We start from the raw sequence: 144,179 nt of genomic DNA on the forward strand, positions 1-144,179 counted from the left end.
CACGCACACACACACTCCCTTTCTCCTCACCCCCTGCCCACACACACACACTCCCCTTTCTCCTCACCACCTCCCCCACACATGCACACCCACTCCCCTTTCTCTTCCCCCTCACTCACCCCTCCACACACTCCCCTTTCTCCTCACCCTCTGCCCTCACACTCACCCCTGCACACACTCCTTTCTCCTCCCCCTCACACACTCCCTTTCTTCTCCCCCTCCACACACTCCCCTTTCTCCTCACCGCCCCCCCCACATGCACACCCACTCCCCTTTCTCCTCCCCCTCACACTCACCCTTCCACACTCCCCTTTCTTCTCACGCCCTGCACCCCCCGCACACATGCACACACACACACACTCCCTTTCTCCTCACCCCCCACCCCCTCCCACACTCCTTTCTCCTCGCCCCCCCGCCCCTCACACTCCCCTTTCTCCTCACCCCCCGCACTCCCCACACATGCACACGCGCCCACACACACACACTCCCCTTTCTCCTCACTGCCCCCCCCACACATGCACACCCACTCCCCTTTCTCCTCCCCCTCACACTCACCCCTCCACACACTCCCCTTTCTCCTCACCCCCCGCACTCCCCACACATGCACACTCCCCATTCTCCTCACCCCCCGCGCCCCCCCATTCCCCTTTCTCCTCACCCCCCGCCCACACACACTCCCCTTTCTCCTCACCCCCCCGCACTCCCCACACATGCACACCCGCCCACACACCCGCCCACACACACACACTCCCCTTTCTCCGCACCCCCCGGCCCCCCCATTCCCCTTTCTCCTCCCCCTCCACGCTCTCTGCGGATTGAGGAAGTGCTGGCTGCCCTGGCTGGCTGCGCACCGCCCTGGCTCCTCGCTCTCTTCTCTCCAGCCCGCCCCTGTCCCGCGCAGCAACAGCCCGCAAGTTGCTCCGGCCGGAGGAGCAGGAGGCGGCGTCCCGGCCCCGCACCCCCGAGCGGTGCCCGCCTCGCAGGGACGCTCTGCCCCGGCTGTGGGCGGCACTGGCAGGAGGTACAATGGCTTCGCGGGGACCCTGCTGGGCTGCGTAGGGTTTCGGTGCTTCTGCTTCTTCCCCTTGGCAGCCTTCTGGCCGCGAGGACGGACCTGCAGGGTCCCCCCCTCCCCGCCCCGCAGCAGGGCTCGCAGCCTCCTCCCCTCTGCAGCCGGACTTGGAAGCCGGGCTCTCCCTAGTGATCCCCAGGCAGGGATTTATAGGGCCTCATCCCCCTGGTATCTGAGCCCCCGTCCCTGGCTGCCCCTCCCCGGGCCGGGCACTGGTGTGGCAGACACACACCTGCCTTCTTACAGGAGCTCTCCAGCTGGGCGCTTTTCAAGGGTACAGACTGAACTGAAAACTGGCTGGAGAAAGGTCCTGAAGGAGGTTGTGCTGCCATAGAGACGAGGGGTGTTTCCCCCGCCTGGGCACAGGGCAGGCTCTTTAAAGGGGCACACTCCGCAGCGCTCCACAACTTTGCCAGGCCCATGGCGAACCGGGTGTCGCAGCTGAATGTTCATCTCTGAGATTTGAAGCAACCCGGGGCTTGGTGCTATGGTGTGTGTGTTTGGTGACTTTAGGTTGCATCTGCTCTTTTGTAAGCCAAAGGGACCCTGTTGGGATAACCACTTTTCTTACCTTGGTTCTGCAGAAATAGAGCTAGTTGAATTTCTTTTACTGCTATCGGTTTTTTCAGTGAAAAGTGGTTTTTGGACAAAGGGTTAATTTTCATGGCAAAATGCTTTTGTTTGAAAGTGTTCAGGTTTTTATTGAAAAAACAAACTTTAGGTTTTTAATTTTTTTAATTAAAAAAAAGTTGAAGAAAAGTTTATTTTTGCCAAAATATTTTTTGGGGGAGGACAGCAAATCATTTCTTCACCCACTCTCATCAGAATTTTAAAAATCTAATTTATTTTTAACCATTTATGCTGGTCACATTATTTGCTTATCACCTGCTCTGGAAGAGGAAACTATAATCGTCTGTTTCGCCTTTTGTTTATTCTATATACGTTCATATATAATAATGAAGACAGACAACATATTACATAGGACAGAACTAGTCCAGATCCGTTTTCCTTACAGAGTAAGGCCCTAAGCTTCCAGAAATTTAAGCATATTGTTAATTTTACTCATGTAAAAGCTCACATTGATATCACTGAGACTACTTATGTAAGTAAAGTTAAATACGTGTGTATGTGATTACAAGCTGAGGGCCTGTCAGTCTGGTGCCTCGGAGAAATTAAAGGGTGACAAGACGTTAATGAAAAGAAAACATTTCTATAGATATGGATTGTTTAGGGTAATTTTTAACAGAACCTAAATTTGGAATCCATGAAGGAAATGTTTGGGTTAAATGAATCATAAGCAGGAAGCTGTTGTCCTTTCCTGAAAGCTGGTGGTAGAAGGGAAATAATCTATATTAGCTTTAAGGAAAACCTTCCTTTTATACAATAACCATTATAACAGCCATCAGGAAGCACTCTGGGGCTCCAGAATAGAAACACTTCACTTTTATAGTGCAGAGTTTTAATTATTATTATTATTTTATTACTTTCTACTTATATAGACCTCTCAGCCGGTAATTTCAGAGTGCTTCATAAATAGTAATTAATCAAATGTTACTATATGTCTGGAGGGAGATAAATAATATAACCACTATGCAGATTTGGAAACCGATGCACACAATTTATGGGATTTGCTTGAGATCACACAGCATACCTGTGTCAGAGGGGAAAACAGAACCCAGGAGTCGTTGCTCTGACCACTAGCTCTCCCTTTGTCTGCTGCTATGACCAGTGATATAGTGTACAAATAAATTGTCACTTATCCCAAAATTTGAGATAGATTCCCACTTTTGACACATCACTTGCAGAGCACTTAAAGTCTTTCACAAATGATTTAAGTTGAAAGATGCAGTGCAATGTCATGGTATTCATAGACTATCAGGGTCGGAAGGGACCTCAGGAGGTCTTCTAGTCCAACCATCTGCTCAAAGCAGGACCCATCCCCAACTAAATCTCCAAATTGTCCCCTCAAGATTTAACTCAGAACCTTGGGTTTAGCAGGCCAATGTTCAAACCACTAAGCTATCTCTCCCCCAACTGATTTAGTCACATGGGACATTAGGAGAAAGGTGGCAATCCAGTGGCGAATGCAACAGGTACAAAGGGTTGGTCTTGAATACAAACTCTCTTCTGGTTCCAACTTCTGTTGTTGTTTTTTTTATCTTTCAATCATTCTTTATCTAAATAGGCACAGGGTGCTCTATTTTTCACTCTGTCTGCTTTTATTACATGTTATGAAAGATATCAGTGACAAGTTGTTGCAGGGCACTGGACTAGATGAACTCTCAAGGTCCCTTCTAGTCCTATGATTCTATAGAAATAATTGGATTTTTTTTTCTGCACAGAGCTTCTGGTGATCCAAGACAGCTCAGGATACATTGGCTTCCTATAAAGACCAACGATGGATTGCTGTTTAGCAGGGATTTAGCACTAACAAAATGCCAAGAGCCCCATTCTCTTCTCATTGCATTGGTAGGTATTAGAGGTATTAATCCCTCTTCTGAGTGTGACTGTGTCCTGACACGAGCCTGTGATGGGTTGGATCACAGAAACCCTCTTGGGAGCTGCCACCTCATGTGCCAAGACTACTTCTACCCCTGCTTTCCCTGCCAGCTCGGGACCCCAGCACCCTGTCTTGCTGAGCCAGACACTCCCGTCTGCTCCAACACAGACCCAGGGTCTGAGTTACTTGCCCCAAAGCTACAGGTTTACCTGAAAGCAGCTAACAGAAGCGTTCCTGTCTTTAACACTCAGATGCCCAACTCCCAATGGGGTCTAAACCCAAATAAATCCGTTTTACCCTGTATAAAGCTTATGCAGGATAAACTCATAAATTGTTCGCCCTCTATAACACTGATAGAGAGATATGCACAGTTGTTTGCTCCCCCAGGTATTAATACATACTCTGAGTTAATTAATACGGAAAGTAGGATTTAAGTGGTTCCAAGTAGTAACAGACAAAACAAAGTAAGTCACCAAGCAAAATACAAACAAAATGTGCAAATCTATGTCTAATCAAACTGAATACAGATAATCTCACCCTCAGAGATGCATCAGTAAGTTTTTTCCTCAGACTGGACACCTTCCAGGCCTGGGCACAATTCTTTCCCCGGTACAGCTCTTGTTCCAGCTCAGGTGGTAGCTAGAGGATTCTTCATGATGGCTCCTCACTTTCTTCTGTTCCACCCATTTATATATCTTTTGCATAAGGCGGGAATCCTCTGTCCCTCTCTGGGTTCCCACCCCCTTCTGAATGGAAAGACATCAGGATAAAGATGGATTCCAGTTCAGGTGACATGATCACATATCCCTGCAAGACTTCATTGCCCACTTGCCAGCACACAGGTATACAGGAAGACTTACAAGTAAACCACAGCCATCTGCGGACAATTGTCCTGGTTAATGGAAATCAAGATTCCAAACCACCATTAATGGCCCACACTTTGCATAATTACAATAGGCCCTCAGAGTTATATTTCATATTTCTAGTTTCAGATACAAGAGTGGTACATTTAGACAAATAGGATGATCACACTCAGTAGATTATAAGCTTTGTTATGATACCTTACAAGAGACCTTTTGCATGAAGCATATTCCAGTTACATTATATTCACTCATTAGCATATTTTTATAAAATTATATAGACTACAACGTCACAGAGCCCACAGTTGGCTTGGATCAGTGATGCTTCATCCACCTTCATGCTCCACATTGTTACCTGTTGTGAATACCCCTGACACCATCTCTGGCCTTGAATGTGGCATAACATTGTTTTCAAAGGCAGTGGTTTGACAAAAGACTCAAGATGCTATTCCAGTCTGCTTTTGACTTGGTGAGTAATCTTGGACAAGTCATTGCACTTCTATGTGCCTCAATGTACTTACCTACAATATTCACAGGGGTATTGTGAGGCTTAATGAATGTTTATGAAGTGCTTTAAGATCTTTGAATGAAAAAGGCTGTGAATGCAAAATATTTTATACTGTTTTATTTTTTTTTAAATGGCAGTAATTCCTTTAGCTAGTCTCTAAAAGTGAGCCATTTGTCTGCTAGTGAATCTTGAAAGAAGCTGGGCAGATGCTGAATGGAATCTAAATTTGCCTGAAAATGTATTGCTCCCTGCTCTTAGTCCTGCTGAGAGGAATCTCACAGAAACTACAGAATCTTGTGTAACACCATCCTGTCTAATAGTCAATTAGTTTTTGCCCTGGAATGTATAATAACTATGTTAATGGAGTTAAAAGTTGAGTGTATGTATAAGTATCTTTAGGGTAGAAAGCATTATAATGATGTTCTCCAAACTAACCATGACAAATCCAGGGAATTCAGGTTATACGTTAAAGAAATACAAAGATGTTAAGGTATGGAAATGCATATATAAAGCATCCAAACAACCTTAGCTCTGCCTTGTATTGAGACTATGCAATGCATCAGCAGAGAGTGCAATTCTACCACAGAGAAACACTCTGCTGGGCACTTGCAGTTGGGTTACTGCTCTTTTCACCCACCTCAGTGACACAGGAGACATAACCTATCTAGTGAATCTGGCCCCGTTCTCTGTCTACAGCAGGGGTAGGCAACCTATGGCGCGCATGCCGAAGGCGGCACGCAAGCTGATTTTCAGTGGCACTCACACTGCCCGGGTCCTGGTCACCAGTCCGGGGGGCTCTGCACTTTGATTTAATTTTGAATGAAGCTTCGTAAACATTTTAAAAACCTTATTTACTTAACATACAACAATAGTTTAGTTACCGGTATATATTATAGACCAGGGGTCGGCAACCTCTGGCACGCGGCTTGCCAGGGTAAGCACCCTGGTGGGCCAGGCCGATTTGTTTACCTGTCGCATCAGCAGGTTCGATGGATCGTGGCTCCCACTGGCCACGGTTCACTGCTCCAGGCCAGTGGGGCGGCAGGGAGCGGCGCGGGCCAAGGGATGTGCTGGTTACGGCTTTCTGCCGCCCCCATTGGCCTGGAGCGGTGAACCGCAGCCAGTGAGAGCCGCAGTCGGCCGAACTTGAGGACGAGACAGGTAAACAAACTGGCCCGGCCCACCAGAGTGCTTACCCTGGCGAGCCATGTGTCAGAGACTGCCAACCCCTGTTATAGACTTATAGAAAGAGACCTTCTAAAAACGTAAAATGTATTACTGGCATGTGAAACCTAAAGTTAGAGTCAATAAATGAAGACTCGGCACACCACTTCTGAAAGGTTGCTGATCCCTGGTCTACAGGCTTACAAGGAATATAATCCTGGGTCAGCTGCAATATAGACAATTAGAATTAAATGATCACTGCAATCGGATTTGTAAATTGTTGAATTTGTCAAATCAGACATGTACATGGTAAGCAAACACCTCCTGTCTTGCAACGACTGGCTAGTAGAATTTACCTTGTCTAATTCCAAAGCAGGTCAATCACATTGTTATTGGCTCAAGCAAGTACTCCCATAAGCTGTAATAGAATTTACTGGCAACCAAGGAGTACCCCAAAATGCATTTCCTAGCTTTGAAAGCATCAAAAAATTCCATTCAATATGACCTTTAAAATCCAACATGCCAATGATCCACATAGCCTTAGGGCAAGCAGTAGCTGAAATGGGCATTTGGTCCTTATTGTCAGACGAGCTCCACAAAGTGGGGATCACCAGAAATTGCATTTGTCTGTATGGACATAAAATAGGACCAGACTCAAACATCTGCATAGAAACAAATCTCTTGCCATTCACAGATTTTGTAACACATTGCCAACTTGACTTAAAGTCCTGTGAAATGAAGGAGGAATGTGAGGAAACTGAATGTAGATCAGTTGAAGGATGAATGTATTTTTTACTGCCCTTGCTCTTAAACCCCAATTCAACAAACCAGCTCTAGTTAGTAAAGCATTGAAGCATCTGCTTAGGTCTCATTGACTTTAATGGCACTTAAGCACATACTTAAGTACTGTGCTTAATTGGGGACCTCCTTTCATACCTTTGATGGCATGCAGCAGACATGAAAGAAATGGATTAAAATCAGATCTATTCAGTGATGCTCTGCTACATTAATGAAATAATTTACATACTGAAAGTGAAAGCAGAAAATAAAGGAACAAAGTTTGCTACTTGTGTGCATACTGTAAATGCCACAGCAATGTTAGACAGAAGACTTTTAAAAAGAGAGAAAATTTCTGAGACTCAACTTTAAACAGGTAAGAACTTCAAAATTCCCTGGGAGAGAGAGACAATCAATGCCCTGGTCATCATTGCTAATTTTGCAGAGTGGTTAAAAAAACCAAACATTTTGTAGCTCACAGAAATTGAATATGGCTCCTTGGATATATATGTTCCTGCAAAATGTTGTTTATTTTGCAATGAAATCCTTGTGCATTACTGGTCTAGATACAAAGTTTATCCTCTTCTTTTCCTCTTGTATTATTTCCTTCCATAGAGGATTCCCCCTTTTTGGTAACCAGATCAGTATTTGTTGGGGATAATATGGAGTTTCTCAAGAGCTCTCTTAATGGGATCCACAATTTCTGCTTAGATTTCGACTTCTTTTGTGACTAAAAGATGGTTCTGAAGTGGAATTTCGTTAGGAATTCCCTCTGGCAGGGATACACCACTTCAGTGCCAGCCCATTGAGAGTCTGAAACGGGATCTGCAATCCTTATCCAAAATATCCCTGTTTTGACTGTAGTCTCTTTAGTAGTTTTGGCTGAGAGAAATTGAGACTAGCCTCCTTTTTTAGTGTGGAGACATTGTCAGGCTATTTTGTTGATTCACAATATGGGTAGCTAAAGTATTATATAATAAATTGTATTTACAGTGGCATGAAATGAATGCCCTTTTGCAAGGTAATGTCTAGAGAAGCACATTTTGTATGTGCAGAGGAGTAAACATCTTGCAATTCCTGCACTGGGATGATTTATGGTTTTTGCTTTTTTTAATTATTATTATTTTATTTTTTTAAAGCAGGGCAGATGGTGTTTCTTCATGACTGTGACAACTGGCAGTGACTCTCCAATCCTGCACCTGGAGAGAGGTCGTTTGACTTTGACGACACTATTTAATTTTAAATGCTGCAGAAAGTTGGCTTATTGAAACTACGCAACTACAGCCCAGAATGTACTGGTGCGTGGGAACTGAGGAATCGGCTGTTAGCAGAGAGTGCAACATGGAGCCCCAAAATGGTAAATGGAACTGCTTTTTCTTTCCTATTTGGAGCAGCAGTAAATATTTAGGCTTTGATTTTTGAAGGTGCCCAAGGGACTTAGGTGCACAGCTCCCATTGGAATTCAGTGAGATTTAAACACCTAATTCCCTTTAATTGCTTTGACTATCCAAGACCATATCTTCAAGAATCTACAAAATGTAACAGTTAATTTTACTTGCAAGATGAAAGACATATATCTATTAATAAAGATGGAACAGCGTTCCTTACAAGTGGAACTAGTCAGTATTTCTATCACATAGCATTGATTCAAAAATGTGTTGCAAGGTTCATAATTTTTAGCACATGAATACAAATGTGCTGCCAGCTATTGCTGCAGTATGGGCTCAGGGTACCAAAGCTTTTAAAATCAAAGCATCATTCCTAAGGCTGAACAGATCCTGCTCCTATTGTACTATAAGCTTTGATTCAGCAATTACTGATGATTTAATGTTAAAAATCCATAGCATGGATTAGAAGGTTTGGGTTTCTATAATAATATTTTGAATCCATAGGTAGAAATCCTTCTTTAAAAGGAGATGTATGTTTCAGGTTAGTTTCTGTTGGTGTGATAATTTCTTCTTCAAATATTAATATTTGTTGCCAAAATTGTCAGTCACAGGACAATAACGTTAATTTTCTCCAAGTCAAAAACAGTTATGTCTCAGCAACAAGAATTGGTCTTTGGCTTATTATATTAGTGTTTTCCCCATAATAAATAATTCATAAGGAGGCAGTTTTTGCGTTAGAAGTGTGGGATGAAGGTGTTTTTGACGCTGGGTAGTGAGTGAGCAGAGCTCAGAAGAGCCTAATGTTTTAGCAACCTTATTTTGGATTTTATCAGCAAGTATGAAGCAATGCCTGATATTTTATTGAGAAGCCTTTTTACCTTTATCAAAGACATTTCACACCAGTGTCACACAGAGCTCCGGGAACTCTTTCCCTTCCCCGTATGTATTATGGTTATTTTGTGGTAGCTTTTTTTTCTATATTTAAAGCTTTATCTTTGTATAGTGATCAGGAACTTTTGGGAATAATGATTAAATCTGGTATATGCTTTAATCTGTTAATTGTATGTCTAAACTCTCTGGAAATCTGAATTCATTTCTGTTGGCATACTAAATTATAAACCATGAAAAGAATTTTAATCTGCTGTAACGATTAGCACACTTTAATGGATTACCAACAGTTTTATCCTGTAATGCTGATTTGGCAGATTTTTCTCAGTGTTTCAAAGAGAAGGTAAATAAACCAATTGTCTGTGTGTAAATAATGAGGTGGGAAGGAGAAAAAAAGCTGTAAACTGTTTTTCTATTTAATAGCAGCTGCTTTTCTTCATGGAAATTCTTATATTGCTTTGTTGTGTAAAATATGTGGTAAGTCACCAGTAACATGTAGTGTACAGAGCATACCAGTATAACCACTATACATAGAATTGTGTAAGAAATTTTATGTGATAGGGAAGATTGGCCATGTGGTATTGAGGTTAGGTTTTCAATCATGTACTACTTCAGAAAGTTTGCTCCCTATGCGTATGCTGTAGGTGTTTAAACTTATTTTGGTCCAGGATTGCTTAGTTTCTCCCAAGGATGATTGATATCAGCTAGTCAGTCCACTCCTTACATTAGATGGTCCTTGTTTGCCATTTGGATTTACTTACCTAACTTGAATGCTGGAATGTTGTAAGTCATTAAACCTTCACACGTGAACATATTGTTTTCATGCTTTTCATGCAGATGGTGTCGGCTGCTTTAATTGTGCAGGAACCACTGGGAATAATAATAGCCCATAGCATCTCATCTGTAAATATCAGGGATTCCAGTAACACTAGGAGACCCTAGAGGTATTTCTTGTAGTCATATCTCCTTATGCTGGGATCCAATCAGCTCTCACAAGCAGAGTAGGGCAGGTCTGGTCAGTTTATGAATGTGTGGCTTCTCACACATAGTGAAATAGTGTTTGTGGCTCAGTAACTGGCTACTGCATTCAGCAGGGTATTGGAGGCTATGTGCTGCTGGAAGTCCCTTCCCTCATGAGAAATAACACTTGAGTTCTGATCACTTACCAGCCTTACAATCCTAGGCCACTTTTCATGAAAGCTGAACATTGGGGCAGATCCTCAGCTGGAGCATATTGTCCTAGCTATGTTGACTTCAATGGAGCTGTGACAAGTTACACCAACTGAGAATCTCTCCCATTCTGTCTGCCTAAGTTCCCCCTGTACTTTCAACTTGGTATGTTATTCCTGGCCTAACTTGTATGCTAGTTTTGTGTCCAGCAAAAATTCTGCTCTACTCCAGCTGTGAGGTAGCTGCATTTCAGTGGTATGTGAAGTGTCCCTATATATCCTTTGCTGCTTCACAGGGATGTCGCTAAGCTTAATTAGCTAATGTCTGTAAAGCACGATGGGTTCCTCAGATGGAAGGCATTATAGAAGTGCAGAGTAATATATATTGTTTTTTCAGCTGTGTAAATAATTGACTCATCCCCACTCCACCTCTGCTTCGCCTTCCTGTTACACATTAAGATCATGCTTATTAAAATGAAGCATTGTGACCCATATAGGGCGAGTATAGGGATACGGGGGATATTCCTGCCTTTTGTGAAGCAAAAGATCTTCACTCTTATTGAAAAGTTCTTTAGAACTTAATAGAGATGAAACCAAATGGGATTTTGGAGCAATTCAATAGAGTTCTAAAGAAGTTACTCTACAAATTATATAATGAGAATGAATTCCTTTCTGGAGTGGGTTTTTTGTTTTTTTTTTTAATTTTATAGAATTTTGTAGCAAGGATATAATTCTCTGTTAAATTCTACAGGATGGTTCAAGAAAGCTACAGAAAGGTAATCACTGTTTATTGAATTCATCAGGGCTCTCCTTTGAAAAATACTTAGTGACATCTCTGTTGGTGAAGCTTGTCTGGGTGCAATGACAAATGTGGTCTTGAGCCCCAGGATAACTCTGTGTGATGGTTTCTAAGGGGAATTGGGCCACTCTACAAAAATATTGAGAGAGCGTCTTCCTCTGTTTCTGTAATGATTAAAGTAAAGAAAGAATAATTATCATTATTATAATACTTTTTTATTTCCATAGCAACTTTACAAAAATTAACTAATTAAACACTTACAACCCCCACTGAGGCAAGTCTGTACAGTAAAAGGATCCTGCTGCCCACCACTGGAATTCAGCAGCTGCCCCACAGCACAGAGAGACATTGCATCACGGTATAGGATAGGAGCAGAAGGAAAAAGAACATAAATTTGCCCTGCAGATTTAGGTGGCCAGAGTATAATTACGTGAGTTGGAATTTAGAGCAGACCATTGGTTTAATGCCCTTATGTCTCTTGAAAAATGCAAGAAGATCTTTGATTGAGCACGTGTGACCCAATCCACCCTTTTTATTTCACCTGAAAGATAGCATCCCTGTCATTACAGAGGCTCCTGCAACCATGCTGGGCCATTAATTCGGTACTGAGGGCTGGTCTACACTGAAAAGTTAGGTTGACCCAACTACATCGCCCAAGGGTGTGAAATATCCACAACCCTGAATGACATAGTTAATCTGACCTAACCCCTGTTGTAAACATCGTAGGGTTGACAGAAGAATTCTTCCATCAACCTAGCTACCATCTCTTGGGGAGACGGATTAACCAGTGTGATAGGAGAACCCAGCCTGCCACTATAGTGAGTGTCTACACTGAAGCATTGCGGAAGTGCTGCTGCATTTTAAGTGTAGACACAGCATGACTGAGATGAAAATGAGCTGCCTGTGCATCACCAATACCACTTCTTGCATGATGAAAAAGTCTTTCCTGTAGGTCTCCCATCCAAGTCATGATCCACCCTGACCTTGAAGCTCTCGTAAGATCGCACAGGATCATTTGAATTGGCTTCCTCATGAACTAGTTAACTCTGCAAAACAATTTCTTGTAGAAAATTTCACAAGCCATTAGATAGTAACTATGTTTGGTTACTTAGTAGCAGCATAAGCCATATTTGAACTGTTATCCCCTTCTCCATCTCTGCTGGGTATTTGCATTGGGGGTCAGATTTGCAAATGTGGAAGAGAGACTTGGGTGCCTTAAAAAGCCTTTGGCTCAGCCCCGTTCGTAGTGGGTAGGTGCCCACATCACTACCGGCCCCCGCACTAATAGCCTGTGAGAGGCGGGAGGCTGACCCGTCCTCTCACGCTGAAGCACACTGATGGGAGATGGAGGGATGAGAGAGGGGGAGAGTTTACACTGTTTCTGCCCACGCTGTTTCTTTTTTGTGCAAACTTAAACCACTAGTTCTGTTAGTCTGGCACCAACTTCAAATCAGTTTAGAAAATAAAAGTCCACAGCAGCAGCTAGTGACTGCCGCCCAGCAATAAAAATAGTCGAAGTCCACATAACACTGGGCGTTAACTTATGTGATGCCTCCAGATTAGATCTTTGTTTTTATTTCTGGAAAATTCTGCCTGGTTGACTGTGTTTCCTTTAATGTCGAGGGCAGGGACTTGCACTTATTATTGTGAATGTTTTATTTTTTGTTTATAAATCTTTACTGCTGAATGATAGAGGAGGAAAGGAGGACAGAAACAGGCTTTGAAGTTCCATTAACAGTAGCTGATTTAAGTTGTCACGGAGTCCCTGGGCAGTGCTCTGGAATTGCTCCCTACGAAGCCAGTCAGGATTCTGGTGAAGTCTCCTCTCTGTGAGCAGACTGTCTTCAGGACAAGAAGCTCACATGGCTTCCACCTTTCTGGGTCTGACCTTTGGAGCATTCAGCATCCTCTGCCCCTCTGTGCGCTTCCCACAGCGAGTCCACCCAGGCTGGGTCCTGGGGAAACCAGAGGGTCCTGCACCCCAACTTCGCAGTCAGACATGATTCTTAGCTAGCCAGTAAAACAGAGATTTATTAGATGACAGGAACATGGTCTAAAACAGAGTTTGTAGGTACCAAGAACAGGACCCCTCAGCCAGGTCCATTTTGGGGGGCAGTGAGCCAGACACCCACATCTGCACTCACTCCACAGCCCCAGCTAGCTCCAAACTGAAACTCTCCAGCCTCTCCTCTCTGGCCTTTTTCTCTTTTCCAGGCCAGGAAATCACTTGATCTCTTTGTTCTCCAACACCTTCAGTTGGCATCTTTGCAGAGGAAGGGCCCAGGCCGTTAGTTGCCAGGAGACAGAATGCCGGCCATTCTCTGTGCAGACAGTATCACAGGGGCCTTCTTGGGCTCTTCAGCAGTTATACACCCTGATCCCCCTACCTAGATACGTAAGAAATGCATAGGGGAAACTGAGGCACCCACACAGTATTCAGAGAAAACATTAAGAACATTCCCACTTCGTCACATAAATGTTCTCAGTGTAACGTTTTACAAGGAGAAGTTATGCCAGCAAAAAGGTGTCATGGTTATAGCACAGGACTAGGGGTCAGGGCACTGTCATTCTAGACCCAGCCATGTCATGATGCACTGAATAGACTTCAGCACAAGGCTCACAGTTTCTCTCAGCTTCCTCATCTAGAAGACAGGGCAATGACAATAACCTGCCTTTGCTCCTCAGGTTGATGTTGTGAGGATGAAGTGGACACACCTGGGGTGGGCCATGTGCTATAGAAGCACTGTGTGGGGCGTTAGTCTGAAGTTTATGGAATAGAAATGAGACTAAACGAATCTTGAACTTTTTTTCTTCCTGCTTCTGAATCTAAGGTCTTTTGGCGCAAACAGTGAATCAAAAATAATCCTACAAGCAAAAAAACCAAGTAGCTATGAGAGCTGGACTTATCATGCATGCCCTCTAGAAACAAAAGTAGGAAACAGCAAGCAGAAATAGGAAGTGCCCTTACACAGCAGTAACCAGGTTTTATTTTTAACCCTCTTGAAATGTAGACCGTATACAGAAGTGGTAAGATTTGGTGGAGGCCCAAAAGCTAACAGAAATTCAGCCTTGTTTAGAATGCTTGCTGTCACATAAAGGTGCTGTGTAATACCAAGGCAGCACATTGCACATTCACAATTATCTTGACCAAGATTTTCAAAAGTGACTAGTGATTTTGGTGCCTCGGTTCTCTGACACCTTGAAGGGGCCTGATTTTCAGAGGGCAGATGCTCAGCATATTCTTAAAAAACAGGCCTCGTCAAGTTGTCTCAAGATGCGTGCCTAAAGATGATGGAGGCATCCAAAATAGTGAGTCACTTTTGAACATCTTGACCTTTGTGAGTAGGATACAGCTGCGGTTGCTCAGTGACTTAGCCCAGTTGGTGCTGTATGCTTACAGGGCAGAAATGTATACAGTAGTGAGCAAAGCAAAAACAAAACAAAAAACTATTAGCAGTAGATTGACTCTGTATCTCTTGACCCTGTGCTCCACTGCAAGGAGGAGACAGCTGCAGCAGAGAATCAGGAACACATCCACAAAACTGGGGAAGCCAGCAGCCTCCCCAGGGGCAGGAAGCCAGGGGCAATGAGGGGAAGGGGATTTGATTAGGGGCCAGGCACAGGAGCTAATGGGAACTGGACCTGCACATGTTGCTCTGATAAGGAGGCACAAATGGAATGACAACTCATGGAATATAATATGACAGCTCATGCAAGCAAGGGAAGTGTTCCTGACCAGTTACGGAAGACAAGCTGATTAAGACAATAGAAATTTAGTAAGACGAACAGATCCAGGTGACAGTCTCCTTCCAAATCATAACCTAAGTGTTACAAAGGATCCAGTTTACAGAAGCCAGATGCTCTCAGGACCAAACTGAGACTAAATTATGCTGGCTCAAAATTTATCTCAGTGACTATAAAACACATAATGATAATGCATAGCACAAATCCCCCAGCATGCACATGAACTAGAAGAATAAACAGCTGATCTTAAAAAAGGAGACTACTGCTACACAAGCTGGATAATATAATCTGTTCCAAACCCACACCATGAAGAAGACACTGTAAAAGGAACGAGAGGCCATAGAAGTGGAAAGAAGTACAGATGTCCACGCTGATTCAAACATTACTGGCCTAGCAGATGGGGGGAAGCAGTAGATTTGATATATCTTGATTTTTAGTGAAGCTTTTCACACAGTCCCACATGACATTCTCATAAGCAACATAGGGAAATATTTTCTAGATGAAATTACTATAAAGTGGGTTTAAACTGGTTCAAAAATTGTACTCAAAGAATAGTTATTTGTGGTTTGCCATGTTCACTGAAGGTAGGGCAAGAAGTAATCAGCTTATTCTGCAGCAAGAAAGATTTAAGTTAGATATTAGGGAAAACTTTATAACTATACGGACAGTAAAGTACTCGATTAGGTTAACCAGGAAGGTTGTGGAATCCTCATCAATGGAGATTTTTAAAAACAGGTTACACAACCACCTGCCAGGGATGGTCTAGTTATACATGATCCTTTGTGGGAGGACAGACTAGATCAGTGCTTCTCAACTTTTCCAGGCTACTGTACCCCTTTCAGGAGGCTGATTTTTCTTGTGCACCCCTAGTTTCAGCTCACTTAAAAGCTATTTGCTTAAAAAATTCAGACATAAAAATACAAAAGTATCACAGCAGACTATTACTGAAAAATTGTTTACTTTCTCATTTTTAACATATAATTATAAAATAAATCAATTGGAATATAAATATTGTACTTACATTTCAGTGTATAGTATATAGAGCAGTACAAACAAATCATTGTCTGTATGAAATTTTAGTTTGTACTGACTTTGCTAGTGCTTTTTCTGTAGCCTGTTGTAAAATATCTAGATGAGTTGATATACCTTTTGGAAGATCTCTGCGAACCCCTCAGGATAAGCGTACACCTGGTTGAGAACCACTAGATTAGATGACCTCTCAAGGTCCCTTCCAGCCCTACATTTCTGGGAGTAGTCGACTGGGCAGAGGGTACAACTCTAAATACAGTTGTTTTACTGCTTGAGGAAAGTGTGATCCTTATTTGGGCAAGAACAAACAAGACTTTCTATTTAAAGCCTTAGTTTTTAATATAATATACAACCAATACATAGGAGTTCAAGCAGCCTGACTGAAGTAATGGTAACAATATGAGGGAGGCAATTGGAAAATCTTTTGCAAACATAACTTTTATATAAATGCATCTTATCTGCTTTAGTGGATATGTGATGATAAAATAGTTGGGGGGTAAGGGTTTAATCTGGTGAAAAACAAAATCACTGTCCTTAGTTACATTATGAAAATACTAATTGCATGGCATGTGTGCACATCCAACACTTATAATCATGATCATGCCTATCATTTTGCCAATAGTGTATATAAATTTACACTTGCAAAAGGAATTGTGCTGAATAGTTATTTTTCATAATGTCAGAAAGACTATACAGGCCTGTTCCAAAGCCTACTGAAATTTATGGGAGCCTTTACACTAACTTCAACAGGCGTTCGGTCAAACCCTCAGTGATGGTCAGAGCCATTTAGTCAGATTTTTTTCTTTTAAGGCCAACTTTATTAAAGATGCTACCAGTATTTTGCTCTTTAGAATACAGCCAGCCCAGAGGAAATGTTTGCAGTGCAGAATGGGGTGGGATTTTTGTTCCATACAGTTCTAAATTTGCTATAATAGTTTGACTTTGTATTTATATTTTGATGTGGTTTGAATCTGTACTTTATTCCAACTCAAAGGAGATTGACTGATCTGAAAACTAGGGAAGTGCATTTAGGCCCTGTAAAGAGACCCTCACAGGCAGACCCTGCAATCAGCGTGGTTCTGTGTTGGTACAGATGTCTTTCCCTGAGTGCTGCCATAAGCGTTCTGCTGTTTGCAGGAGTGGGACCTTAGTGCAGTTGATAAAAACAGCTAAACCCAAACTGTACCCATAAAGTTTCTTTTTAGTGTATCCAGGCAAACTTTTAATGACTATGTCATCGCAAAGTTCACCTTTTTTTAAAGTCTGATTGGTAAAAATAGCTTTTCCATCATAACAATAGCAATGCTGATTTTTTTTTTTTTGGTCACTATGTAGCTGATTTGGCAACCTTTGCAAACCCAAACGTCCCCAGAGTAATACTTAGAAATGCCACCCACCTTCAAAGAGCAGTGTAAGTGTTAACTAATTCAGCCCCACGAGTGAGGCAAGAATTATTGCTCCCATTTTGCAGATGGAGAGACTGAGATGGAGAAGTAGCATGATGTGCCCAAAGCTGTAGCATGTGTCGGTTGCAAGAGCCAGGGTTAGAATTCAGGGTTTTGTACTCTGCCCTGTGTTCAAGACTCCCAGGTATCCTGACCTTCACTTTAAGACACTGGGCCACATTTTTATGCTCAAATGCTGTTGGATTCTGCTCTATTCTAGGACCACTTTTCCTCACCCTTAATCTGTATCAGCTGTAAGATGTAGGTTTCATAAGACTGAGCTCTTTATGTCAATTGCTTATTAATGTGGTTTATCAAGGACTATGTTGGAATCACAAGCTATCACTTTAAGTGTGTGTGTGTGAATGTGGAGGGGTGTTTCCTGGAAGCAAGGTGAGGCAAGCTGTACTTTGCTACCTTAGAGAGCAGTCTGTTTTCTCTCTCTCTATTTTGGCATTCTTGTGTGTTATCATTGTGTTTGTACAAATTAAAGTAGGGTTATGTTGCAACCTTCCAGCAAGAATATTTGTTTTTATTTAACTTTTTGAGTATATGCCATTAACGTATCGACTAATCCCTGGGTTACATGACCAGAACTCTCATTTAAATCCATGAGAGTCATATACATGTGTGTAAGAGGGTAGATTGTGTCCATTAGTTATTTCCCAGCCTTTCTCACTGCTCTTTGTGGTTTCATTAGTAATGCTGACCTACGCTACTGTCTAGGGATTGGTTCCTGTTGCAAAATGAAAAATAAGGAGAAGCTTCCTTCCACTTGGCAGTACCACAGAAATTCTTTCAATATGATGCATTTCCATAAATTTGCTATAGGCTGGGGCAGGCTCATATTATTAGTACTTTTCATCCAGCACTCTCGTAAAGGTGGAAATTTCCTCTCTGCCTGTGTGTTCCCATTAGCAGTAACATAGCCACCTACATACATAATGGGAAAATTCCGTTCTCCGGAGAGTTTAAAAGGCTGAGTTTCTAAGGTGCTTAGTTGGTACAAGCGAAAGAGCTTTTGCAGTGGTTAGTCAGGAACTTTGGATATCTGGGTTCAGTTTTCTCTTCTGCCACAAACTTCCCATGTGACCTTGGATAAGTCACTTAGTGTCTCCGTGCCTCAATTTCCCATCTGTAAAATGGGGATAATAGCACTTCCTCCCTCATAGCAGTGTTTGAGGAGGCTGTGCTAACAGAGTACCTCATGAAGTCTTGTACTGAAATTGTACTTAGGGAATGTTAAAATCCACCCTTCCCTTAATTTTCCCTGCCTTCTTTTTTGTATTTTAGACTTCTAATAGTCAATGAATGGCTTGCAGTGTTACAGAGCATAATCGCAGAACTGATTGGGAAAAGCTCAGCACCAAACTGTCCATAATCCCTTGCTGCATACAGTTGCAAGTTCTGGTAAAATAATGAAGCAGGACAGAGATTCAAACTTAGAGAAACGAGAAGTCTGGATAAATTTAGCTCAAATATTCTTGGTATGTTTGTGGTTCCTGTGGAACTTACACCACATCATGCTTTAATGATCGTATTATCGTTTAGAAAAACTGGCATCACTGACTGGACAAAACTTTGCAATTGAGATTCTTTAAAATTGTTTTAAATGATTCACCCGGATTTCTTGTTTTGGAGTTACTGATTTTTTTTTCCTCTTCTTGGGGAAGGAGTGTTTGACTACAGATTATTGTTTAATTGAAATCCACAAAGCTGGGTTTGCAAGACTTAGAACTGATACACACTTCAGTGTAATTATCTACCTTACATTACAAATCTGTCTAAGTAAGATTCAAAGGGAATGCTGATAATCACTTCAGATAAGAACTCCTCCAGAATCTGTCTCACTGTCACATCAAAGATGTTCGAAAGCTTCTATTTTTGCATCAAACAGAATTTTTTTAAACACTAATGGATGGAATCCCTTTACATATCTCAACTATAGCTCCATATTGTTCACTAAAGTATAGCTGTCTGTATTCAGCTTCTTGCTGTGGGCGTGGTTTTCCGTTGCGTTGCATCTTGGGTACTCTTTCTCACCTGGGCAAAGTGGGAATAAAATGCTATCACATCTGAAGTCTCCTCTGTCTTTACATTGATGGTAGCAGTTTGCACCCCCTCTGCACTCATTGGACCAGATCCTCAGCGTACTGGATTTGTGTTTAGCACACATTGGTGGGAGGGTGGATATAAAGTGGCTTTCCTGTTTTGCCCCCTGGTGCAATTTAGATCAGCCTCCAGGTTGCTCTGAGTTGCATTGGCTTGTAAAGGTCTCTTAAGGCTCTCAACTCATTCAACCCACTCCCCCTTCAGATTATACCAGTTGATCACTGTGTTACGCTATCAGTATACTCCATGGATGAAATCCTGACCACATCAAAGTCAGTGACAAAACTCACATTGACTTTACAGGGGCCAAGGTTTTACCCAATATATTTTTCAAGAACAAAGTATATGTATTTCTAGCAGAATACACATAGTTTTCTCAGTGGAAACACCTCCCTCCGAATGAGAAAGAACTTGTGTTTACTATGAAAACAAATAATTGTGCTGCCCAGTCCTTCTTTTTTTGCAAGCACAAGCATCTCTGGTACCTAAGCTTTATCACAGATTAAGGGAGACATTTTTTGTGGGAACCACTTGCTGAAGTTTTGGCAGCACATCACTGCACAGATTGACTCAGGACCAATGCTGCTTATCTTGGAGATTGCTTGTGGATTTGTCGCTCTTTCCACACTTTCCAGTCCATTCAAAGCACAGCTGCTAAGATAAACTTCCTTCCACGTTGTTCTCTCCATACCCACCTCTCTGAAGATCTGATCCAGCTTCCATTGAAGTCCATGGAAAAATTTTCATTGAGGAGAAGAGCAAGCGGGGGGCGGGGTCGTGGAGGGAAGAGGCCATGCAGGAGCACGGTCTCGAGGGAGGGGGTGGTGCAAGGCCAGGGGCTTGGGGGAAAAGGGGTGGTATGAGTGCGGGGCCTTGGGAGAAGGGGCCAGGGCTGGCCTTATAAGCCATGAGGCGAACTGAGGCGGCCGTCTCAGGTCCCAGACTGTGGGGGGTGCCACTAGGACCCAGAGTGTAGAAAATTGTGTCTGCTGCTGGTGTATATGTATTCTCTCTGCTCTAGATGCACAGAGATGGTGGAGTGCCGTGCTGGAGGAAGGAGGGCACAAGAGACATAACAGGCAGGCTGGAGAAAAGGTGAGAGGGAATAACAGAAAGCAGCAGGAGCTGCAGGGAGAGAGGAGGAGGAGGAGCACTCCCAGGAGCCTGGACTGATTGACACCAGCTTCTCAGGGAGCTTCCTGTTTTCTGCTATTTCCCTGAACCCACTTGAGGCAAAGAGGCAGTCAACTGAAGTACTAGGAGCCAGTTAGGCCCTTAAGACGCAGATATCTTCCCTTACTCAGGCCCTGCTACCAGCCTGCTTATTTGTCCCCTTCAACTGAGTGTTGAGAGCCACTAGAGCTGGCACAGAACAGCAGTCATGAGTGAAAGAAGAAAACGCCCTCTGGGGCAGCATTCAGAAAAAGAAAGCAAAGGAAGCTTTCCTATCTAAGCAAGAAGGAGCTCTCCTGAGATACACAGACACAAATGTTCACGGTGAGCCTTCCAGCCCCAGTGAGGATGTGAATGGTGAGGAGATGCCTGATCTTCCAGTTAGTCACAGTGCAGGTGACCTGGCAGCTACTGCAGCATCCATATCTCCATCTCAAATGGATGTAGCCATGCACATTCCTGAAGACAAGTGTAGATTAGAGAAGAGTGTGGTAGAGGTGCAAGAAACAGCTGCTGCTGAGTTTAGTTCCTCAAGTCTAGATGATCCAGGACTGTGGACCCACTTGAGCAGTAGCCTGAGGGACTTCCTTGTACTGCATGGGCCACAGCAAGTGAAAAACTTCATGTTCCCCAAAGACAATGAAAATAGAAGTTTCCATCCAATACATTACTGGTGTGAAATCCCCAATGGTGACAAAGTGGAGAGGGTATGGCTTATGTACTCAAAAACCCAGAATGCTGCATACTGTTTTTGTTGCAAACTCTTCCAGTCTAATGTTCCAGCCACATTGGGTTCTACAGGAACAAAGGACTAGAAAAATCTGGCTGGAAATCTGGCATGCCATGAGAAGGCAGCAAATCAACAGAGAGCATTCCATAGGTGGAAAGAGCTTGAGATGAGACTAAGGTGAAAGGCCACCATAGATGATCAGCATCAAGAGAAGATTGCATCAGAGTCTCTTTACTGCCAAAATGTTCTGAAAAGGCTCATTGCCATTGTGAGAATGCTTGCTACCCAAAACCTAGCACTGCATGGCACTTCAGATTGGCTGTATGTGCCAAACAATGGAAACTTCCTTAAAATTGTGGAGCTGATGGCTGAGTTTGATGCTGTACTCCAGGAGCATCTAAGAAGAGTCACCACCCAGGAAATGTACACACACCACTACCTTGGAAAAACTATTCAAAATGAGATCATACAGTTACTGGCAACAAAAGTCAAACAGAAGATTGTGGCAGATCTGAAGTCAGCAAGATATTACTCTGTTATTTTAGACTGCACACCTGACATCAGCCATATGGAACAAATGACTTTAATGGTGCATTTTGTAACAACAACAGAACCTAGTGAAAATGTCCCTGCAATGGTGACTGTCAGAGAGCATTTTCTAGAATTTATTGACATTGATGATACTACAGGAGCTGGTATGACAAATGTGCTTCTTAAAAAGCTGGAAGATACAGGAATTGCAATAGCTGACATGAGAGGTCAGGGCTGTGATAATGGTGCCAACATGAGAGAAAAGAACAAAGGAGTGCAGACGCGGATCCAAGATTAAACCCTCAAGCTTTCTTCGTCCCAGGCAGTTCTCATTCATTGAACTTGGTGGTCAGTAATGCAGCATCAGCCTCTAGTGAGTCTGCTGATTTTTTTTATGTAATTCAAAGCATCTGTGTATTTTTCTCTGCATCAACTCATCAATGGCAAATTTTAAAGCAACATCTGGGAACATCCTCTCTGATACTGAAACCCCTGAGTGCCACACAATGAGAAAGTCGAGTGGAGGCGATAAAGCCTATCAAGCACGAAATTGGGAAGATAGATGATGCGATAGTTGCCATTATGGAGGACAATGCTATGACAGGAACTGTTCATGGGAGAACGGTGGCAGAGGGAAATGGAATCACCAGAAACATACATAACTTCAAACTTCTGTGTGGCTTAGTTTTGTGGCATGACATATTGTTTGAAATAAATGTTGTTAGCAAGAGAGTCCAAGGTGTTGACCTTGATATGTCTGGAGCAATGGAACAACTGGACAAAACAAAGTCATACCTACAGTCTTATCGGTCAGATGAGGGATTTCAAAACGTTCTGGAGAGTGCACAGAAGTTGACAGAGGAACTTCACACTGAAGCTATTTTCCCACCCATTCAAGAATACAAGAGTCACCGAAGAAGAAGATATTTTGATTACAAGGCACGGGATAATCCCATAAGAGACCCCAAACAACAATTCCAAGTTGAATTCTTTAACCAGGTGCTAGATTGTGCAATACAGTCAGTTGAAGAACGTTTCATGCAGCTCAAGGAACACAGCAGTATATTTAGGATGTTGTATGATATTCCAAAACTCCTCACTATACCTGAAGAAGACCTATGCCAGCAATGCAGGGCAATAGAGACAGTGTTGACACATGAGAGCGTGCACAATATTGATGCAAGTGATTTAGGTGATGAATTGAAAGCCCTTTCAAGATACATTTCAGCAGGATCAACTCCAAAGGCTGTTCTGGAATATATGTGCACAAATAAGTTGACTACCCTCTTTCCAAATGCTTTTGTTGCTCTGCACATACTTCTAACACTTCCTGTAACAATTGCCAGTGGAGAACACAGCTTCTCCAAGCTGAAGTTAATAAAAACACATCTACACTCCACAATGACACAGGAGAGGCCGATCGGCCTTGCAACCATCTCAACAGAGCATGAGCTGGCCCAGGCTGTGAACTTTCAGGAAGCAGTTCAAATCTTCACAACCAAGAAGGCACGGAAAGCACCACTTTGATTATTCAAACAGATAAACATGCCAGTGTTTACTATGCAGACAAGAAAAATTACATTTGCTGTTCAGGCGTTTTGAAAGTTAAATGTTACTTAACATTTTTAAACAAGGCATTTTAAGTTGTTAGTTCTCCTTTATTGGGGTAGGTAGCAGAGCAGTACCATGAGAGGAGTAGAACAGGAAGAAGGCAGAATTGAGACCTTTCAAAGTTTTGGCCCAAATGAGGAGGCATGGGGGCGTCATTTGACCTCAGGTGCCAAAATGTTGTGGGCCGGCCCTGGAAGGGGCGGTGTGAGGGCGGGAGCTCCAGGGGAAGGGGCATCATGGGAGCAGGGCATCAGGGGGAAGGGGCAGTGGAGGGGCAGGGCCAAAGTTCGGGTTCCGGTGGCCACCCTACTTCTAGGGATCTTCTGCCACTCCTGCTCCGTGCTCCCCTAGTGCCCACCCCCCCCATCTGATCCTCCCACAAGCCCTTAGCCTTTTTTCCTGCTCTACCCTTGACACATGGAAGGAGCATCCTCTCCAAAGTAGCTTGTAAAGCTGCTTACTCCTCTTCAAATTCCATCTCCAGGCTTGCTTCTGTTGTGATCCCTATCGTCAATGGCTAAGAGCTATGTAAAGGGCCAGCGGGGATTGGTGGGATAGTTGAACTATCTATCGCATACGGAAGTCCTAATTCAGGAATGCAATTAAATATGTGCTTAAGTGCTTTCAGGAAAGTGTTTCAGTGTGTGCTTAAAGTTAAGCATGTGCTTAAGTGCTTCCCTGAATAAGCTTTCCAGGCCTCAAATTGTGAGCTGTTTGGAGCGAGGACCGAGTCATCGTATGCGTTTGAACATTGGCTAGCACAGGGTGGCTTTGTTCCCAATTCACTATTGGGATTGCTGTAACAGCTTATACAAGTAATCATTAGTGCTGGCTGGGAAATAGTAAACATGTTTTTGAGAAAAATATTTAAAGGAATGAAAACCTTTTTTTGTTTTTTAAGTTTTTTTCCCAATGAAAAACTGAACACTGGAACATTTGGGGGGGGGGGAGGCGGGGAGAGAAGAGACGGTTGCTGTGGGAAAACTGGAAAATTTCAAAAGAAAGTAAAATTGGCCATGAAAATTTTAATTATGAAAAATTGTGGCCATATTTCATCTTTGAAAAAACATTGAAAATTTTGACTGGCTCTAGTTATTCTAATTAATTCCTTCTCTTGGTCTGGGTTTCATGGCTTGTACTTTGTTCAGCTGAACAGGAATGGTCCTTAAATCTCCTTTTTGTCACCAGGAGCAGTACTTTAAGATTCTCTCTTTGTTTGGCATAGTCAATATTTGGAAAAGCTGCATGAAGGGAATCAAAGACAGAACACTAACTGAGAGAACAAAAGAGAGAACATGTTCCAATTAAAAATATATATGTGGTAAAGAAAAAGAGTAGCCGAGGTGGCTTATATCGATAAGCATGTTTGTGAACGATGCAAACTATAGGACTGGGATGATATCACCGAAACCGTGCTGCAGAAATAGAACTTTTATTTAAAAGCTGAGTCATTTTAATTTTTCTATACAATAACCACATCTCCGGCCATTTTAGGGTTCTGTTCCCTGGTATTTATTTTATTTTATTGTTTTCCCTACTGAATGGAATTTAATTTCAACTTTTTCACTTCTTTCAAAAGAATACTGATGTTCTATTAGAGTCTTTTGTTTATGCCTAGGGGAGTATAATATGGGTAAGGACAGCGTAAGCTTCTTCACCCTGCTCACCAGGGCACCTCGCCTTTGATCTGGAGGGGCTATATCTGTGGGCAGGAGGTGAGCGCTTTCTGCATGCCCATTCCGATCTTGTCCTAAATAGAGTGCAGACATCCAGCCTGCTGGTTTCATGAGTCTGACACCTGCCTACTAAAAAATGGACTGTGACCATGAGAATTTTGAAAGTTCTTAAGTAATGGGGGAATACATTTGTTAAATAACAGGAAAGTTAATGGGCCTGATCTTGCATTCTGTTAAACAAATGAAGTCACCTCTGTGACTGATTAGCCCAATTAATTCATTTTTTCCCAGTGAATTAAGCAAGTTTGTCTGTCTTATTCTTGTGCCCTCCCACAATCTCTGCTTGCTTCTCTGCAAACCAGCGAGGATCCCACCAGCACAAATGCATCAGACTAAACTTTTCACTTGGTTTCAGCTTCACCTCTTCCTCTTCAGCACTCGGAGCAGGAAGGGCAAACAGGAACCAAGGGACTTTCTGACAGATAAGCATTCTATATTTAAGAGCTGAGGACAGCGGGGTTAGCTAGCTCATGCCTGCCAGTGTTCCTAACTCAGTCCTCCTGAGTCCCATTCAGAAAGAGAGGGGAGCAGATCTATGTTTGCCTTCATCTCCCTGTCATTTACTTGCGACAGTTTGGCTAGCTTGTCTAGGGTGGGGGAATCTATGTTACATGTTAAATCTCTCAGTAAAGGACAATGTTTATAACTAGAGTTGAGGGAGTTGGGGATGAGATATGGAGAAATGTGCATTTGAATGTCTCCGTGTATTGTGAGTTGAATTTTACATAGGATTTGTCAAACCAGATGATAGTATTGGTCCCTTTGTTACCTGGGGTTCTTTCAACCCAAAGCTCTTGGTAACTTTTACTCTGTGCGAGGTGGTGTCAGGAAATAAATCAGGGGAGAAATGACCATCCGACCGATAGATGGCTGCACAAACAGGATAACACAAGAGTGCTTTCACTTAAAGCTAAACTTTACTTACACACGGCCGCAACAAGTTAGTAAAACACCCCCAACCCTTGATAATTACCAAAGCTGAATGTGGCTCTCAAGTGACATGGCGCAGGCTTCCAGTGGCCAAATCCTCCGTCTGCCAGTGGGGACCACAAGATATATCCAGAGGGAGAGTCCAAAAAGAGTCCCCAAATGAGTCCCACTACCTCAAACTTTCCCCCTTATTTATACATTAGTAATAGAATAACATGTTTCTTAAAGAAAAATTGTTAAACAAGCAGTTTCAATGGTCAAGCAAGAGGTTTTTTCTGATTATTGATTAACTAAGTGTGGGTTTTTCCAGAGTTTACAGCCTTGAGACCCCAATAGGCATTCCTGGGGCACATCCTGCTTTTTTAAAATGCATGTATCAACAACTTCAACACAATTCTTATCAGGAAGGACGTGGGGCCAGGCTGCCCTTTCTGTGGCACCCCAAACCCCCTCCCCTCCTACCTTGGTCAAGCTGAGACTGCTTAATAGGTTGCTTTTAACAATAAGCCATAGTGGTTTCAGGCACTATACTGGTTTGCCAAAGTCTCGCCGTACACTTCTTTAAGCCTTTCATTGTAGCCCAGACATACAAAATACCACCATGCACTTGAACAACTAGCCAACGGTGCAATGCTATACATAAGGCAAACATTCCTTCCTGATCACCACAGGGGAGAAGTTACACCTTTAAGTGTGAAATTTAAATGTCCATATTCCCTTACCATACATAGAAATATAGCTAGTAGACATGAACTTATCCAGCTCTGTTGAATGTGATTTAACTTTCTATAACCCTGGTTGCTGCTGCTGATGTGATGCACTGAAGTGTATTTGTTTGTGTTGGCTCTAAACTTGCTGCCCTTTCGTGGGATTAAGTGGCCCCTTGAATTTATGTTATTCTCCAGCACAAAAGGAATAACTGACCCATTTTCACTCAAACTCCCAGAATAAAGTAATTCATTCCCATAATCCAAGGTATACACAGATATACACCCAAATGCAGATGATTCATTACAGAAAATATCCTATAGATGTAGAACTGAAGCAGCAGCTTTCTAGGCCTGCTAGGTTTTTGTAATTCACTTCTGGGTGTAGCTTTTCAAGGGACTAAAACCCCAAATCATTTTCCTTCCCAGAGTCCATTTTTTCCACTTTCTGATTTTCGTTTACAATTTTAACAAATGATTTCACTTCCAAATTTGGGAATTTTGCTTTTGATGATTTCCAATGGCTTTCATTATCATAGTGCACTATGCATCACTGTAGTTACTGCTTGTCAAAGTTTGTCTTATAAAGTCCTCTTAATTCAGTGACAAACACTTTATGCGGGCCAAACTTTGACATGCAAGGTACTGGGACTCAAGCAATTTAAAAATAATACTAAATTAAATAACAGCAGCAAGAGACCCCTTCAATGTCTGATTTTTCTTTGGAGTCAGCCTGGCACCATTCCTCCAGATTTCATCTTTGGCCCTCTAATTTCATAGTTACCAGCTCCACTTTTAGGGGAATTGGGCACTGATTAACATTTATATTCTATGTGCTATGGATGATGTCCAGTTTTACATCCTCTTTTCCACTGGCCTACTCAGGGCCTCTCACTGTAGAACAATTGCTGTAATTAGTTTAAATAATGGATGTTTGATTAAACCGAGCTGCTAAGCCCTCAGAGTCACCACAAAAGAGATTTCCTCTTCGCTTGAAGAAGTGATATGATGTTGGTTGCATGGAGAATGAGAAGCTTTGGTGTGATTATAGCCTGTGTCTCCAGTCATTGCATCACACTAGTCACAGAGAGAGATCACTTTACCATCAGGAGGGCTTTGCCCAGTTCTGTCACTTTGGCTTTTCAACCCATCCAGGCCATTTTGTTACCTTCTGGATGGATTTATTGCAACGTCTCTGATTGGTCTCCCAGCAGGGACTTCATAATGGTTCTGGTTGATTCAAAATGTAGCCACCAGGATTATAAATCAGACAGATGGGATTTTGTATATTTCATCTAAATCATAAGAATCATATAAATTAGATTGTAAACTCCTCAGAGCAGGAACCATGTCTTCCACTGGGAATGTACAGCACCTTGCACAATAGAGTAATAGGGCTGTGTGGACACAGGGAATTGGGGACTGGGAGAAGAAACAATCCCCTTCAAAGACCCACAGCGAGGAGTAAAGCCACTCTGTGGCCTCAGTTGCAACCTCTGTGGCTATTCTTCCTAATCCCAATGTGCGTGGTCAATGGCTGGTGGAGCTGCAGCATTGTCACTCCACTGTCCTCACTCCTTTCTGGAGGTGGAGTGAGCTCCCTAGCACATAGGGTAGGGCGGGTGGTCCTACCACAACTGGGGCCTGCTATGGTGAGTGGGGGAAGGACATGTAGTTTGACCATATAAATTTACTAAAGAAAATAGTAGTTTGTCATCATGGAATGAGATCATCTTCCCCCTCTCCCTCTTGTTTAATGTGGAGAGTAACAATCCAGTCACCTGTGCATGGTTGGGGAACTATCTAAATTCTCTCCTAGTTTGATTTTGTTCAGAGGGACAGAGGTGTTTCACTCAGTGTCTCCCTTTCCTTCTGCAAACCCAGCATATTTAACACCCATTTCCGGGTTGCTGGGGTTTTTTGTTCAATAAATTGGGAGCCGCAAAGATGCAGGCTGGGGATTTGTAAAACCTGTTCTCAGACTCTCTAGAAAGTAGAGCTCCAGTTACTTCATCTGTCTACTGGCACCTTTGGAGTGAATCAAGGAGTAAAGTACTACTTTGAACGAATGCGTCATGGTGGCAGAATCTGGCCCGTAATGACTGTGAAGTACTCTCAAAAGGAAACTGATCCAGAGCCCACCCAAGGCAATGGGAGTCTTTCCAATGACTGCAGTGGGCTTTATTTAGGGTCCTAGAAGTACAAAATAATTGTTAGTATTATTAGTTTAAAACTTTTCATAGAAACAGGAAATACATTGGAGCATGAGTGTGTTACAGAAGGTGCAGTCGGCATGCTAAGATTATTGTTTCAAAGTTTCACAAATACTTGTTAAAATGTCTTTGGATTATTATTGTAAAATTTCAGCATCTGTACTGGGTTTGGTGATTTTTTTATTTTTAGTCTGAACTATTTTGCACATTTTAAACAAGGCCAGTACCCACCACTCTGCCTTTTTTAATTTGCTCTGTGACAATGTTCAAGAATCAAAATGGCAAAAGTTTAATTTGATAAACCTCAGCACTAACCATCTGGTGCTGCTGAGGAATTAATGTCTGAGGTCACCCTGGAGCTGCTATCTCCCCCCCCCCCCCGATTCCCACCCCCTGAATCCTCTCTTAAGAACCAGAGGGTTGAATTTCACTGTAATAGGACATGGAGATGAAAATTACCATCAAGGCTAAAATGCGGTAGTCACTTCAGACAAAGAGACATCTCTCCAGCCAAGAGACGTTACATCTAGTGGCCGCAGTAAGGACTGTCTGGAAGCTATTTCTGCTGAAGCAGAGTTTAGATGGTTAACAGTTCAAGGAATTAATAGCTTAATGGACCATCACTGAATAGGTTGATATCTTATGGGAGATGGTCTTAAAATAATGATCTTTGATTTGCTCCAATCCTTGGAATCGCCTTCCTAAAGTATGACAAGGTTAGTAGCAGTTTTAAAGCGAGGGTAATTGGGATTTTGTTTTAAATCCTTTATTGAAACAGAATAACTCCCCGCTCCCTTTTATCTTCTACCAAACATTTCATTTGTGTCCTATCTGTTTTACGGTAAATGAAATATCCTGATATGAAAGTATTTATGTCTATTGAGTCCAAAGATCTTTTGCCTAATCTGTTATAGAGAGTTGTGGCCTTTTAAAACGTTATATCGTGACTTCTCAAAGACAGGTATTGCTCATATATTCTGGTGAGTAGATAATCTGAAATGTAAAGAGACCCATACGAAACTGCACAGTCTGCCCCTTGATTGTGCTATCATTCACTGACATAGTCACAGTTTCCAGTGGAGTTTACCTGCGAACAGTCACTTTTTTTAATTGTAAGAACACTGTCAATTTAGAAATGGCATATTTTAAACAGTTTTCTTATCCAGGTTACTAACAAGGGCTTAGAGTTAATAAAACTGCGCGTAATTATAAAATCCTCATATATTTTTCATTATTAATGACAATTGTTTACTTTTTATTGCATTTCTCTTAACTTGGAGAATGCTGTCAATTTCACTTCCAGGTTATTATTTCCATAACATTTAGATTGCAAACAGAGCAGGGGTCATGTTTGTTTGTAAACAACAGTTTCCTTGCATACTTTTAAAAAAGAAAATCAGAGATATTTCTACTGCTCTTAACTTTAGTGAAAGCCTGATATTGAATAATCTAAATTTGAGTTGGTGGTGATGCCTTAAATAATATTGAAATCAAAAGTGTGAAACATCTCCTAAGTTAGTTCCTTTAATATGAAGTCTAAAGTGGGTTCAACTGTGAAAGAACGAAGCACTGTTAAAAGTCAGTGAATGTCTACAGCATTTCCCTTTTAAAACAATGCTTGGTTCGCTTACTGTCCTCATTGGAACAAACAGAGTCTGGGGCTTCAGAGGTCTCAGATAGGGCAGATACCAGAAATGGGGGTATGAATAGGCAAGAGAAAGCCCATGGGCCTTATTTTGTTTGATTTTGATGGCCTCTTACAATATTATCAGAACTTCTTGGGTCTATTTATAGTAATGTCATTCAGTAGTCCCTATACGTTATCTTATACTCATGTAGCCCCGTATTCAGCAAAGGACTTAAGCACGTGCTTCATGTTAAGTCCCTACTACTGAAGTACATGCTTAGAGCTAAACCCTGGGCTGGATCTGGGCTGGAATACTCAGCACCTTGCATGATTGAACCCTTATGGGCATGTTCAGAGTAATTTGTCTTCAGCAGCTGGCCACACAGTACATTCTTTCAGTAATTTTATACATGTGAGTTGGCTCATTCAGTGAGACCCCTCACAGGTGTTGGAGTTATTCACATGTGTAACAGTTTGCAGGATTAAAACCTTAGGCAAAACTTAATTTACTCTTGATTTCAATGGGGAGTTCCGCTTAAAAATGGATGATATGATATGGCAAAATTAACATATTTTAGCAAAGAATTTCCCCAGCAACATAAATGCAGATATTAAAGGTAGTTCAGTCATAAAACTTCTAGAAATAAAATAGTCTTTGATCAATAAAAGGCAATTATTCTTTTCTTTTAATACTTAATATAAATTAAGCAAATAAACACACTTCTTACCCTTTATTTTCTATCTCTTAAATAATGTTATTAATATTCTTACAATTGCTTTAAGAAAACTAGTGCAAAATTTATGACAAAAGTAGATACATGATTTCTCAAGCTGCCATTAGTGAATCAGGTAATTAGTGTGACTCAGTCAGGCCCATTGCTATGCAACAGATGACATTTTTTCTTTTGAGACCCCAAGAATGAATGAACTGGGTTCCACTCTCACTTAAATCTGTGGAACCTCATTAACTTCAGTCTGGTCACATGGAGGTAATTGACTTTGAGGGCAGAATTTTTCACGTCCTGTGACGACTCAGTTTTGCTCTTTGTGGTTGCAAGTTGGTTGAGTTGCAAGCTTTTTCTGTTGCTAATGATCTAACAATAGCACTGGGTCTCAGGCTTTTGAGGAGTGAGGTCAGTTTCCCTTAAGCAGTATGTGATCTTAGAAAGACATTTTGATGACAGTTACAAAACTGAGTTAAGTAATATGCAATATCAATTTTTTGCCCTTGTTATGATGTTTTAATGTTCATTTCATTTAAAAGACTAGAAGTTAACTAAGTTCAGTGAAGCATTCTTCTTAGCATATGTGCAATATGCCTCAGGTGGCACCTGACCAGGAATCATCACTGAATTTGATCCGCTGGTTGGATCTTTAGCTTCCCTGGGGAGTGTGACATGAATGCTGATCCATGTCTCCCAGTGACGCAGTTATGAACCCTATCTTTCCCACACGTTATGAGTGTTCAAATGGAACATTAACAGGTTATTTCTTGGTTATACCTGAGCAGGTGCTGAGCTCACTGGGGTACAGACCCATTTTCCTTTAAACTTCCCTAGCTAGTGAAGTACCATCTTATCACCGTTTGAACTAGTGTCTTGTAACAGTGGTTCTCAAAGCTGGTCCACCACTTGTTCAGGGAAAGCCCCTGGTGGACTGGGCCGGTTTGTTTACCTGCCGCATCCACAGGTTTGGCCGATTGCGGCTCCCACTGGTTGCAGTTTGCTGCTCCAGGCCAATGGTAGCTGCAGGAAGTGGCACGGGCTAAGGGATATGCAATTGGCCGAACCTGTGGATGCGGCCAGTAAACAAACCGGCCTGGCCCACCAGGGGCTTTCCCTGAACAAGCGGTGGACTGGTTTTGAGAACCACTATCTTATAATGAATTATCTGCATTGATCAGCTTCCAGATCCATTAAAAATAAGCAAAGAAATGAATGCATTGAAATAGACAATTTAAAAAGTAACTTATTTTATTAAAGCACAGAAAAATATAGGTATTCTGATAGGTCAGCTGTGGCTGTGCAGTTATTTTTAAACGATCGGGGCAGGAGATTAGTAAATGTTAGATGTTCTTCTATATGTTCAGCAAAACGCCTACAAATTGGGAGTGAAAATTGAATGCAGTCAAGGCATTGTCCCTATTGCATGAATTCAGAGCTGCTGCTCATTCCACTTTCATTTACTATCACGTTCATTTGGTTTGAATTCTTGCTGTTTGCCCTTCACACATTTTGCAGCTCCTAAGAAGGATTACTGTTGCCTGCATATCTTAATGGCATGAATCTCTGGAGCCCTCTCAGATGTCTCAGTGACTTGAGCTTGATTTAAATAATTAATGAGCAACGTCCCAGAATGTATTGGTAATTCAAACTGCATTATCCAAGGGTATGTACTGACAACTATAGATTGATGCACACTTACTCCTTATTCCAGCCTGCATTACACTAAAATTCACAAAGATCTCCTTGTTAACTCATGCAGTAAACCCAGGCGCGCAACTAGTGTGACTAGATAGCAAGTGTGAAAAATCGGGATGGGGTGGGAGTAATTGCTTACATAAGATAACGCACCAAATATTGGGACTGTCCCTGTAAAAGTGGGACATCTGGTTACTCTACACACAACTGATCTGCTGGTGGCTTTGAAGGGTTCTCTGAGACAGATTTAAAAGGAATTATAACAATGGTTTAGTAGGATAAACTTATTTAAGCGCTAACAGATCTCTCTTCACTGGTGAGAAGCACCCCTGATTTTCTTTCCATATAATTATGTCTCATTCTTTCAGGCTTTTCATAATTTCATTTTTAATGGAGTCAGCTGCTGCTATTGGCGGTGTTGTAACATTTACAGGCCTCAAGCAAAGTCAGGGCCCCACTGTGCTAGGCAGTGCGCAAACACATGGTCCAAGACAGTCCCTGGCCTGAAGGGTATGCACCCTGAATAGACAAAACAGACAAAGGATGAGGAAGGAAACTGAGGCACAGAGAAGTGAAATGACCTCCCCAAGGTCACACACCAAGTGAATGACTGAGCCAGGAACAGAATCCAGACCTGCTGACATCGCTGGCCAGTGCCCTTCCTGCTGCTTCTTGGGCACTTTTTAGTCATGGTTGTTTTAGATATAAACTTGTTTGTGATTTGTTTTTTTATGAGCTGAAAAAGCAGCCTTGCAAACTCATTGCCCCATAATGCACTCCTCATCAACACCAGTTTTATGGCTGCCTCTTAATGAAGGGCTCTCTCTGCCGGTCCTGACAGCTCATGCACCTTTAAAGGGAAGAGTTAATCCCTTTGCTCCCCGACTGGGGGCATGATGCATATACACTCCATCATGTAGCCTTAGACAAAATGGATCTGATCTTTCTAAGATGGTTTTGTGTCTAAAACACAGGATTTAGGGCTCTGGTTTCTATTCCTGGCTCATCCAAGGTGGACCTGTGTGACTGTTGGTGTCTTGCTTAATCTCTCTGTGCCTCATTTTTCCCTTCCAGAAAATGGAAGATGATGACTTTCCTCCCTTCATATGAGTGTTGCGAGGCTTAATTAATGAATGTTTATAAAGAATGTGAGAGTCCCTCTGATGGGAGGTGCAACAGAATGACAGTGGCTTGTTATTTACTGTGACTATACTGATGGTGAAAGAAGACTTTAGTATGATATAAGAAGTAGATCTAAATAATAATTCAGAGCTGTCTTGCTACCTGTAGGAACCACTCAGTTCCTCAGGACTACTTCAGATGGCAACCTTGCCTAAGTACTTGTTCAGCCCATGTTGTTCTGCTAACAGAATCCAAGTGTGTCTGCTTTTATGCACCTCCCATTGGAAAGCCCCTCTCGCTGAGATTAAGGAAGTCATTGTCCTTTTCAGTTTCATGTCCCCATTGGAAAGTTGTCTCATCACTAGTTTTTAGGATGTTCTTTTGTTGTTGTTGTTTTGTTTTTTTTTACTGTATGCACAAAATAATCCAGTGCACGAGTAATAAGCAAATGATTCTTCCTTTCCTTTCTTTCCTTCTTTTCACCCAGGTACTGTGGACATGGGTGGCAAACAGTCCACAGTTGGCGATGTCTCCGTAGGTCGCTCTCCTGTGATAGGAAGCATTCAGCATGCTTACAAAAGTGGAGACACCAATAAGGCCCAAGAGCTGATTAAACTCTCATGTGAGGAGAACATATTACAAGTGAAAAAGGTAGAGTATATGTTATCTGTCATCAGGTCTCATTGGAAAAGAAACCTACCAACTCTGGGCTTGGATTTGCAGTTGTTTCTTAAGCAAAAGGCCCATTCACTTTTATCTTACAATATTACCCAGAAACCCGCAAAAGATTGGAGTCTTTATTGCGCTGGGCACCGCACAAGCACAAAGTAAGAGGCAGATCTGCCTTCAACTTTCTAACTAGACAGGAGAGCCAATGGTTTGGAGAGAAAGCAGGCATAGGTAGGTGAAGTGGCCTATCCAAGCTCATATAACAGGTCAGTGTAGAGCAGGTGAAATCCTGGTTCCAGTAAAGTCAGTGACAAAACTCCTGTTGACTTTAATGGGGTCAGGATTTCACCCCAAGTTTCCCAACTCCTAGTCCTCTGCCCTGGCCACTGGACCTTACTGCAGTTTTACCTGAGTGAGGACTGAGTAAGCACTGCAAGATTTAGCTCTTCACTTCTAGATGCTATTTCAAGATGATTTACTTGGTTGCAGGGAAGGGAAAAATAATTCTTGCACCCTCATTTCAGAAACTGTCAATTAACCATTCGTTCTTCACTAACTGTTTATAGTGAATGGTTTTACTCAGAAAAATGACTTTGTAAAAATGGTTTGGGGAGGAAGGGGGTGGGGGTTCCATGTTGTGTCATGATTCCAGAAAAAGAGGCCCCTCATAGCAAAATACATTATAGATTATGGGGTAAATGGTTTAGTAATCTGTATTAGCCCAAGAGAGGCTTGTACTTTGAGTTTTGTTTTTGTTCCATTTCTGTTTGGAAGTCATTGGAGATGATGAAGGGGCTGTTGCAGCCGCTTGGACAAAGCTATTGGCTTCTTTCATGCCAAATGTAATGTGACTTTTACCTTGCCTATCCTACTTATGGCTACTGGTTCTTTTAGCTTTTAGAGAGGCTCATGTGTTTAGATCCAGAGGTCCCAGCTTCAGTTCCTAGCAGTGACCTCTCCAGGGGCATTGCATAATGCCAGCAACAGAGCAGGCACTAGTCATGGTGCAGTTCGGAACGATTGTGCAAATCTGCTCGGGAGGAGCTAATCACTCTAGATGTTCTGGGAAGTGGGGTTCCTTCAGGTCAAGGTTGAGGTTTCATATGAGGTCATTCAAAGGAAATGTACAATGTGTCTGGCTGCCCTGAGCCTCTTCCAGAGTCTACATCACAGACCTTGATTATCTTTGGAAGATACTGAGTTGTTTTAATATAGAATGAAAACTTGCATTCTGTGGTTACACAAAAACATGTCAAATCTTATCTACTCACTGTAGTAGACTGTTCCAGTACAGAAAACGGATGGAGTCAATGAGGTAATTTAGAAAGGCATTTACAGAAAAGAGATTTTGTCAGCCGAGAGCTTGGTTTGCCCAAAAGCCATAGCGTGTGTAATACAGTAATATCAAGTCCTGAGTATGACAATCGGCGATGAATGGCAGTCTGTCTTCAGCACCAAATTTGGGAGGTCTGTGTTCAGGCCCAGATTTTACTATATGCTTCCTCTGTGACCCTGGTCTCTTAATCTCTTTCTGTCTCAATTTCCCATCTGTAAAATGTGGATGATAATTCCCAGGGGTGTTGTGATGATAAATTCATTAGTGTTTGTGAATAGAGTTCATATACTACGGTGATGGGGGACATTTAACTACGTAGCTAGAAGGTCCCCGTCATCACAGTCTATCTACTTCATAGTCCTCAGAAAAAGATGTGAGAGGGAGAGATTACGTTGCCTTATTATGCTGTGTTTCCTCCACTAGTGCCAACTTTTGAGTATTGCATCAGCATATGGAGATCTTCATGCAGTGAGGTATTTACTCAAGGAAGCGTTGGTGGGGTTACCGACGGAACCCAGTGATGATAATCCGGCTGTGGTGGCAGCATATTTTGGACATGAGGACATTGTGAAGGAATTATTGGATTCTTTGCTCGGTACGTTTTTTTTGTCTCACTGTCTGTTGGTGACCAGCTTGTTCTCCTCCTCCCCGCCCCCACTTTTACACCAGTCTCATGGAATTGCACAGTTGTGTTGTAGATTCAAACCAGCACTCCTTTTTTCCTGTCTCCTCTGGGAAGGGAAAGTGGGTGGCAGGATCTGATATCCCTTGTGCCTAGAGACAACTTCCCTTCTGGGAAAAAATATTCCATGTTTGCTGACTGGAAATCGCACAAGAAGCCTTTTTTCTGGCAATTAATTCCCATCAACCATCACAGCTGGGTTATGTCCCGGCCCCTGCAGAGAACAGAGAGTATTTTGAGGAAGCACAATCCCACTTTAAAAAGTGTGCTGGCACGCTGCAGTGATACAGTTCAGATGGGTCGTGAGCCAGTGCCTGTTGAATGAGCATTGGTTCGAGCTCATAGATAGCAGCACATTTTCTTCTCTTTTGTTGTTGGCTTTTTCAGCTTTTCTTTTCGAGAGGGTTGTTCGTTATTGTGCACATGTTATTTATTTTAATGATGTGAAGTTACTGCTGATGGAAAAGGCTCAAGCTCCAAACCTCATTGTAAGAGCAGATACAGTGTTCTGGTGCAGCCCTGCAAGATTGCAACTGCAATACTCTAGGCATCAGGGCAGTCCATTTTAAACACCTGGTCCTTCATTTATGAGGGCTAATGGGTTTTTTTTGCCATTGACTTCAGTGGAAGCAGGATGAACCTGTTAAAAGACAGGTAGATGAGCTTTTAATTTTTAAAAATACATCTAGAAAGCGAAATAGCAATAGAAATTTTCCCATCTCTATTAAAAACAGTTTGGGGGTTGAGTTTAAACATCCGCCTACCAGGTTTGCAATGCAGACATTGCATTATTGTGCTGGGTCACTGGAACAGAAAATCACACTGGCCAGACCATTTTTATGACTCAAGCTGAGAAGGGGAAAGGGGAGGAAGCAAGCCACATTAGACAGTGAAAATTAAATTAGATTTTAAAAAAATCTGTTCAGTCATCAACGATGGTTTTAGTAAGACAGGAAACTTAGATCAGTTTGAAGCTGACCAAGTCCCTGTATACTCTGAAGCTAACTAATAAGAACATTGCAATGATTTCTTTCACACTTCCTGTTTTTTTTCTGAGTTACAAGCACCATAACCTTCAGTAGATTTTTCTGTAGGACTCCCCACTGATTGCCATGAGAATATCATTTCTGGATCAGCACTAGGGCATGATGATAATAAATGACCTATATATCCTGTGCCAGAAGTCGTGCTCTGGCAGATTTGCTGCAATGACTCTTGTTGGGAAGAGATGGCCCAGCTAAAGTGTTCAAGTCCGTAGCTTACTGTTGAACTGGTGCCTGGCTTTTGGGATATGAGATTTGGGGGTGTTATGGAGTTGCTAAGGGTGAAGAGGGTGAGGTAATTTCAGCTGAGAAATTGTGAAGAGGTTGGATGTAAATTCGAGCGTGTAGACCTTGCAGAGCTCCAGCTCACTCCTGCTGTGAACATTTTATGCAGGATGTTACTTGGTAACATAAATGGAAACTGACTGTTACTTTGTGCATATTAAATGTAAGTCCGGGAAGGTTTATGAGGAATACCTGGGGTGTACACTGAGAGACCACGTCAGGAAGCCATTTAATCATGTAAGGCAAAAGTCAGGCACATCCCTGCGCAAAGCCTAAGGAAATGGGCTATCCTGGGGGATGGAAGCCAACCCTCATCCACTGGCAGAGGGTGGGTCAGTTCTGCAGCCTCTGGACTCAGTTGTCCTGCTGGGATTCATGGACCCTCGATCCCCCTAATTGCAGCCTGCTAACCAGCCGCCAAACTCTTCTGCACTTTGAAATGCTGGTACAGAGCTTAGCATTGCTATGGATGTGAAGTCTCCCTGAATACCTGCTCTGCAGCCACGTATCCCCATGGTGGGTCTGCTGCTATTCTGAGTTATTCTGGGCCCCCAGCGCTGCTGGGTGAATGTCATGAGAATTGCCCCTTGGCTTGATGGGAAATGAAGAACAGAATGGATAGCACTTAGCATCCACCTCAGTTAAGAAAAGAGAGTGCATCTAGTCAGGTTAGGATTCCTGTAAAGGATGCTGTAATAGCATAGTCAACTGCCTGACCATTTGGGCCTCTTCCTGTATGTCCTGCCTTTTACGTTGTTAATGATCAACTATCTTGCATCCAAAGCAGCAAATAAAGCCACTGTCTTATCGTTCTGACAGGTCCCAGTAATTTCCAGCGACTCCTGAACTGGATGCTGGCCATCTCCTGCCAGCAGGGACACTTGACGATAGTTAAATTCTTAATCCTCACTTACAATGCTGACCCTGGGAGCTGCGCAGTAAGGAAGAATGAGTTTCCAATTCTTACGAGATTACCCCTGTATGCTGCTATAAAGGCAGGTACGTAATTGCACATTCTGCACCTATGTCCCTTTTTCAATGATAATGTCTTCTAAAGAATGGGCCAAATTCCGCTCCCTCTCACGCTGGTGTCAGTGTGGATTGACTTATCTGGAGTTATTATGGATTGACACCATTGTCAATTTGGCCCTGAGCCTTTTGTCAGATTTAAGGCGGAGCCCTGCAAAATGGAATAAACTCAAACCATGGGAGACTCAGAACTTCCTCCAGATGGCAATTCTTAAAATAAATTCTCTGTTTCCATTTTCTAGTTAGAATTTCTTTAAAAAAAAAACCAAAAAACAAAAAAACAAAGCAAGAACCTCATAAACAAACATATCAGTTAGATACATTCCTTGACATCTAGATCTGATTTGGAATGAATATCATGTATATTAAAACACTGCCGCGCATACATCTTTATAAGATGCTAAAAATGAAGCAGCAGCCATACAAATACACTTAACTTTGTTCAGTGTTTTGAAGGTTTGACTGTAGCAAGAAACATAGGTAGAGGAAACAGGCTTCTTTAGTTTAGTTCCTTTTTTACACACCCAAGCTGATTTTTTTTTAAAAAGGGATAGTTCCATAGCATTTACAGTGTGGCTCCTTGTGGCTTCGTCCTTTTGAAAACAAGAGTACACATAGTCTGTCTTTTCTTTAAAGGGAATGAAGATATAGCTGTGTTTTTACTTCAGAACGGAGCTTGTTTTTGTTCTTACATCCTAATGGACAGTCCTGATTCAAGCAAGCACCTTCTGAGGAAATATTTCGTAGAAACAACCTTACTACCTGGTAGCGCTCCAGCAAAAACAGTAAGTAGCCATTTATCTGTCTTCTGAGAAGGTGATATAAGAAAGCATCATACTAATAATTGATGCTTATCTTTGCATATTGTGCAATGAGTATTTTTTCATCACATCTGAGAGGTGGTTTGCTATCATATACAGAGCAACGTGACATTATGTCTGCTACAAAGTGGCTTACAAGTCAGTGATGAAGTATAAGCGATAAATAATTGGGCCCATTAAATGATATTCTTTTGCAAGCCACAATATATATAGTAATTTCCACTTGGTCATTTTAATATTATGCATGAACTATGATGGTGTTTGGGAAAGGAAAGATTGATTTTGTAGTACAGGCACTGGACTAGGACTCAAGAAACCTGCATTCAATTCCTTGCTCTGTCACAGACTGCCTATGTGACCATGAGCAAGTCACTTAATTTCTGCATGCCTCAGTGCCCCATCTATCAAATATGGCCAATAGAGCTTCTTTTCTCTCATCCTCTGTCTGTCTTGTCTATTTAGATTGTAACAACATCAGGGCAGCCTCTTACTATGTGCATGTACAGTGCCTAGCACAGTAGGGCCCAGGTGTCAGTCAAGGCTGCCAGGTGTCACTGCAGTAATAAGATGGTTCATACTTTTCCACACTCAGGTCTTTTATGCAGTTTTTTTGGTAGGATGTATGTGGGGTGCAGTCATTTTGTTCCTCTGAATAAGAAGCTAATAAATTTAGGTTGATGGAGGGGCCATTCATGACTTAGCCAGTGACTTATAGCATGACTTCGGGCAGATCACTTAACTGCCTCAGTTTCCCCATCTGTGATAATTATTTTGAGATCCTCAGATGAAAAATGCTGTTAATGCAAAGTATTATTATACTTCACTGTTCTATCATACTTGTTTAACTACACTATCCTCTTCATTATTTCAACTTCAGTTATCCACAGCTCCCTCTTATCCAAAATTGGGTTATGTCCTACAACACCTGTTTTTGGAGCTATATAGATAGGTATGTAGATAATCAATAGGACGTTGTCTCAGTACTTCAGCACCTAAATTATCTCAAATTACTCCCCTTCTCCCTTGACATTTAGATAACTGAGGCTAATAATGAATATCTAACCTGAGCCTTTAATAGTCATGTTCTTCATCAGGTCATAGAAAACTGGATGAGCGAGATGGCATTGGCAAAAGGCTCTGCTTGTACAAATCCCATTGCAGGGTCAGTGCTGATGTTTGCCCAGCACTTACCACAATGGCGCCTCAATTCTGGCTTTATGGATATGAAATACTAATAAATAAAAGGGCTCTAGTATTATACACGTCTCCCTTCTCCATGTGATTGCCAAAGCTCCCTCTCGTTACTCGAGATAAAGCTGTGCAAGACAGGAACTTCAATCCACACATGTCAATTCTGTTTTACCCAGTTGCCCTTTGATTTACTGAATCTCTTAATTTAATCAGGAGTGCCAAATTATGCCTTACTCATGCCTTGTCTACACTTAAAAGTCATACCAGCATAGCTACATCAGTCAGCAAAATGAAAAACCAACATCCCCCTAGCTATGCCAGCAAACCCCCCTTTGTAGATGCAGCTTTGTTGACAGAAGAGGAGTTCTATCAGCATAGCTAACTGTCATCTGGGGATGTGGTGTTCCTACACTGACAGAATAATTCCTTCTGTCTGTTTGGGCTGTGTCTACACTACAGAGCTATGCTGATATAACTATGCCAGCATAGGTTCCATAATGTAGACATTGCCTCGGGTTTATATGGCCTGGTGGGGAGACTGATTCTTGCAAGCTCAGGGCTTGTTTTTAGTTTGCTCAGTGAAAGGAACCACACTGTACATTCTTCTTCACATTTTCAAACCCACCTGTTAGAACTTAATATTAGGTATAAAGCACTGGGGCTGGGATATTCAAAGGAACTTAGGGACACAAATTGCAGACACTGACTCCCATAAGTTCCTTGGAAACTCCCAGCTATAATTTTTATTTATATTTGTTATATGCCTGTGTAGCCCATACTAAAATACCTAAGAGCTGTGAAATATGGAAAACCTACGTGGACCAAATTATCAGCGGAATGTTGGGGAGGACTCCATTTACGTGCATACAACCTTGCACAGACTGGTAACAGGACACCCATTTGTGTACACAAATAGAGTTTATTTCCCAAATTCTGCCAGTTTCATGCACAGGTGATAGTGAGCAAAAAAACCAACAACTCTTTGTGGAAGTGCACGTGCTTAAAAACTGCACGTACACACATATTATGCAAAATATTGTTCTATGCATACAAATATTGTACTGTAAGTGCATTATTGACAGTCCATTGGAAGTCTTGTACAGTCATGCAGCATTCATTCTTGGCTTTTTTTTAACCTCACTAGCCTGTACATTGGCCCAAATTATACTTATCTGCAATCAAAATAGAATGACATAAAGTGAGTAAAATCTCCAATAAAGCTGTTTTTCTTAACAGATTACACCAAATCACTTGTCACCAAAGTGATGGTGATGGTTTCCCAGACTGCGGAATTGCACAGGACGCAGTTGACTGTGCAGCAATAAATTGTCCTGTGCAAAACACTCAAGTTTTGGCTCCCAGCCAAGCTGTCACTTTAACTCTGTGGTTATATGCTACCAGTTTCAAAGGCGGCTGATGCTTGTAAATTTAGAGGTTGCATTATGTAATGTGAGAAAGAGGCTGGATGTCATATGCCACAAGAACAGCAGCTGAATCTCTGTAGAGTTAAGGGCATTTTACTACAGTCTGGAGCTAGCAAAATAGTTTTATATGAGACTCCCAAGGAAGTGTAGGTGGAAGAAAGTAGGGATGAATCTAAGGTTATTTCTTAGCTTTTGCTAACAGATGAATAAAAGGAGATTAATTAAGCCCAGGAATGCCTGACTAGCAGCTGAGACAACTAAGTAATATACTTGTGCAGAAGAGATACTTTCCAGCCCAGTAGATATCCCACTTGAATACATCACCGAATAAAAGTCTGAAGTGTAGTACAGGGATCTGTTTTCCTGGTGAACATCCTGACATATTTAACATAGGCTCTATTATAAATGGCTTAATACTTTGCTGAAGAGTGAAGAAGAGAGGAGTTTTGAACGATGGATTTGTTTAGCAGAAACTTGTTCTTGTTTCTCACGGTTGCTGTTTATTTTTGTATGTTGAATATTTTAGGTTTTCTGTTTGAATTAGCTTTGATATACTAGGCCATCTAGTGTAAATCGCCTGGCAGCAAAGGACTCTGGCCAGGCATGAAATTGGCCTGATGTCTTTGCGAAGTTCAGGTCTTCGAATAACTGGAATGACACAGTTCAAGAAAGTGCTTACATGTGCGCTTAAAGTTGATTATGTGCTTAAGTGCTTTCCTGACTAGAAATGGTTTGCTGAATCTGGGCTGGGACGAATATGCCCCTAGTGCCCACCTTGAAGGAGGAGGAAAGTAAACATTCTCCTCTTCTTTCCTCTAATTAAAGCAAGAACTAGACAACAGCAGCCACTAAGATACGCAATGGATAATTTGGCCCCAGACTCCATAGCATTCCATGGGAACTAGAGGCATATACGAACTCTCTTCCTTTGGGTGAGACATACCAGGTGGTAATATTTTTAGTCTCAGGCCAGGACAAAAAAAGAAAAAGAAAAGAGATTACTCCACCTTTGCTTTCAGTGGGTAGTCAAAAGGGGTGCCGGCCCTTTGCACCGCCATGAATTTCACCTAGTATGCACAAAATATTTTATTATTAGGACAGCTGGTTTACACGTACTGAACCTCTCAGACAGCCGCAATGCTGTACAGAGCACTACTTGCTTTCACTTCGTCACGCTACAGAGGGAGAAAGATCAAGGGCTATTTCTCAATTTTCTTAAGCCTGTTTCTCTTTTTTCCTAATATAAAAATCCACCCAACCACTGCCACAATAAAAAGAGGAAATGCTCCATTTGTATAGGAACAAGTTGCAATCACTAAAATATACACTGCATTAAAGTGAGGTTTAGCAGGGCACAGATTCCAGGCATTCAGATGAATGTAGTCTATGCACAGATATATCTTTCCAGCTGCACATAGTGTCAAAGAATATTTTTTTCCATTACAAATAGGAAAAGAGCAAAAGAAACTGTTGCTGCTTTCATAATGAGCCCTTTTGATGTGTGTGAGTGAGAGAATCTTCTCTGACTTCTTCATCATGCACAGGCTGATTGCTGCTATCAGTTACTCCATTGCTGACACAGAAATTTTCACTGGCTATGCTCCAGAGTCACTCTGGCATTGGGCCTTCAATCCTTCCATTGTCCCTTCCATTGTCCTATTAGTCCAAGTCAAGCCAATTAAAGAAAGTGGATGATGCAAAATCTTGGTTCATGTACAAGAGCTTATCAGACAGCCTAGGTTTCTGGTAAATAATATTTGCTCGTTAGTAATTAGTAAATCAGCATCACCACACCCAGCAGAAGAATTTTAACTAGGAAAGAATTTTAGAAAGTAATTTAGCTAGAAGGGATTTTTATAATTCTGCAGAATCAAGTAGCCAGCTCCTTGCCAAGATTTAAAGGAAATTACAGAATAGGACAAACAGCAAAACTCCAGCCAATTATCCTACACCTCCCTTTGATTGTGGATCCATAATGTAACCAAAGTCTTCCATTTAGAAGCAGCAGGCTGCCTCTGACTAGTTCCAGTTAGTTTTCAAGACTGGGAAGGGGACAGATGCTTGAAAAATGCTTACCATGGTAGGGAAAAAGGAGTCTGTAGAAGCCTTCTTTGGCGGTATTGAAACCAGTAGGTCATTCGCGGGCAGGCTGTGTATAGAGACCGTTCATCTATTAGGACTAGAGAGCATGGGGTTCACTCTGTGGAGCCAATAACAGAATAGTTGTATGGCCCCAATGCAATGCCACTCTATGTTTGTTTATTCTAATCCCTGGGGTTCATGGAGACAGGCTTGCCTTTAAAGCTAGGGGAGATCATTAAGTGCTAGCTAGGAAAGAAAGCTCCTTTCTTGATGGCATTGCAGCCAAGTTTTGTTAAAACTTATTATGAGATAACCACAAAATCCAAGGCCAAATTCATCCCTGCTGTAAAACCATTGACTTTAATGTGTTTACACCAAGGATACATTTGACTCACTAGGCTTAAGCCAGACTGCAAGGTTTGACTCATGCCTCTGGCTTCCAAGGCTCATATATGAGAACATTGTGAGACCAAGATCCAAAATCAGAAGGACAAGTCAGTGCAAAAAGCTTAATGCCAAGATTTTCAAGATGCATGGGGATTTGGATGCCCAATTCCCAATAATTTGAATGGGAATTTGGGTCTTAATCCCTAAAGTGGCTTTGGAAGTCAGCCTGTGTGCTACAGTGATAGATTTCTATAGCATTAAGTAACCTCAGGATCATGAGTCTGCATTTTCTTTGTAAATGATGCACAGTAGTAAAAGGGTGAGACACAAATGAGAGACAGTTGAGACACATGGTCTTACTTGCACCCACAGAAACATGGTCATTCTATCAATGATTATTTGTTATGCGTATGGTAGTGCCTAGGGTCCCGACTGAGAATGGGCCCCGTTGTGCTAGGCCCTGTACAAATGTAGGCACAGGCTGCCCCTAGTTCTTTACAGTCTAAAGAGACAAGATAGATAAAGGGCACAGGAAGGGGCCAGAATACAGAAACAGCATGAGCAATGTAATGGCGGCAAAGGTTGTGTCTGCGCCATGATTTGTTGCTTTTGTTGCCTGAGTCCTCTCAGTGGCGTTGTGTTAGAAGGGGATTAGCACAATGGAGAGACAGAGAGAAGGAGGGGCTGGAGCAAACAGCCAGTCAGCACAGCAGGGAGAATGTTCAGGGTGAGGTCTGTAGAAAAAAGCCTGACAACACCATCAGTGTCCATCAGCCCCTGTTTGAACAGCTTTCTGCAGTTGCTGTGCCCGTGTCAGTCCCCGTGCGGTTTCTCTCTGCCTTTTCTTTCCAAAAAGCCGTGTGACTGAGGAGAGGAGGCTAGCATATGGGCCCTTGTGCCTCCAAAGGGTGGAAGATTCTCTTGTACAGTTCTGGGGCTGGAATGGCTCCAGCTGGGCCCCGTTGGACTCCTTCCCCTCCCCTGCTTGAGCTGTCCTTATGTTTTTCTCCTCCCAACACCCCTGTGAAGTAGCAAAGTATCCCCATTTTGCAGATAGGGAAATGAGGCTACACAGTCAGTGGACAGCCTCTTGTTCCCTAGATTTGTAGATTTTAAGCCCAGGCAGGACCATTATGATTTACTCTCACCTCCTGCACAACAGGCCATAGAATTTCACTCGGCCGTTTCTACACATAAGAGGTTTTCTGGTTATATCAGCAAACCCTCCTACTGTAGACATAGTTTATACCAGCAGAAAGATCATTTTGCTGGTATAGCCTGGACCAGTTTCCCAAACAAAACAGGCTGTACTGGCAAAAGGACTGTTTTTGCCAGTATAACTGTGTCTATACTAGAGTGTTCCCTGGCATGACTATGTCAGTGAAAAAATCACCTCTCTAATTGACATAGCTGGAAAACTTTTAAGGCTAGACCAGGCCCAGGTCACTCTTGCATCAATCCCGTAAATTCTGGTTGAACCAGAGCATGTCATTTAGAAAAACATTCAGTCTTGATTTAAAGACTCCAAGTGATGTAGAAGCCCCAATGGAAGTTGTTTCGATTGTAAGTTCCCCTCACTGTAACAGACTTATTTCTACTCTGAATTTGTCTAGCTTCAGCTTCCAGTATCGGATCTCACTGTACCTTTGTCTGCTAGACTAAAGAACCCTTCACTATTAGAAATCTTCTCCCCAGAGAGGTACTTACAGACTGTGATCTAGTCCCCTCTTAACATTGTCTGAGGCCAGGTCTGTACTAGAAACTTTTACCAGCATAGTAATGTTGGTTATGCGTGTGATTTCTGATTGATTGATTTGCGGATTTTCCATGCTGGCAAATAGCCTTTGGATAGACGCAGTTATAGTGGCCTAACATCCAAATAAGCTATACTGGCCAAAGCACTTTTTGCTGGTATAAGCTGTGACTACACTAGGAGGTTTTGCTGGTATAGCTCTGATGGTAAACATTCTAGTGTAGACCTACCCTTAGATATGCTTCTGGAATCCCACACGTTTGAATCTTTCTCCCACCTCTTCCTGATAAAGGGGCAATCTGACCCGAAAGAAATTCTGCTAGCTTCTCTGCCCATGTTTTCTCTCCTCGTATGGAAGAGTTTTTCCCATGTTGGGGATGATTTAGCTGAAGTTTTATTAACTCCCGCAACCCTGTTGCACCAGCACTAATTGGCAGCATCCTTCTGATTGTATTCTGGAAGGATGGCAATGGAGGAGGGTGCCCAGACCTGTCTGTGTTTTATGCCGTCTTTATTCCACAACTCAAAAGTGGGCCCACTGATTTTTGTCTAATGCTGTAAATAAATTTGCTCTTGGGCTGGTACAAGCTTCAGCTGGGAGTAAATGTTTACAGCTGACCTGTAAAATGTAACCACTGGAGTTTGTAATGAACAGACCTTTAAATAAACAGGCACAAGAGACTCTGTGAGAAAACTGCATTCACTTGGTGTTATTGTAAAAGCTCTAAAATGTACTTTGCACAAAGTGCTCTGTAGTCACCATTGCATTGGATGCCCTGGGTAATTTGATTTCTCACTGCTGACTGGTGCAGCCTGTCTCAGATGCCATGGCCACGCAGCAGTGTGATAGGTGTGGCCTTGGGCAAGTCCCTCGCACTCTGTGCCTCATTTTCTCCATATGCATAATGGGGATAATAATAATAATTGCCTTCTTACTTCGCAGGGAGGTTCTGAGGTTTCATTAGTGAATATTTAAGTGTTTTTATGTCTAAAGGACTGTGTGTATCCTATATATTATTACTGTTATTTGTTAGCCTGCACAATTATTTATAATAATTCCACTTTCCTCTGCATCTTCACCACTTGCTCTTCTTTATCTAGAATTCTGTATACCAAATAAGCATTTGGGATCAGCCTGGAAACCACCTTTGTATTTCCTTTTAATTTAAAATAAAATGTAAAAATAAATCACGGAGCTATAAATTCAGAATTTAAAAGGAAGTGAAATCAGCTAATCAGTTGCTTGCTGCTTCCTGGTGGTGCATTCATGAATCACTCCATTAAACCCAGTTTTTAAGGTTTAGCATTATATCATATAGCACAGGGTTGGGGAACCTTTTTTCTGTCACAGGCCACCTAACCACATAAAAAATTAGTCGCAGATCGTACACACGCCATGAGGGGCACGGAGGCTTGGGGCTTGCCTGTGATATTTTTTCAATGCAGAGATGATCATTAGGTGGTCACATTTTCCCATTTCCAAAGTGTTCGTGTTAGTTCAGGCTTCCACTTGGTTTTAGCCTTTAACAACTTTCATATTCTCTTTGAACAAAGGATACAATGTTATTTTTGTTCTGTTCTCACAGGCCTCTGTGGTATCCGCAATGGAATTGCTGCCCAATTGTGTCTCACAATAAATGGTGCTATTTTGCCAATGTGTTTCTAACTTCATGAGCAAATTTCCCCTGTTCACAAATTCTCTTTCCAGTAGTGCAGCTCTCGTTCTTCCCCTGGTCTGGACATGCCTTTGTAAAACACTCCTTGGAATGGCTCAGAGCTGGTGATGTTCCAAGGTTTGATAGGGAAGAATGATACATGTGAAAATATTATGTATTCTAGCAAACAGCCCACTAGTGATAAGTCTTATTCTACTGCTGCTAATCTCCTATAGGAACTCCCTCTTAGAGCTGGTCCAGACTGGGCAGTTTTGGACTGGTATTGCTAGACCGATGTTGCTGCAGTGGCACAGACCTCTCATGTACATGTGACTTGCACTAGTGTAATTTACCGTAGTTTGACCACACTGGTTGAAGGCCCTTTTTTTAACCAAGTGCAGCATATCTACCCTATGGGCTTGCAGTGACTCCTTTCCACAAGCTCTTAGGCAGCACTCCTTGAGTGTTTCACGCTCTCTGCCCCACATATCAGATGTGGATGCCATCCTGCACCTGCTTCACACGCACAACTCTAAACTAGTCCTTGTAAGAGTGTCACTTGGAGGAAATCTAGCCTGTACATCCAGAGGTGCAAGGATCCCCCTGGCGAAGGACCTAGTTTAGCTTCAAGATGCAAAAGAGGAATTTAAGAAGGGATTTAAGAAGGACTTGCAGTATGTATTCATGTCTAAGTTCTCAGGCTGTGTCCATCACTGAGGCATCTGAGTGCCTCCTGGATGGCACAGAGTTCAGCTCCCTGCACAGTATAGGATGGGGAAGCTCCCTGCACAGTATGGGATGGGGCAGGGTTTGAGGATCTACCCTGCCTCCAACAGAGAAGAGTATGTAGGTTTCATGGAAGACCACTTCACCCTCAGTGGAGCAACTCTGTAGCTATTCCACTGCTTAGGCTGGGAACTGCGTCGTTGGATGAAGCCCACGGAGCAGTTTCATGACCAGGGCATTATTGCATCAATGCATTATTTCATAGCTGGGTTATCTGAGTTCCTAGAAGCTAGTTGCATGAAAAGTGAAGCACTTACAGCTCACTTGATGATTTGTCAGTATCGTAATGGGCCCTGGCTTATTACCATAAAACAAGTGAGTCATATTAAAATTGCATTTTGTTCTTTCTTTGGCATACAGGCACTGTCTGTGGGTTGGTCAAATCTCAAGCTGCCTTGGGTAGATCTGGACTGGCTGATTGATATCTCATGTCAGATAACTGAGCTCGATCTGTCTGCCAACTGCCTGGCCTCTCTCCCTTCTGTGATTCCATGGGGACTGATAAACCTCAGGAAGCTGAACCTATCTGACAATCAGCTGACCGAACTGCCCAGTGTCCAGTCATCCGATGAAATTATATGCACAAGGTGTGTGTGCTGTATTCTTAAATCAAAGGATAGCAAGCGCGAAGAGCTGCTTCAGATCAATCAGTTGTGTATGTGTGACAGACTGAAACCTGACAAGAACAAATGAATCCATGCCCCTTGAGTAGATGAAGAGCTTCTTGGTTTTATCTTTTCAGTGCAAAGACTCAGTTCTGCTCCATACTTTTTAATACAGTTATTTCCAAGTTAATTATTGGGATGGTCATGTTTTAAAGTGCAGCTTTTGTCATGGCTTTTGAGAACATGTCATACTTCTGCCCAAGGGGAGCTAAAAATATGCTAAAATAGATGTGTTTATACAACACTACTCAATGCTCATGCCTTTATTTATGCTTTGTTGGATTTTTCCCACATTTGCAGGTTACTTGAGGTGGATGTGTCCATCAACAGACTCTGCATTCTCCCTTCTGGATTCCTACATCTCACAAAACTTCAGAAACTCATCGCCACCAAAAATTATCTGGAAAAGTTATTTGATGAGGAAAGTGGTATGTTAGCTCCAGTGTTCAGTGTTACCCTTACACTTTCCACTCCCAGGCCTGATCTTGCAAGAGGCACTCAAGCTTCCTTTGACTCCTAACTCACCAAAGCCAATGGTGGTTGTGAGGGTCCTTAGCACAGCTATGGGGTCTTCATCCAAAGCACACTGAAGTCAATAGTCTTTCTGTTGACATCACTAGGCTTTGGCTCCCTCCTATGAAGTACTGAGAGCCATGCAAGCTTAGACCCTGAGTGACAGCCCTTCACTAAGTTTGTGGTGTTTTGTATTTTCTAGCAACTAATTGGATTGGATTAAGGAAACTGCAAGAACTTGATGTCTCTGACAACAGATTGGTGGAGCTCCCCACACTGTTCCTTTACTGCTTCAAATCCCTAACCATCCTCAATGTTTCCAGAAACAACCTGAAGGTGTTTCCAGACCCCTGGGCCTGCCCCTTGGTAGGTCAAACTGCTCTGCTGGGAGCAAAAGACCGAGGAAAGCTTTCCACTCACAGGACAGTGCAAAGAAATGAGATATGATACATTAAGACTCTGTCCAGCTTCTTAGGCTGAAAAGCTGGTCTCCCAGTGCAGTGGTGATACCAGGGTGATTTTATCTTTTGGATTTTCAGGGTGGGTTTTTGGAGATCCACTGCGGTTCACTCTGTTTATGTAGATATTCCCAGTAGGGCCAATGGTACCAATGCCATGGATAAAGCAAACAGCTTGGACCCTGCTTATATGAGCTGGGGGATGTACTGGGTCATGTTACAAAACTCACAGTCTTCCTTAAGATTAACTTTAATCAAGCCAGTGGATAAATTATGAGACATCAATACCTGAATGTCATTCTGTATTTCCGGAGGACATAAATATCAGTGTTTTATGGATAGTGGTAAAAAATGAGTGCAACAATGTATTTTGTTGCTTAAATGGATATTTATGGGGAAGAGTAAGTGACAGTCTTCAAAGTAACAATTAAAATGCATATACTTAAAAATGGAATTGCCTATTGATTAAGTGTATGCTTTTGGAGTTTATTGGGGGTTGCTTGGAATTAGACGTGCAAGAATGGGATCTTAGACCAACATGTGTGCAATTCCTTGTGGTGCAGTAGTTACACTTAAAAAAAAAAAAAAAGAACTCTAGGAAGGCTGCATGAATCAAATGTATTAATGTATAAAATGTGACAATTGATCAGCATGTTTCTTTAAAGATGTATGAGTCTTAGAATTTGTTATTGTCTCAGTATTTTTTTTCATACTTCCAGAAATGTTGTAAAGCATCTAGAAATTCATTGGAGTCCCTCCCGGACACACTGACTGTTTTCTGGAAGAATCACCTCAGAGAAGTGGATTTTTCTGAGAACTCACTAAATGTAGTTCCACAAGGACTTTTCCAACTTGAAGTAAGTGTAAAAGCCTCCTAGAGCTTTTCCAGCAGAACATATTCAGGACAGGAACACAAACTGCAGCATGTATGTGATTATGAACAAGGGTTTAGAGGGTCTTTGTGTGTTCAGTAGGATAATGTCCCTTTGCTCCCTATGCAGAGCGGTTGTCCAGGGCTTCCAGGCAATATTAAATAGCTGCTCCATTTCCCCCAGTGGTGCGCTTTAGTCATGTCCCAAATGATCCTTGTGTATTGTTTGTAACATGCTTTAGGTTTCTTTTGGGAGCTGTTTTGGTACCTGCAACTCTGTGTCTTTAGGATTGCATTTTTTTAAACCAACCTTCATTTGGTAGTTGCAAGTCAGAGTTAGACATCCAATATACTTAATTGCACCCACAGATAATTATGAGTACAAGCAGGAAATATTATTGTTTATTGGGTCCACATTAGTGCTGTGTGAAATACTTGCTTTGAAGCCTGGTAGCATATGAAACAGACCTGGGTTAAGGTGAGTTACAAACTCGAAGGGCAGACCACATTCATTGAAAGGTTCATTGTGTTTGACAAACCTTTCATGCAAATATAGGGCCTCTTTCCACTTATAGGACAGATTCATGGTTTTGCTCCAAACGTTCAGAATTTGTGGTTTCGACGTGAAACAAGGCAGAACTCAGCTGTTTCATCTGAGTTTCCATTTCAGATTGTGAAGTGCAGGGGGCATAGTCTTGTGTTGATTGAAATCAGGGAAAACACTTGTGAAAGTGCCAAGATATTCACAGCTCTACCCAGCATGGAAAATTGAGTGGTGACAGCATATGTCCATGTCTGTCTAAGTCAATGTACTTGGACACCAAGGGAGCAGTTGTAGTAGGAAAAGCATCTGATAGGAATGTGTAAGATAAACCACATTCAACAGAAGCCATCCTGGTCAGCCCTGATTTCACTTGAAATCCCCATAAAGTGAGTGGGAGAACAATGTCGCTAAGAATAATTCTGCACCTCCCTCCCCAATCCCACTCAGCTAGCCCGTTCCCAATGGAATGCCCACAGGGGAAAGGAGGAGCACGCTAGAGAGATGCCTCTGGCTTTCTCCCGCTAATAGGAACAGAGAAGATCATTTTCTTCCTGAGTTGCCTTTTCATAACATGTATTTTTTATGGTTTCTGCTCATCATTTCCTCTATCCTGGCACGTCTCCCGAAGGGTGAAATCCATGTGCTATTGGCTTTAACATCACTTTTACTTTACTTTACTTTAAAATCTAAGGATGACCAGACAGCAAATGTGAAAAATCAGGACGGGGGGGTGGGGGGTAATAGGTGCCTATATAAGAAAACCTCCCAAAAATCGGGACATCTGGTCACCCTAACATCACTTTTTTTTCCTCTGAAGATAGTAAAAATACAAATGGGAGGAATTCAGTCGACATCGCAAATGCTGGACACTAGATGGTGCTCCAGGGTCACATTTCATCCTACACTGTAGTGTTTGTGTATGGAAGGCTGGATTTGTGCATGATGTGATAGTTCCCAGGGCAGAACGTCTAATTGTAGGGTTACTAGATAGCAACTGTGAAAAAACGGGACAGGGGGTGGAGAAGGTAATAGGTGCCAATATAAGAAAAAGTCCCAAAAATGGGACTGTCCCTTTAAAAACGGGACAGATGTTCGCCCTATCTAAGTGGAGTTGGATAAATTCTCCAATGGGCTGTGTGATTTAGAAGCTGGCATACTTTGGCAGGCACTTGGGCATCCTAGGTAGCTCCAGCTCACATCTCTGTTTCTTTAGTCCTAATCAAATAACATTAAAAAGTGCCAGCTCACCCAAGGTACTCAGAGCTAGACCGTGATGTGATTACATGCCTGCATAATGGAATCAGAGGAAATAAGAACAGTAAACCTTCATCTTGGTTGTGGGTGCATTGGAGCAAATGGTACTACTCACCCACTTGTACCCTCTCTAGGTTTATGAAGGTGGTGAGGGGTGGAAAATGGGCAGAACTTCGGTGCCACCCCGCATGCAGGCACATGCTCACTGGCCAGCAGTAAATTACTATCCCAAGCCCCTGGAGCAAGGAAGAAGTGTGTCTCAGAGAAGCATCTCTGGCATATTGCGGATGCTAGAATGTGGTAGTTCACCATTTGCTCAGTGCTGGGCATAAAGTCAGGATCTAGTCCATGGTAAAGTATATAATTTAGATATGTCATTGTTCAGATATGGCATGAGAAGAGGAAGCAAAACTGGCTCATGTTCTATGATTCCTTGTGCAGCACAGTTGTTCCTACACAAGGTGACATCTAGAGTCCTTGTCAGCTTTGCTGTAGAGGCCATTACCCTTTTCCAAAGAAGCTGGTACTTTTCCAAGTCATGGCTCACTCTCTAGTCGATCACTCTTGGAGAAATATCAGGAACTTTTCTCTGAGGGACATATGCAAAGCAGTCCTGTCATGTTTTCCAGATCCCTTAGAAGTTGACCCATGCAGCTACTGTCATAATTAAGTGACAGTAGCTTTTTCCACTCTGTTTTAAACTATATGACAGTTTTTGTGAGTTGTGGCAGAAAAGAGAAGGAAGTTACCTACTATGGTCCATTTCTCACTCCTGACTGTGCTCCATCCCTCTGAAACTTTGCCATTGGACAGTCACAATTCTGGAAACCTGCGGTGATACCTGCAGGCAACTTGGCACAAAGTGTTGGGTGGAGACAGATTCTTCTTGTCAAACCGAAGTTGATTCCAAATGTGCAAAGATTTTGACAAAATGTGGGGGGAGGGGGAAGGCTATATGGTTGATTTGTTTATACTTCTCTGGAGGTCTCTGGTGTCGTTCAATTCCAGCATTTAAATTGACTCAGCATGTTCCTTCACCGGCTTCCTTCCAGTGACCTCCAATATTTCACAGTTATCTACATTTGTTACTTTTCTAGCATTATGTTAAAGCTTTGGCGTGTCCTTGTCTTGTCACTGTGCATGTTACACGTTAAATACCGACCTACTCACCTGATGATAGGCTGCTACACCGGTCCCACTTGATTTCTTATTCTTCTATTTGACCACATCACAGAGGAACAGTCTCACTTTATGAGACAGTGTTACTGTGGCTTGATTAAGTACTTGCCACACCATGCAGCACAACCTGTTAAGTGGTCTGCACCATTTACACTAAACCTTAATGGCATATGGAACATAAACGGAGTCTAAAATACCTAGGGCCAAATTCTCTGCTAGCATAACTCCATTGACCTTGGGTATATTACACTAACTTCGGTGGAGTTACACTAGAAAGAATTTGGCATTTCTAGGTTAAAATTCTGCTTATCTCAGATCACATCAGGAGATGTATTGACTAGGACTTGATTAAATTTTCAGTCAAAAACTGTTTTTCTATGGAAAATTGGGTCTTTGACAAAATGAATATTTTCATGGAAAACATTGACTTGCTGAAAAACCAAAAACATTTCAGTTTCAGGCCAAAACATTTTTAATGAAAAGTTGAAATTTCTCATGGGGGAACCCCTCATCCCCAATTTTCCATCTAATGCTGACATATTTCAAGTACTATCGTCTTGTCCAGCTTTTAAAAGCACTTTATAGTGCCTTTGGGTATTGTCCTGTTGCCTTACTATTTTGAGAACATCTCTTCAATGAAAATCTACTCTTGTTTTATTAAAGGGAATGGTTTTAGCTTCAAATTTATTTGTAAAGCATGGCGAGAGAGTGGGGAGGTTTACAAAATCTGGCATAAATCAATTTTTTTGTAAATTTCGATTAAATTTGTAGGATGGAGGTTGTATTTAAACTCTGTGGTATTTGGAATTTTACCATATCTCCATAGTGCTACTTAATGCATGAGAACAAGCAAATGAAACTGATCTATCTAGCTTCAGTCTACAATCTGAGTACAAATAAAGAGTAAACCAATAGTATAAATGGTGAAAAGAAATGTAAATCTACTTTTAATAATCTAAACCACATGTAACAAAAATATATGCCAATTGTACTGTATAGGTGGCACACATTTTGCATTTTGGATTTATTCAAGAGAATATATAGTCTAAAATATGAATTAGTAGGAGGGCCCACTCATATCTTAATCTACTCACATATGCCATACCTATGACAGACATATGGCATAGGGTCCATATGAAACATATCTATATGGGACTGTTTCATTAACACCAAAGCTGACGTTTGGAATTTATAGTTGAATCTTTCAGCAAATAGGTCAGTAATTGTGTAGGGCTAAAAGCTGCATTGCTTTTTACAAGGAGATGTAGTAAATGTGTGTATTGGGGAGAGTTAAGGAGGGGAATGTTTATATACTAGGAAGCTAGTATCTTTGTTAAATACGAAATGCTTTCTTAGTTTTCCTGTTATTTAAGCAGCTGTACTTACCAGACCTCTTTCTGCTTGTTTAATAGATTGCTTCTTGTAAGTGCTGTCTATTCCTCTTTCAGGTGCTGGTGTCACTGAAGCTTTTGGGAAATCAGTTAGTTTCGTTGCCTTCTCAAGATAAGTGGACTTGCAAGCAACTTAAATCACTGGATCTTTCTAAGAACCAGCTTGGGAAGTAAGTGTTCCTTTTAGTATGTGTCAGAGCTAAAATTCAAACTAAAGATTAAAAATTAATAACAAAACCAATCCCTTACATGTGGTAGAAAGTGCCGATGCTTTTACAGACTCACTGGATTAATTCCATCTATATCGCATATAGTTATCCATACAGCATGGACCACATCTTCTTTTACATCTCCAAAGCATCTTGTATACTTGTGACATTGAAGAAATATTACTCATCGTTTCTTTGGATATAGCACATGACATTATTTCATGAGTGAATAATTATTACTGGTAATAAAATGTAGAACATGCATCACTCTGAGTGGTTTACCAATGCAAATACTTATTTGTGGGGAGCATATCTTAACCATAGGCATTTTGTCTGGGTTTAAACTTTTGTATTTCTGTTGGGAGTATGTGTTTTGAAAAATGTTAATAATCTTTGCTCATTTGTTTTTTAAATTAAAATGTAACAGGCCATTAGCCCATGGCCAGACTAATGACTTTGGCTATTTAGAAAAGAAAACAAAACTTAGGAGTGATATTTTTTCATTTAGAAAACGTTATAAGGATGTTTGATATGCAGACTTGCAGGTCTCCAGCAGTGAATGTAAGCATATCAAGCTTCCACATACGTCATTTGGATGCATGCCCAGCAGATTTGCTAGATTCATTATGATTTGCCCTGCCAATAGTCTGCATGGTTAATATCAATAAACAAGGATGTATAAATGCTTTAGAAATGTCTCAATCCATCTGCACAATAGCATTCGTGGGTCATCATGTCAGAGCAGTGCTAGCTGTAATAGGAAAAGGCTATTCTACAGAGTCTCTTATGCAGCTTGTTCAGTTTGCTCTTTGACAATCTCCTAAACCTTGATACCAGTAAAGAGAAAACAAAGTCAAGTTTGCATTTCCCAAATGGAATCAACATAATGCCCCAGAGCTAGGCTAATATGTTGAGTGACAGAGATGAGTCAACCAAAATCCTTGGGTCCAGGCAGTTCTGAGTTTTGGTGGCGTTCAGAACTGCTGCTGAACTGTGTGGCTCAGACCCCTCTTCCACATGCATGGGAATGGGAACCAGCAAAGGCTGTGCTCTGACATTATGAAAGCCTTGCAGAGGCCAAATCCTACAAGGTGTCCCTCAGTGTGGCTTTGTCTTTCTCAAGCATCGCTCTGTGCATTTTGTTTCATCTGCAGGAGTGAGGAGGGGTTTAAAACAAGGCGGATTTCCTTTTTTACCACAAGAAACAGAGTGCGTGCAGGCGCAGAGGCAGGTATGGTATGTGGTGACCTCCTCTCCTGGGAAGGAAATGGTGAATTGCGCCAAGTGAATTCCAAGGGTACAGGGAGTCTGGCAGATGAGTGGTCAGTGTCAGCACAGCTGCAGCTTTTAGTGCAGTAACATGTAAATATGATGGGAAATACTTTTAATGTACAAATTACTGTAGAACTGGTCTATCCTCTCTGCCCAAATGGCTAATGGGTGAAACCTGCTTCTCTCACTGAACTGTCAGTCCCTCTCTTTGCCCAAATTACTGAAGTGCTTGAGAAGCTAGTCACTCTAGCTAGTGTGCCCTTTGGTTCACTGAGATGGGGAAATGAACCAATAATTAGATGATCCCAAGGGCAATACAGCTATGTGGCTGAACTTGTAAAATAGGTTTTGCCTTGTGCCTCTTTGATGATTGCCAAACAGGCTGGCTCCAGGCCCCAGCACGCCTAGTGCGTGCTTGGGGCGGCATGCCGCGGGGGGTGCTCTGCCGGTTGCTGGGAGGGCGGCAGGTGGCTCCGGTGGACCTCCCGCAGGCGTCCCTGTGGAGAGTCCACTGGTTCCGCGGCTCCGGTGGAGCATCCGCAGGCATGCCTGCGGGAGGTCCACTGGAGCTGCGGGACCAGCAGACCCTCCGCAGGAATGCCTGCAGGAGGTCCACTGGAGCCGCGGGACCGGTGAGTGCCAGAGCACCCCCCGTGGCATGCTGCCATGCTTGGGGCGGCGAAATGGCTAGAGCTGGCCCTGTTGTCAAAGATCTGGTGGGAGATTTTCTGGATTACCATCTGTGAAATCCCATAAAGATCAAAAGACCATTTGAAGATATTCACACTGATCCCTAATCTCTGTGGGATTAATTTGCTTTTCTTTTTGTTTGATTGTTTTTATTTTAGGCCACTCAGATCTTTTATGTGCTGCATTCTCCCTTGGAATACCTTCCTGACAGTGCATTTTACAGTTTCCCTGGGGAACTGCATAGAACGGAATAAAATTTAGGTTTTGTGGTGACAGTTAACATTGCCCTAGACATCCTGATGAGCTTAGTCCACTAGCCATATAGTCTCACCTCTCTGCACTATGAATGAATCCCTCTGTTTTTCCCCTTCCTTCATGGGTCATGGACAGAGCAGAAGCATTACCCTCAACATACCCATGACACTTGCAAATCTGCATTAAGACAAAGACTATACTAAAAATCTCACGCTTCAAGGCTTTAGCTGGTCAGCTACAGGGGTCAGGAAGGAATTTTTCCCCTGGGGCACCATTGGCCAGATATATTCTGAGAGTAGTTTTGCCTTCCTCTGAAGCATCAGGGATTGGACACAGCTGGAGACAGGACACCTAACAGATGGCTCTGAGGTCACAGAGAGAATCCTCTTCCTAGATGCCTGGCTGCTGGGTCTTGCTCACATGCTCAGGATCAAACTGATCTCTAGATTTGGGGTCAGGAGGGAATTTCCCCCCAGGTCAGATTTTCAGGGATCTTGTGGGTTTTTTGCTTTCCTCTGAAGCATGGAGCATGGATCACCTGCTGAGATCATCCAAGCACACCTCACCTAATCAATACCAAGCCATTGCAGTGGTCTCAGGCATTGGAAGACATAATCCCAGCTATACATATAAAATGATGGGGTCTAAATTAGCTGTTACCACTCAAGAAAGAGATCTTGGAGTCATTGTGGATAGTTCTCTGAAAACATCCACTCAGTGTGCAGCCGCAGTCAAAAAAGTGAACAGAATGTTGGGAATCATTAAGAAAGGGATAGATAATAAGACAGAAAATATCATATTGCCTCTGTATAAATCCATGGTACACCCACATCTTGAATACTGTGTGCAGATGTGGTCGCCCGATCTCAAAAAATATATATTGGAATTGTAAAGGGTTCAGAAAAGGGCAACAAAAATGATTAGGGGTATGGAGTGGCTTCTGTATAAAAAGTGATTAATAAGGTTGAGACTTTTCAGCTTGGGAAAGAGACGACTAAGGGGGGATATGATTGAGGTCTATAAAATCATAACTGGTGTGGAGAAAGTGAATAAGGAAGTGCTATTTACTTCTTCTCATAACACAAGTACTAGGGGTCACCAAATGAAATGAATAGGCAGCAGGTTTAAAACAAACAAAAGGCGGTATTTCTTCACACAATGCACAGTCAACCTGTGGAATTCCTTGCCAGAGGATGTTGTGAAGGCCAAGACTATAACAGTGTTCTAAAAAGAATTGGATAAGTTTAATGGAGAGTAAGTACATCAATGGCTATTAGCCAGGATGGGCAGGGACGGTGTCCCTAGCCTCGGTTTGCCAGAAGCTGGGAATGAGCCATAGGGGATGAATCACTTGATGATTACCTGTTCTATTCATTCATGGGGCATCTGGCATTAGCCACTGTTGGAAGACAGGATACTGGGCTAGAGGGACCTTTGGTCTGACCCAGTATGGCCGTTCTTATGATATCCCTTGTTCTCTGCCTATGGCACACAAGAGTCACAAGGACTGAAATGCTTTGTTATAACACAAGTTACTGGGCTCAATATAGCTTAACTAGGTGAAATGTAATGGCTTGTGATACACAGGAGGTCAGACTGGAGCACCTAATTGTTCTTTCTGGCCTTAAATTCTGTGGAATCATGAAACTTGCAAAATTTCCTCTCGGTGGAGGTAGGAGCTGCTGTGCAGCAAGTAATGTGTGTTCATATGAAGAAAAGAAATCTCTGTTGTGCATAAGATTTTCTTTAACTAGTTACAAATGAACAGAAAAATAGCAGGATTTACTTAGAAAGATAAATGCTGTGACATCAATCCCAAGTGTAGAACATGTGGGAATATGACCCTGAACCTTTGTTCTAAAGAATTTGTCAGCATCAGGGACACTCTGGAAAGCTATTACAACAGCTGGAGGTCAGGGCGTGAACGGAGGACTAACCCAGGGATGCTTTGAGCCAAAGATCTGTCCTGGCCTTACTAACAACCCCAACCCCCACAAATCCTCCTGCAATTCAAGTTAATGCCCATCTTCTGTGTCTGCTCTTGTGGAGTAATGCGAAAAGAAGAGGTGAGAAGGAGAGACAAAAGGAGAGATGGAGCCACTTGTGTCAGGTCATGGAGCAAGGGGATAAGAGAGGTGCATTTTGTAAGTCTGGGCTAGGTGATGTCGATCCAGCAATCAGCTGCAGATGGGGAAGGGCCTCAGCAAAAAAGATTGGTGGGCATTACTTTGAAATAAGAAATATGAATGTTATAGCAAGACAATGCCAGATTCAGAGGGCCAGATCTTCAGCCCTGCCATAGCTCCTATGTGCAGCTCTGGCTGTGGAAAGGCCTGTTTCACCAGCTCCCCAGGGATTCCTTGTGCAATGAGAATCCCCAAGCAATGCAAACCCAGCAATGCAGAGAAAGCCCAATCTTCATAACAATCCCTTCCCCCAGGAAAGGGGGTGGGGCCTAGCAAAAGGGGGTATGACCTGAATGCCACTGCTCTCTGACAATCCCTAGCTAGAATGTCCCCTTTGATACGTGGGTATCGGGGTGCGACTGAACTTGGGCCAGGGGCCAAACCAGCTCCCTGGCTGGCGCCAGGATTGGACAGCCACAAAGATGTAGTAAAATCACCTTTGTCTCCCAGCTTCTCCTCCTGTCCCAAGTGCAGCTTGGTGAGACCAGAGGACGGGATCAGGAGTTTAAAGGACATTTAGTGAAGACAGGAGTCAGAATGCATCAGTTTCATACAAAAAGCTCCCTATATTTAATATAATTTTACCAAATAAACTGTTTACTTATGTCTAGGAAATTATTTACAGAGGATGATTTAGGGATACTCCGTACACTATGTTGATAAAACTCAGAATAAACTTCTTGCATATGCATGTGGTTGCATTCATGTAGTTTACCCATCCAAAAATATTTTTAGGGTGGGAATTATTTTAACAGAAAATCCAGACCCAAGCCAGAAAAATCATACATAATTCATGAATAAATAATTACAATTCATAAACACCTCGAGCCTGGTTCTAACATAGCACACTCTTTTCTATCTAGGGTTAGGAAATGAATTGGGAGCATTGCTGCTATTTTTGGTAGTTACTCCTGTATGTCCATGATGGACTGAATCTGTCTGTCTATAGCTAGATTAGTTCCATTCATCCATACAGAAGAGGAGCAATAAACACTAAAAAGATTAAATTCAAAATGAGTCAAAAAATGAGTGAACTGAACCCAGGAGTGTTTGAGGAATGTTCATCCTCAAATTTAAAGATGTTAATTTTTCTTGTGATTCACTTTACTGGTACTTTCCTCAAGTTCATTTTCACTGTGGCAATGCACAGTTGATGATCACTACCTACAAATGCCCTTCTGTATACTTGGATGCCTTGAGGTGACGATCAGAACTTTATTCATGATTTTTGCCATCAGGTGAGAACCACGTTGTTTTATGGTGGTGTATGATGGAGTATCCCTCTAACAATAAGATGGTTCAGTTGACACAATTCAAGAAAGTAAAAGAGCAAAGAGTCCTATGGCACCTTATAGACTAACAGACATATTGGAGCATGAGCTTCATGGGTGAATACCCACTTGGTCGTATTCACCCGCGAAAGCTCATGCTCCAATAAGTCTATTAATCTATAAGGTGCCACAGGACTCTTTGCTGCTTTGTACAGGTCCAGACTAACACGGCTACCCCTCTGATACTTGAATTCAAGAAAGCGTTCACTGTTAAGAGTGAGCCGGTTTCACCTGTGCCCATTATATCTGTCATGTCATGATTGTCTCTCCCCCCCAAACAGCATTTATATCACCCATAATGTTGTGTATTTGGTTGTCACGATTTTTGTTCCTATGGCAACTGAGTTAGATTATTAGGGGATAGCCCAGCCAGCTTCGGCTGGTTAGGCGAGCTCTGTGTCTGTAAATAAATGGTAGTTTTGTCAGCTGTCTGCTGTCTGGCCTCAAGTGATTTCTTCCTAAACCGGCTGCCCCCAAGGATATAACAAGTGGCGATGATAGATGGGATTCCGGTGCTGCTCCAGTAACAGAAGGAAGTAGAAGTCAAGGTAAAGAACAAACAAACAAACAAAAACTGCTTGTTTGCACTGACTGTGAAAGTGAAACTAAAAATCATGGCTACTCTGACCAGGCCACTGGAACCTTTTGATGAGACTATAGTGCAGTGGCAAGTGTATACTGAGCGTTTTGAGCCTTTTGTTATTGCAACTGACATTACAGAAGAGAAGAAGGTGCCAATATTCTTAAGTGTTGTAGGGGCTAAAACCTACTCCCTGCTACGCAGCTTACTACACCCTGGTAAGCCTGAGACTAAATCTTACAGTGACAGTGTGGAAATCCTGGGGTCCCATTTTTCCCCAAAACCACTGGTAATTGCTGAAAGATATCGGTTCCACAAAAGAGACCAAAAAGAAGATGAAACAGTTGTACAATTTGTAGCAATTTAAAAAAATCTAGCAGAACACTGTGAATTTAAAGAGATGTTAAATGATGCCCTGCGTGACAGGTTAGTGTGTGACCTGTACAGTGAAGCTATACGGAAGCACCTACTGACAGAGGCTCAGCTTACATTACAGAAGGCTGTTGACATTGCTGTCTCCATGGAACTGACTACAAGGGAGGTGTAATACATCGGTGCATCCCCTAGGGTGCAAAAAGTGTCACAAGAACCTACCCACAAAACTGTGCAGAGTCAGGAATGTTACCGCTGTGGTAAGCCAGGTCACCAGGCATCAGAATGCTGGTGTAAGGATCTGGTGTGTCGACACTGTGGCAAAAAGGGACATATTGAGTGTGCCTGTAAACAAAAGAAAAAGAGACCTGTGGTTTAGCCGACAAAAAGAGGAACCCTGCATTCCCTAGAGCAGACCCAGGATGATCAAGGTGACACCTCATCGCAAGAGGAAGTGCCACTGCATGTTTTGCTTTGGCGGTGGGCTCACATGAATACTGGGTAACCCCGTTGTTGGGTGGCAAACCTATACGCATGGAACTGGACACCAGTGCAGCCGTCTCGCTGGTCTCCGAGACTGTATATAAAGAAAAGCTACAGCATCTTCCGCTTAAACAACAAAAACTGTTCTGAAGACGTATATGGGAGAAGCTGTGCCCATGTTAGGCACTATTGATGTTAAGGTGGAGCTCAATGGACAGGCTGCTAAATTGCCACTGTTTGTGATGAGAGATAACTACCCAGCCTTAATGGGTAGGTCTTGGCTTGGGAAGATTCAGCTGAACTGGGCAGAAGTGCACCGGATGACTAAAGAAGAAACCAGTCTAACCCCTATACTAAGGAAACAAGCTGCTGTTTTTGGAGAGGATTTGGGAATTATGAAGTTAATCACTGTGACATTGAACATTAAACCTGACAGCCCACCAAAATATCTGAAAGCCCAAACTGTGCCATATGCCATCAGGTCAAAAGTTGAAGCAGACCTGGAGCGCCTGGTCACCAATGGAGTCCTAATACCAGTTACCCATAGCCCATGGGCCACTCCTATCATTCCAATAGTGAAGAAAGATGGCTCTCTCCGGATTTGCAATGATTTTAAAGTCACTGTCAACCCAGTGTTGTGTGCAGAGCAATACCCACTTCCTCGCATCGATAACCTCTTCGCAGGCCCGGCTGGGGGACAAAAGTTCAGTGAGTCAAGCATATTTACAGATGCACGTCGATGAAAAGTCCCAAGAGCTGTTGACTATTGTGACTCATAAGGGGCTTTATCGAACTGTCGCCTACCCTTCGGAATAACGTCTGCTCCCGCCCTGTTCCAGAGGGCTATGAACCAGATCTTGTGTGGCTTGTCAGGAGTTCAGTGCTATCTGGATGATATCCTGGTCACTGGAAGGAATGAAGAGGATCACTTAAAGAATTTAGAGGCTACCCTACAAAAACTGGAAGAGTATGGCCTATGAGTTCACAAAGACAAGTGTGAATTCTTCAAGCCCTCTGTTGAATATTTGGGACACATCATTGATTCTGCAGGTCTTCATGAGGCCCCTGCAAAAGTTAAAGCTATTGTGGAGTCTCCCCCACCTCGAAATGTAAGCCAGCTGCGCTTGTTTCTAGGACTACTGAACTACTATGGAAAGTTCATCTCACAGTTAGCCACACTGCTAAAACCACTTCATGAGCTCCTTGGGCAGAACAAGGCCTGGAAGTGGACTGAAGCCTGTGATGTTGCATTTAATAAAGCTAAGGATGCATTGCTAAATTCTGAAGTTCTAACGCACTTTGATCCATCCTTACCCCTACAATTGGCCTGTGATGCCTCCCCTTATGAAGTGGGAGCAGTCATGACATACATTATGCCTTCGGGAGAAGAGAGACCTATTGCTTTTGCTTCATACACTCTAAGCAAAGCAGAAACTAACTACACCCAAATCGAACGTGAGGCATTAGGAATTGTTTTTGGAATTTAGAAGTTTCATCAGTACCTGTTTGGGCGGAAGTTTACTCTTCTCACAGACCATCGACCTCTGATGTCAATTTTTGGACCCTACACAGGCATTCCCCCATTAGCTGCTAGTCATATGCAAAGTTGGACATTGTTATTTTCAGCACACACATATGAAATCAAATATCGGAAATCCACTCTGCACGGCAATGCAGATGGCCTCTCAAGGTTGCCTTTGCCGGTCAAACATCAAGATAGTGCCCAAAAGGAAATCTTCTACTTTGAACAGGTAGAGAATACACCCATCATTACTACTCAGATAAAGAAGGGAACTCGCGTTGACCAAGTATTTTCCCAAGTTATGGACCTGGTGATGCATGGAAAATCTTGACAAACCTCTCCGGTCTCACCCGACCTTGTTACCTACGTGTCCAGGAGGACGGAGTTATCGGTCCAATCTGGTTGTTTGTTGTGGGGGAGACGTGTCATTATTCCACCACCACTGAGATCACAGATGTTAGAACAGCTACGTTCCGGTCACTGTGGAATAGTGCACATGAAGGAAATTGCACGAAGCTATTTTTGATGGCCTGGATTGGACAGTGCTATTGAAGAGAATGCAAAAGCTTGTATGTCATGTCAGGGTGTGAGGAATGCACCCCAGTGGGCACCCCTACACCCATAGGACTGGCCTGAAAACCTGTGGCAACGTATTCACATTGACTTCGCTGGCCCCCTTGAAGGAAGCATGTTCTTGGTGGCAGTAACCGGCTGCCCCCAAGGATATAACACATAACAATGAAAATATCATCGTGTGGGACTTGCTGATGAGGTTCTGCAGAATGTTATAAAAAGTATCCTTATTATCATTGTATTCTCCTGTTGGGGCGTAGCATTGAATGATGATCATTTTCAGCGTGTCTGAAATCTTGCTCATATATTTCTCTCATTCACTCGTTGCCAGTCTGAAATGGCTCTTCGTGCAGCATCATTCCAGAATAATGCAGCTTCTTCTATGCCTCCATCTGGGGCCCTTGAGTAAATCTTACTTTTATTGTTGCCTATGGTGAGGGCCTACATTGACTCATCTGCCCACTGTAGTCACTGGCAGATCCTGCTACTTGCTAGCTCCCCCCTCTGTGCAGGGTTAATTGCTAAATTGACCTGATTCTCTGCTCACCCTGAACTCTTGTTGAGTTATTCACATGTAGTTATCAGACAAAATTGTGGCCAAATTTTGGCTGCTCTTGTAAGAGCACAGGGAACAAACTTCCCAGTGCTTGTGCTCCTTGTGTGCAAGCTATGGGGCTGGATTGGACATGGATGTCATTGCTCGGACCATGAAGCATCTCAGAGGAGATGCTGTCCAACCACACGGGAACACATGCTGCTCCACCAAAAAAGAAAAATTAAATGTTCTTCTAGACACATTCCTGGCAGTGGCTGTGGAGACATTCTGTCTGCCTAAGTGCTCCGCAGGTAGAACATCTCTGTTCACTGCTGGGAATTTCCACCTCCACACAACGGCAAAATCCAGCAATGCTGTGATTGTAAAAGCCATAATCTGGGCCTGGATGCTTTATTACCATTGTTTCTGTTGGTGGTCACTTGCTTTGCATGCGTTGCTTCATGGTAATAATTCAGTTACCTAATGACCTCACTGAAATGTTAAGACCAAGGTTTATTGGTCTAGAGCCTTGTGGCATATTATGTTTGCTTTCATCTCAGCATGTATTTTCTCTTGTGTTGTTTCAGGTCCCTTCTTGGAGTTTCCGGCATTCCTGAGTGACTCTCTGGAAGTCCTTTATCTAAATGACAATCAGCTAGACACTGTCCCGCAATCTATTTGCCTTCTGAAAGGTCTAACAGAGCTTTATTTAGGGAAGTAAGTACATGCCATGGAAAGCCACATTATTGCTCTGCTGCTTTGATGATCAACCTTCTCTCTTAGGCTACATCTACTCTACAGGCTGGGGATGTGATTCCCAGCTCCATTCATAGAATCTTAGATTATCAGGGTTGGAAGGGACCTCAGGACGTCATCTAGTCCAACTCCCTGCTCAAAGCAGGACCAATCCCCAGACAGATTTTTGCCCCAGATCCCTATAATGATCCCCTCAAAGATTGAACTCCTAGCCCTAGGTTTAGCAGGCCAATGCTCAAACCACTGAGCTATCCCCCCGTTAGATAAACTCATGCTAGCTCTCATTGAGCTAGCAGGCTACAAATACTAGTGTAGATGTGGTAACTCAGGCAGCAGCAAGCAGCAGCATGGGTTAGCCACCCCCAAATACAACCCCACCCAGACCCAGACCCTGCTCAAGCCCAATCTCCAAATGTAGACGTACGCTTAGAGTTGAGGGGATGAACACATGTAAAGTCAGAGGGAGTTGAAGGCACTCAGCACCTCATAGGATTGGGCCCATAGATTTGTATAATTAGGTTGGAGATTTTAACCTTTAAACTCTAGGAAGGACAGTGGTTCTAATGGGCTGAGCAGAGAAATGGATGCTGCTGGCCTGAATGCTAATCTTGACTCTCCACTGTCTCCTTCTGTAGCCTTAAGCCTTAACCTTTCTGCCCAAGCTTTCTCATCTATAAACTGGAGATGATAATATGTACCTGTCGCACCGGGTTAATTACATTTTACAAGCACTTTGAAGATGGAAAGCGCTGTGGAAGTGCTGAGTATTCTTATGAAAATATTAATGGGAGAGAGGGGCAGATCTTTGTAAAGGCAGAATTGTGTAATATGGGAGCCCATAACAGTAGCTACGTACTTACAAACCTAGTTATTGGTAGATTTATTTATTTTCCACCAGTAATCCTGGTATCCGAGAGCTCCCTCCAGAGCTTGGACAGCTGGCTAATCTTTGGCAGCTGGATATTGAGGAACTAAATATCAGCAACATTCCTGCAGAGATCATAAAAGAGGGTAAGTCTGTATTCTACACATATTTTAATAAATTCATCTCTTTGAACAGATCATCAGAATCACTTTTTTTAAATCGTCTTCAACAGGAAAGAACTGTGTCTGCACAGGGAAAGTTAAAAGGAATTGCATAGGGAACTTCCCACACACTGCAAAGTCAACCCCAGGACACAACAGGGGAGGGGTCCAGGCCCTCCCTTGGCCATGGATGCTACCACACAGTGTCTTCTGGTCTCTCTAGTGAAAGGGGAGGTGACATGGGGAGAGGTCCCAGGCTCTCTGAGGAGAGGGAAGGGGAGGCAGGAAGAGATCTGGGCTGGTTCCAATTCTTTTGGGGACAGGGGGAGAGACTGAGAGAACCCAGTTGATCTCCCTCACCCAGGGCCAGTCCTTGGAGATGGGAAAGAAACAGCAATCGAATCTTTCAGCACCAGCATGGCCTGAAATGGGGGCTGCATCTGTTCCTGGGGCTTTGGCTCCCAAGACACCCTTGATCTGGCTCCCCATTTACCAGAACCCTGTGAACCATCTCCTAATGCAGCCTCCTCCACCTCTTCTGGTTCCAGGCCCCCACCTTGGGAAAATTCTTTTTGCGCCACTGTTCAAACCTCAATGCAAAACCCTGACCATTGGTTCCATTTACGAAATATTTTTATCTCAGAAGAATGACCTGTAAATACAACCTTTTGTTGGCAATATATTATGCCAGAGAACTTTTGTGGTGGATTTTATAGGATTGTAAATAGTTTATAATATTTTGACAGCCCTTCTCAAGTATTTTGCAGTGATGGCCCAAAACACTGCAGAGTAACATTAATGTGTAAGCTGTCATGTTTTGGACTAATTATAACAGCATAGTCTTTTATTTTAAAAAAAATGATTTTTTCTTAAATAAAGTGCTGTGAACTAAACCTAGTTTTAAGTAGAAACATGAAAGTACAAGAACATACTGAGTATATGCCAATGCTGTATTAGTGTGTTATGTTTCCTTTGAGCTTTTGAAGAGTGAAAACGAAAGTATTTTTTTTTCTTTTTACACTGACTCCCTGTAGCCTCTTGCTGTGTTGACCTTTTGGTGGGATCAGGTCTGTCCATTAGGAATTTCATTCCTTTTGTTTATTCTCTGAGCCCTTTCGATCAACAGAGAAACTGCAGTGAAAATACTTCTACTACCGGTATGCCCGCTGCACTAGATTTTAAATGGCCTTTTGCTAACCACAGGATATGTCCACCCTTTCTTCCAATAGGCCCTAAAACAATATTAGCATACTTGCGGGCACAGCTGCGCAAAGCAGAGAAATGCAAGCTGATGAAGATGATTATTGTCGGTCCTCCGCGGCAGGGAAAGTCAACATTTATCGAGATCTTGCAGACAGGGAAAGCGCCACAGATGATGCACAGTGACACCACCATACGGACAACAAAATGGGAGCTTCAGAAACCAGCTGGACTCAAAGCCAAGGTGAATAATGGTCAGAGATACTTTGCTAGTGTAGAATGGTTTGGAACAGGAAGGATTGCCAGTGGGTCATATAGTCTGCCCCTTAAACCAGTGCTAGACTGACTTCTGGAAGGGGGAGGGGTAGCTCAGTGGTTTGAGCATTGGCCTGAGCATTGGCCTGCTAAACCCAGGGTTGTGAGTTCAGTCCTTAAGGGGGCCATTTAGGACCCTGGGGGAAAAAGGAAAAACACAACACCACAATTGTCAGGGACAGTACTTGGTCTTACTAGTGAAGGCAGGGGACTGGACTCAATGACCTTTCAATGTCCCTTCCAGCTCTATGAGATAGGAATATCTCCACATATTTCATTATCCCTAAACCAGACCTTGTAGATGGTGTTAATTTACTCCTGTGGCTCACCATTCCCTTTGGCAGCTTGTTTCATTGTGCAGTTGTCTACATTCCTACACTGTAGTTAATTCTTAATGGTCTCTGCCCTCTTTAAAACATCCTTTATTCAGTGCTTAATTTCTAATGAAAGACATGGCAGGGCACAAGCAATTTTTTTACGTTCATAACTGATGCAGCAAGCCCAGAGGTGCCAGGGCTATGAACAGGCAAGCCCTGGCACAAATTAAGCACTGCCTGTGTTTACCACTAGTCACTTCTCACATCTTCCCTTTCTACTAAACATGCCTAGTTCTGACAACCCTTCATTATTTTCTTCTGGGCACTAAGGCCCAGATCCACAAAGGTATGTGGGCTTCTGACTCCCCTTGAAATCAAGTGAATCTAAGGAGAGTCATCTAACTGCCTTTGATTTCAATGGGCACTGGGAACTTAACTCATGTAGGCATTTCTGAAAAGCCCATTAGCTGCCTATCTGCATCTTAGGGAGCTAGTTACCTTTGAAAATCTGATTCAAGGAAATCAATGGCCCTATTTGCCAGCTTCCAAGTGGAAAATAAGGATTTGGTAGAGAAATGAGTGGTCATAGACATAAGAATGTACACTCTTGAGCAGAGAGAGCAAGGTGAAACCAAATATCGGCTTATAACCAGTGGCTGTAGCACCACTTTCAGGACTGCAGCAGAACAACTGTTTTCAAATCTTCAGCTGGCCAAGAGCTTTATTCCCTAAACTGTTTGTTTCAAGACACTGATAACTCCCCATTTTTGGCAAAGCTTATGCCATTTTTTAAATAGATGCTTACTATATGAAAGATTAAATCAGGCTCTGTGAAGCAAGCTCCTGTGGAGAAGAGAGGGGACAATTTAAAAGAAAATTTCCAATGGAAAACAGATGCTGCAAAACATTTTTTAGATTGGTGGAAAAGGGAAAGACATTTCTGCCAGTCCTTATCATAAAACCCTATAGAGTTTAATTGGGATGAGACCAGTGGGATCCTATAGAAGCATCACAGAATTTACTGTACAGTCCTATGGAATTTAATGGAGAATGATCTTTTATGGGCTAGTTGAACTAACTTATAGAATTGTAAAGCAGGGATGAATTCTATAAGGTTCGAATCAGCTACAGAAATGTAAACATTTTCTATTTGGTTCCATGGAACTTTTCTTTAAGGCTAGGGTGTTTCTTTTCCATTCTTTCTAAGTTGGGCGCAGTGAGTCACAGCCCAGTGAAAGAACATGGAAGTGTTTGTATGTTGAACAAAGAGCCCTGGAGATACAAATTTTTCAGAGATTAGCATCCGTGGAGCACCATTCAATTAACTAAGCTATCTCCTGCATTTCTGCAGAATGCAGCCTGCAGACAACACTTCACTGATCAAGAAAATCCAGTTTGAGATCTTAGGCCTTTAAAGTGGAATTTAATATTCTGACAAAGTTACTGACTGATCTGCAAAGGACTAGAATCTTATAAACAGTGGCCAAACGGTCTGGTTCTTACCTCACTTACAATGGTATAACTCTGTTATTTTGAGTGGAATCATTCCTGATTTACACCAATATGAGGTCAGTATCAAGCCCTGTGTAGCCATAAGACTCTGCCCTTACTAACCCTGAATTCCACCACAGGACAGTAGAAATGGGCCTTGTCCTTCAGATGCATCACAGGGGGGCAGGAACACAGGGCCGTTCTCGGGCTCCTGCACCCTAGGCAGGTGGAGGGGCCCACGCTCCCTGGCCTGGCTCTGGCTTCTGCCTTGGATGGGGCTTTGGGGGAAGAGGAGCAGCAGATGTGGGCCACAGAGCATGTTCGAATAAATACACAAAAGATACAAAGATACTACACTGGTGGGGGGTTATAAGCACCACAGATAGAACCCAGGCTGTAGGGGACAGAGTCATATCCAGTACTTTAAAACTTCCTCTCAAATTCAAGGGAGTCTGGATTTGAGAGTGCTCTTTTGGACCACCTCTGGCATTACACTGCACCTGGCATCAGGGTTTCTAGGGACATCCAGCAGTGTTAATCAGTGGCATGAGAAGCTTTGAACACCAAAGTATCTAGACAGATCCTACACTTATGCAGCCTTGATGGGAATCGGGACTAAGGGTACGTCTACATTTCGAGCTGGAGGTGTATTCACACTAGCTCAAGGAGACATACCTGTGCTAGCTCTGATCAAGCTAGTGGGCTAAAAATAGAAATGTAGCAACTGTGATAGGAGGGGTTTGTCGCCCAAGTATGTGCCTAGCGTCTTGCACAGAATTGTACTCAAGGCAGCTAGGCCCTGCTACTGCTTATGATGCTGCTGCAGCTGCTCTGTTTTTGGCTTAGTAGCTTGACCAAGGTTTACCTGTCCAGCTCAAGGTGTAGACATACCTTCTGTGGAATGAAAATGGTTTCTGCAGGGAGCTTCCCTCTACCCCAACTCTCTATAATGCACTTTTGGCTAACTAGCTTTAGCAAATCTATTAAATATGCCACAATCAAGTATGAAAACCATTCTTATTCCTGAGCCAGTGAATTACATGGCTCAGAATCAGTCTTTTGCTTGTGCTGGAGCATTAGCTGGAGATTTACCAGTATCAATGGTGCCACTATAGTCTTAGCAGCAAGTTATTAGTTCTGATTTCCTGCATGGAAATGGCAGCCACATTCAATAATTGCTTGTGGATTTTGATTTCCTTGAGGCACAATTGCAACATCGATACTGTTCTAATATCCTACTCTATGCAGACACCAAGGCCTCGGTTTATACTTCAGCTATCATCGCTCCATGACTTACTCTAGCTGTTTTATTTGACCACTTCTCTTTGTCTAAGTAGATAGATTCAGTGGAATTCAATGTTTGGGATATCGGGGGCCCAGCAAGCATGTCTACCGTCAATCAGTGTTTCTTCACGGACAAAGCATTATATATAGTTGTGTGGAACTTGGCACTAGGAGAAGAGGCTGTTGCAAACCTTCAGTTCTGGTTGCTGAACATTGAGGTAAGAAGTCACTTTGGGTTGTGGGATTTTTTTTAGTAGTATTTCTGTCCATCAGTGGAGATGTTTTACATTCATTTAGAACCTCTCTTATAAGCTCAGCTATCTGTGAATTTTATGTTGTTCTTGGGATATAAATTGCCATTGAACCATAGATAGGTCACTGCATTTAATGGTTTTAATTCATCATCTATGCACATCAGAGAGTGAAACAAAAGCTGATATTTAAATTCAGACTAAGCCAAACCTGCAAATACTCATTAGTGTCTAGTCAGTGTGGGTTGAGGGGATTTCTAAGCAGTTTCTATCTTGTGCTGGTTAGTTGCACTTATTCTAGTCTTCTGGCCCAGAGATGTTCTGTTTTAACATTTTTTAGTTCAGATATTTAGGTCTCCAGTGCTCTCTATGGCTGAATTCCATTTCAATGCATAAAGATAGGTCCGAGCTACAGGGTTGACATTCAGCGTTCAGTGGTGTTTGGATCTGGAGATTGAGTTCATACCATAACAGAGAGTATGGTTACACTGGAACCGTGGGGTGTGACTGTAGCTTGTGTAGACATTTCCAAGTTAGCTTTAATCGAGCTATTTCAGGTATCAGAGCAGTGAAACTGTTGCAGCACGCACATAATTACCCAGAATTCCAGGGAGCTTGTAAAGCCTGTGCTGAAGAATGTACTGTTGCAGCTTCACTGGTCTGATACCTGAGCTAGCTAGAGTAAAGGCAGCTCTGGTATTTCTGCTTGACACCAGATACCCATAAGTGTAGTGTGGACGTACCCTGAGAAAGGGGCTAGCAACACAATTTGGTTCTGATCTCTTGTCAGTTCCGTACATTACATAGTCTGGGTGCAAATCAGGGTCCATGTTTTTCCTTTCAGGCCAAAGCTCCGAATTCTGTCGTGTTAGTGGTAGGAACACACCTAGACCTTATTGAAACTAAATTTCGCATTGAAAGGATAGCAACTCTTAGAGCATATGTCCTGGCTCTTTGTCGCTCTCCTTCTGGATCAAGAGCTACTGGCTTTCCAGATATCACATACAAGCATTTACAGTAAGTACAATATCCCTTATATCACTGTGTCTCAACCAATGGGTTATACTTTATGGCCCCTAAATGTAAGTAGCTTTTGTAAATTTTTTGTTTCCTTGCTAACAATAGATCTAAAAACTCATTAACTTTGTACTTCATCTGTATTTTGGATTTTTTCTGGTATAATTAGAGAGAGAAGTATGGCATGCTATAGTGGGCTCAACATGGGTCTAAGAGGCAGGAACTCCTGAGTTCTAATCACAGCTGTGACGTTGGGCAAATCACTTACACTGCCTTCATTGTACCTCATTTTCCCTCTAAGTAAAATAAGTGTAACCCTTCTGCCCCTCTGAGTTGGCAGCAACAAGGGCCGGGTTCAGTATCCAGGGGTTTCGTTTCAATAACACAATGCATAACCGGCTCAAGCCCCCACCCAGTGACCTGGGACACTTACATACCACCCCCCCCCCGGGTGCCTCTAGGAGGCAATACTTCCCCTCTCGCAAGCACGGAGTCTGAGTGTAGCAAAATCCTTTTAATAAAGGAGGGAGACAATGTGGCATCACATTGGAGAGACACCACAAACAGGATTATAACGCAAACCATAAGCAAAAACCCACCTCCAAGTACGTTTGGCAATGTCCTTTCCCCCATAGGGTCTTAAGTCCAATCACCCCAAAGTCCAACAACCCAAAAGTCTCTGGTCAGTGCCACCCCAGAGTTCAAAAGTTTATCTGCAGAGTTTTACCCCCCCTCAGCTTGGGTGGAAATGAGGGGGGCCCCCACAGGGTGGTGGGGCCCACACAGAGTGGTAAGGGGCACCTTACATGGGTCTCCGTGGAGTTCTGCTGCAGCCTTCACCACGACCAGCTCCGCCTCACCAGGTGTGCCGCTCCTCCAGCCGACTCGTGAGCCACTCCGCTCATGTGCCATGGGCTGCTCCAACATCCTGCAAACTGCTCTGCTCTGCCAGCTGCTTAGTGATAGGTCTTTAGGCTCCCCCCATTAGTTAGCACAGCACTTAGTGCTCTCAGCTCCATAATTCCAGCTCTTTAGTGATTCCAGCTCTTAGCGATTTCAGCTCATAGTAGGGGAGCCCTGGCGCTGGTGCACCGTTGGTCCAACATGAAGTCAGCTCAGTAGTCTTTAGATGGACTCCTAATGGAATCAAAATTAGCTCTACTCTTTAACAGTGGAGAGAGGAGGATGTGCAATCAGTGTCCCAGGCCCTCAAAAGGGGCCCATACCATCAGGTACACACACGAGTCCCCAACCTCTCTCCCTTCACTGGGTTTTGAAACCCATGTCCCTTGTCTAGGAAGTGTCACTTAATTTATATTGAGACATCTCTGTCATAAAGCAGTCTCGTAGTTCCTCATTCACATAATCGGGTGGCAACACTTTATTTATCCCGCCCCAATAACAAAGAAATTGGGGATCCCAGAGCTGTCAAAATAACCATCCCAGGCTGCCTTGGGCTATGCTGGGCGTGCCCATGCAAATCACTTTCTGAAATTCTTCCCACGCTTCCCATAATTCACCACCAGATGTCAGGGTAGAGCTCATCCTGACTCTGCTTACATCAGGATAAAGTTTATTAACTAGTTCACAAGGGAGTTGTATCCATTGAGTGATTAATGTTGTAAACGCTTTAAAGATAAAGATGGCAACTGTTCTATAAGATCTAAGCATTATTACTGCCAATTAACAATAGATTGATGGGATTTGTAATATTTGCAAGATAAATGCCTTTGTAACTTTACAACACTATTATTACATATTAGTTTCATTCTCGTAGCAACTAGGATTCCTGATCCTGGACTGGGACTCCATTGTGCTAGGTGCTGTACGAATTCAGAACAAAAAGCTGGTCCCTGCCACAAAGGGCTTACAGTCTACATCATTTTTTATTTTAGAAAGGCCGAAGAGTCGTCGACTGCTCATTATATTATCAGGTCATGGAGTTCAGCCCAGCTCTCTCACGTCTGCCTGGTGTGAGAGTGCACTTGGGGAACACAGAATCCTCGGGCTGGGAAATTGAATAGATGACTTACATTTCCCAGCATCCAAACCGTGTGCAATTGCTGAGCACTGTGCTGAGACAGTAGCAACTTGTCACTGACTCCTAACAGCTGGAAATTCCTGATATCTCTGGTAGAAACAGTTGACTAGGCCCAGTAGCTGATGTTAAATTCCCATAGCTGGGAAAAGGGGTATGCTGCTGCACCAGCTGCTCACACTGTCAGCGTGAAGAGCTCTGCTGTGACATTCTGCATCTGGTAAACAGACACAGCATTGAGCTTCCCAGCCTCCTGTATCTGCCCTAACAGCAGGAAAACCACCTGTTGCTTGGTGTATGGCCTAGCTCCCACCCAGGCAGAGTGTTCACACTCACAGTCAGAGCGGCTCCTTTGATCAGCGTGCAATAGGCGTTGTATTTCCTGCCTGCACTAAAACTAGGTCCAGGACACACACTTGTGAGTCCAGCTTTTACCTGGGCCTACCCTGCATGCAGTGCTAGCTGCACTAGCAGCATGTCACCGAATGTAATGATGCTGCACTTTACCATGGTACCATCATTTCTTACTCACTCTCATTACAGCCACCCTCTTGCCACCGTAAAGCAGCCCACTCGGACCTCTCTCTCTAAGGGAAACTCCCTTCACCCTAACCCTGAACTCTAATTAATATTCTTGCTCAGACTCTCCCCATCACAGTCTGCTCTCAGCTCCTGTCAGCCTCCAGACTCCTGTTCAACTCTCCTCATTCATTTCCTCTCAGCTGGAGACACTATGACAACTTCCTTCCCCCTACCCCCACCCCAACCCCAAACAATTTCATTCATTCACCATCATTCACCTGGAGCTGACAGGAACACAGCTCCCCCGAGCACTGCGCGGGGACAGCCAGAGTAGTTGCAGAATGCCTTTGTGCGAGGGAGACAAAAGCACTCTCATCCACCATTCATTCAGCTCCCGGCTGTGTAAGTGCATACTTCCCCCCCTATCCTCCTGCCCTCTACCACTCAATGGCCAGGGTTTAAAATACAGGATACTCCTTTAAAACAAATTTCTTCCCCTTCCCTCCCTCCCCACCAAGTGTGGAATCGGTAGTAAAGAGTCTTTATGGGGAGAAGCAGAAGAGGAGTGTTCCTGTGCAGCAAACAAGGAGGCCAGGAATAGCATGATATGGAGACAGGCATTTCCTAGCTGTAAGAGAATGGAGAAGGCCAGCTTGTAGGGACTCAGCATAAAGAAGGTCCAGCCAGCTGCATTTTGGGCAGGACCTAGGGTGGGGGAAAGGCAGCTATAAGCCACCATTCTACTTCCCTGAACCTGAGGCTGGCCGAACCAGTTGGACAAGAATGGTCGCCTATGGACTGCTGACATCTCATGCTCCCAGCTCATCCCAGAGCATTGCCTATGCAGGGGGTGGATGGTGACGAGCTAGATACATTGGCTTTGTGCCACCGTGGCATTCCCCTGAGGGAGGGAGCTCTGTGTGTCCCTGAACAATGCACAGCACATGGCACTGGGAGGGGCAGTATCTGAACCAATGTGTGTTTTTCTCACATTTCTTGGTATTTTTTCCCAAAGCCAAGGACCCTCATTGAGAGCACCCTGCCACCATCCCACCCCATTTATTCCGGCACCGGAAATTAGAAGTTCCAAATAACAGCTAAAGAAATAGTGACATTAAGGGTCTGTCTACACTGCAATTAAACACCTGCAGCTGACCCATGTCAGCTGACTTGCGCTTGGGCTGTGGGGCTGTAAAATTGCTGTGCAGAAGTTCAGGTTTGGGCTGAAGCCCTGGCTCTGGGACCCCTGTCTCTCAGCCTGAGCCCAAACATCTAGATATCAATTTTACAATTCCATCACCTGAGCCCAAGTCGGCTGACATGGGCCAGTTACAGGTGTTTAATTACAGTGTAGGCAGACGCTAAAGGAAGAATCATAACCTTTATTAATGGCTCACAGTCCTTCCCCCTGGTTCTCGTTTGCAGTGAGCTATCATGTAAGACCCTAGAAGGCCTTGATGGGCTCCGCCAGCTGATATTTCAAGTCACTTGCAACATGAAGGACGTCGGCAGCTCTATTTGCTCGCAGATGCTTGCAGCGAGATTGGTGAGTGGTTTTTTTTTTCCTAATGAGAATCGTAGTGAACCTGGGTTATTTTTTGTTTTGTTTTATGTTTTTATGTTTGGGTTTTGGTTATAGCTATAGGAAATGTATACAGCGTATCAGCAGCCATAGACCAACAACAAAACAAGCAAACACGAATATTGCAAGTTATTTGATTTTGGAAAACAACCAAATTCATAAGCTTGCTTCTCAAACTTGTCTTTGAACCCAACTGCTGGGTAGCGTGATTGTTGTTTGGAATTTGTTGTGCTATTTTTCTGATGTGATTTACAGATACCAAGAAGTTATCTTAGTCTCCAAGAATCCGTCCTAGCAGAACAACAGAAAAGGAGTCAAAATGATGATGTGCAGTATCTAACAGACAAACAAATAGAGCAAATTGTAGAGCAAACCCCTGGAAATGATATCAAAGACTATGAGGACTTACAAGCCGGTATGTCTCGGGAGCCCAGTCATTGCTTTGAAGTTAACTTTCATTGGAATTTACAAATATTAGGAGACTAAAAGTGGCTGCTGTTGAGATTGTTACTGTAAAAGATTGTGAGTCTGTGCAGATCTCTATTCAGGTGATTGGTAACAATCATGGGTAGTGGAATCGGTCTCCAGGAGGTCTCCAGGGCCCTAAAATCTAGTCACATTCCATCTACTGTCATTACTCTCCAAGTGACAATCATTCTGCTGCCAGTCCAGAATAGGATTTTGTGTGCTGCTGGTTTAAAGTACCATCCCTTTGTCTGCCCACCTGCTGTGACATGGTCTCAGCCAGTCCTACAGAATGAATATTGACATATTTTATTAAAACTGTCTTGAGTTTCAAGTGTGAGGGACCAGTCCTGCAATCTTCACCCAAGCAGTACTCCCACCAGTGGGAACTCTGCATCCGTGCGAACGGCAGGATCAGGGTCTGAGTTGGGGTGGGGCAGAGACCTGAAGAAGAGTTTGGTGTAGCCTGAAAGCTTGTATCTTGCCGACAATAAAGATGTATTTGCAGCTGTGTTGTAAGAAATGAGATGTAGTTAGCTGTAGCCTCTGCATGTAAATGCTATATGCTGGTTGTTGACTACACCCTGGCACGTTTCTGGTGTATTCGTTGGCTGGATGAAGTGATCAAGGCTTTCTTCTAATCTGCTGTCTGTAGTACGGTTTCATAACACTGGTATCTTGCTCTTTTGTTTTTTTGTTTTTTTTAACAGCCATCAGTTTCCTTATAGAAACAGGAACATTGCTGCATTTCCCAGACACCAGCCATGGACTGAGAAACCTCTATTTCCTTGATCCAGTCTGGTTATCAGAATGTCTTCAGAGAATATTTAATATTAAAAGCTCAAAATCTGTTGCTAAGAACGGATTAATCAAAGCAGAGGATTTCCGGATGTTGTTAGTTGGCACAGGGTTTACTGAACAAACAGAAGAACAGTATTTCCAGTTCCTGGCCAAGTTTGAAATTGCACTGCCAGTAGCCAATAACAGGTATGTTGGTAATAACGAAGGCTAAGATTTTGTCATGGTTATTTTTTGTAAAAGTCACACACAGGTCACGGGCAATGAACAAAAATTCACAGAAGCTGTGACCTGTCTATGCCTTTTGTTGCTGCAGCCCCATGGTTTCTCCCCACTACCGTGGTGGCTGGGAGCTGTGGGGTTTCTCCCCATACCCTGTCATAACATATTTCCCAGATTTGGACCTTAGCGTCCAAAATATGGGTGTTAGATTTACTAAGTCTGACTTTGCATGCCCTCTGGCTAAGGGGGAAGAGAGATTAGCTATCTTGGTACTTGTGTTTTCCAGGACTGGAAATAGGGAGGGTGGAATTCCTCTGTTTAAATTCACGGAGCTTGCTTCTGTGTATCTCTCCAGGAACCCAGGGAGGGAACACCTGGGAAGGAGGAGGGGGAAGGGAAATGGTTTATTCCCCTTTGTTGTGAGACTCAAGGAATTTGGGTCTTGGGGTCCCCAGGGAAGGTTTTTGGGGGGACCAGAGTGCCCCAAAACACTCTAATTTTTTGGGTGGTGACAGCTTTACCAGGTCCAAGCTGGTAACTAAGCTTGGAGGTTTTCATGCTAACACCCATATTTTGGACGCTAAGGTCCAAATCTGGGAATATGTTATAACACACCCGTCACTGGAAGCCTGAGGAGGCCCCCATGAGGAGGCTGTCGTCTGTTGCTGGAACCCTGCAGGGGGACCCTGAGAAGGCTGTCGCCTGTCGCTGGAATGCTGCCAGGGCCCCGCTGTCTGCCAGCTCCAGTCCCCTGGTCCCAGAGGCTGAAGCAGAAAATGTCACAGAGGTCTCTGGAAGTCACGGATTCTGTGACATAAATGTAGCCTTAGTAATGATCACTGGTGATGGCTAAGCCAGAGGGAGAGCAAATGGTTATTTAGGTAGTGAATATTAGCCAGCCGTGTCACTGGTAGAAGCTTCCATAGTTGTTTGCAGAATTGTTGTAGCTTCATGGATCCCAGGATGTGAGAGAGACAAGGCAGGTGACATAATATCTTTCTATTGATCCAACTTCCGTTTATGGAAGCAACAAGCTTTCGAGCTACACAGACCTGAAGAAAAGCTCTGTGTAGACCTGAAAGTTTGCACCATCCACCAGCAGAAGCTGGTCCAAAAAGAGATATTGCTTCACCCAACTCGTCTCACTATAATTAGTTCCCTTCTCCCCACTATTTTCCTTTCTGTTTGTTGATTGTTGAATTAATAGTTAAGTCATAACCCTGTTGCCTTTCCGGTATAACATTTGCATGTCATTTCCTAGCTCTGCCGCTATAGCACTGCTTCATCATTCTAAATCCCTCAGGAATTCTTAATGCTGCCACAAATGCTGCATTCTCAGCACTGTCATTATGACTGTCAGTTACCCAGTCCCGGTTGCCAGCACATTTTCTCCAGCTTAACACAGATAAAGCAGTAATGTTTCTGCTTAATCCTAAATGCCTTCCTGACTCCTTGTCCCTATCTGCCATTTTTCTCAAAGGCAATTACGTTGTCCCTGGCTCAATAGTAAGGAAAGGGTTTGTTATTTTATACTTTAACTGATCTATTTGAAGCCATCTAAGCTTGGTTACAATATGCCTTCCCATCGTTGATGGAACGTTGCTACAGCTGATTGCATTAATTTTTGTGCCTGGCAGACTGGAGCAGTTATTTGTGATTAGGCTCTTGCAGTTATTGTCTAGATTGCCTGATAGGGCTTTCCACACCCTGCAACTGGCAGAGAAAGCAGCTGCCAGTTTACATGCTGAGAAGGGTGGAAGGGGATATGTTTCACATATTTTCGAAATTTACATTGGCTGCTGCTCAAACGCTGTGTTGAATCTCCGTCTGTATTATAAACCATTCTGTGGTTTTGGTCCAGCAGACATCACTGGCCTTCATATTTCTTACATTCCTAGACACGTTTTTAGATATGCTAAGGCAAATTTATTGGCTGTCACAAGGTGTGTCCACTAGTTTTATGGAGCAAGAACTTTTAGTTTGATATACTCTGCATCTCTGGAATTCAAACTGCCTAAGATGTATGTAGCTCAGCCTTGTCTTGGTTTTTAAATTAAGGCTGAAAGCCTTACCTTTCTCTTTTCAGTTTACAAATTGAAGAAATGGAGGTTACTGTTTTAAATGCCAAGGGTGTTTTGTAGGATGATTAATTTTGTCATATAAAATGTTATCATATATTATATGTACAATATACAAAAATATGTCCTTAAAATAATCTGTTTTCTGGTGATGCATGGCTTTTGGAATTGATTATTCTAATACAGACCTTCATAGGACGCTATAGGTTTAACTACATAAGAGGGATTGTGATCTGGTGGCTAGAGCGTGGGACTTTGACCCAAGATTACCTTGTTGTTTTCCCATCTCTGCCACTGACACTTTGCTACCTTGGTTAATCTTAGTCTTTTGCCTCAATTTACCTTTCCAGGGTATAATAGTGTAGAATTTAAAATTCTGCAAAGGGTTCTTCTAAGAGCTATTTGTTTATTTAGCCCCCTGAAGTTATATTTTTAGAAAAAATCTTCTCCCTATGAAGCCATAATTTTGCTTCCACATTCAAAGAATGAAAAGAACTTGCACAATGCACAAATGATAGAATTTAGCAAGCTGCTTAGCTACTTGATTGTGACTACAAATCGGATATTTTGGTGTCTAAATCTTGTCATTCATGTGCACAGTTTTACACATACAGTTGACTGTGAATACAAAAGTCCAGGCTGGGCTGAGATCCCTTTAAATTAAATGTGTGGCCGTTAATGTATGTGTTGTAGTAGCAAGTATCTAGTTTGAAAAGCAGTATTATTACTAGGTATCAAAAGCCCATTTTAAAGGAGTGTTACACACAATTTGCTTCTTTGAGGACTGTTGCTAGAGCAGTCATTGAAAACTGTAATTTACCTAAATAATAGTTTGTGCATGAATTTCTCTTGCAGATCAACAGCCTCTCATTTTGCTTTTCAAAATAGGAGTGTTCTCCTCCCACATCTTAGCTTCTCAAATACCGTGCAATAGGACATATCCATATTCTTTGCTTAACAACACATTTACAGTAGCTTTATGGAAACTAAAAGGTTTCTGTTCTGCTGTGACTCTAATATGGGTCTGACTCTCAGAAACAACCCAGCCCTTTTCTGTGGCTCTCATGGCATGGAGTAGGTGGATTTCTGTCATAACTGGCCAACTCAGAATTTCCCCAGAGAAAGGTTCTCCCAGCTAGCGAGCTGGCTGCTGTACCAGCTGCTTGCCTCCCCTACCTCAGAGAGGAAAGGAGTTTGTCCAGGGCATGCAGGGGATAGGACAGAACTGTACTCAGCCAATTCTCAACTGCATTATAATCCTTTAGGGGCCATATAGTAGAGGGATAAACTATACTAACCCGTAGGCTGCACTAATGCATGGGGTAGGGAGGGGCAACACAGCCTGGCCCTCGCAATTAGGGAATTGTAACTGTGGACTCTCTGATACCTCTCATCTGTGTTGAGTGAAGCTCAGTTGTAGTAAACAACTGCTCCTAGGTTTTTATATTCAAAGATTCCTACAGGATTGGAGCTGTAATTCTCTGCCATCAGGACAGCATCTTCACATGTGTCAGCCTGAATGAGTCCAAAAGTCACTTCAGAATTTAATGGAAACCAAATACCATTCCAGTGACTATATCATATTGGTATGCAGTTAATGTTTGTTTATGCAAATGTTCTCCCCTTCATATTGATATTATCCTCTCCACTAGATCTTACTGTGTTGTGCACAATACCTGTTCTTCACTTGCTGATTTCCATACCATACACTAAGCATAGTCCTCAAAGCAGTAGCTCTCTGCCCCTTCTTCATATGTTGCTGCGATATCAGAAAGTTTTGTATATGCAGTAGGCTGTGCTATTAAAATGCTCTGTGGAGACTGAAACTGAGTTATTACACAGTACAAGGTATCTGCTGTTGTAAAGCTGTCATTGAAGATTTGAACTGTCACATTTGATTTGTTTCAGCTACCTCCTACCTCATCTCCTCCCAGCCAAACCAGCATTAGATATCCATGGCTTATGCCACCATTCCACAAACACAGTCCAAAGAGTGTTCAAGATGAGTTTTGTCCCAGTTGGCTTTTGGCAGAGGTTCATAGCTCGGATGTTAATTAGTCTTGCAGAGATGGATCTCCAGGTAGGTTACTATATTCACAAAATAGAAAGTGAAAACAATAAAAGATGCCATTTAATAAAAACATAAATACCACTTGGAGTTCATTCACAAATACTCTTTGACCACATTCTGCTTGCTTTACTCATGTGAGAAATCTCATTGACTTCAACAGTACTGTTCACGTGAGTAAGGTGAGCAGGAAATGTCCTACTGAAATTTGATTCCATTTTTATACAATTAAGCATTGTTTAGAGTCAATATAGCCCAAAGTGTATTCCTCTCTCCCCCATACGAGGTGGCTTATTTTGCAGTTTCACTGCCTCCAAAATCTTCTGATTGCTTGTAATCATTTAGGGTCTGTCTGTATTGCAGTTGCTGGGTGCTAGCTTTAATCTGGCTAACTCAGGTCCCACCGGAGCAGTGAAGGTGTGGCAGAATGCACTTCAGCGCAGAATCCTGGGTAATTACTCGCAAGTCTACCTGCACTGGTGTTTGCACTGAGCAGCTTCACTGCTTTGGGACCGGAGCTAGCTAGATTACGGCTAGTCTGTGGGATGTGTGTGCGAACTGCAGTCACACCCTGTGATTGCAGTGTAGACATAACCTTATAGTCCTGTCCTGCAACCCTTGCTAATGTAAATGGTTCATTTGGGCCAGAATCTGCTCTCATTCGATGTCAGTACAAATCTAGAGGAACTCCACTTAAGCCAGTATTGTAACTCCAGATTGATGCAGGTTTAACTAAGAGGAGAATTGGGACCATTGTCTTCAATCTAATTACTTGCGTGAGCAGAGTTACAGGACAGGGCGTTAAGAGAAAAAGTGATGAGCCTGGTCATAAAAATAGCATTTGCGTGGTTGGTTAAAGCTATTAATGTTGTTGCTAGTGGTGGCACAAGTTAATGTGGCAGCATCTCTCCAGTGATAACCTGGAAGCTCCATTGGAAACCATTATAATTACCCATTAACTCTACCGTGCCACTTCTTAAAACTGCTCACTTAACTTGTATCAGCTTGTCAATACTATAGGACACCTAAAGAAAAAGTATTAATCATATTTGGAGATGCTCCAATTCCAAGTCTTCTCAAAATGTTAGGAATGTCCATTTTTTTACAGGTTATATTTTTTTTAATAGTGTAAAAGTCTCTCATGGCAGCATTTCTGATTATATCCCATTGGGCAAGAAGTAAATCTTAAGCATCTCACTAGTGCCCATATCCAGTACCCACTGATGTCAATGAGAAGGATCCCATTGACTTAGCTGGGCATCAGTTCAAGCAGCAGATGGGTAGGCCTATGAGTGATGATCATGTTGAATTCTCAACATACTGTTTTTAAACAGCATAGAGAAAAGTCATTTTCCACCTATTGAAAGAGCTTCCCAAATATTGACACAGGTGATTTACTAGCTCAGTGCGCTGGAGGCAGATAATTGTTTGCTCGCCCAGTAAACGGGTGTTTTCTTATTTGTATTTGTAAATACAAAATCCATTTTAATTATTGCGCAGGAGGGCAGTTCACTGGTGTGAGGGCATTCCGCTATACGTGATCTGGAATTCTTGTTCAGCTGCTGACATAGTGATGACTGTATTTATTTTAATCTCCTCACAAGCTGTTTTACAAGACATGGGCACTTTAATTACAACAATAATGGAAAATATCCAAGATGGCCAGAGAGAGAAGGGTCAGCCCTGTTTCCTTGATTAAGGGGAATCCCCATGTGAGACGTCTCGGTATTGAATTCTTGTGTCACGCTGCTCATTTCAGCTCTTTGAGAACAAGAAGAACACCAAGAGCAGGAACAAAAATGTGACCATCTACAGCTTTACAGGCACTCAAAGAAACCGCTGCAGCACATTCCGAGTCAAGAGAACTCACACAGTCTACTGGCAGGAAGGTCTGTTTGTCACCTTTGATGGAGGCTACCTCAGGTAATCTGTGCTCGCCTGTAGCCTACTTCATAAAATTGCATACTAAATGGACACTAACAGACCTGACCCAAATATTATACATTCACTAATTTCAACTGAAGAGGAGGCTTTTTTATATATAAGCAAAGCTCAACAGTGATGGATCAGTCTTTGTTTGCCAGTTATGAATGTATCACTTATTATTTCTTACAGATATTGTTGCAGCTACAAATATAAAGACCTCCAAAAAATGTAAAGTAATGTTTGGAGCAGAACTGTTTGCCTGTGGAAAATCTTGCATTTTCACATGCAAACAAGTGTTTAGATGAACAGATCTCTGCACAGTGCTCTTAAAAGTCTCTGCCATATGGCTGCAATTCACACCCGCACAGGGGGCTTTTCTTTTCTGTGCTGCTTAAACCCTGGGGCTTTGCTTGCTGATGGGGACATGTGAGATATGGTGGAGCTGGACTAGTGCAAAGCCTTCCATTGGGTGAAGCAAAACAGCTGCATTTATTCTTACAAAGATGCAGTGGCCAGGAGTCTGGGTATTGGGCATGTGGACACTGTTCCACCTACTAGGATAGATTAGCAGCCGTGGAGTTTTGACCTACAGCCTCTTCCTCCTTACCTTAGGTGCCCTCATTACTGTAGTATCTGAGCACCTCACGATCTTAGTGTATTTCTCCTCACAGCAGCCCTTGCAAATAGGGAAGTGCTGTTCCCATTTTACAGATGGGGAACTGAGACACAGAAAGGCTAACGCCCAGATCCTCAAAAGGACTTAGGTGCCTAATTCCTGGGCTGAGTGACTCTCTTTTCAGGAGGTCTGTGGCAGAAAAGGGACTTAAACCCAGGTCTCCCAAGTTCTCTGCTGGTACCAAACCACTGGACTATCCTTCCTCTCTCTTGGGTTTGGCGGATGTGTACCATCTGACTATCCATATTCTATTCTCACACAAAGCCCATTTACTCAGGCTTTGTTGGGGCAGAAGGATGTTCAGCTCTTTGCATAAAATTACCCAGTTTGCACAAGAGCCCGTCTCTGTACACAAATATTCGGAGCTGTACACAAAAGGATATATCCACATATTTTGCAAGCATGTTTTTGAAGCTTCTTTGAAAATATGGTCCTTAGAGTTTTAATGTTGGGTTTTAAGACTCTTAACCCTTCAGCACTTTATTTATTGCTTCCAGTATAATCTATACCATCCTCTCTTTACTCAGACTAAGTCCTTCTTTACCATGTGTACTTTGTAAGCATCCAACTTTTGCTTATTTCTGTGCAAGAATGCTCTCTCCAAAGACATTTTCATGATAGATTCAGTTTGGGGATCATATGTATGTGTAATTGAAGACACTTTCCTTTTAAATACTTGTTAATTACTTATGGTTTTGTGGCTCTGCTTATCAATGAATGATTTTGCTAAAGAAAAACTGTTCACATTTGTGCTTTACAAATGCCTTATTTGGGTGTTTCATGCTCTCCATTACTTAGTGTTGAATCTTCTGATGTGAACTGGAAAAAGAAAAAAAGTGGTGGAATTAAAATCATTTGTCAATCAGAAGCGAGAGATTTTTCAGCCATGGCTTTCATCACAGATCATGTCAACTCCTTGATAGATCAATGGTTTCCAGGTAAGAAGAACTGTAGCATTCTGTACATTGTTATATCTCAACCTACTCTTTTTTGGAAATTATTCCTTGATGGTGCTGTCAGTGTACACAAAGTTATGCAATAGATGAAGAGTGCGAAAAACTCCTCAGAACTGCTCCAAGGATTTTACAACAGCAGATTTAATGCAATATAATACAAATCTTTACTGACACCACGTGGTGTGAGCATCTAGAGTGCTCAATCCCTCAAAATCCTAACAGCAAATACAAATTAGATGTTATGGTGCAAACAGGGTCCAAACCTTCTCCTGCAGAAGTCAGTGACCCGATCCTCCACTGAATTTAGTGGAAGAAGTGTCAGGTCCATACTGCTTAGGTAAGTTAAATCAGTGTGTCTGAGCCCCTTATGCTAGTTTTATAGTAGTGTAACTCTGTTGACTTTAATGGAGTTACTCATTTACACCGTAAAGGAAATCAGAATCAGGCCCACTGTCTTCCCAAGTGATGTTTGTAACCCACAAATTGATATTGATTAAAAAATGATATGCGGTATTCCAGGTCACCGCATGCTGCTTTAGAGATAGGTGTTGGCATGTATTGATCTGAGATCTTCATCAGAAAATAGTGCTGCGAGCTGTCATAGATCAGCTCTGCTTTTCTGTTTTAACTGAGATCACTCTGAAAAGAAAAAAATATGACTTTCATTTGAGTTTGGATTGGTATTTTTTTTAATCATTGAAGACTGAACAGAGCAATAATCCCAAAGAAGCATATTTGGACATGGAGTGATGATTAGCAATATAGATACAAGTGAAGGATGCCAGCCAATGGGTCATTTGTGTAAAAAGACAAACCAATAGTCCATCCAGCAAGAATTGTTGACCTATTTCTAAAACTTACAATGCACATGTCTAGTGTCCCTGTCCTGTGCCTCTAGTTGTCTAAGGAGGAATTCTTATATTTCCTTTTCACACGTAGCTACAGAACTATATATACTAAATTTTTCCCCTGTCCTACTGTTTAAATAGGAATATATAATAATATAGCAAATGAAACAATGACTTCACACTCCTGTGGCTCTTTTGGATAATGTTGATTGCTAATTTGGCTCCTGAACCACTGAGGTCTGAGTATCACTGCCTCAGATTGTGACTGGTCACAACCCTCTCACTCACAGGTTCAGAAACCCCGCTCTAAAGTAACATTTACGATAGATTCTGTCAAACGAAAGACCACTTTGGGCCATGACCCCTGGATGCTGTGTCTCTGATTCCTTATCTGCTTGATTCTGGCTAAAGCAGTGTCCCAGAAAGAGGAAGGTGCTCTGCCAGTTTTCTCTCCCTCTCTGTTTTAAAGGGACAGACATACTTGTGCCTTTCTATTCATTGCAGCGGACTCCATCTTTCTGAAATGTAGCTAACCAAAGCCATGGAGAATTGCTTCATAAGAAGGCTTTTCCTATCCATGAACTTTTAAATTTCTATTGTGCTGAAAAATTATTACTTGCACACCCTGCATGTTACTTATTCCTGATACCTAAATGAAAAACTGCGAGGGCTCTTGAGTTATCTCAACAATTCTGAGTATGTATCTATCCAACCCTGTCCTTGCTGCCTTTGTGTATTTGGCAAATAGCTACCTTTTATCACAGTTGATAGACTAGAGGAGCCACTATCAACAGTTTTGAAAGCATGGGAGTCAAGTGAGGGATTACATGAGACTTACATGGGACTTCTCAAGCACTGATTTCATGCAGAAGAGGTAAACATTTGAATGCATTGGACTTTGCTGTTCAATATCACTTTTTTAAACATTATTTTTAGCACTGACGGCCACGGAGAGTGATGGGACTTTGCTAATGGAACAGTATGTCCCATGCCACATCTGTGCAACTTCTAGGACACAGGAGAATGAGCCACCTGATAAACCGGAAGATGAGCAATACTTTAACATGGAGGATTGTGTTCTGACTGCTATAGAACTGGATTGTATCACATGTCCTAGTCATCCTAACATCCCAGTTCCTCTACAAGAGCTGGTCCCAGAGCTCTTCATGACAGATTTTCCTGCCAGGTAATGTTAATTGACAGTCATTGACTGGATTTCAAAATTTCTATGAATAATTCAGTTTCCATTTCTTCTAGTTCACTACCACTGGAGGTCCATATTGACCCTTGATGTGAAGACAAATTCATCTACCCATGACTCCCAGCCATGTCATTGTATCCTAACCTATATCCACCTACATAGTCATTACATTTGCTTACACAGTCACAGTGTACTTTCAGTATGTGACTCATTTCCTTGTAAAGTCTCCTGAGATTCCTGTGGTACGATGTGAAAGTCACTTTTTAAAAAGTGACCCTGTTCTCTACTGTCCCTGGTAACATATTCTGGACAGGGGTTGGTGCAGTATGTCTCTTTCAGGAGATTTTTAATAGGGCACTAACAATGCTAGAGTGCTGCAAAGTGCCCATCCAGATCTGCATTTGAATGTCCATATGATTTGGGGATGTTTTGATTTGGGGATCAGCCACAGTGTTCAGACTTGGATTCAAATTTGGATTTGTTCAGAGCTGGGCTTTTTAATTTGGAAGCGGGTTACTGCAATGGGTTAACTTCAACCTCTAGCCCTTACACAGCCTATCTACAATGAATTTTTTCAGACCCTTCCCGGTGAACAATTACAAACATCCCTTCATGGTGACACTTGCTCAGTTTACAGTTTCTGCGCTTGTGAGATGATATAAGACATGCAGTGTCAGCAGCAGATTCAGGGGCTTTGGCTGCAAATCAGAGAGACTTTTCCTCCTCTGCAGGAAGCCTTGTACTTTATAGAAGGCTGTGCTGCCACAGACAGAAACTTTAAACTATTTAACTACTTTTCTAGGAGGATTGAATCCTGTATCCTGTAATTGGTTTGGATAGCAGTTTCCTTCCTTGAGAAAATTAAAGCACTTTTGCTGTCAAAAGCATATTTGACCCAGCAGAAAGTGGGCATCAAATCAAATCTGCTCTAGGAAGTGATGATATTTCCTGAAGTTTACGCAGAGACCAAAATCCTAGACCTTGGTCCCTTAGAAGCTATTCTAGGTTACTTTTCCCATTTCTTCAGGAAAACTTTAATCCTCTGAGTAATGGAGCCTATTCCACAGTGACTAATGCATTTTACAAACCTAATAATGAATGAGGTTGGGAGAACTGATGCTTTAAGAAAAGAGAACACTGGCACATTTTTTTCCCTTATGTCCTTAAGTGAATCTGAACGATTTGGTAAAGACCTTTATCTCCTTCATATACGTCCTGTGGTTTCTGATTTATTGTTTCTTCCCAATTCCTCTGCTGTTTCTACCCAACCACAAATCTAAATCTTTCGCCTTTTCCTCATGCTTTTCACACCCTCTGAACCAAACCCTAACCCATTCCTACTCACTCCCTGTGTTGGGGCATTGAAGGCAGGAAAGAAAATCTCCCAAAGGATTAGAGGGTAGGCAAGTTTCTCTCCCAGGCTTGTCAGGGAAGTCACCAGGAAAGTGTGGGGTTGGATCAAAAGGTTTAGCAGGTCCAAGTTAGGGACTAGATAAGCATTCCATATGGCGGATGATTTTCTATAAATGCATGTCTGTCTGCCTGTCTGACAGACCTTTCTTTTGGACTCAAAGGCCATTCCAAGTTGTACACTAATTTTTAACCAGTGTTTGATGCATTGTGTACCAAAGCACATACAAGAAAAGGAGGGCTTGCCCCAACCTACTACACTGTCAGTGGGCAGGCTGAAGGAACCCATTTCATTTTGATTTTGATTTTTTGAGGCCCTCTCAATAATGAACGAATTTAGGTTTCCATATGCTGTGAGATGAAGTGTTTATTTTTCTTGATGTCTCCAGTAAAGGAGCTGGGCGCCTGACTCACTCACAAGAACCCCCGTTTCATTGGCAATACTGTGGTCGAGACACTTTGGCCTATGAGGCACAAGGAGAATCTGAAAGATTGTTAAGTATCAGAGGGTAGCCGTGTTAGTCTGGATCTGTAAAAGCAGCAAAGAATCCTGTGGCACCTTATAGACTAACAGACGTTTTGGAGCATGAGCTTTCGTGGGTGAATACCCACTTCCTCAGATGCATGTAATGGAAATATCCAGGGGCATGTATATATATGTGTGCTAGCAAGCAAGCTAGAGATAACGAGGTCAGTTCAATCAGGGAGGATGAGGCCCTGTTCTAGCAGTTGAGGTGTGAAAACCAAGAGAGGAGAAACTGGTTCTGTAATTGGCAAGCCATTCACAGTCTTTGTTCAATCCTGAGCTGATGGTGTCAAATTTGCAGATGAACTGAAGCTCAGCAGTTTCTCTTTGAAGTCTGGTCCTGAAGTTTTTTTGCTGCAGGATGGCCACCTTAAGGTCTGCTATAGTGTGGCCAGGGAGGTTGAAGTGCTCTCCTACAGGTTTTTGTATATTGCCATTCCTAATGTCTGATTTGTGTCCATTTATCCTTTTCCGTAGAGACTGTCCAGTTTGGCCGATGTACATAGCAGAGGGGCATTGCTGGCATATGATGGCATATATTACATTGGTGGATGTGCAGGTGAATGAACCAGTGATGGTGTGGCTGATCTGGTTAGGTCCTGTGATGGTGTCGCTGGTGTAGATATGTGGGCAGAGTTGGCATCGAGGTTTGTTGCATGGATTGGTTCCTGAGCTAGAGTTATTATGGTGTGGTGTGCAGTTACTGGTGAGAATATGTTTCAGGTTGTCTGTGGGCAAGGATTGGCCTGCCACCCAAGGCCTGTGAAAGTGTGGGATCATTGTCCAGGATGGGTTGTAGATCCTTGATGATGCGTTGGAGGGGTTTTAGCTGGGGGCTGTATGTGATGGCCAGTGGAGTCCTGTCAGACAGAGACCAACACCTACAAGATCTCCACCAAGCATTCTCAAAACTACAATACCCGCACGAGGAAATAAGGAAACAGATCAACAGAGCCAGACGTGTACCCAGAAGCCTCCTACTGCAAGACAAACCCAAGAGAGAAACCAACAGGACTCCACTGGCCATCACATACAGCCCCCAGCTAAAACCCCTCCAACGCATCATCAAGGATCTACAACCCATCCTGGACAATGATCCCACACTTTCACAGGCCTTGGGTGACAGGCCAATCCTTGCCCACAGACAACCTGCCAACCTGAAACATATTCTCACCAGTAACTGCACACCACACCATAATAACTCTAGCTCAGGAACCAATCCATGCAACAAACCTCGATGCCAACTCTGCCCACATATCTACACCAGCGACACCATCACAGGACCTAACCAGATCAGCCACACCATCACTGGTTCATTCACCTGCACATCCACCAATGTAATATACGCCATCATATGCCAGCAATGCCCCTCTGCTATGTACATCGGCCAAACTGGACAGTCTCTACGGAAAAGGATAAATGGACACAAATCAGACATTAGGAATGGCAATATACAAAAACCTGTAGGAGAGCACTTCAACCTCCCTGGCCACACTATAGCAGACCTTAAGGTGGCCATCCTGCAGCAAAAAAACTTGAGGACCAGACTTCAAAGAGAAACTGCTGAGCTTCAGTTCATCTGCAAATTTGACACCATCAGCTCAAACAAAGACTGTGAATGGCTTGCCAACTACAGAACCAGTTTCTCCTCTCTTGGTTTTCACACCTCAACTGCTAGAACAGGGCCTCATCCTCCCTGATTGAACTGACCTCGTTATCTCTAGCTTGCTTGCTAGCACACATATATATACTGCCCCTGAAAGATTGTTGAGGACAATCAACCTATGAAGAAAGTCAGGAGGCCATTTTGTGTCCAGTCTGGCATACATGACCTTGGATGTCTTCATCAAGGCTATTATATGCTTTATAAGGAGGGCAGGGGGAAGAGCCACAATCTAGGAACAGATTTAAGGGAAGAGTAGACATTTTTATTCCCATGCTTAGATTAAATCAATAAGAGTTCCATGTAACTAATATTCTATCTTTTGCATTGCACCTGTTGTGTAATATTTGCTTTGGTTCATGCAGCTCAGTTTTGGGTATAAGTGAACACACCTATTGAAAGCAAATTGAGCCAGAGCCGTGTGAAACCTCTAACCAGCCCTTGAAATGTTTGCACTGACTCTTTTGATGAAACTGGGTTGAATTTTGCCTTTTCATCAAGCCTGTAAGCAGCCGTCAGTTATCTGGTCCCAATGCAAACACTTTGCATGGCTCTGATGATAAATGACCCCATATGTGTGATATGTATAAGATGGGCATACAGTGGGCTCCAGAGGGTAAAGAGTACACTCTTAGTAATTAGAGTATAAAATGTCTGGGGGTCCTTCATAAGGACATCTGGGCACTTAGACAGCAGTCCTGTGTCCTTTACAGCTCATGCTGTCTGTATGACTCAGTTCTTTCTATTGGTCACATAGGCGCTAACTTTTCCCGGCACCCGTGGGTGCTCGTGCCCCCCCTGGCTCCAGCCCAACTCCACCCATGCCCCGCCTCTGCCTACCCCAACTCTGCCCCCTCCCTGCCCCATTGGACTTCTTTCACAAATCCCCGCCCTTGCCCCGCCTCTTCCCCAAGCACGCTGCATTCCCTTTCCTCCCCCCTCCCTCCCAGCGCTTGCTGCTGCGAAACAGCTGTTTTGCAACAGGAAGCGCTGGGAGCTAGGAGGAGAAGTGACGCACTCGGGGGAGGAGGCGGAGGCAAAGCAGAGGCGGAGGTGAGCTGGGGTGGGGAGCTGCCAGCGGGTGCAGAGCACCCACCAATTTTTCCCTGTGGGTGCTCCAGGGCTGGAGCACCCATGGAGCTGGTGCCTATGATTAGGCATGGTATAGAGCTCTGAGGGCTCTAACCAGCTGCTCCCTGAGCTCCCAACACAACAGCAGGGGTTCCTTTCTCCAGGTAGTTTTAATGGGTCGTTCTGGATAAACTCGCCAACACTGGGGCACGTGGGCCATCATCAGGGGTGTCATTTGTTAGAGTTTTATTTGACTAATACAACAAGGAAAGTGGAAATGTTTGATGTCAGAGTGGCTGTAAAAGCTGTCTCAGGAAGGGTGGGAAAATGATGAATTGCAGCCTGGTAACAGCAGGCTGGTTAGAATAATCAGATTTCAGAGCACAGCCCAGTCCTGCTGGAAGGCAAAGGAAGTAAAAACGTATTAAACTGGCCACACATTGTCCATATCAGCTGGATTTACATCATCAGCCTAGAAACAGAGCTTGGCATCTTGATGCCTTTCAGGATCTTGTTGGTTTCCGATATGTTCAACTCAGTGGACAGCCCATTTTGCAGATTTGCCCACATCGCTCTTCCTGTGAGGAAAATGTGCAATGTATACTGGCATGCAAAATATCTAAGGACAATGAAGTCACTTTTACAGTCTCGTCTTCTCAGTGGAAATCTTTTATTGAGATGAAAATCTTTTATAAATTGTGAAAAAAATCAGATTAAATGTACAAATGACAGTTCCTTTAAACATTTTTTTTTAACATTTTTGGCAGACTATTTCTGGAAAATAGTAAACTAGAATACAGTGAAAATGAAAACAATGTTCTTGGCCAGGGTGGAAGTGGAACCATTATATATCAGGCAAAATACCAAGGAAAACCGGTGGCAGTGAAGAGATATCAGATTAAGAAATGCAAGAGTTCTCCTAATTCGGCTACAGGTACAGTGCACAGAATGCATTGGGGAGGGATGTATGTTTTTAAATCTGCTCTCTCTGCAGTGACTTTACGAGTTATGATTGAATCATCTTCAGTCTGCTAAGGGCTGGCAGCACCTATTTAAATACATCTTCCCAATATACAGCAAAACTTGTAAGGGAAGGAAGATTGATGTATTTGAAAAAAAGCCTTTTTGGGTACATCTCTGCAGCAAAAAACAGCAACAAGCCAATAGCAGCAAATCTCGGAGTTCGGGTCAGTTGACTTGGAGTCACGGGCTTTCGTTAGGAGGCCAATAATAGCAGTGTAGATGTTCCTGCTTGAGCCAGAGCCTGGTCTCTGAAACCTGGGGAGAGGGGAGGGCCTGAGAGCCTAGGCTCCAGCCTGAGCCTGAATGCCTACACTGTGATTTCTAGCCCAAATCATAAGCCTGAGTCAGTTGACACGGGCTCTGAGACATGCTGCTGCAGGGGTTTTGTGCAGTGTAGGCCTCGCCTATGAAAACACGCATAAGAAATGGAGAACTGAGGCCAACTGGTGGTCATTAGCACACAATGCACTTCCGCACTGGGGGTTCGAGATGGATTCTCCGATTTGATGTGAAACCTCACGTGCTGGTCAGCAGGGGACTGGGAGCTCTGACAAGGCAGAGCCTCAGTTTGGAGGAGAAGACAAAATCTCCCTGCTTCCATCCTCCTCATGACTCTCATAACCTGAATCATCTGGCTGTAGAGAGGTGGTTGCATGGACAAGGCACTTGACTGGGATTCCGGAGATCTGGGTTCAGTTTCCAGCTGTGACCTTGGCCAAGTCACTTAATCAAGCGGTACCTCAGTTCTCCACCTGTAAAATGGCAATGATGATACTTCCTGTGTCTTTTCTACTTAGACTGTCAGCTTTTTGGGGCAGGGACTGTCTCTCATGTCTGTACAGCACCTAGCACTCGGCTTAATTGGGACCTCCACCATAATACAAATATTACTACTACTACTAACTCAGTCATCTTACCTTCTGAAAGCCAGGTCTTCTCTGAGGTGCTCCCTTCACTGGGACTGATAGTGAGTCCTAGAAGTTAAACACAGGAAAAGTCAGTTAGATCATTCGGTCAATCCCATAGGGGCTAGTATGGTGAGTCTACCAGTATTTTGGGCAGTTTAGTTTTAGTTCACAAGTCATGGGGCTTTCCTCATTGCCCTGGGGAGGTATTCCACAGCCTTGAAGACTGGAAGAGAGCACCTCACTGTGCTCACTTCTGGTTCTAAGGGGGACGCATACAGTGCCTCCATGAGCTGTGGAGAAGCACAGCTACTGCACCAGTGGCACGCGCCCTTTGGAAAGGTAAGCGCTAGCAGCAAGGCTAGCCATGAATGGCCTCCTCTCTCCCTTAGCACAAGGACTGTCTTGTGCACGACTCCTGTGCGGGGGTGGCGGTCAGAAGGGGCCTTGCCCTTGAAGTTTTATATCATAGTAACATACTGCTTATGTATTTCTGACTCCCTGCTCTAAAGAGTATAGGGAAGGGTTTTCAAAAGCACTTACGTTGTGGAAGAACACAAGTGCCACCGACTTTCAGTGGGTCTTACACTCCTAAGTCAAAAAATCCCACCCCCAGTTGCTTCCTAATGCACTTGTGTAACTCCCACTGATAGTAGCAATAATGCCTATTAGCAGCTCATGCTAAGGAGAGGATGGCTCAAAGCACCAGAATCAGAATAAGCAAGGACATTGTTTCCTACAATAGTTTTCGCAGCTCTTAGAATCCTATAAACAATTTTAGCTTTCAAAGGAAACCGCTAACGCCGCATTGCTTGGTTCACCTATTGCAATGCCATGTGCTGAAGTGAAAAGAGGCCTGTGTGTTTTGCTAGATACCATGCTGAAGCACTTGCGAGCTATGGACGCCATGAAGAATTTCTCAGAGTTCCGTCAGGAAGCCAGTATGCTCCACTCCTTGCAACACCCCTGCATCGTTTCCTTGATTGGGATTAGCATCCATCCTCTCTGCTTTGCCTTAGAGTTGGCCCCCTTGGGCAGCCTCACGACTGTGCTATCTGGAAAGTCCAAAGGTAATGCCCCAAACCTGCTCCCTGAAAATAATGAAATCCCCATGTGAGCAAATGGCCTGGAACACTGCAGCTATTTTTTGAGCGGTAGAAGGAAATAATGTTTTTTCCAAGTTCGGTGGGCAGTGATGGAATTTCTCTCAAGTTGGGACTTCGGTGGCGTCTCATGAAAACTGCCAATAAGGCTGAGCTTTTCAAAACTATGTAAGAAATTTGTATGCCCAGTTCCCCTTAAAATTAATGGGAATTGGGTATACAAATCTCATTTTAATTCTGCATGTGCAATTTCCCCCCTGCAAATCAGATATTTAGAGATCTAAATGCTATCCTATGTACCTGTAATTTTGCCGCTGTTAAATTAATAGTGTAAAATCCGGAACTGGGATGGGGCCCCTTTAATAACTTAGTCCTGTCTGCATATCAGCACTTTGTCTAGTTTCAGCCCAACATTAATTTTTATGGGAGCATTATGAACCACTGAAATTAAGGGGTTAAAAAAACCTGACAAAGTTCTGTCTAAAGTAATGTGAATGTTGCCCCTTCAGATCATCCCATTCAGAGTGACATTTTAACAGGTAGATTGTTTACACTAGGTCAGATTAAAATGACAAGAACTGTCATCCTTATGAAAGTTTGCTCTACTGAACACAGCGTTTTTCCTTTATAACAGGGGCTTCCTTTGTGCCACTGGGGCATATGCTAACCCAGAAAATAGCATATCAGATTGCAATGGGCCTTGCCTACCTGCATAAGAAGAACATCATATTCTGTGACCTAAAGTCAGATAATATTTTAGTGTGGTCCCTGGATATTAAAGAGCATGTCAACATCAAACTGTCGGACTATGGAATTTCTCGGCAGTCATTCCATGAAGGAGCTCTTGGAGTGGAAGGCACTCCTGGATACCAAGCCCCAGAGATTAGGCCTCGAATAGTTTACGATGAAAAGGTAACTACAAAATTTCCATTGAAGTGGCACAATTCTCATCTATAATCCAATGAAAAGATGCTCATCAAGGCCCTTCATGGAGTTTTATCACGTGCTGACTAAAGCCAAGGTTTTCAAAAGTGGGTGCCTAAAGTGTGCTCCTGAATACATATTTAGGCACCTAGGTAAAAAGCTTGATTTTCAGAGGTGCCCAACAACAAATTCTCTTTAGTGGGAGCTGCAGGTACTCAGCACCTCTGAAAAATCAGACCATTATTTAGGTGCCTAACTATGGATTTAGGAATCTTAACTTGAGGCAGCCACTTTTGCAAAGAGGCCCGATTAAATGGAATCACTGATGAAGAAACGAAGTGTGTCGTTGTGTTAACTGTCCTCAAGATATGAGCACGGCACATGAAAACTGGACTCCTTATTCATAATACTGATTGCAGCTAGATTGGAAATGTCTGTATGTGCCATGGAAGATTCCTTGCTGGGAAAAAGGTGATTTGGATTGTTTGTTTAGGTCCATTCATTCTTTCTAGAAGAAATTAACCCCATGCATAGGAGCCAGCCTAAGGGCTAGGCGAAACACATAAGAGATGCATAAGCCTGGCTCACTGCACAAGAGTGCATTTCACCTTCCATGCATATGCTGAATGTGCTGCCGATCTTATTTTATTACCTCTTAATACTTATTTATGTATTGTTTGGTTTCCATCACTGCTGTCAATGTTATCCCAAATTCTAGCAATACAATAAAACTCCCTTCCAAAGAAATAGCCATACCCCATCTATGGAGGCAGCTAATTGCTTAACTGTGTGATATTTGCCTTAGGTGGACATGTTCTCCTATGGAATGGTCCTATATGAACTATTATCTGGACAGCGGCCTGTGCTCGGACAACATCAGCTTCAGATTGCAAAGAAGCTGTCTAAAGGGATCCGGCCCATTCTGGGGCAGCCGGGCGAAGTGCAGTTCCACAGAATGCAGACACTCATGATGGAATGTTGGGACACTAAGCCAGAAAAGGTACACATGTGGGGGGGGACAATTGATGCTTTTTGACCATTTATCTACTGCTTGTTATTGGGGCAGCCCCCCTCTACAATGCTAAGGGCTAGATCTTCAGCTGGTATCAATGGGCACTGCTCCACTGACACCTGCTAGTGATTGGGTCCTAGACTTCCATTGACTTCAGTTTGGGTTCCATGAATGGAGCAACTGTATGCTTACCCTGAAGGTGAAATCATGGCCCCTTGAAGTCAATGGCAAAACTCTCATTGACTTCAGTGGGGCAAGAGTCCACCTTTAGTTACTAAAAAACACTGACATGTCATGCTGTGAATATATCTATAAGGAATTCAGGAGCTTTGAAAAAAAGGCGCAGTGGGGACAGGAAAGAGTTTCAAATACAAAAGGAGATTACACTGTACTACATCTTTCTTTAATCGTTTTTGGAGCCACAGTTCTTCACGTAAGGGCCACGCAGAGCTTTGATTTACAAACACCTATATTCTCTGATGAGTATGGCTCTCTTCTCTAAATTTTCAAAGCGCAAGGGGTTCATAGATAAAATCCTAATGAGAGAGGGGTGGAAAGAGAGAGATTGGCCTTGATTCTTGTAATTTATGCTGGTTTTACACTGAAATGCAAAACTCAGGGAGCACCTGTAGGACAGGATTTTGAAAGAAGTGTAAGGGATTTGACTGCAGATTTGGGCACCTAACTACCTTAGGTTCTTTTGAGCTCCCCAGCCTATGGAACTGTAGATGTAATAAATAGTAATTATTATGAATGTATTGTTTATTCTTGACCTGCAAAAGAATCAGTGTATGTAATTTTTTTTTCTCAGCGTCCATTGGCCATTTCTGTTGTAGGACAGATGAAAGATCCTACGTTTTCTACTTTCATGTACCTGCTCTGTTGTGGGAAGCAGTCTTCCTTCTTTTCTTCCCAAGGGCAAGAATACACTGTGGTATTCTGGGATGGGAAGGAAGACACCAGGTAGAGGATTTGTTTTTATCCTTTTTGATTCTTCCTTGCTTTCACTATTTGTCATTCATTGCATTTGGTTGATTACTTAAGCCATATATTATTATTTCTGCTCCCTGGTTGGATAACAAAATCATTTTAGACAGGAGAGTAACAAGTTATGCACATCTCGTACACATTTCAGAACTTATAACTACTTGTGCTAAAATAGTTGCAACTTCTGGGATTCATATACCCATTTTTGAATACTCAGGGTTTGTTCAAATACCCATATAAAATCAGAGTGAATCATAGTGAAACAAACAGTGCTTTTATTCACAAAAATATTCATTAATCAATTTTTTTAAAGTTATGTTACCATCTCAAGGGCCTTCATCCTTTCTTGATGTGTCACATCTTTTATTTGGCCAGTAAAATAATCAGAGTAACAAGACAAAGTTGGAGTACACTTAGCAAACAGTTAATAGCAGAAAAAGCTTTTAAGTGTCTGAATTTTTCTCCCTTTATGATATACTTTCCTCTCCCCCAAAAAAGATTAAGAGTATTTTATACATCTGCAGGATGATGGGTAGCTAAGGAGCTGACGATATGCATGACCTGGCCAAAAACATTAGGTGATCTCCAGATTGTACAGTGTAAACACATTAATTGCAAATACTTGCTAATGCTGGTTTACTGTTGGCACCGTTGCTATAACAAATTACATTTGCTCCTTTCAGAAACTACACAGTGGTAAATACAGAGAAAGGACTCATAGAAGTGGAGAGAATGAGCTGCCCAGGAATGAAGTTATGCTGCCAGTTAAAAGTTCAGAGTGCACTATGGACTGCCACAGAGGTAAATGTTATCCGAAATGTGAGCTCTCTTCTTGTCGGTTGCGTGCGCTTCATTGAGAAATCTTTATTCATGTGTGTTATAAAGAAACATGCTATTAGCTTAATAAATTAGTAGTGTAAAGCTCAGAGAATCAACATGACAATGGATGTCTCAAATGGGCAGTCAAACTTTACATCTGCTTTCTCACTGGTATATTGTTTCCACCTGTTATTTAGCTAGTGTCTAGAGCCTGCTGGTCCCAAGACCATGGTTCTGCTGTTCTGAATGAACATTAAAACGACAGCTGTCCAACATAAAACTGTCCCTGGTTATAGCACATCAGCACTGAGAGATTCTGTCTGATAAAGAACCCTATCTGTAAGTCAGTGTTTCCCAAACTTGAGACGCCGCTTATGTAGGGAAAGCCTCTGGCAGGCCAGCCCAGTTTGTTTACCTGCAGTGTCCGCAGGTCTGGCCGATCGCGGCTCCCACTGGCCGCAAGTCGCTGCTCCAGCCCAATGGGGGCTGCTGGAAGCGGCGGCCAGTACTTCCCTTAGCCTGCGGTGTCTCAAGTTTGGGAAACACTGCTGTAAGTGATAAGGGGAAGGGGTGGACGAAAACACATTGAGATTAGGGATTTTAAAAGAGGCTGAAGGGAGTTGCAAGTCAGTGAGAAATGGGGGCATAGCTCTCCTATGCCCTTTAAAATCCCTGCCTAAGAAGATAAGCCCAAGATAGCGCAGTGGATTTCTCTCTCTAGGTCCCTGTCTATTCCTCAGACAGAACTATATTGAATGTAACCAGGCTCTGACACAAAACAAGAATGTTCTTGCAAAAGCCATTGAACCATTACAAATGAATTCCTAAAAGTCAGAGCTTCCCAAATGGAAAACGGGCTAAATGAATTGGATGAATTATTTGTAATAGATCATTCAATCAGCTCTAATTGCATGTGCATGGACACTGGAGCTGAGTGAAAACTGGAATTTACATCCCTGTAAGTAATTCTGATATTTTGACATTTTATTTGCCATGAATCAGGTCAAAAAAAGTTAAAATATAGGTATTTTTCACAGAAAGAAAAGATCAGAAAAATTTAAATTTAGAAAAGTTGAAACATTTCATTTTGACCTTTTTGATTAAAATTTAAATATTTTGACATTTTGACAAATGAGATATTTTGTTTCAACTTGAACTGAAATTAAAGGTTTAGTTTTAAGTCACTTCAACATTAAACTGCATCTCTTTAGGGTGCCACACCACTTCTTCAGAGCTGTAGTTCTGTTTTTTCATGCCCTCATTCTTTTGTATGGGGTGGGCTCCCTGGCTGGACTACATCTCCCATGATAAACCCTTCAACTTGGTCAGAGGGGAAAATGCAGTGCATCATGGGAGCTGTAGTGCAGCCAAGAGGCTCAGTCTATATAGTAGGGGGGGCATGATGCATCTGAACTACATCTCCCATAAGGCAATGGGAGATGCAGTTTGACGTTGAACTGACTCCAAATGAAATATTTTGGTTCGGTTCAGCAAACTAACCAGGACAACATATGTAATTTTGATTTTCCTGGCAGAAAATTCCCTAACAACGCTAGTAGATGTGAACTATGTGTGAAGTCAATCATATTTTCACTGTATCGCAGATTTGGTAAAAAAAAATATGATCTTTGTACTACCGGACAATGTTTGGTATCATATACTGGGTTAAGGGGAATCCAAGCCCCTCCAACCAGTATGGATCACAGAAGCCAAAGCAATCATCAGGGAGAGGACTTTTAAGATAAAAGTTGGCCAAAAAAGAACTAAATTAAATCCCAAAGTGGAGATTTTTGACCTCCAGAAATACAAATTGGATCGTTTTATAGGGAACAAATTTGAGACAGTGTATGTGTTAATATGAAAAGCAGCTAAATTAAATTGTTACTGAATTAAACATAATTTCATCTGCTCTTGTTCATTTGCAGGACCAGAAGATTTACGTGTATGGCTTACAAGGCATGTGTCCTTTAAATACTCCACAAAAGGGATTAGACACTCCAGCTACTGTGAGCTGCTTCTTAGCGGTGCCTGTTATAAAAAAGGTAAAGAGGAATGTTTCTCACAATTGGAAGAGGGTATCCATTGAACTAGAGGCTCTGCTTATGGAACCAGGAGCCCAAGATAGTGTTGTTTTTCACTATCCTCTGCATAACTAAAGGACATTGCTGTGAACTCCTCTAAACTAGAACTTGCTGGCAGAGCAAAAAGAGTAGTTTGCAGGTCGCTGTGTCCAAGCCAAGGAGAGCAGAGGCCTGAAAGTGGCATGGAGAGAACCTGAGGCAGGAGGGTCTACAAATGGCACTTCAGAACCTGCTAGGGAAATAGTCAAAAAACACCTGCTTTCTTTACATTGAAGCTTTCCAGCTGCATTGCCACCTCATCATTAGAAAACTGTAGTGTAAGTGAATGAGAGAGATGGGTAGAGGGGAAGTAACTGAGTGATTAAGATAGATACTGGTTAATTCCTAATGCAGGACTTGAGTATTTCTTTTAAGAGCATATTTGTTGGACAATCTACATGCATGCAGTGTATACATGCATAAGTGTCACCTATGCTTTAGCAACAGCCCTTTTTCTCTTGGGTTAGGAATTTGCATACAACAAAAAGGCAGACTAGGGATATTATCTCCCCCTGGTATTAACAAAGGGAGGCATTACCGGGTGTATAGCTAGTAGTCTTATTTTTGGAGACATTTAAAGTCCTATCATAAGCAGGCTCTTAAGATAAATGTGGCAATGTGGCATTATTGGCTATTGCAGTCACGTTTTAGGATAAATATAAAAATATTTTCTGATTGGTTAGATTATTCTCGGTTTTACCTGTAACAATTTAGAGTGAAAAAGTCACATTATTATCCATTTATTTTCAATATCTCTAATTATCTGAAAGCTTATTTACATGCCACCATGCTGCGTCTAGTAACTGCACAGAACAGTTTTCACAGTGCTAATGAGGTTAGGGAGTGATTTTATACCATGTGCCCATTCTGTGTTACTGTGCATTTCTGATTCAGTGGCTCAGACTGCTGTATAGTTAGTGAGATGTGTCCCTGAGCAGAGGGTGAGCACAGGGTTAGGCCATGTCTACATCTAAAATTTTGCAGCGCTGGTTGTTACAGCTGTATTAGTACAGCTGTATAGGGCCAGCGCTGCAGAGTGGCCACACTTACAGCAACCAGCGCTGCAAGTGGTGTTAGATGTGGCCACACTGCAGCGCTGTTGGGCGGCTTCAAGGGGTTTCGGGGAACGCGAGAGCAAACCGGGAAAGGAGACCAGCTTCGCCGCGGTTTGCTCTCGCGTTCCGCGAACCACCCTGCAAACCGCAGGGAAGGAGACCTGCTTGCTCGGGTTCGGGGAACGCGAGAGCAAACCGGGAAAGGAGACCAGCTTCGCCGCGGTTTGCTCTCGCGTTCCGCGAACCACCCTGCAAACCGCAGGGAAGGAGACCTGCTTGCTCGGCGGTTCGGGGAACGCGAGAGCAAACCGGGGAAGGAGACCAGCTTCGCCGCGGTTTGCTCTCGCGTTCCGCGAACCACCCTGCAAACCGCAGGGAAGGAGACCTGCTTGTTCGGGGAACGCGAGAGCAAACCGCGGCGAAGCTGGTCTCCTTCCCCGGTTTGCTCTCGCGTTCCCCGAACCGCCGAGCAAGCAGGTCTCCTTCCCTGCGGTTTGCAGGGTGGTTCGCGGAACGCGAGAGCAAACCGCGGCGAAGCTGGTCTCCTTTCCCGGTTTGCTCTCGCGTTCCCGGAACCACCCTGCAAACCGCAGGGAAGGAGACCTGCTTGCTCGGGGTTCGGGGAACGCGAGAGCAAGCCGGGGAAGGAGACCAGCTTGATTACCAGAGGCTTCCTCAGGTATGCTGGGATACCTGCTTATTCCACGGAGGTCAAGAAAAGCGCTGGTAAGTGTCTATACTTGATTACCAGCGCTGGATCACCAGCGCTGGATCCTCTACACCCGAGACAAAACGGGAGTACGGCCAGCGCTGCAAACAGGGAGTTGCAGCGCTGGTGGTGCCCTGCAGATGTGTACACCTCCTAAGTTGCAGCGCTGTAACTCCCTCACCAGCGCTGCAACTTTCTGATGTAGACAAGCCCTTAGTGTGCACTGCTTACATCCCTTCGGGTAAGTGGGATTTACAGGGTGCACAGACCTGGTGCTGACACAGGAATGAATTTCACCTCCTGGGAGGCTGCTCCTGTTGACTTTTTCTGGCTTCCAAAGCTGCAGAACTTTTCCTCCCCGATGTTTGCTGCCTGACACCTGCCTTATCTCTCTTCTGCTACCTTATATTTTGTCCAGAGAAGTAGAATGTGCCTTTCATTTTGAGACTTTCTGCTGTCACACTGATTACAACCCTATGGAATTTCTAGTGGGTCCTAGGTCTCCTGGATTATCTTTCCAGATTGTGATATGTCTAATGAATGTAATAAATAATTCCAGGCCCTGCAATAATATTGAATCTAAACAATTCTCCCTCCCCACTCCTCCCCCTCCCCCCCAATCAATGTCCTTTCAGCAGAATTCCTTATAGGACATTTTTTCCTCCTTTCTGTGTGTGGCCTTATCTGTGTATGGCCAGGCCAGTCACCAGGAGGAAATGCAGGCAAGGTCTGCAAGAAGCTAAACTTGTTTACAAGAGTTAACAGTTTTGCTGAACGAATCACATAAGGCCTGTCGTATTAAGCTGTCAAGCTTGCTGTATGGAATAAGCCTCTAAAGAGGAAAGAATCTTGCACTAAGGCAGATGGGAACATTGGCCTTTTCCAAGCACAAGAGCCAGCTAGCTGATGAAACCTGAAGTAACACACAGTCAGATCACTGCCCTGGGATCTTGCTCATAAGGGAAATACTTTTGACTGGCTACATTTGGGAAGACAGATCCAAAAGAATAGTTTCCCATGTTTCTTTTCTCGTCCAAAGGAAACACCAGAGACATTTGAAAGACTCAGACTGAAGCCCTGAAAATAAACCCTTCACCTCCAAAAAAAACAAAACAAAAACCTGAGGAACTGAAAATGTAATTTTGGTGGTTAATTTTTATGATGAATTCTAATGACCAGATAACAATAAAATCCTCCAGACCCCCCAAAAGCAACTTCCTTTTCAATCTGTTTCCAATATTTTCATAAAGAAAAGCAAGAGAGAGGTTGGAATGTGTGTCGGGACCTGGCCTTCATAAGGAGCCTAGAACACATAAAAACAAAAGCTGCATTTAAAGGCTGTAGCCTGCCAAAGTCTTCTGTGCCAGAAGGATCAGCCAGGGAAATGGAATGGGGGAGTGACAAAGTCTGTGTTGTTTGAGGACTTCGTTTACCTGATATCTGATGACTTCCAGTAGGCTTAAGCCTTACGCTGTACTGTAGTTATGAGGACAGAATGTCTTGGCGCAGGCTCATCCTCTGTGCTGTACAGTATGGCACACGCCCTCATTTCGAGGCCATTCTCACTGGCACAGCTGGACTTTTGGCAGGCCAGAGGCTTCCAATGCAGTTTTGTTTCTGTGTTTTTGTTGGCTCTTCTATGTCGAAAGTGAATTCCAAGAAAGTTACTTAATGTTAATGGAGGCTGCTGTGCTGCTTGGGTTTGGTCACTTGTTTTAATATCTTGGTTTGGAGACATCTACCTTACGTCCATCACTTCCCAACACACTGGTGCCTTGATAGCATCAGAGAAGTGTATAGCCCTTGTGAGCATGTGGCTTTCATAGCACTTGCATGTTAAGTGGCTAGCACTTTTACCTCGGGCCGTGCAGTGACAAGTGTGGGTTCAAGCCCCTTTTTGGGACAGGAATTCTCATGCCTTACTTGCCAAAGTGTTGGGGGCAACCTCAGTGCCTTAATAAAACGTTCTAATGTCCAAAACTTGAGTCATGCTGTGGCTGAGCATAAAATGGCTGCTGAATTTGCCTCCACAGTGATTGTTAACATATTGGGCCCGATCCCCCAGCAAGTATAGTTGACGCAGTTGTGTTGACTTCAGTGAAGCTACAAGTCTGAAAGCTCCCTTGTTCTGTTCTGTTGTAGCTGACACTAACCAAGGAGATCAGATAGACTTTTATGATGCTGAACCAAAAGAAACACATCACTTGCTAGCCAGACTGTCTTCTCCCAAGGCACTTAGTTGTGGAGGAGTTTAAAAGATCTAACAGTGACTCAGAGCTGGGGATGGGGGCGGAAGAAATGAAAAGTCAGAGAGTAGCTTTCACTGTCCAGCTAAAGCCTGCTAAAATGTGACTAGTAGAACTGACTGACAATTCCCCATCAAAACTCTTTAATGTAAAATTACCTTCTGTGACATAATGTTTAGGACACCCAGGTCTGTGAGCTACTCTGTTATTCCTCTGTGAAGAGCGAGAGCTGTGCTACTGCTGAAATGTGTCAGGGCCCTGATGCACCAGCCTTGCAGCATACTCTTCAGGACTCTGCCAGTCTAAACTTGGCCTTGCAGATAACAATCAGTGAACTTCAGTTCCCCACAGATATCCCACTGCAGTGTCCCATCACTGTCACTGGACACTACACGCAATAAATCGATCCCCGATAGATCGATCGCTACCCGCCGATCCGGCTGGTAGTGTAGACATAGCCTTAGTTATACTCGCAGAGGGGCCTTGGAACTCATCCCCCCTGCCTCGGTCTGAAATAGCTTGAATTTGCTGAGCTTTTGGGCGTGCTGCAAAATACATGTTTGTACCAGGAGTGGGTCCTGGTTTGAGGATTGGTACCCAGGAAGGGTAAGGTTCTTGTCAGGGTCTGGCTGCTGGGTTTGGTTTTCATAGTAGAATAAAGTGTTAAGAGGCACCAAGCACCTGGGCTAGACACATTCTTACAGTCTGATACACTGGAAAAACCCAACTCCTCTTCTCCTGTGAGGTGAGCGTTATTCTGTCTGTTTCACAGCTAGGGGAGCCGAGACATAGGGAGGGTTCTGGCATGTGCCCATGGTCACACAGTGAGTCAGATTCTCAAGATACCCATTTCCCTGTCCTCTGACTGCTGTCTCCCAGGTTTTCACTGTCATTGGGTTGACCGGGCCAGGCAGAACTTCTGACAGGCTGTAACGTTCTCTCTTGCTGGCTGTTTTGTTATGCTTTGAGCATTCTGCTGCGGCCGGGGAGCAATGTTGCAGAATAACAATCTGTGCTGTGTGTAATTTAACACCTGACTTTGGCTGCCACACAAAGGAGACCCTCTAGCTGTGTGTTGAGAATGACTGTGGTGCAGAATATTATGGGTTGGCTATGATGAAATTCGTGCAGCGTCCGATGTGCTCACTGTGCTGAAAGTTGCCGCAGCCAGCGTGTGTTGATTAATCATAAGCACCTCCAAATTCTCCATCGTGCTTGTCAGCCTGTCAGCATGTTCTCCACGTGTCTACAGCATGATCTGGGGCCCCAGACCTGCAGCCTTCATATGGATTCTTCATCTGGATGAGTCATACTGTCAGGTTAGCCACTGCCAGTGGTGCAGTTTGCATGGCATTAGGTTGAGGATCAATAATTTCATTTTCTCATTTGTCAGAGTGGCTGCCCTGGCAGAAGCACCACTCTGCTTTATTCCTAGTTTGAACTAATCTGCACTTGAACAGTTGGGTTTCCAGGCATGCAGTGGCTGTCTCAGAGTATATCACAGCCTGAGTTTGTGCCTTCGGGGTGGGCTGCATGGCCCATCTTTTCTCCCATACCTGTAAGATGATGGGGGATGGGTAGGGCTTGGGAGAGGGAGTGGGGGGATTGTGTGTATGGGTTCATTAGAGTTTTTTAGGTTTCGTTGTGGGGTAATTTAATTTGCTTTTGGGGTAACAGATTGGTCTATTCTGATATCATTGGGGCACCCAGAATATTGGATGGAGAGCTCTCTTATTGCAAAACAGTACACATCTACATGGAGAAACAAATCTTTCTCTCTCCCACAGAACTCCTACCTGGTGCTGGCAGGACTGTCAGATGGACTTGTGGCAGTTTTTACAGTGGCACGTGGCATCCCAGAGGACAGCTGCTCCTACTTGTGCTCACACACTGCGAATAGGTCCAAGTTCAACATCCTGGACAATGACCCCCGGCAGAACCCCTACCCTGTGAAAGCCATGGAAATAACAAACAGCGGTGCTGAGGTCTGGTACAGCAATGGCCCTGGCATTCTCATCATAGACTGCGTGACCATAGATATAAACAGGAGGCTGGAGCCCTACAACCCTCCATCTGTGATCACATCTATGGCATGTAACTCAGAGTACCATGGGGAGGAAGTGATTTGGTGCCTGGATGATAAAACGAACTACCTGGTGATGTACCATACTGCAACCTATCAGCTCTGCGCGCGGTACTTCTGTGGTGACTGCAGCCCTTTAAGAGACATGTTTACAATCCAGCAGCCTTCCGCAGGGATCCCTGCTACAACAGCTGTACACCGGACAGTGCTTGAGAGTAATTCTCTGGCTGATATGAGCATTATCTACAGCCCGGAGCTGGGCACACAAATATTAAACCATCAGGACTCCCTCACAGACTATTGCTCTATGTCTTCTTACTCATCCTCCCCTTCTAACAGAATAACTAGGTCCTTCTCCAGTTTGCCAAGCTCTCCTGCAAGCTCATCCAGCGTGCTTTTCTCCATGGATTGCGAGGAGTCTGACAAATTTCATGAACTGATCCCTTCCCCAGACAGATCTGAAAATGATGCTACACCAACAAATGAGAACACATCTCATCTTCAAGCTGTAAAGATTCTTCCAGTAAAAGACCTCATCTGGATCCCTAGGTAAACACATACTCAGCAAACAAGATCCAAGTCACAAGTGGAGCATGAGTTTGCCTTTAGGGAAGCTTTCAAGGACTTGGGTTTTGTTTCTAATTGTAATTTCACATCAAACTTACCCAGGCTGGTGTCTAGCAATAAGATACAGCAAAAAAACTACATAACTGTCCCAGAATTTCAAGTTAGAAACCAACGTTTCTACAACTTTTGGATGGTATCTAGTGTTGCCCATTTGGCAAATTTGAGGTCTTGCAGGATTGTTTCCATTAGGACAAGAAATCCTGATACAAATCAGGTGTATTCTTGCTGCCATCTTGTTTATTTTAAAAAAAAATGTACTCAAAATCTTGTTCCATGGACAGAGTAGAAACAGAAATCCCAAAGCCTGCCACTCCTGTGAATCCTCTGCCGAAGAAGCTGTCCCTCTGTCTCCTCTCAGGGTCATGTTCACCACTGCTTTTGCTGGCTTTCTGCCTCTAATGCAGAGGTGAAAGTGGGCCGGTACTGGCCAGTATGGCGTACCAGTAAGAAGTGGCCACCGGTAACCAATCTGTACACAGCCCACGGTAAAGCGCTCCCTTAAATCACTGCCATGGCAGCACTTTAACGTCACTGCCCCTCTTGCCGCCCCCCCAGGGCCACCGACAGGAGCAGCAAAAGGGGCAGTTGATCCGGGGAATGGCAATTTAAAAGAGCCCAGGGCTCCTGGACGCTGCTACCGCAGCAGTGGCCAGAGCCCTGGGCCCTTTAAATCACCACCAGCCCCGCCCCGCCCCTTCTGCCTGAGGCCCCGCCCCTTAAAGTAATTTACCTTACTTTCACCCCTGCTCTAAGGGTATGTCTATGCTGCAATAAAAGCCTAGGGTGAGTGGAATTGGAGTCAGCGGACCTAGCCATTGGAGTTTGAGTCCGACTAGCTGGTTTGTTTACCTGCTGCATCTGCAGGTCCGGCCAATCGCGGCTCCCACTGGCTGCGGTTCACTGCTCCAGACCGCTGGGAGCTGCTGGAAGCGGCCCAGGCCAAGGGATGTACTGGCTGCCGCTTCCAGCAGCTCCCATTGGCCTGCAGCAGCGAACTGCGGCCAGTGGGAGCCACGATCGGCCAGACCTGCAGATGGGGCGGGTAAACAAACCGGCCCGGCCCGCCAGGCAGGGCTGGTGCAACCATTTAGATGACTTAGGCAGTCGCCTATGGTGCTGAGATTTGGGGGGCACCATTTTCTTTGGCAGCGACCATGGCGGCCTGATCTTCGGCCACCCTGGTTGCCGCTGGCATTTAGGTGGAGGGAGCTGGGGCAGGGGGCATGGGGAGGGCCACCTGCAGCAAGTATGTGAGGGGAACTCCCCACCCCAGCTCACCCCTGCCCTGCCTCCTCCCCGAGCACGCCGTGGCTGCGTCACTTCTCCCACTCCCAGGCTTGCAGCACCTAAGCTGATTGGCGCCACAAGCCTGGGAGGCGGGAGAAGTGAAGCAGCCACGGCGTGCTCGGGGTGCTCATGCTCGGGGTGCTCGTGCACAGAGCAGGGGTGAGCTGGGGAGGGGCAGGGCTCAGGGCGGAGGGTGAGGGCTGGGGAGCTGCCGCAAGGGGTCGCCTCAGGGAGAAGGGGGGAGCTACTGCGGGGGCGGGGGGCGGGGGGAGGGTGCAAGGTGGAAGTTTCGCCTAGGACGTGAAACATCCTTGCACCAGCCCTGCTGCCAGGGGCTTTCCCTAAACAAGTGGTGGTCCCAGTTTGAGAACCTCTGTCCTAGTTCCCTTCCAGCATGTGGCAGCTCTAGCCCTTTGTTCCTGGTGCAGTGTGGGAAAACTTGACTGTTCACCAAACTTGACTGTCCAGAGGACAAAGAAGGTTAGCCACTAGGATTGTGGGATACTTAGCGGATTGCCAGAGCATGAGTCCAGTGGGACTGTGTCCACACTGGAAAGCAATAGGGCTTGAATCCTGGGTCCCGGTTTGATTCAGGATTGGACCCTCCACCCCATGGTGTCCTTCAACCCTGGGTCTGAGCCCTGGCTTAGCATGATATCTGTGTAAAGAGAAGGGGGTTAGACTTGAGCCAGAGTTCAAACCCCCTGGGCTACATTGCAGTGTAGATGTATCCTAACCTCCGCACACCCTGCTACCAATATCCCTGCATTTGCAGCCAAAGAAACCCCTCAGCCCACGTGGCTTAGTGCTGACCTACCAGGGCCTTAACTGGCCTATTGCTTTGAGTGGGCAATTGTCTGCAATTGTTTTTACAACATAAGGAACTTGATTGCTCCTCCTTTTGAGCCTGAAAGAGAGTGTTTGGTACACCCATTGTCTTTAACAAGGTCTGTGATCCTCTCTGGATTTCAGCCCTACCCCCCCTCCCCCCCCCGCTTGCAGCCGTCAGCATACGTAATCGGAAAAGCTACCGTACATGTGCTTTCCCTGACTGTCCATGGCCAATGTTGTTGAGCATGATTGTCTCCCTTTTGTCTGTAGGCGAGGTGGCGACATCATAGTTATCGGGCTGGAGAAAGAAGGTGGCACACAGCGCGGCAGAGTCATAGCCGTATTGAAGGCCGGAGAACTGGCTCCCTATGGGTGAGATTGAATTAGCGCCTGTATTGCATGTTCACAAAGGGTTCCATCAGGGGAAATGCACCATCAGTGTCAGAGTGCAAGGCCTGCAATCCTCCAGTTGGCCTCTCTCCCTTCAAGGCATTCTAGTGTGGCTTCTGTGCCATAGAATGGCATAGGGATCGACAACCTTTGGCTCGCGGCCTGCCAGTGTAAGCCCCCTGGCGGGCCAGGCCGGTTTGTTTAGCTGCCATGTCCACAGGTCCGGCCGATCATGGCTCCCGCTGGCCATGGTTCGCCGCTCCAGGCCAATGGGGGCTGCGGGAAGCAGTATGGGCCAAACCTGCGGATGCGGCAGGTAAACAAACTGGCCCGGCCCACCAGGGGGCTTATGCTGGCAGGCCATGGGCCAAAGGTTGCCGATCCCTGCCATAGAGCAAGCTCCCAGCTGGAGGAGTCCCTGTGATTAGGCTCCAGTTTCACAGACAGGCCCTCAGTGCAAGTTAGAGCAGCCCCGTGGCTGAGATGGCCCTGGATTGGTAGAGCAGAGCATGCTGTGACTGGCCCCTCCTGCTCCTTATACTGGCACAAGAAGGAGAAGTTGGGGTAGATCTTCTCCTGCGTGCCAGATCAATCCAAATGTGCGTCTTCAGGCAATGGTCATGATCTGCCCCAGAAACATCACAGCAAGTTGCACCTCCAGAGCTCTAACTAGCTGCCTTGTTTCCCAGGCTGAGTCAGTGTGACGATAGCACCTCTCATTTTGCAAATGGTGACGTTACGATAACGGTTGGCCCAATCCTGCCAGGTGCTGACTTCCCTGGGCTTTGCAGGGACCCGGCACCTGGCAGGACTCGGCAGACTCGGTCCCTGCGTGAAGAACAAGAAGTGTATTTACTACGGAGCGCAGTGCTTGTCTGTGGCTTCATTCACTCAGTGCAGGTTGAAGTTCTGGCTCTAAATAAGCACCTTTGTACCAGCTGTAGCTCCTGGCACTCTGTGGAAAACAGTTATGGACATTAATTTAAAATGCTTCATGTAGCAGCTGAGCTTCCCAGTAAATAAATAACCATGGGACAGTGTTGGGTTGGTTTTTGCTGACCATTTAAACACCAATATGGGATTGTGCTATTCATGGCAAGACAGAACAAATAGAAGTTAAGCTGTGCTGTGTGTTATGAATGGCCGTTTATTAACAAACAGCACAGATAACATGAAATCAAAACCTTCCTTTCATTCCCTTCCATTGTTAGTTTGTGTCTTGTCATGTCAGGTATAGTGCTTTGTCCCTTTTATTACCTGCATAGGTCCATTTACCTAGGTGGACTCCTTTCAGAGATTTACCTTATTTAAAAAAAACAGGAAGGAAAAGGATGGGGAGTCGAAGATCAGATGAAATGACCATTGCTAGACGTGTCCCATTTTACAATATTGCAGCCTTGCTGATTCAGGCACAAAATCCATCGACTCATCCTCTACCAGCAGGATGAAAATGATGAAAAAGCCAACAATATTGCATTCCCAGTGGCAACAACTTACTTCCCCTGCGTGTGGAGGCGTCTGCAAGGCTGCAGTATCACTAAGATGGAGCCAGATACTGTACTGTGCCTGTGAGGAGTGTAGGGGAGGGGGAGAGATAAAGGTGACTTCCTTGGGGGCTGCTGTGACTTAGGACAGCTTCCCCACAGCTGCGAAATACCAAACTCTCTAGCTGCTCCTGCCATTCCTGTTTCCCCTGCCCCTCTGCTGGGGCATTTCGCCAAGGGGCAGGCCCCTTCGTTTACCCCAGCACTCCTTTATAGGCCAGCATGGATCCATTATTTGGATTTTACTACATGCACGATGGGGCAAATTCTGCCACCTTTCCTCACATTGAATAGTCCCACACTTTGTGAGCAGCCCCATTGAAATCAACAGGATGAAGGTCTGTCGAATCTGGCCTTATATTAATGCACGGTACTGTTGTAATCAAAAGAGCCTTGTAGAACTATGTCACCGTGTTGGGGTTGATTTGGGGTTTTGGGGGAGAAGTGGGGGTTGCTATAATGGAACTAGTAGTTACATTGCTTTATGTTTTCCTGTGGTAAATATCTCCAGCTCTCTTAGAAAAGCAGATTCATTGACTGTAAGACAAAGCCTAAGCAGCCAGCGCGTGTCACTTCTGCGGGGCTGTCGGTTTTCTGGGAGAGCGGCACTCCAGTTCACACTCCATTCTCCAACCCTGCTCTTGCTTTCCCAGGGCGCTGGTCGAAGCTGCTATCGTAGCAAGGGACACTGTTGTGTGCTGCTTTGAGAACAAAAACAAGGAATGGTGCCTTGCTGTCTGGAGGAGCTGGGGTGCCCGAGAGTTTGACATTTTCTACCAGTCTTATGAAGAGCTGGGAAGGCTTGAAACCTGCATGCGAAAAAGAAGGTAGTGCTTGTCGAATTTAAAATCCAGCATCCAGGAAGGATGGACTACAGGGAACAGAAACTGACGCCCATCAGCATTCTAGCCTGGGCACTTTTGTATCTTTAGAGAAGGGTTTGGGTTCTGGGTTTTTTTCACATTTGCTGCTAAGGAACTCTGCAGGGCTCTTGCAGTAGCTATCTCCCCTGCAGTGCATCTGCCAGAGACACAGAAGACTGAACTAGATACCTTTCTGTTTGTTTCCTCCTTTCTTTTCAGCAAGGGATAGAAATGTATTAAGTCCAGAAAGCGGGTGATCTCTCAACAGTACTGCTCTAATGTGTACCACCCTCCCTAACCCTCTACCCATTTCCATTCACTTCTCTGTTTTCAGCCTCCTTTCTTCCACTGTAAATTCCCTCACAATCCCTGCACATCTGGGCAGCTGCTGCTTAGGTCCTCATACAGAAGAGCTTTATTAACTACATAGATTCACATCTCTCTCCCTCAGAGACTGAGCTTTTACACAATAGTCCTATCACCTGCTGCCCCAATTGGCAATAATCCATCAGTGGCCAATGTATTTCCGATCTGTAAAAGATAAGAGTTACTGTGAAAGACCCAAAGATGATGATCTGCACAATCTCAGTACATTACTGAGCTATTCAATTGCACTGTTGCAAAGTAAATTGTACATAGAGTCCAATGCAAAGCAAAACATGTCGGCATTTCAGATGCTTTACCAGTTGAAGGGAGTAATTTAATCAGCAGAACTTGGAAATGGTCCTTGTCCCTCTGTTACTTTTCTCTGTAAATACATTTGGAAGTAAGTTCAGTTTACTGGTATATACAAGTGTCTGTTATTTTTTAGAGTTGCTTATATAGTTTATTTTTCACACCACTAAGGTCACACTGGACCCCAGAAAGCATTGTACCCAGTGTACACACAATCACATTATCATAGCATGTATAGAAGAGTGTAAAAAGTGAATCAACTCCTGATGCGTGAATGTGTACTGTGTATTGAACTGTTTTTGTACTGAGAAACTTATACTAAGTTTGAATATATATGTAAGGCTGCTTGATGTAGAATTAGCAGGTTAAATGTCAGATTTACACCTTTACTGCAGGCTGTTAAAATAACCATCAGAAGCAGAATGTATCTCAAAATAAACAGACTCCTCCAAGAATTACAGTGCATCAGTGTCACCGTTTATTGGCAGCTGGTGACTGCATCAGCCACTGGATGGTTGCACAGCTCAATGATCAGTTCAAGAGTTGTTGCATCTGATTAAAATGCAGGCTTTCTCTCTCTCCCACTAGATATCTGAATGGTGGGGAGAGGACAGGGGTCCCGCCCGCTTGGCCTCTCCAGCACTGCTAACAAGAGTATCACATAACTGAGATATTTTAGACCACACCAGGGTTACAGATACAATCTGCCTGGCTACCAGTTAGGAATGGTGCAAGGGACTCTGGGTTTTAAAAAAAACTACATTTGGGAAGGCCCAAAAGCAGCCCCATCAATGTGAAAGACGTGATCACATCCGCTGTGCTACTGTATGGCACAAGCACTTTGGGGAGAAGCTGGACTCCAGCTTAAAGCTGTTCCAACTGTAGAGTGGGACTTCGCTCCACTGAGTTGTGCAGCTTGGATGGTCCTGCCTGGAGCCCCTTCCGTCCATCTCACGCTGATGAGCAGGGGTTACTTGATACACCTGGAGTAAAGGAGAGCACAACAAACAGAGAGTGAAAAGCTAAGGTGCCAACTCCCCAGCTGGTGTAAAGCAGAGTAACTCACTGCAGTCAATGGCGCGACCTCAGCTGAGGCGTAGCCCCTGAAATAGCTACATTTGTAGCAAGCGATCTCATCAGGCTGGAACTGTCTCTGCGCCATCCAGTCCCAGTCCAAACACTAGCACCAGAGTGTGCTCAGCTAGACAGGCTGCGTAGACCCAGAAATCATGGCAGTGCCTCCCGGGGGTGGGGCCTGAGAAACACAGCCAGGGCTTCCACAGTGAGCTGTACACTAACATTAAGCCCATTTGTACCGTGCCCCGGGCCTCCTCCATTAGATGGCAATAATAACACCTAGTTGTTATGTAGCCCTTCCCATCTGTACACTTACAAAGGAGGGCAGTAGCATTATCCCCATTTTACAGATGAGGCACCTGAGACCCGAACAGGCTTAAGTGACTTGCCAAAGGTCAGCCAGCAGGTCAGCAGCAGAGCCAGGACTAGAACCCAAGTCTCCTGAGTCCCAGGCTGGTATTCAAGGGAGACGCATTCCATAGGTGAGAGCCTGAGTGGTTGTAAAGAGCTTTGTAAGTGCTCATTTATTATTATTTTATTAGCAGTCCTTAAACCATAAAGAGGCCAAAAATGGGCTCAAACTTGCCAAAAGCTGGTGTGTACCAAAGCAGCATTGCCTTGTACATTTCTGTGAGAGAAAATAACAACTCAGATGATCAAAGCAAGCAGGAAACACCAGCAATTTGGACACATGTTGGAGGATAGGAGAGAGCCGCGATGGCTGGAACGTAAGCATCTGTCCATGCACACCTCCCATTCCTTCAGCAGTGGGAATGTTACACCATGGTGGCTTCTTTCTCAGGCAGTAACTCTTGGGCATGTATTCAGGCTGCACATGCTACTGTTTCCCGGCCTGTGTTTGGCTTGATCCAACACCATCTGAAATCAATTGGAATTTTTCCATTGACTTCAGTGGGCACTGGCTCAGGCCCCAGTAGCATGAAAGAGCCTATGCTTTCAGCAGTGCGGCGTAGTAGTATTAGTAGTTATTATGTACCACCTGTGTGCACTGCCCTTGCCTCCCCCTCTCCCAAAAACTCTTACCATCTCCAAAAGTCAGACAAGGGAGAGGGTTATACTGGCTACTGCTCTAGTGTTACTGTTATTGACTCACTTCTTGTGGCCAGCTCAGAGCGTGTGGTGCTTAGCAGGGACATGAAAGAAGTGAAGAGGTCACCACCCAGCCGAGACCATTCCGGGCACTGGGGGAAGGTTCTGAAGCCAGCAGGTACAGACTGGAGCCTTTGACCTATTCCATACTGTTGACCCTCCACGGTCTGGGTAAAGCAGCCTGTCATTTTGGGCAGGGAGAACATCTCCTACCAATTGTAGAACCTGCTTGGTTTAGAACACAGCACTTTGCGGGTCTGGGCCGATTAGCGGAGGGGGTGGGTGAGATTCTGTGGCCTGCCATGTGCAGGAGGTTGGATTAGATGATCACAATGGTCCCTTCTGGCCTTACCGGCTATGAGACTTGAGTTCCATTGGCTCGGACATGAAAACCAGTTCTGGCGGCTGTGTAGCTGGGGATGCTTACATTTTCTTCCCTGGTCTTCCTTGGAGCAGGACAAGACCTGACTGGTTATTAGCACAGGCCTCTCTTCAGTTAGCAAGCTACAGGGTGATGTAGTAACGTTCCAAAGGAAAAAACACGAGCTAGAGGATTAAAAAACAATTTTCTTAAGACTCCCCCATACTCTCCAACTCCCATCCCTCCCCTCAATACAACCCAGCCACAATCAGAGCAGAATTAATAATCCGCACCGTGAGGCCTCTTTCTCCACTGGACTGGATGAAGGGCACAGAGGCGACCATGTCATGCACCCACTCAATGTATGTTGAAAAGCATAATGTGTTTAAGACAAAAGGATACTGTGGCGCAGGAGTGCAGGGGAAACAACAGGGCCAAGGTCTGGTTAATAGTGTCATGGACTCAGGTGTCATTCAAGATGAATGACAGCATCAGGATCTGGCCCAAAGATTGCACTGTCAAAATCAGTCACTGGTCAAACAGCAGCTAGAGGGTTAGAGCCTTTGGGGTGGGGATCTCCCCAGTTAGGCATTCCAGTCTCAGGCGAGGGAATTCAGAAAATGTGTAAGTACTGCCCCAGAGGCAGTGCACTTGGACAGTGTAGTTTGATGTCTGTTACAACATATTTTTTTAAACAGAAAGTGAATTACTCTTTCTGTTAACTAACTGGAGCAAGCCCACGGCTCGGCCTTGTTTTGTAAGTTGTATGAAGTCGAGGCCAGTAGGTGCACATTTTCTCAAGCCCCTCTCCCTGTGGCAGGAATGTATAGAAGGGTTGCAGATGCCTCAAGCCAAAAAGCTGCACTCAAATTAGATTAATCCATCACAGACACTAAAACCCAGAGTATTTTTAATTCTGTCAATTACCAAGAAAGCCTAAATAAGGAAATACACAGGAAACATTTTCCAGATGAATGAATGTCCTGTCAGACCACTCAGCACAGGAATAGGCTACAGCATGTTGCTGTTTTAAAAGGCCAGTCAGTCACTACAAGAAAACATGTGAATCAAGGAAAATTTAAGACACATCTGTAGGGCTCGAGGCCTAACTATCCTTCAGGTATGACCACGTCTTCAAGGAATACAGGGTCATGATGGCGGCGTTGATGCTACTAAAAATGTGTAGGCATGTCTGTGTTTGCATACACTGCCATGGAAAATCCTGCCTGTTTCTCCCCTCCCCAAGTTTATTGACACTATTGGCTATTCATGGAAGAATTATATCCCTGCATAGTCCTGAATACACCACATTCATGTTTAATCAAATCAAAATAGACACGGGCTACCATTTGAACACAGCTGTTTGATAAGTGTCTTAACCTCTCCTCAACTTACCTGACGGACACATTAATAGCCTGGCTTGTATCAGTAGTTATTTCAATGGTAAAGAAATGTGTAACAGCTCCCCTGTTTCAGCCTTGCAAAGGCCTTAGCAAATGGCTCGCTTAGTTCCACGTCCAGTGCATCTCACAGAAGGACTGAGCACTTAGCTAGATGCAGCCAAAGGGACACAAATTGTTCCTGTAGCTGAAATCTGTTCCCTAAGTTTGGCGTGCACAAAGCAGAGCTGGCTTTTTAAGTGCTTAACATTTAATCAGACATCTTTTATCATTAAAAAAAAAGCCATCTGCTTCTAGAAGTATTCCTCTGTTTAAAGCAGGGATCGGCAACCTTTGGCATGCGGCCCTTCAGGGAAAGCCCTTGGTGGGCCGGGCCAGTTTGTTTACCTGCCGCGTCTGCAGATTCCGCCGATCACAGCTCCTATTGGCTGCAGTTCGCCATCCCAGGCCACTGGGGGCTGTGGGAAGGGTGGCCACCACATCCCTCGGCCTGTGCCGCTTCCCGCAGCCCCCATTGACCTGGGACGGTGAACTGCGGCCAGGGGGAGCCGCAATCAGCCAAACCTGCAGACGCAGCAGGTAAACAAACTGGCCCAGCCTGCCAGGGCCTTTCCCTGACTGGCTGCATGCCACAGGTTGCCAATCCCTGCTTTAAAGCATAAGACTAGACCATCTTTTAAGGAGTGTAGCATGGACATTATTTTGCTAGGCAAAGGCTGCACTGAATCCCATCACGGCACAAGCAGAAGTTTTTTATTAGCTCGTTAGGGCCCTGATCCTTAGAGTCTTGACTAAGGAAGGCCTGCATGGTTATTAGCTATTATTAGGCTTGGGCCTCCCATGAGGAGAAAAATGGGTCAGAAATCCCCTGTTCTTTAATACACAATTTTAGTTACCTTTCATGTGACCACTTTGTGGCATTCATTAATAAAGAAAGAGCAAAGCTCTAGGACAGAGGTTCTCAACCTGTGGTACGTGGCCCACCAGTGGTCCGCAAGCACCATTCAGATAGTCTGTGGACAGTTCCCGCTAAAGAACATGCCTGGGCAGCCGCACGCAAGCAAATGAAGGGCCATCTCCCTATTAGTGGAGCCATGCAAGTGTGGCTCTACTAATCAGGTGCCTGGACCCTGGAGAAGACGCACATGTAAGGTGAGGTGATGTCCTGGGGTGGGGAGGTGTAGGTGGGAGGGGACAGTGGGGTGAGAAGAGGGGGTGGAAGACATTTGGGATGTGCAGGGCTGCAGCGGCCAGAGAAAGAGGTGACTTTCCTCAGCTCCAGAGCTATGGCTGCTGTGGAGAGACCCCTCTCCCCCTCCTTTCCAGCTCCAGCTCGGGGGCTGCTGTAGTGGGGGGGGAGAGAGGGAGACACAACCCCCCCCCGCTTCCCAGCCCCAGCTTGGGGGCTGCCACGGCAGGGGGAAGAGGGCACATCCATCACACTAGAAATGTAAGACTATTGCTATTAAACTATGAGTTGTGTGCTTTTATTTGTAGAACAAAAAAAGGTTAATTATTCATTTTTTGGTATATAGCGCTTTTATCCAAAGCATTTTACAATAGTTAGTTAACAGTACAGACAACATTTGGAAAGATCATTAAGTGGTTTGCCAAGACCCTCAGCAATTTTCAAGTGGTCCGCGGGGAGGGGGAAAAAAGTTTGAGACCCAGTGCTCTAGAATAGCCAAAGGCGGTTAAGAAAATATTGCAGAAAGACAAGGTAGGTGGAAATGCAAGCGAACGGAACAGGGGAGGCAGCTCAAAGCCCCAGTTCTTTGCCATTCATGGCCAACAGGCACAGACATTAAAGGACGAGACGCTAATGAACGGCAAGTGCAATTATAACTTAATGACAGGGTCAGCTCCAGGGTTTTTGCAGCCCTAAAAAGAAAAAAAAAATAAAGCCAGGATCGCGATCTGCAGCTCTACTGCCGCCGCTTCAGTCTTTGGCAGCTGGTCCCTCGCTCCGAGAGGGAGTGAGGGGCCTGTCACCGAATTGCTGCTGAAGACCTGGACTTGCCGCCCCTCAACATTGGCTGCCCAAGCAGCTGCTTGCTGGGCTGGTGCCTGGTGCCTGGCGCCGGCCCTGCTTAATGAACCCACCACAACTAGCGCGAGACCATCTCTTCAATAATGGAGCCGTGGATCTGCCCTCACCCTGTGCTGGCTGCATGTAGGGTTGATACCGCTCCGTGGCTTTTCTCATTAGCTCCCAGGGTCAGGCAGCAGGTCTGATTTACTTGTCTAACAAATTCTAGGCCCAGGTTCTCCCCCAGACTCAGGTTGCTTTGCTCTGTGCTCGCTGCACACATGCCCGTACAACTGGTAACCAACAGCTCCTCATCACACAGAGCCATTAGAACAGTTTGTACCCGGCCCCCGACACAGGGAGCATGACCAAGGAATGGCCATGGTTTCCCTGCACCCCATTAATCGCCAGTCCTTGGCAAGCCCCCGTGCATTGGCACTGTCCTCAGGCTACTGTTGTGTCAGGGATCAGCCTGGTGGCCAGCTGGCTGAGGATGAGGGGAACAGAGCGGTGACACCAGCACCGTGACATTAATTTACAGCAGCTGAGGAGCTGGCTCAAACTGTCTATACTGATTCTCTTCCTGCATTAAGATCTGGGGCCTGCATTTCTACTGGAAGTGAAGCAGCTGCTTTGATTGTTAACGAAGGGCTTGTCGTCACTTGAAAGTCAATTTGGCTGAAGGTAGGGAGGGAGCTTCAAGGGCAAGAGCTGTGCCTGAATCACTCCAACTGTAGGCAAGCCCTTCGTCTGTTTCTGGCTGCCGGCATTGGCATTGCTGACCGGCAAAGGTGGTGGGTTTTGTTAATCATGAATGAGTTTACATCTCTCTCTATTGCAGCTTTGGCCCTGTTACCAGCAAGAGAGAGAGAGACAACGTCTGCTAACTCGAGATATGGCTACAGTATGCAGACTCTCCCGGTACAGCTACGCTACCGTAGCTATGCTGCCATTACCCAGTACTTTAGATGCGGCCTATGCTGATAGACGGCATTTCGTCATCAGTGTGTGGCAACACCAGGTGGAAGCATTGGTCCATTGCCATAGCTGTGTCTACACACTTACGTGGCCAGAGCTATGGCGCTCGGGGTGTGTGTTTCAAACCCCTGCTGACATAGCTACGTTGTGACCTAACTTTTAAGTGTAGACCAGGCCTTCGTTTTGAATGAGGTTTGGGTGTTTTCCCCCATCTGGGCACGAGAGGGCGCTCGAGCTTCGAGGAGATTGAGACAATAGGCGGGTTCAATTCTGTTCCAGACTAATTACATCCAGAGTGCAAAGTAAGCCCCATTCAGACCTATGCTGTAGTTTCCTGGCCCTGCAGCTAGCACCAGCGTGTTGAGGAAGGTACTGAGCCGTGCACGAGGGGAGAGCTGCTTCCCTGTTGCTCGTTCCTCAGTGTCTGGACAGCACATTGATTTGTGTAAGTCAATTTTTCCCTAACGCTCCCGCAGCTCCTGCACAGCCCTGCCTGCCTCTTCTTAAGGCTCTCATTGTTTGTCACCATACCTAGCTAATCCTTGGCCCGATCACTTTCAGCCTGGCAGTTGGTTTCTTACAGGCTGGTTACATTTTGAAGTCTAACAAAGCCGAACAGGGTTAGGCGTCTGGCCCTGTTTGCACAGGCCTGAGCCGATTCTATCCACACACACACACAAGCCCCTATTCGCCACCTCATCAGCTGAACCACAGAACACTGGAGGAGCATTTCCTCCCCAAAGAGAAACGGGGGTGACATTCACCCCTCCACCGAGGAGTTGCCCAGTGCTTATGTCCCATGTACAGCCATGTTTGAGGACTTAGAGCGGTGCCGGGGTTTAGGGTGAGAGCTTTGCACAGGGGTGAATGTCACTGTAAAAGAAGAGTGTGCGGATGAGCTAGTAAGAGCTTTCACAGCGGCTACTGAGTGTGTTCAGGGACTCCCCTCAGCTAAGGATCTTTGTGCTTAGTGAGCTTTTTTTTTTTTTTTTTTTTTTTTAATTAAGGGCCCAAACTTGCCCAGACACTCTGCGCTCAGTAATCTGATCTGTACAGTCTTAGCGATTATGCTGCAGTTGGTGAGAGCTGTAGAAGTCATCATCATTTATTATCGATCACTGGCAACTGCCAGGAAGCCCTGGTTATGGCCAGCACCTGAGTGAAAAATAAAAGCATAATTGCCGTTCACCACCAAGAGCCTACCCTGGCATATGGCACTGCCTCAGTTCTGTGGCCATATTAATACAAACGCTCTCTGCCCAGCACACATCAAAGATGTGACACACCAGCCACAAAGCCAAGAAAATCCACAGCTCCAGTTACTTCAGTGGCCTAGTGCCAGCTGAGACGTGGCAGGCGCCCTTTTAATAATTCATCTCAGCTCGACTCCTCACTCTGTGGTTTAAGCCCCCTCCTTGCAGGACCAATGACCTCAGCTCCTGCCCCCTGACCTGTGCTTTTTCAAATGACCAGCATTGCAAAGGCAGTAACTAAAAACTGCATACACAAAACCTATTAAACAATACAATTGTCACAATGTGGCAGCAGCTAAAGCAAGACCCCTTAGGTGACTGGGGCCAGGATTTCATGCCTGGTCCCCAGGTGTATGTCCCCTTCGTGACCCAGCTGCTGGCGCTTTCTGGCTACCTATGTGCCCCCCTTCCCCTCATGGCTCCTCTCGCTTGTGCTCAGCTTCAATGGCCCTGAGGGACTGTTCCGGCCCCAGGAGAAGGGTGATCAGATGTCCCAATTTTACAGGGACAGTCCCGATTTTTGGATCTTTTTCTTATATAGTTTTCTATTACCCCCCCACCCCCACCCCACCTCCATCCCAATTTTTCACACTTGCTGGCTGGTCACCCTAATCAGGAGATGGCTGGAGAGCAGTGTCATTCTGGCAGTGCCCATGCCCCTGACAAGCGTCTCAGGAGAGGCAGTTTGGCACACAGCTGGCTACATGGGCCCTTTGCCACACGGGAGTGCTGACTACGAGGGCTGTGTGGGTGCATAGAGCTGGTACCGGCTGGGCTCTGTGGTGGCAGTTGGTGCTCTGGGGGCAGTGGGGCACCATGGGGGAGCCCCGGGAGGCAGAATACCCAGTGAAGTGCCCCTGCATTTGCTGGTACACCCCCTCAGCACGACAGCCTCCCTTTGCAGCCTGCTCGACGGGCTGGTGTGACGCGGGGCGGCAGGCCCAATGACAGGGCTGCAGCTGTTTGGGGTAAGCGGCAGCTCCTGCCTAAGGCCAAGCCAGTCGCAGGCTGGCAGGTTCGCTGGTTCCCCTTACTCTGCCATGTCGCAAGCTACAGCTACGTGGCCCAGGAAAGAAACGCAACAAGCTGTGGTCCCCCACGTTAGCAAACACACATTAAACTAGCCACACAGCCGAGCCAACGCAGCTTTGACCTGTGCTCAGATTCAGCTCCAGATGCCTCGATGCGCGCTGTTGGTTTTTCACTCAAGGTAACAAAGCCTAGAAGGGCTCCTGGGATTTCAACCTGGGCTAAGCCATGTTCAAAGCCGTTTTTGCTGCGGCATCACGGCGAGCTGAACCTAGTTAGGAACACTTTCTGCAGTGTAGCCACAGTGGGCCTAGTTGTGTAGGTGCTATGCGGTGACCATGCTGCAGGAACAGGGTGAGCCAGCCAGCGCGGCTGTTGGGCTGTAAAACATCGTCCCCACCTAGAGAACTAATAAATCAGCCGTGGGATCAGCTAGCCTTTCCCGGAGCCAATCATTTCAGCCTAATCAGTTTGCAACTGTCCCTCCAGGAGGGTTTGCTTAGTGCCGAGGGCCCCAAACTGGGGGATGTGCTCCCAGGGGTGGGGAGAGGGGAAGGGTTGCAGTGGGGCCTGGGCCAGCCCCAATGGGGACATGGCTGCTGGCGCCAGGGGTGCTGGGCATGGGTGGCAGGTATAGCAGGCTGAGCCTCCCCTGACCCGGGTTGTGGCCCCACCCACGTTTCACCATGAGGCCCCACCTTCCCTGCCCCTGTACCTGAAGCGGAAGGGGGGACTCAGCTCCAGCCGGCGGCCCTGAGCACCCTGAGAGGGGAGAGGGAGGGGCACTGGTCAATGGGGGCAGGGGCTTCAGGCAGAAGTGGGGCGTTCACCCACCAGCCATGCTACGGTGCTGCAGCAACCCCCTGGCTTGATGTGGTTTCCATTATATACAGGGTTTCTAGTGTGGTTCAGTGGCTCTCAACAGCCCCATTATAAACATTGTTCCAGCCCTCCTGCATCGGGGGGGGCGGACACCCAGCCTGGCTCCACTGTCAGCTCTGCACCACCCTGTCCCAGCCTCGCCCTCTGGCCGCAGCCCCAGCGCCACACCTGCCCTGGGTCCTGGCCCTGCCCCTGGCCACAGCTCCAGCTCCCAGCCCCACCTCCAGCTGTGGCCTCAGCCTTTGCCCCCCTCCCTCATGGATCTGTGGCCCCCCTCCCGGCCCCGGCTCTGGGGCGGGGAGGGCACGGACAGAGTAAGTGGGGGGGGGCACAACCCTGAAAAGTTTGGGGACCACTGGCTGGGTCTCTTTTCTTTTTAAACACAAGCATACGCTGTGCAGGATGGGACAGACGGCTGCCCCTGGATTACGAATCAGAGAGGCTACCTCTGTCCCTAAACAACTCTCTATCAAAAAGAGAGCAGTTGACTCGCCGACACCTACAAATTGAAGGCCTTGAGTGCCTGGCCTGGCCTGCCTGCTCAGCTGCCAAAGCAGGCAGGCATGGGAACGCTGCCTGCGGGGCGCGGCCCAATTTCATGACATAATCTGAGGGCCCAAGGCTGCAAGGCCCAACTCCTGCGAGCAGCTCTTACGCGCATGCATGGTCCCAGAGAGTGAGGGGTGCAGGAACCACCCAGCACCTGGGAGCAAGAGGCTTGTTAGCCATAGTCCGAGCTGTCACGGCCCAGGCCTGCCAGGCACACACATTCACTCCACTCAGTTCCACTGACTGGGACCCCTGTTTTAAAGGGGAGAGGTCGAGTTTCCATGCAAGGCCCCAAGGGCTAATAACCCTTTTCAGACCCTGCCCGCTCACGCTGGGGCCAGCCTGCCGACAAATTGGGACTGCTAATAGAGAGAGGTGCCTAAATTAGAGGGGATCAGCGCTAGAAATGAACAGATGGGGCCTTAAACATGGTGTTAGCAGCAGGGAAGCAGAAGGGCAGGGGGGGAGGGGGAAGAAGAAGCTTCCGGAAAGATGGCACTGAGACTGTCGAGCTGACACTGGCGCTCCCAACACCTCATTCATTTACTCTCTGATGCAAAGAGCATGCCAGGCTTCCAGTCAGGCCAAGAAGAAAAGCCGTCCCCGCAGTGAGAGCTGTTGGATCTGCCAATGCAAACCCCCATTGGTCTGTATCCCAAAGCATCAGCTTGCAAAAGGGTTAAGCAAGGGGTTTATTTAATTAATGTATATTTATTCACTGACTTACTCAGCCCCCGGAGCATTTCTTTGGCAGCTGTTTAGCTCAAAGAGGCCTGTTTGAGCTGGCTTGCACAGTTTTGTGCTGGGATTAACTTCGTTGGCTTGAGTGGAGTTTCTCTGGATTTACGCCAGGTAACCAAATTCAGAATCTGGCTTTAAATTGTCAAATGTGCCTTTAGTTTCTACTACATCAGCTGCTTCCTTGACTATGGGATGAACAAGTTACAGTGCTTGGTTGAACTAAAGGGCTTAAATGCAATATATACTTGCAGAATTATTTGCAGATGACAACGAATAGCAGAAGTATTTAGGTTTCCCCAGTTTGCTGCACCAACAGCATTTCATTCATATTTCTGCATTCTGATTATTAAAGTCTGTGCTGCCTTTTCCTTTGTCCAGTAATCCAACAATTTAGCGTCATTACTTTGGTTTTCATGGTGATATGCAGGAATACTGCTCCCAGGATTATGCTATGAGAGTCTTATCAGTTGTATCATAATCCATACTTTGTCTATTAAGAAAGGAAGAGAAAGGGTAATTTAACTGTATTAAGGGTTTCTCCAATCCCAGCCAGGCAAATTTATCTTCACAGAACATTGTCCCTTATCACCAGTAAAAAGGCCTGCTGTACACTTAACATTTAGATCGACCTAGCTACGTTGCTCCGGGTGTGAAAAAGTCACACTCTGAAGCGCCATAGTTAAACTGACCTAATACGCGGTGTAGACGTGGCTAGGTCAATGGAGGAATTCTGCTGTGGCACAAGTTCCTGCCACTTGGAGAGGTGGATCCACTACAGTGATGGGAAACCTGAGGTGTCTAGACTGCGGCGCTACAGCTCCAGTGCTGGAGTTGTGCCGTCACAGTGTCAGTAGTATAGACATGCCCTAATATATCTACCGAACGAATCTGCCAAGCAAGGTCTATCTACACCTCTACCCCGATATAATACAACCTGATATAACATGAATTTGGATATAACGCGGTAAAGCAGTGCTCTGGGGGTGGGCGGGACTGCGCACTCCAGTGGATCAAAGCAAGTTTAATATAACGCGGTTTCACCTATAACATGGTAAGATTTTTTGGCTCCCTAGAACAGCGTTATATCGAGGTAGAGGTGCACCTGTTTACATGGTCCTTCTCTTCCTACCATGTGAAAGTCTCATACTCATTAATGGAATTTATCCAAACACCCTGCAGACAGGAAAATATCTTAATTTCACAACTGAGCCCTGGGATAGATGAAAGGACTGGCCTGAAGTCACACAGCTCTGGCCATGCTGGGATGGGCTCCAGGTCTCCTGAGCCCCAGTTCAGTGGCCCATCCTGTCTCTGTTACCTATGTAGGCACTCACTCTGGTTACAACACAGAGCGATACACAGGGCCTTGCCCGCAAAATTCAAACAAGGCCGTTCAGCAGGTATGGGTTTATCTTCCCGTCTTGGGGAGGTTCCCCCCAGCTTGTCTCCCACTCATGCCAGTGCCTCGTTCCGTGACGATTCTTTCTACGTGGCTCTCCTTTGAAGCCACAGGTTTTCCTGCAGCTGCAACTTGGCACTATCCGCTTCCCACCAGCAATGAAATGTGCAGTTTGGCAGCTGAGCACTTGAATCAGCTCATTAGTTCACTCCCGGGAGTAGCCCACCGCTGATCCTTGCTGTGTCTCTTTCTCTGCGATTCTATCAGTTGCAGATGTTTCAACAAGAGCTTTTGGTTACAGAGTTAATAGGCTTGCGCTAACATCAAGGGGACATAATGAGAACCAAAACGGTTCCGTGAATTTTTTTGATGACAGCAAGAGGCTCTTTTGTGCTCCATTCTGGAGGTTGAATACTAACACTGGAATTTGCATGGGAAAGTCATAGATGGGACAGAATTATGCATGCATATAGCATGTCATTGGGGAACACTGTTGGCTCTGTGCTAGAGGGTAACAAATGGAAGACCCAGACTTTCACTGTGCTGGGTGAAAGGGCTGCTGCCTTGTAAGAGGTGCATTGCATGAGGGGAGAGATGGGAAATCAAGGTCTCTTCCCTGCTAACAATGCAGCTCAAAGTGAAAGACCCTTCTGTGTAGTCAGGAAAATAAGGATTACCCTGGGGACATGGTCAGCACCCTCTTCTCTCAACAGAGGTTCTGACCAGCCAGGCCAAGTCCCCAGCTGGTGCCAATGGATATAGCTACATGGCCAGAAATGGAGCGGTGCCAGGTTATACTAGCAGAGGATCCGACTGGGGCACATGTACAAAATGTACTAATAGGAATAAGGGCTTTTCAGCAATCAGGCCCTTGCTGAGGCTGGGTCTATTTGGAAGCTATTCCTACACACCTGAATCATTCGTTCATTATGTGCTATTATTTTCTTTGCAAGAGATTGATTGTACTTGAAAGCCCATTGTTATTTCTCACAGGCCAAGCAGGGTTGGAATTAAAAAATCTTTCCTAGGAAGTCTCCCGCCACATCCCGCGTTCATTAAGATTATTGATTTCGCACTAATGCCTGAAAAAATGGGATTTCGTTCTAAAGCATGACGCCCTAATGGAAATAAGAACTGCATTCAGTCCAAACATTTGCAGCCTTTACAATTCATCACACAGTAATGAGCCCTGCTCCCTGCCTGTCTTCAACTCCGCCTTTAGACACTGCCATTATCCGTTTGTGTTATGGGGATACCAGGCAGCGCCAACTCAGCTCAGAGCCCCGTTGCATGGGGTGATGTCCATAATAAGCAACAGGTTCTGTGCTCAAAGAGCTTATAATCTAAATAGGGGTGGGAGAGGAGACAGAAGGGAAGGGACTTGACCAAGGTCATGCAGCAGGGCAGTGGTCGAGACAAGACCAAAACCCAGATCCCCTGCCTGGAGGGCACAAGGAAAGGTTAAGCACACTTCACCATGTCTCCAGAAAACATGAGCATTTGTAGCACGCAAAGGGTTAATGGCCGATTCCTCTCCCTCTGTGGTTGTCCTTGCTGGGGTAATGAAGAATGGAGAAGAATTCTCTCCGTGGTGTTTCTAATGTGCCCATTCACCTCAATATCACAGCACCAAACAAGCGAGGCTAGAACAAGCATTGCTCTCACTCTGTGGCACTGGGTTCAGCTGTGTGGGAGTTTCTACACTCGGGAGTTTTAAAGTTTATTATTTCATTGCTTGGGTGACATTCCTGGGAAAAGAAAACTAATGGGAAATGCATGTCCTACACACTTCCATCTGCATGTTGTCACGCTTGGCATTAGCCTGACCTCATCCAGCAAGGCATTCCATACCCAGGCTCCCGCAGCTGGGAACACTCTGTCTCCAGCTGCTGAGCAGCTCCATCTGGGTCTCCCCAGCTTGGTCACACTTGGGAAATATAGACGTGCAAGAGGGTCCTCAGGAATGGAGCCAGGTCCCAGTTTGATAAGGGTTTTGTACAGTGGGATTAAGATTTTGAATTCTGTATCAAAGTGAATGGGACCCAGTGGTGTTTGTGAAGCAGAGACACGAGGCGTGTAGCTCGATGCTGCACGATTTGATTTAGCCTGAGGCAGGAGGAGTTGTAGCAGCCTGTCCGGGAGGAGATGAAAGCATGGACCTCAGGGTTGGTCCTCATCTGACAAGAAAGGGCACAGTTCCCAGTCAGTCAGACGTGAGAAATAGCATTTCTTTCTGTGGCCATCTGCATTGCCCATGGGAAGGCAATTCCCTTAGGCACCACTAGAACACTCTGATCTGATGCCTTCAATCACTGGGGAGCTCAGCACATTTGCAAGATCTTCTGAGTGTTTCCCAATTTCCTGCTTACATCACATGGGCTGAGCTTCACCCAGCTGCTGGTTTCTTCCAACTGATGGGAAGAAAACAGAAGCGGTGTCAGTAGAAGAGATGTACAGTTGGGTGCCATCCGCATATTGGTGGCACATGAGTCTGTGGCCTCTCATTGCCTCTCTGAACAGCCCGAGTCGTTATGGAGGAACGAGGGAACCAACCGAGCCCTGTGAGCATCCGTACAGTAGATCGCTAGGCAATGGGGAGCCGCTGAACAAGCTTCAGGGGTCTGTTCTTCAGGCATGAATGAATTCAGCTGAGCACTGCCCTGTTTATTCCTGCAGTCTGCCACGTCTCCAGCATCTCATCCTAATGGTGTCACAGGCCAGAGAGAAAGGTAGAGGCAGCAATACATTGATTTGCTTCATACCCAAGGCCGTCCATCAGCTGTGCTGTGGGCTGGGCTGAGACCAGCCTGCGAGGGAATCAAGCAGCTAGCAGAGGGGACTTGCTGCTGGAGCTTGGATGCCATGACTTCTCCAGTGACCTTGCCAAGAAAAGGGAGGCTGGAAAGCAGGCAGCAGTTAGGGAGATTGCTGGCGGCAGCAGCTTCTCCAGGACCGGCCAGACTGCTGCACTGTTCAGGCTGCTTGGTAATTTTCTCTCGAGGTGCTCTTCCCCGGAACGCACCAACTGGGTGTGGCAGGGGATTTCCTCAGAACGCTGCCAGAGGGCTCAGTGCCACTTCTACCCGTGCCGTACACTGGCCAATGGGGATGTCGCTGAAGGGGGAGGGGACAGGGCGTGGCTGGAATGCAGCTGGGCTCTGGCTATTTCCAGCAGCTGGGATGGGCCCTTTCGGCTCACTATAATCCCATTGCACTGTTGTTAGTTCCTGTCAGAGCTGTGTGAGCCCTCTCCGTGGAGAAGGCCACACAAATCATTCAGAGCTTTAATACAATGTGGCCCCTCAAAGACAGTGCCTGTGATTGCAGTATCTGTCACAGCCACGCCGCAAAGACTTTTGTTCTCTCTAGTGCGAAAAATCCCAAGGAACAGGGATTCCTCCACTGCCCTGGGCAGATCATTCTGCAGGCTAATGCAGTGTCGGGGCGATTGCAGTGATGTTCACTCTCAATTTTACGTTGCTTGCTCCCCATCACTCCTAGTAATACTCTCTCATCTGCCATGCTACACAAGTCCCCTCCCTCCCCAGGGTCAACCCCTAAGATGGCTGAGCAGCCGCAGCTCCAGGAACCCTTACCCCAAGCCTGACCCTCCGGCATGGATTCTCTTCCAAGAAGGGAAGCTGCAGGCTCTCGGGCCCAGAGCCCTAAAGCTGTTTAGGTGCTAACGCCTATTGAAATTGATGGCAGTTTGGCATCTGAATAGCCTTGAGAATCTGAGCCTCAGGATCATTGAAGTCCATGGAGTTACTCCAGTTTTACCCTCACTGAGATCACAGCCTAGCCCTGCAGCTTTTGGGTTATTCAGGTTAATACAATAAATGTGTTAATGATTGAGTGGGTCACGTAGCCTCATTGCCTCAGTTTCCCTCACCTGTAAAACAAGGAATTGATATAGGCTGACCAGATAGCAAGTGTGAAAAATTAGGAGAGAGGTTGGAGGGTAATAGACACCTATATATCAGGACTGTCCCTATAAAATCGGGACATCTGGTCACCCTAAAGTGGTACTTATAGGCAACACGTATTTTATTATTGACCATTCATATTTAGGCTGGGCTGCTGAGTGTGAGCTGCATTGGGAATGGCTCAAGGGATGATTTGCTTGGGACGATTCCCTGTTTCATAATTGCTCAACGTCACCATTCTTCTAGCCCCGTTCCTTGGAGCTGGCATGTTTGCTCAGTAATAGAGAGCAATATTTTAATGGGAAAATAACGTGTGCTAATGGAAATTCAGTTCCGCCTGTGCTAAGGGCTGAGATGAGATTTTATTGTAACAGGCTGTTCCTATGGAGATGCAGGCTTTTCTTTTTAGAGGGGACACCATTTTGGCAACAGGCAGCATTCTGCCTAGAGGGAATTTTGCTGCACAAAAGACAACACGACATACCCAGGGGGTTCGGTTGGAGAAGAGCAGGTATTAGAAAGCCGCTCATTTGGCAGATGCCCGCTGGGCAATGCAAAGCCATTGGGTGCGGGGGAGGCCCTTTCTCAAGGCATTGTGCTAGACCCAGAGTTAAACAACTGCAGGAGAGCCTTTGCCCGAGCACAGTTTAACATCCCAGAAGAATTCAGAGCAAAGGTGGGAAAGTAGAAAGGCCTCATAACTAGGAAGCAGAGGCCGCCTTCCCAGAGTGACATTTGGAAACCAGTGGGGAGGTGCAAGAGGGAGCCGATTCATGTGTTCATAGGCACTGCCACCTCCAATAGGCTTTAGGGTTTCGATTAGAGGGCTGGCTGGTTTACATGTCTGTAAACCATGCAAAACAAATCAGAGTGGTGAAGGGAGCTTGGGACATGTTCAGATTGCTAGAGACACTGGGAGTAACTCCACTGAAGCCAGTGGGAATGACCCCAGTGTAAAATTGGTGTGAGAACAGACTCAGACCCTATGTAAGTAATGTTACAGTGCCACAGGTGAGCGTTTCCCAGTGCTAGCAGTGAGAACCCCATACACTCTTCATTCACCCCACTCTAGTTCCTGGGCTGTTCCTGTTTCAAAATCTGGACTGCCGTTACTGAAAGGTTAATTACTCCTTGCTTACTGGACAAGCAATGGCACGGGCTACTGATCCCGTGGTTAAAGCAGGGGGCTGGGAGCCTGGCCTCCACAGTCTGTTCCTGGCACTGCCACTGATGCAGCGCCTGACCTTAAACAAGTCACACCACCGCTCTGTGCCTCAGTTTTCCCCAGTAAAACGAGGCTCACGCCTATCTGCTTCAGGGGGATTATGAGGCTTCACAACCAACTAACTGTGAAGTGCTTTGAAATCCTCAAATGAAAGGTGGAAAAAAGTGACTATGACTGTACAAGAAATCCTGTGCACTACAGCGATGCAGAAAAAGACCTGCAGAGCATTTCCATGAGAAAGAATTGCCACCCACAGCTCCCTTAGAAATAAACCCATTCTTGTTCAAAGCCACTGCACACAATAGGGCCTTTTCATTGCAAAATTGTGCACCAGGCAGTTGTTTTAGACTGCATCCCTCTCACCTTTGGAAACAAACTCCTACTTTATTGAAGTCCCCTGGCCTTGCCACCCACAATCACTTGTATTTACATTTTGATGAGGATCCCTATTTATTTAGCAACTAGTGCAATGTATATTTTTCTATCGTGTCTTTCATTCAGTGCACCAAGGATGGGGGACTAGAGACCTTGCTGTTCGCAGAGTTGGGGCCCCTTGCTCTCCTACTGACGGACGGATGGACATGCACACCTAGGCCAACCTTAAAAGTATCTGAATGGGCTTTGTCGCTGGGAATCAGCCAATTTCTCTCATGTACAGCCTCCGACAACATTATGCAGCTGCTATGGCACCCTGCTAGCTGTGCGGCTTTAATGTCCCACTCCCCTTCCACTTCTCCTAGTGACCTTTATCATTCTTTATCGCAGGCTAAGTCTATGCATGTCGTCCTGTGTGAATTCCTTCTTCCGGCATCAAGACAGCACAGTGCAGCAATCAGACCTGTTGTGAAGTGTAACAGGACCCGGGCTAAGCCACATGGCTGCCCCATTGCTATAATTAACGGGAATCTCTGTTTAATCCCCTCTCTAGCTTTCATTAGATAACGAATATCCAGTCAGTGGTAAGACAGGTCATAGAAGAGCTGTATCAAGAGACAGAACATGGGGGGTGGGGGAATGGTGTAGGAGTGGTGCTGGCTGGGTTTGTGTTTAAATTGCTTTTCTGACATGATCACGTGTGCTGTGCATATGGCACATGAGCTAAATGGAAGACTCCATGCACTCCCTGAGTAGCTGTCAGAGGATATCGGTGTCATCTACCGAAGGCTACAATTATTTGCAGAATTGCTCTGCAACAACTAGACCCTTCAGGGAAAGTCCCATAGACATTAATAAGGACAAACCAATACAATTTCTATAGAAACTTAACAAGGCTTTATAGAAAAAATTAATCCTGTAGAATTTAATAGAAAATGACTGTGACTATACTGTTCTGCTCTATAGGAATGACAAAGAGTGTTCCTGGAACTAACCTGTGCTGGCAAAATATTACTAGACTCTCCGGCACTGCTCAAAAGGCCACTTTGTTACCTATACAGCATCATAGGCATGCATAGCACTTCAGCAATAGGCATGGTGAATTTCAGGGGGGGGGGGTGTTAATCATTTTGACAGATAATATCAAGTCTTATTTGAAGCATTTTTGTTAGCTGATCGATTGACGTGTTCACAGGTGCACAAAATTAAGGGGTTTAAGCTTTTTTTCATTTTTATCCATTTACATTTTCACAGAGAGACCAGGGTCCTCATGGGGACCAGCTGTGGTCACTCAATTAGAGTGAACTGCAAAGAATGGGGTGGACAATCTCCGATAAGCGGGGGGATATTCCAATACCTAGATTCACCAAACCAGCATAAAACAGCTTCTTTATTACCTCACTGGTTACTCAGAAGTCCAAACAACACAGGTCCCTTAAACTAAGTGATCCAGCCGCAGGCCTCCATCCAAGTACCCATGTCAAATACGATGAAAATTTCTGTAGATCTTATTTCACCATACAAAAGAAAAGGTTCTACCAATCCCAAAGGATCGGACACATTCCCCCCAGGTTAATGAACGTTTCAGATCTTACCCAAATACACGATACAGCCAATTATTATAAACTAAACTTTATTAAAAAACGAGAGAGAGAGAGAGTCTGGTTAAAAGATCAACATACATACAGACACGAGTTCAATTCATTTAGGCACAGAGTCGTAGCAGAGATGCTGAGCTTTGTGGTTGCAAAGAGTTCTTTCAGAAATAGTTCATAGTCCAATGTCCAAATATCACATTCAGGGCGTACCAGCATAACTGGAACCCCAGTCGTGCGACTCAAACTTCCCTGGAAGAAGCTTAAGCAGATCTGAGAAGACTGAATCAGGACCCAAGGATCTTTTATACAATTTCATGTCCTCTTTGACAAGTCGGGATTTCCTCGGAGAACAAAAGGTAACTAGGCTGACTTTGAAGGAGGTCCATCACCGGTACTTAGCAATACGAATTCACATTTGGTTTTTCCTCCACCATTCACAGTATATTTCAAAGAGAGATGAATACCAAGCTATCCCATGTTTACAATTCATTTACATGATATCAGAATACAGCATAGACAGGGACTATCCACCCTACTCATACATATGTAAATACACAAAACCACAAATATCTCCCCACTTGTCTTTTGAGGGTTATTTATGTTGCAGGATGTTTAACCCTTTCTAGCCATGTGTCACACACAGATGGGAGAAATTATTGGGAGGTCAAACAATGAGGGGGTATCAGACAATAATTATTTAATGACAGAGACACTCAGATTCAAAACATTTAAAACTTTATCATTAATATACAAATTGTCAACATCACATGTCAAAATCTGCAACATAAGTCCCTTAAATCAAACGTTAATCATTTCTCAAGCGGCATTTTTCACACTTTGCCTATCTATAAATTTCAATTATCATCTATGGGAATATTTGTTCTTCAGCTTGTGTATGTTCAGTGAAATCAATGTTTACTGCCAGTTACCAATAAAAATCTAATCCTTCTGAGCCTATTTAGCAACAAGGCAGACCCCAAACCCCTGTCCCAAAGAGTTTGCAATCTCAGGCAAATGACAGTTTTACACAGTGTTTTTGATCATTATTTTAGAACCCTGGATTACTTGGGAAAGGGATCATCTTGCAACAGGCACAACCCAGCAGGTGCTGTGCAATTGACCATGCCCCCAAGCACTGCTCTGCTACAGCACATCAGAACTAGCCAGCAGCAAAAGCTGCCATTAAGTTCCTGGGACTCCCCAGAGCAGAGCTAATAATGCTGCCGCTGGTTGTGGTCTGAAAGTTGGCCAGAGACTGAGATGACACTAGGGTGACCAGATGTCCTGATAAAATTGGGACTGTCCCGATATTTAACCCTTTGTCCATGTCCCGATCAATGTACGAGCTTGGCTGCCGGTGGGTGCAGAGCACCCACTAATTTTTCTCTGTGGGTACTTCAGCCCCAAACCACCCATGGAGTCGGTGCCTATGCTTGGAACGAATTTAGAAACGAATGAAGAAGTGCTTACAGACTCCCTGAGAGGCATTGAGGGCTGCAGCACACCATCAGCACTAGGGATAAAACAAAGCCTCTAACACGCACACTGATCCCCGAAAGATCTGGAAGGGGATTTGCGCTGGGAAAAAGGTGAACACCAGGACCGCCAACCCCAAGCACTGAAGGCAAGAATCAGGCCCCACGCAACTGACTCACAGAGCGGCGGCTTTCAGAAAAACACCAAATATCGGGAGACTTGTAACAAAATCGCGAGAGGTTACCACGCTGCAACCTCCTCTATGTTATTGTTACTAAATCGGGTTCTTCACAGCTGTTGGCACCTAGCCAATGGGGATGGCTGTGTTGTGTGCCAGGCCGCATTGCTATCCAGCTGATAAGGAAGAAATGAATGAAGGCAGAAGGTTTATGCCCCAAACTTTCCCAAAGTTCAGGGGAGGGAGTGGGGCTGAAGTTTCAATTCACGCCCATCCTCGTTTCCCTCTCTCACACAGAGCTGTTATCAGGCTCTTTCAGAGGTCCAGCGAGGCCCAGGCCACTTCCAGCTTTTGAGGCCCCGAGCCATAATAAAAATAAAAACCGACACATGAAAACAAAATAAGGCACCAAAAAAGAGTGAGACCTAATTTGAATATTTTTTTACTTAACAAATGCTTTTCTAGCCTTTTTCTGTGAAAATGCACTAATTATTGAGGGAAAATCTAGTAGTGGCTCGTTTATATAATCAGCTGATCTGAGAGGACGAGTTCATCACAGTCTAATATTGTGCTATCAGAACCGATATCTTTTTATGAATATTGATGAACATTTTTAATTCTTTAATATGACAAAATTTATAGCAGTTAACAAAAAAATTATGTCTTTTATCAAATCACATCTCTTATTTGCTTAAATCTGCAGCTGTGAACTGAGTGTGTGTGTCACATTTTGGTCCAATAGGGATGTGCATAAAAACAAGTTGCGAAACGTATCTAATGCCAAAATATTAACAAGTGTCTAAATTTGAGGCCCTCTTTGAGCTTGGGTCCCAGGCCAAATGGACCTACTGCCCCACCTCCCTGATTGGCCCTGGATGTTATGAAGATTTACAGAGAGAAATATGGTACCAAGTGTACCAAAGTACCTGATCCTGCACTTCCTGCTCACGCGAGCAATCCCAGTGATTACCCACTAAAGGAAGGAGAAAAATGTTCGATGGGGAACTGATGGAGGGGATAGTGGGACTGTTCTGTTGACTGTCTCCTGCAGGTGTGTGTTTTATTGCACTTAGTGTACTTTGGGGTGTATTGTCAAGGCATCTTCAGCGTGTGTGGCTAGATGCCCCTTTTAAAAATATTTGCATAAATCTAAATAAATAAAATCACAACTGGCCCAGCAACTCACTAATATGAGGCCCAACATTTGGTCCAGTTATGGTCCTTGCCCCCAATCTATTGCAGACTTATAAGGAAGCATCCAGGGACAAGCAGCATCATCATTTACATTTACTCTGTTAGCAGTCTACAGCCACGTGTTAATGGCCAAATCTTGTTCCAACTGGAGCCAATGGGAGCAGGCTCAGGTCTCTGACCCTGTACCGTAGGGAGTTCAATGCCATTTGAGCCAGTTGCTTTCAGGAAAGACATAAAAGGGTGAATTCAAGCCCCATTTGAGATTTAAAATCTGCAGATCACAGACCAGCCAGCTATCTGTAATTGAAAGCTAGGTTAAAATCAATTCACATTAAGGCCTGGTTTTCGGGTCCTGAGTTGGTATATTTTTTATATGCATGAACAGAGCAAACAGATCCTTCCAGGTAAATTAACTTCATTTTATATTAAGCAAACAACAAAACAAGAAAGAAGACTGTCTGCCAGAGCTTGTTGTGGAACTGTCTGTCCCCTTCCCACTGGTACAGTCATCGAGATCCACGAAGAGTGAATTTAAAATGCTAGGGTAGCATTTTGTGCTCACTTTGCACTGGTGTAATGGACTATACCAAGCTGCATGGCAACAGAGAGTCAGGCCCGGTTTGAGTATCTCGTCTATTTGATTCTGCACTATACACAAAATAGCTGTAGATAGAAGAGTCCGCAGAGATTTCTACGGGGCAGAACAGAGGACACAAGAAGAAGACAGCCACAGGTAGATACATATGCTGCAGTAGCAGGCAGACATTTAGATGGCTATTTTCCAGAGGCACGGTAGGTGTGGACACACAAACCCCCTTCAGTGAACACACACGGCTAAATGCCTAGAGACATATGAGTGTTCTGATCACAAGTTGCGTGAGCATGTCCAACGGTGCGTGTGCACAGAAGGCCCATAACTAGGGCCCTACCAAATTCAGGGCCAGGAAAAACACATCACAGACCATGAAATGTGGTCTCCCCCATGACATCTGGCTATTCTGGGGAGGTGTCACAGTATTGCCACACTTACTTCTGTGCTGCCTTCAGAGTTGGGCGGCTGCTGGGCAGGCACCCAACTCTGAAGGTAGCACCGCCACCAGCAGCAGTGCAGAAGTAAGGGTGCCATTACCATGAGCTCCTTAAAATAGCCTTGCAACCCCCATCCCATGAGCCTTTTTGGGATTGGGAACCCCATTGTTACAACATGTGAAATTTCAGATTTAAATATCCGAAATTGTAAAATTTAAAATTTTAAAAATCCTATGACTGAAACTTACCAAAATGGTCCTTGAATTTGGTAGGGTCCTACCCATAACCGTGTCTTTCTAAGAGTCTGAACTTCAGGCCCTCACATGGGAAAAACAAAATTCATCTGCGGTTGGAGGTGGATCTTTTGAAGAGTGGAATCAATGGCAAATGACCTTAGCTGACCCCCAAATGCCTAGCATGGATACGTTTTCCCCAGGGGAATTATTCTGCCAACGCACGTTAGAGAATTGTTATTGTATTTCTAAATAGTCCCATGCACATTTCATGAAATTACGCTTTCATCAAGCTTGTATTGCCATCCTTGATTTGTGGGAGCCTTTGATTGCTCTGGTCAGGTGTGGAGCCGGCACAAACAAAGGCCTTGTGATTCAGGATGCCTGGCTCAAGCCAGCTGGGGCAGATGGATGTCAGATTATTTTCAGCATAAGGTGAGTGATAATTCAGCAACAGGCCTGACAGACAGGCCATTCAATTCTGACAACTTGGAAAACATCAAACATCCCCTAAGATGACCAGTGGTGCAACAGACAACTGGAAATGACCAGCTATCTCCGATTCAGCAATCTCACAGCCATGATGTAACCTGGCAGCTGGAGATAGCTGTGGATTAACTTGCATAGGTAAATAGCGATGATCATCCTGATGCCCTGGTAATTCAGCTTGGCAGTGACATGATACACGGGGCTCGTTTAAAAAAAAAACAAAAAAAAAAACCAACCAACCTCAGCCCAAACTTGCAGGCACAAATGTCAGTATTTAGACTTCTCCCTGCCAGCACTCGGGAATCAGATAGGTAGCAGCGACACGCTAACCTTTGCCTTCTCCCTGCCAGCACTCGGGAATCGGATAGGTAGCAGCGACACGCTAACCTTAACTGTACCCATTAATTGTGGGTGCAAAAATTAGAGGGCGGGTTGATTCTCTTTTAAAAATAACTCGCTTGGTCCGTTCCTTTCCTCTCTCCAGCCTGCCTTTAACCACAAGCCTTGTCTGTTTATTTTATTTGTTGACATCTCTGCCTTGTAAAAACACAAAGGAGCAGAAGAATGCAAGTCTCACAGGCAGCTTTGGATATGGAATCTCCTAGGGTTAGTTTGGCGAGCGCAATCTTTGCTGTACTTGGGGTCGGGTTCTGCTCGCCAAGGGATCTCACTGGTAGAGCCAAAAACCTGGCTGAAGAACAGCCAGTGCCATCTATTGGACCCATTCATTGTACCCCCTTTGTTAGCACTATATATATGGTATAATACAGCCCCATTCCAAGTGTGCTGGGATCCTCTCTTCTTAAAGTTCTCCTGCCACAGGAGGCAACTTTCTGCACTATTCCTGGGGAGGTCAGCACCAGTGATAATGCTTTCCCCCGAGAGGCGTTTATAGGTCAGTTCACGACAAGAATCTCCCCCCAGTTCAGGGTGATCCTGCTTTTCTTTTAAAAATTAATATAAACTTGGGGGGTTCTTTCTTTTTAAATTAATCAGAACCAGCCTGGGCTTTTCATTCCCAGGCTCAGGTTTCATGTGGCATTATGACAACAAGAAAACCATCGAAATCCAGAAAACGTCTCCGATGAGAGATGCAAGCCAAGCCGTCATCTCCACATTAGCACCCTGTAAATCCAGTGGATGCTGTTTCTAAAGACAGCACAGTAGGTGCTGCGCAAGCCAATGTGGCTGAGCTCTGTGGCTTTGCCTGAGTTTCCATCTCTATCTTAAAGCTGAGTCTGCAGCATGCACCGGGGGTGGGGGGAGGCGCTAAACGTATAGGTTTTACATCTGTGCTGGGAAGATCGAAGGTGTTTTTCTGCACCAGCCATGGCAATGGTAGAAGACTTAGCATGTCAGCTTTGCATCGACTGATCCTGCTGAGAGCTGCAGAAATGTTTTCCTAACACACACAGCTTCACTGTGCCTTAATCTAAAACGTTGGTGGGGAAACCTGAGCCCTCTCAATAGGGCTAATAACGATCGCTCACCTTCGAAGCAGCACTGCTCGTGAAGTGCATGAGTGAAAGTAAGGATGAAAATGGTATCATCTAGCAATTGACATATCTGGCAGATATCAGGCAGAGCATCCTGCTCTGCTCAGCCCTATGCGGTCTGGGGGATTTAAATACAAGAGGCTTAATATGTGCATTTGTTGAGACAGACCCCACCATCCATTTTCACTTTACCCAGATCCACCAGCCAGGCTCCATGTCCAAGCAAGACCAACTTTAGTTGGGATCAGTCCAGCCCCTGGGCTGGCTCCAGAATAAAGTTCTAGGACTGCCGAACCCTGATCTTCGGTGGTCTCCGAATGACATCATGCCATAGGTCTGATTTCGTTTTGAAAAGTGCCAGTGCGCGTTAAACACTTACATTAACCTACTCCTATGAAAAGCCATTCAAGGGAGCTTGAGCAGTCCTGCCCCTCTGTATTTTTTGTGCCTTTGCAGAAAATTTGATTTGTAAAATATTTTCACTCCGACAGCCAGTGCCTGTAAAACTGCGAGTCTCCAACTTCTAATTGCCAATAATTTTCCTTTTGGAGTGCTGACTTTGAACTCTCAGAGAAGACAAAGGCTCCTTTATAAACTCAGTATCAGAAACAGGACGAGGGAGAATAGCAACTCCAATTATATTTTGTAACCTTTCAGCATGATTAGAAAATAAAAACAGCTTTATTTCCAGAACCCATAATGGGCCAGTTTTTCTGTGGCATATTCCTTAGGACAGTATATTAAAAGCTAACCTTTGGCAGGGTGCCAGCCTAGCCGCTACAGTCGTGGTCTGGGGCCTGTGCCAGCACAACCTGGTAATACATCAGTCTTCTGCTCTCTGGTGGAGCTGAGACCAGCTCATAATGAAACATGGCACTAATATTATTTCCATTTGAGTCTAATTTCTACTGGATGCAAGGGAAGAAATGACTCTCTCAGCCACAGCTGGAAAGACAATGTTTGCATCTGGCTCTCCTCCCCCACCCCTAGTCCCTGACAATTTCTATCTTAAATATTTTAGGAGTCGAACGGTTCTCCTCGTGACTTCCTGCTTCAGCCCCAGTCCTCACAGGACAGTGGAAATCTGTCACCCCGAATGACTGACGAGCTCAAGGCCTTGGAAAGCAATCTCGCTCTCTTCCTTTATGGGAAATCCTGAGCCAGATCCATGCTTTCCTTTACTCTTGGCAGAACAGTTCACCATTTCCAAAGGAACACTGAACAAAAAAAAAAATCAAACCATCCACCAACCAGCTTCTTGTCTAAAGGGCAAAGAGTCTGATTAAACAAAAATAGGGCTTTACCCTTCAGCACACGCCATTCGGGAATCTCAAAGCACTTCACAAATGTTAACCAATTAAACCTACAACACTGCCTTCAGACAGGCACATTTCCCCTGTCCCTACACCTACCACCCTCTAGAGGTATATACACTAGAGCAGGGGTCAGCAACCTTTGGCATGTGGCTCACCAGGGTAAGCACCCTGGTGGGCCGGGCCAGTTTGTTTACCTGCTGCGTCCACAGGTTCGACCGATCATGGCTACCACTGGCCGCGGTTCACCGTTCCAGGCCAATGGGGGTGGTGTGAAGTGGCGGCCAGCACATCCCTTGGGCCGCGCCGCTTCCCGCAGCCCCCATTGGCCTGGAGCAGTGAACTGCAGCCAGTGGGAGCCGCGATAGGTCGAACCCGTGGATGCGGCATGTAAACTAACCGACCCACCAGGGTTCTTACCCTGGCGAACCACATGCCAAAGGTTGCCGACACCTGCACTAGAGTTCTGGGTTGTTTTTTTTTTTTACCTCCAGTCAATTGATTGTCAGTTACCTCGACTTAGTTTGTAAAGACAATTCTGGACATGCCCCAAGCATTCCTGTGGAGTGGTTTTGAGAATGAACCACAAATATTATCCTGGAATAAATGCTAGCATCCACACTAGCCTCTCCAGCTGTGCTAGGAGCTAATGAGCATGGCCTGGTTGCACGCTGGGTTATAACTGCAGGCAGTTGATTAGGGGAGAATCTAAGCTTTTGTAAAAAAAAAAATTTTAAAGTAAGTTTCTAGCCCTCCTGGCTGGGGAGAAAAGCTTGGAAGTGTGATTCAAATGCACTTGAAAAGCTCAGAAACTAGAAGACAAATAAAAAGCCCAAACTCATTATTTGTTACAAATCTCGTGGCTTTTAAGCCAATCGCGTGATCCGGGGAGTCTGATTCATGATTTTTGAACCTGTGTGGTTGGCACTGCTGCCTTGTTACTAGCAATTTGTTAGGTTACCAAAACAGAAAGAATAAACATTTCACTGGCTTTTCCCATTTATGAGGTTTACTTTTTGCCTTTTAATCAGTTTGGATGAGGAAACCAGCTTGGACACTTCCTCTTTTGTTTAGCATAAATTTCTAGTTCTCAGGTCCTTTTGTGGCATTGCTGTCACTTGGGCCCAAAACACAGCAAGAGAAAGTTAGTTCACACTAAAAAAATTTTCCTTGCCATTCTTACAGGGTTTGGTAAAGCAGAGGATTCCATGACATTAGAACTATGTTGCAATGTACGAGCGGAGGAATCCATCACCTTCAGAAGTACAATTTTATAGTATCAAACATGACCACCATCATGAGCAAATATACGTGTTTTGAGTGTACAGTACCTGGCATATGTCTATGGACCCTCGGCACCACAGCAAGACAGTATCTGAGGCTCAAAACTGAGGACAGAAATTGGCCCTTTTTGAACAACAGCTGGGTCTGCTGAACTGAACTGGGAGTCCTAGGATCTATTCCTGGTTCTACTGCTGACCTGCTCTTTGACTTGGGCATATCATTTCACCCCTCTGTGGCTTGAGGTGGGGTTGGAGTCTGTTTCTTTGAGCCCTGTGCTTGGGTGGCACCATGTGTACCAACCATAGTGCCAAATGGGGTTGTTTATCCTGAGACTTCTCTATATGCCCACTTTCCATCAGTAGTG

General features: G+C 44.4%; 1 protein-coding gene across 4 annotated transcripts; it reads left to right on the forward strand.

Moving 5' to 3' along the window:
• Window positions 1-807: 807 nt before the first annotated feature.
• LRRK1 (leucine rich repeat kinase 1) lies at window positions 808-115,649 on the forward strand. Of its 4 annotated transcripts, none has more exons than XM_050967457.1 (36): window positions 808-1,021; window positions 3,415-3,541; window positions 4,714-4,901; window positions 8,021-8,238; window positions 34,743-34,906; window positions 36,684-36,855; window positions 39,090-39,269; window positions 39,936-40,084; window positions 49,759-49,985; window positions 50,364-50,491; window positions 50,779-50,942; window positions 51,754-51,891; window positions 56,331-56,443; window positions 57,637-57,713; window positions 66,869-66,998; window positions 67,936-68,048; window positions 69,293-69,507; window positions 72,724-72,888; window positions 73,766-73,938; window positions 77,924-78,044; window positions 78,336-78,495; window positions 79,256-79,532; window positions 83,552-83,723; window positions 85,471-85,634; window positions 87,112-87,251; window positions 89,054-89,303; window positions 94,756-94,922; window positions 96,789-96,986; window positions 97,654-97,931; window positions 98,749-98,943; window positions 99,767-99,918; window positions 100,626-100,743; window positions 102,687-102,803; window positions 108,679-109,523; window positions 111,990-112,091; window positions 114,307-115,649. In XM_050967457.1, exons 4-36 carry the CDS (start codon window positions 8,172-8,174, stop codon window positions 114,482-114,484), a joined length of 6,009 nt encoding a protein of 2,002 aa, XP_050823414.1. In that variant the 5' UTR covers window positions 808-1,021; window positions 3,415-3,541; window positions 4,714-4,901; window positions 8,021-8,171; the 3' UTR covers window positions 114,485-115,649. The 4 variants fall into 4 exon arrangements, with proteins under 4 accessions (XP_050823414.1, XP_050823415.1, XP_050823413.1 ...); XM_050967458.1 differs by having other exon boundaries at window positions 8,024-8,238; XM_050967456.1 differs by lacking the exon at window positions 4,714-4,901.
• The last annotated feature ends 28,530 nt before the right edge of the window (window positions 115,650-144,179 follow it).

The sequence above is a fragment of the Gopherus flavomarginatus genome, chromosome 9 (assembly GCF_025201925.1).
Source record: "Gopherus flavomarginatus isolate rGopFla2 chromosome 9, rGopFla2.mat.asm, whole genome shotgun sequence".
Classification (NCBI taxonomy): Eukaryota; Metazoa; Chordata; order Testudines; family Testudinidae; genus Gopherus; species Gopherus flavomarginatus.

Bases quoted from the DNA above. Each gene is read 5' to 3' on its own strand.
- LRRK1 (XM_050967457.1), top strand. From the start codon at position 8,172: ATGTACTGGTGCGTGGGAACTGAGGAATCGGCTGTTAGCAGAGAGTGC. The intron at 83,724-85,470 runs GTAGGTTACTAT...TGCTCATTTCAG, and splicing joins TTGCAGAGATGGATCTCCAG to CTCTTTGAGAACAAGAAGAA. The intron at 97,932-98,748 runs GTAACTACAAAA...TATTTGCCTTAG, and splicing joins GAATAGTTTACGATGAAAAG to GTGGACATGTTCTCCTATGG.